Raw genomic sequence first — 124177 nt, 5'->3', positions numbered from 1 at the left:
CTTGCAATGAATAAGTTCTCCTAACAGTCATCTTAATAGTCCAATTTCTCACAGTCAGTTTGAGATAGGGATTTTCTAACATTATATTTTCTAAGTTACAGAAATCAGTTTTGGTAAACTTATTGATGTGGTTATCTGGTCGTTTTTGTTCTGATTCCTTAGCAAGTTATTTTTGCCCAAAGAAATACGGATCACTATATATTTTCTCTTTTTTTCAGACCTTTCTCTGTAAATTGATACAGATACATTGTTGTTAGGAAAATCTTAATATATCAGCAGTTTGTGAAATACTCAGACTAGCCTGTCTGGCACCAACAACCATGCAGCGCTCAAAGTCACCCTTCTTCCTCATGTCTATATGTCTAAATGCACTCAGTTGCTGCCATGCTGCAATATAATTAACTTGATATTTGCATTAATCAGTCGTCGATCAGTAGTCGATCCATTGATGTTTTATAGCGGGACGGAAGAAGTTGCCCAATAAATCAAGAAACTCCACTAAAAGCACACCAGTTTAGTAAAAAATGAAACATTAGAGTCCAGTATGGCCATGAAATAATGAAATATTGCCATAATGACCAAATATACCCTGTACAATGTGTCTTGTTCTTTTACCCTGTTAAAGCTTTAGGTCATGGGCCTTCTTTAAATTACTTTTTTTTGGTCATCAAATATCAAAGTATCTTCCTGTGTGATGATGACAGAACAGTTGGTGGGTCTACATCTGTGTGAGTAATATTATTTGGGAGAGTAAACATGTATATCATGTTGTGTGTTTTGCAGGTGAAAGGTTTGGTAAAGCAGCACATTGACTCATTCAACTATTTCATTAATGTAGAGGTAAAACACGAGCATGTCTTTGTCTGTTGCTGCTTTTTCGTGTACACTTGGATTTTGAGCATCGATGTCTCATTTGTTCTGCTTCTAGATCAAAAAAATTATGAAGGCAAATGAGAAAATCACAAGTGATGCTGATCCAATGTGGTACCTCAAGTAAGTCACTGTGTGCATCCACCATCACTGACTTTAACACTGCAGACATGCACAACAAGTCGTTTTGTTTGTCTCAAAAGAGGAAATTTTTTTAAAAAGAATGGAGATACGTCAATATCTACGTTGCCATACGTGGAAGAAAGCTTCAATGTGACCAGAACGGTCTCTCCCCATGAGGTGAGAGTAGCATGTGTTTCTGCTGTTAAATATGAACCATTGTTTACTGTGGTTTAATTAAAGTTGAATAAAGCTTTTGAGTAATCAAATACACAGCTTTAAATGAGTTTTTTATATATACGTATCATTGCACATTAATTCTCTGCACTTTGGACAGACAGTCGCACATTAAATACAGAGGGAAGATGTCTCACTCAGGCATCTATAGACTCACTTAGCACTTAATTGTTAATTATTATTTAAGATAAGATAAGATAAGATAAAACTTTATTCATCCCTCAGGTGGGTTCCTCTGGGAAATTTGTTTTCCAAAAAGCACAGCACCGACAGAAGTTACAGAGTTAAGAATATTATATATATATATATATATATATATATATATATATATATATATACACACACACATATATAAATACAAAGACATATATAGATAAAATATACAAAGGGGATAAATAGAATAAATAGGAATAAAAATAAAAATAAAAATACAAGTGAATTGCACATTCAAGTATGGAGTCTATTGCACCGCTGATTATTAACAAAAAGTATTGCACAAAAGGTGATTGCACAGTGAAGTGGAGAGGCACTACAGCTTAGTTGTTCCCCCCTCCTTTGTCCTCCTGTTTCCCCTCCCTCTCCCCTCCAGAGAGGAGTTAAACAGTTTGATGGCGTGAGGGACAAAGGAGTTTATTTGTTAATTATATTTGAGTGCCTACACCTCCAATACCTTACTTTAAAGATGATGAGATATACCTCATAATCATCTGTCTCTTCCCAAAGACCTACTCTGCGCACAACACAGTGGACATGGAGTACACCTGCGGCAGTCAGAGGATGATTCGCAATGCTCTGGCCATCGGAAGGTATCTTTTTTTTCCCCTCCCCTGCTCCTGTTTTGTGATGCAGACATATTTATCCATCCATCCATTCGCATCCGCTTATCCTTTTCAGCGTTCTGGGGGGCGCTGGAGCCTATCCCATCTGTCATAGGGCAGGAGGCGGGGTACACCCCTGACAGGTCGCCAGTCTGTCGCAGGGCCAACACACAGGGACAGACAACCATTCGCACTCACATTCACTCGCACATTCACACCTAGTGGCAATTTGGATTATACAATTAACCTATCCCCACAAGTTGCATGTCTTTGGACGGTGGGAGGAAGCCGAAGTACCCAGAGGGAACCCACTTAAACACGGGGAGAACATGCAAACTCCACACAGAAAGACCCCGGCCTGAACTCAGGACCTTCTTGCCTTGCGGCAACAGTGCCACCGTGCTGCCGCAGACATATTTATATTAAATTTATATCACATATATATCAAATCCACAAATTTCAAACCTCTCCAGCAAAGCTCAGTAAGCCAATAAGTGCCAAAAAATAATTCAGCTTTTGTGATTTTTAAGCTTCATTTGCTGATAAACTGACCCTCTTCATTCATTTGCGCTGATGCATTCTTCGCCCATCGAGTTTTCAAATCTCAACGAATGTCCCCTGCATCCAGGCACGTAACCATAGCACTCTCATTTGAACGCTTTCAAACTCCATACAGGCAGTAATCACCCTCACTAATTTTTGGTGCACACTCAGAAAATTTGTACTATAAGCAGGTCTGAAATATGACAGAAACGGCTCATTACTGAAAAGAGTTTCAAGGGGTAAAGAGTTATAACTGCCTTTACACACTCTGAAAGTAATTAAGTAAAAGAAAATGACTTGCCATCAGGTCATCCAGTTGAATTGATCCGTGCCCCTTGTCTTTTTCTCCACAGTGGTTTATTTCATTGTAAAAGGTCAGGAGAAAGTCATTCTGATCCAAGAACAGCTGTCCAAGTACTGAATCATTGTGGAGGAGGACAGGAAGGGTGCAGTTGGAGTCTCAGTTACCAGGTAATGTAACAACATTTCCATCAGCAGCTGTTCATCCATCACTTCATGCACTAATTACTAGGAATTGTGCAAAATTTCAGGCCCCTATTTTCATTCGTTTTCTCCATTTCAAGTGTTTTCTATTATTGTATTAATATTCGGTTATCTAGGAAAGTACTTGAGCTGGGTTCTCAGAATGATTTAGAGGACTGACACTTTGTTTACAAATTCTCGTACATAATGTCCATGATATTGTTTAATTATGATTTCAAATTAACAGTTTAATTCATGTGAATTGTTTTATAGACATTAAAGCTTTAATATGAAAGGAACAACTCTTTTTATCTAGCTGTAGTGTCACTTTTCAAGAAAATCTCACATGGTCAGGTGGGAGACATTTGATGAGCTGACACTGAATGACCTTTGTACCCTTCCTCAGTTCTGCACTCAGTTCTCCAACTTTTGTTATGGTTCAGTCTGGTTTGCACTTTTCTGTGAAGGGTGTAGCAAACTCTACTCCTCTAATATAGCAAATACTTTAGTCTTATACTTTAGAGTATATTGTTTGGTTTTCTTTTAAGAATATGCAAGAAGTAGAGTGTATTGTTATATTTACATTTACCTTTGGGGGGCAGAAGCTTAAGCTTTTAGTCTTATATTAGTGGATCCATCTAATTTCTGACTCATTGTCCAGTTTGGGGTTGTGTTGGAGCCAGCTGTCATCGGGTGAGCTCTGCTCAGATTCCCAGATCAGCAGAGAAAACCATTCACACCTTTGACCAGTTTATTATCACTAATTAAGTTTTTGGACTGTGGGAGGAAGTCTGAGTATGCAGAGAGACCTCACACAGTTTTAGGGTGAACATGCAAAAGAACATGAACATGACACTAATCACGCTCGTGCTCTGCTCTTTGTGTCCAGCTCCACTCATGAAAAGAAAAGCAGAACTAATATTACTGTTATATAGGGCCAAGTCTACCTGAGGCACAACACGCTGTCAGAGGATGACCCCATCACCATGATATTGAAGGTAGGGATGATTTTTTTTATTTATTTATTATTTTACAGAGGACTGATCCTCACTGCAGGCATCACTGTCTGGTATGGGAACATCACACAGGCAGAGAGGAAGGCTCTGAAAAGAGTCATAAAGACTGCAGAGAGATCATAGGGACAAAACTTCCTTCCATGTAATTTGTATGTACAATGCTACCAAAAAAGAGCAGAGGGAATTATCTGGGACTCACCATCCAGCTCACTCTCTGCTGAGACACAAAAACTGTACAATCTGAGACACAACAGAGCGGACCGGATCATGACACACAGAACAAGGTTTTTCAACAGCTTCCTCCCCGCCACAGTCAGACTGATGGCGTGAAATAATACAACACTACCTCACCTCACTTCGAATGTACAATGGGATAAATCACTGTCTGTTTAATGTACGATATGCTTACTGAAACTGATTTGAGAAACAGGTGCAATATTAGGTAAAATATTCTAAATGTCAAAATGTGCAATACTATGTGTGAAATACCCAGAATGCTATTTGGATTCTCGCCAGCGAATACGTGCATTACCACCCTCTCTGTACAGAGTTTTCATGTAGGAAATACTATTAGTAGATTGCTCTATTTTTCGCTTTATGTCTTTTTACTTGCTCTATTTCCACCTCTCAAAAATGTAACGTGTAACTTACCCACAGAACTTGTGAACTGTTCAGAAAATATAACCCACAGGATTTGAGAGAAAAGGGACCAGTAAGTGCAAAATGCAAACTTATTTCAGGCATTTTAGGTTTGTTCCTGCAGCACTTTCTAGAAGCACATATGTAGCCTAGGGTTGCTTACTGTGCCCATTCTTAGATGGGTCTTTAAACCACTGTAAAACTACACTCATACATGAAGAACACAAAACTCAAACGTCATTAAAAACCTAGAAAGGATACGATGCAAGGGACAAAAAGTTAAAAGGAGGGACATAAAGCAATAAACAGCAATAAACTCAAAAATAGTTTTTTGAGTTTTGATCTTCACCTTCTTGCTGAGTGTTATAAGAGCACTGCTGCCTCTCATGTTTGTGCAGGACATCTGAAGCTACAGCCAGTGTTTGGCTGGCTTATTGTAGCACAGAGGAGGCCTCTACGTGCTAGTAGTAATCCCCTCAAACCCTCAGCCTGTTGTTTGATACAAGCTGGTTTTTGTAAATAAGCTCCCTGCCTTCATATTTACAGATGTGACAAATTTAAATCACCTCCCAAAAATAAACTGGTTTTCAAAATGACACCTTTTCATACACATGTAGACTGGATGTTAACTTTCTCACTGTTTATTAAACAGAAATGTTCATCATGCTCAAGGAAATAAAACTGTGATTCAAAAAACTGTTAAAAAAAAACAAAAAAAATTGTGAAAGAGGACTTTTCAGTCTGTGGTCAGCCTGTTTCAGTCTAAGCGTTGTTTTCCATGAATTGCAAGCTCAAAAAAAATGCTTTGTCTCACTCCCACTTCTTCTTGTTGCATGTTGAAGCTCTACTCTGTGCTGGGGCCCTTATTGTTTTTAATATATCTACTTTCTCTCCAGCATATTTTGAGCCCGTTTGAGGACATTCGCTACCACTGCTATGCAGACGACATCCAGCTATATATGTCTTTTAAACCTGAAGATGTTTCTAAGCTGCAGATTGGTTGTCTGTCCCTGTGTGTTGGCCCTGTGACAGACTGGCGACCTGTCCAGGGTGTACCCCGCCTCTCGCCCTATGACAGATGGAATAGGCTCCAGCGCCCCCCAGAACGCTGAAAAGGATAAGCTGAAGCGAATGGATGGCTGGATGGAGGTTTGAAAAAAAGAGAAAATATATAGTGAGCCGTATTTCTTTGGGCAAAAATAACTTGCTAAGGAATCAGAACAAAAACGACCAGATAACCACATCAATAAGTTTACCAAAACTGATTTCTGTAACTTAGAAAATATAACGTTAGAAAATCCCTATCTCAAACTGACTGTGAGAAATTGGACTATGCATTCACATCCAGGAGGTTAGTTTATTGCAACGTTCTAGTTTCAGGATTCCCCAAATCATCAGTTGGATTTCCCTTATTCATTTAAAATGCAGCAGCCTTAGAATCCTTACAAGTACGGTATCGGGTAGTGACAAATCCAAACTGTTTTCTACAGTCATTAAACGGGACATCGCGACTAGCAATTTTAAATCTCGCGACACCGCACGTGATTTTGTCTCGCGCGCTTTGGATCTGAGATTGAGGAAGGCAGCCATAAGTCAAGTTGAGTCGTCCGCCACTACTTTTCTTTGGTAAGCCTTGATTTTTCTGTATGAATATTGTCCAAATCTCAGCCAAATGTAGTTTAATGTCTAGAGTGTCATCATCTGACGTTAATGTTAAATAAGTGCCGTTGGTTTATTTGCTCGCGCTGTTTTATCTGTTTTATCGCTTTTTCATTTGAATATTTTCTAGTGGGAGCAGTAATGTCGCATTTAACTTAATTCTGAGATGCTCCTAAGATATTTTGGTCTTCTGTGTGAGTGGTTTGTCAACTGACTGTTCAGTTGCATTATGTGTTAACTGCACCGTGGTGTTAGTGAGATTTTGGCCATCGAACAGCTTCAGCTAATGTCTGCGGCTGCATTAGGTTAGCTTAACCGCCACGTGTTGTGAAGCGCGCGACAAACATTACCTGTACTCGTATTAGCTGCATAAGGAGTGGTGCTCATTAGCTGCTTGCTAAATTGGTAAGGGTGTCATGGGTCTGTAGCTTTGTCCACCGTTTTAGGGAACATATTTGGTTTTAAAGTAAAACCAAATATGTTTGGTTTTACTTTAAAAGAAATAATGTACAGTTCTATCAAAACAGTGTCTTTCCCTCAGAATACTTATTCACAACTACTTAAAAATAAATAAGGAATATAACAAAACACTTTTACAAAAAGAAAACATTTCAAGTGGGGGAAAAAAGAGTGGGCACATCAGATTAAAGTCAGAATTCTGACTTTTCTCAGAATTCTGAAAAAAAAAAAATTTGATGAAAAAATCAGAATTCTGAGAAAAAAGTCAGAATTCTGACTTTTTTCTCAGATTTTTTTTTCCAGTGGCCCTAATCCTCTTCTGTAGGCCGAGCCTAGTTTATTTCCCACAGTTTTTTGTTTTTTTTTTAAATCTGTTGCCTTATGGTTCCAAGTGTTGTCACCAATCTTTGCATTTTATTATCATCTTGTAACCCTTGTTTAATCAGATACCATCTCTCCTATGGACTTTTTATTGTAATACTCAAATGAACAAAGGAAAGTAAATATTTCCTATATTCCTATATATTGTTTACCTTGCCAGTTTTATTTGTGTCCCCAGATGATTGAAAATATTACCAGCAGTGCTGAAGATCCATTCTGATGGTGTGCTTGTGGCTGGGATACACAGATATTTCTGTGCCATGTGTGACATCAACGGGAAACATTTTTCGTTCATTTTCCCACCAAGCCAGTGGATCTACGATCTCCTCACTGAGGTAACATTCCATTTCTGTCTGTGCCTTCTCCTCCAGTGTGCGGCAGGTTGGAGGCCTCACTCTCCCCAAAAGGCTGCCCAAAGAATGAGGTTTCTTCTTTGGTGACGGTTTTACAGTTTCTTCTTCTCCTTCATTTTTCACCTGAAACATGAAGAAGGGGGAAGATTAAAGAAACAGTCATATAGTTTTCTGCGGATAAAATGTCAGTGAAATCAGCAATGGGCCTCAGGGCTGCATTCACGGCCTCCAAAACACTGATGTCCTGCCAGGTCAAGTTGGGAAGCAAACAGCAGCTCCTGTCTGAAGCAAAAACTCTTAATTGCTGGGGCTTGTTCAAGGATGCGCTGCACCATTTTTTGTTTGGTTCCTCAATGAGGTGGATAATCCTTTAATCAAAGGAATAAAAAAAAAATGTTAACTTTGTAACCCTGTGTGTTGTGCTTAAAAGAAGCACATTCCTCCTTTGCTTTGGCATGTAGGATATCGCAATGGTAGTTTTGGTGAAGCCAAAGACAGACAACAAAAGCTTTGTCTGCTGCAACTGGGGAGCTGGGGAGGTAGTTCTGGGTTGTTTTGTTGATCTCTGGCTGCTAGTGCAGTGAAGTGCATACAGGTCGAGCCCTGGTTTGATACCAGTGGGCACACGAGATTGTAGAGCAGTCTCTCCTCAGTACTGGGATCCCCATCCTTTTCCCTTCTCTAAATATTCTTTTATGTTCTTTGCCATCAGCTGCTTGGCCTCCACCTGTCAGTAAAGTATATATTATTCGTGTATTTAATTTGAAGCTGAAAATTAAAAAAAAAAAAATCAGAAAAAAAATCTAGACCCTTGGGACGTTTCATTCCATACGCATTAACGCAGTGAAAATGGCCCAAAATAAGAAAGTGGATACAAATGGCCAGCATTAGAGCCCAGAGGGTTAAACAAAATGCTTTGTATTGTTCCCTTCCAGGATGCTTACTTGTAACATTTTTCAAAAGGTCTAATTTGTATGCCATGATGGATTTGACAAAACACAGAAAATTACAATTAAAATTATTAATTACATTACTTTACTGTTTCTTTTTATTTCAGTAGAACAGTAATGTCCATCCAATTTTTTACCTACTGTCACTGCAGTGAAATTAGACAGTTTGTTTTGAAAGGTTACAAGTGGTTATTGGCATCCATCTTGGAAGAGAACAGTACGATATCTGTTATAAGGCCTCCGTTGTAAAATTGTATATATGATACTAGAATACAATGTCATCATGTAATGTGGCTGTCTCAGCCACCCCAGACTTATTTAGACTTTTCCCTAGACTGAAAACAGAACTGTGAAAACCTTCAGAAGACACATTATTCACATCATCAGAGTCAAAATGTTCATATGAAGCTCTGGCCAGCCTGAAATCATGAAGCGGTGGCCTCATCATTCTCTGACCATAATCCAGGTAGGAAGGAGGCAGTCAAAGAGTGGTAAGGTCGAGGCGATGTAGAGGTGCTCGCCCGCCCGCCCTGACAGAGATGTGGACGACGTGGACATGCCCGGCTGCTGTGGTGGCGACGTGGACAACATGGACGTCCTTGACTGCTTCTGGGGCAATGTGGACGTGCTCCCTGTGCAAGTGCAAGTTTATTTGAATTAACTGTTTTTTCTGTAATGCATCTGAGCCTGTTTGCTTTTTTTGGGGGGGGTTCTGTGTTACATTTTGAAAATTGAAAATGAAATTATAAAAAAAAATATTTAGGCTGGAAGAAAAAGCCCAAAAAAAAATTCAAAATTGTTCATAACCAAGATCTCATAGATGAACTTACGGAACATCTAAAAATGAAAAGAGAGATTATTGAGAATCTCAAGGACCAGATGAGAAGGGAGGAGGAAGAAAAATATTAGCTCAACCTCAGGAACTTGATTCTCCTGTGTCTCCTGTGTAAACATTTCTTGAGATAACATTTCTGCTGAGATAAACAAGTTAAAGCCAGAGAACACAAATATCTTGCTCCTCAACCTGAGGACCTTGATTCTCCTGTGTCGGAACCACCCAGTGATGTTGTTCCGAAGCAGGAGCTAATCATAAAACCAAAAGAGGATGCGATATTAAAAAAAAAATAGATGTAGACAATTTTCAGATCTCTGGTGAACTTCTGCAGCTGGAGAATCAAGTTCCTCAAACTGAGGAACTTGATTCTCCTGTGTCAGAGCCACCCCCTGATATGGTTCCGACACAGGAGCTAGTCATAAAACATCAAAAAAGGATGAGATATTAGAAAAACAAAATAGAACATCTGTTGACTGAGAATTATGCCCTTAAAAAAAGAAAGGAAGAAAGAAAATTGAAAACTGAAAAAAAGAGATTATAGGGAAATATTTCGCAAGACAGAACTCATTTGAGCTGAAAAGAAAAATTGTCATGTTCATGGGTCTGTTGACCCAGTGTTTTAAGTTTTAGCTTATTTGGATATTGTTTATGTTTAAGTTCATTAGATTAGTGAAGTTTATTTGGTTATTAGACTCCTTGTGTTTTCTTCCCCTGTATTTAAGTTTCCCTCACCCTTTGTGTTTCATGCTGCGTGTCTTATGTTATCAAGTTTGTATTATCATGTCTGTGTCATGTTTCCTGTTTTATTTTGAAGGAGTCGTGTGTTCTTTGTTCATTGTATTTAGTTTCACTTCCCTTGTCCTGTCATTAGGCTCATGTCAGTCAGCTGTTCCTCCATGTGTTCCCACTTCCCCTAATCACCTCCTGTGTATTTAAGTCCTCTGTTTTCAGTGTGTTATTGTCAGGTCATCTGTTGTCCTTTGTGTCATGTTTCCAGGTTCTGTGCTCTAGGTATTTTTGTGTCCATGTTAGGGTTCATGTTTTGGGTTTTTATGTTATCTTAGCTCTCCCAGTTTAGGTGAGAGGCGTTGGTAAGACATGCACTGGATGAAAAGCAGTCACAGGTCGAATCTCTGGAGGCTAAAATGCAGGAGCAGTTTAGCACAATTAAGAGGATGGGCCGTGACTTTCAAGAAAAAGAAAATCTCCTTAAGGAGAACAGCAGCATTGCTGCTGAGATAAACAAATTAAGAAAACAGAGAACACAAATCTCAAGAAACATTTACAAAATCTTGAGTATCAAGCAAAGACGACAGGAAGTCTGACACTACAAATATTTTGGTTGGAAGAAAAGGTCAAAAAGCAGAACTAACTAGTGGTTCGTAGCCACGTGGTGCCAAACACCTACTTAAAGTACATAGGTCTTGCCACAGCAGGCCTTGTTATTTCTGCAGCTTACTGGGCCTACTGTAGTGAATTTTCCAGCTGTTTTCTGTGGAACTGTGCGAATGATCTACTTGAGGCCTACTACAGTTTTGGACATGAACCAGTTATCTTTTAAGAAATTGTTTTCCAACCATGGTCCAACAACCATGCATTGCTGTGATAACTATACTGTGCTCTCCTTTATGTGAAATTTTGTTTTGCCTCTGGAGATTGCACTGTTCTCTTCCAAGATGGATGCCAATAACCACTTGTACCCTTTCAAACCAAATTGTCTAATTTCGCTGCAGTGACAGTAGGTAAAGAATTGAATAGACATCACTATTCTACTGAAATATCAATCAATGGTTAAGGAATGTCTTTTTTTCAGTGTTTTGTTAAATCCATCACAGCATACAAATGACACCTTTTCAAAAATGTTACATGTAAGAATCTTGGAAGAGAACAAGAACACATGTTCTTTAACCCTCTGGGCTCTAATGCTGGCCATTTGTGTCCACTTTCTTTTTTTGGGCCATGTGTCATGCAAAAACATGACAATGATCTCTTAGAAATTTATAGATATCTAAATTTTGATCATTTGGAGTTAAAGCGGACTTCTTAATATCCACTCCCATTGTAAACCCCCCCCCAAGGTTCTAAAAGATAAGGCACTATGTGTGTATGTGTGTGCATGTGCAAGAATGTGTGTGTGTGTGTGTCATGGGGGTGCGTTTGTGTGACCTCCTGCTCGCCAAAAGGATCATAAAAGCAGGAAGCTTACCACACAAGAAACAGATCTTTCAGATAAGATGTGCCTATAATAAAAAAAAAAAAAACGTCAACCTCCCCCACCAACAAATTGGCTGGAGAGGTGGTCAGAGACAAAGGAATGTCTTTGATCCTATAGTTTGAACTAATTTACAAATTTAAGTAGCACAATGACAACATTTAACAATTTGACTCCAACACAGTCTAAAAGAACTTCATCTGCATCTGACAACAATATCAATATAACTCTTTGGAATTCTGTTTATGATCATCTGGAACTGAGAACATTTCGATACACAGACCATAATGTTCTAGACTTAGAAAAGGATATAGACCCAGAAAATAATTTCTTCTACAACATCAGCAATAACTGCTGCTACTTCACCGATGAACAGTTTAAACACACCATCAACACGAAAAACAAATGATCAATAATCCATTTTAATAGCAGCAGTCTGTATGCCAACTTCAACAATATAAAGGAATATCTAAATGAGTTGACAAATCCATTTGGAATTATTGAAATTTCTGAAACATGGATCAATGCTGAGAAAGGACTGGACTTTGGACTGAGGGATATGATGTGAATTTTGTAAATAGAAGGAACAAAAGTGGAGGGGGAGTAGCTGTGTCTATCTAAAGGAGCTGCTGCATACAATTACTTCAGAAATGTGCAAAATTAAAAAATGGTTTAACAGGAACAAACTATCCCTAAATCTAAGTAAAACTAAATTAATCTTATTTGGGAATTCCCTTAGAAATGCGCAAGTGCAGATTCATATAGGTGGTGTGGAAATTGAAAAAGTAGCTGGAAGAGGACTATCCTCCGCCTGTGAGCGCTTTGGCACGAGCGAGGTGCCCACGGCAGCACCCGCTGCTTGTTGAGAGTAAGAGCAACAAGCGCTTTCACGTCAAAAGTCGTCATAAAAAAAGCCTCCAATAACACCAGAAAAAGTCGCCAGATTTGTCGCTGATCGCTTTTTAGAAAAAAAAACGACGTTAAGGGGGTTTGAAAATTCCCTAAATATAGCGACAAAATCGCTAAGTTGGCAACACTGTTTGGACTGTTTTCAGGGTATTTAAAAAAATTCAAAACAAAACAAAACCGTGCATCTCAATGGGTATATTCTGAGCATGCGCAGAATTACGCACAGCTGTCCTGTGATCGAACAAAGAATCAAAGGCTCAAAGAGCGCTGACGTCAAATTCGCGGCCACAAAAGTCCTTAAATACCCCCTCTTCACCTTCGCAAACACAGTTTTACTTGGAACATTTTCAGAAACAGCGAGTTGTGTTTTGCAAACCAGAAACCTTTCAGAAAGGGACTATTTTTAAACTTAAACAATTAAGCAAACATTTTTTCTTGTCGACACTTTGCATTAAACGTTTAAAGAAATGTCACACGAAACATTTAATAATTCACAGTCTGACAGAGAGATTCGAGAGGAATCACAAATACTGTATGGGATGATGGAGAGAGAAATATCGGAGCATAGGGAGCTTCAAATGAAAATACAAGAACTCCAGTTGGAGTTAAGCACCCTAAAGCGCAAAAATAATTATTACAAAAAAAATTACTATCGCTTTAAAAATGAGTGTGAACAGAATAGTATAGATGCGCATGAAAGGAATTGCCATTTTAGGGAAAGCATGGTTGAGCTTGAAAAAGTGACTCAACAGTCAGCTCTAATTGTTGCAGAGAATAAAAATTTGCAAGCAGAGCTTAGAACCTTTCGGATGATGCGCCATGAATTTCAGGAAAAGGAAGCATCTCTGCTTGAGCAGAACAGCAGCATTGCTGCTGAGTTGTCTCAAATTGAAAGTGAGCGAAATGAACAAAAGAAAAAGAACGCAAATCTCAAGGAAGAGAGAGAGAGACTTGAGCACCAAGTGGGAGAGGCTCACCATAAAATAACAAAAAAAGAAGAGATAATAGAAAAACAGAACAGAGAAATAGATCACAAGACAGAACAGATAGTCGAGCTGAAAAAAGAAATATGTATTCTTCAGCGTCAGGTGAGACAGGCACTGGATGAAAAACAGTCACAGGTGGAATCTCTGGAGGCTAAAATGCAGGAACAGGTTAACACCGTTCAGACGATGCACCGTGACTTTCTGGAAAAAGAAGAATATCTCCTCAAGCAGAACAGCAGCATTGCTGCTCAGCTGTCACTGATTGAAAGTAAGAGAAATGAACAGAAGAAAGAGAACGCAGATCTGAAGGAAGCGTTAGAGAGACTTGAGCACCAAGTGGGAGAGGCTCACCATAAAATAACAGAAAAAGAAGAGATAATAGAAAAACAGAATAGAGAAATAGATCACAAGACAGAACAGATAGTTGAGCTGAAAAAAGAAATATGTATTCTTCAGTGTAGGGTGAGCCAGGCTCAGGACAAAAAACAGTCACAGGTGGAATCTCTGGAGGCTCTGCAGCTGGAGAATTTTGCTCCTGAACCTGAGGAGCTTTTTTTTCTTGCCTCGGAACCACCTCCTGATGTGGTCCCGACACAGGAGAATCTTGGTCTTCAACCTGAAGAGCTTGATTCTCCTGTCTCAGAACCATCTCCTGACGTGGTTCCGACTAGTGGGTCATGGCGTCATGGTGCCAAACGCCTACTTAAAATAGGTTTAGGTGTTGCCGCAGTAGGCCTTATTATACCTGCAGCTTACTGGGGCTTTTCAATGCTTAGCAGTGATTGCCTATTTAACTCTGTCATATTGCCATATTGCTACCTTGCTGATGGATTAGTTCCCTTTTAAAGACTAGTAATGATGGACTGCTTTTCATCCACAGTCCAGTAAACCATACGTTGTTCATGTTAGACAACATGAGCAACATTTAGCTAACTTGTGCTCTCATTTTTCTTTTCTTTTGCCTCTCACCCCCAACCAGTCGTGGCAGATGGCTGCCCCTTCCTTATGGAGGACCACAAGAGCCACGCGCATCGAAATAAAAAATCCTGTGCTTAATTAATGAATTGTAGAATAAAATCTGCATTTGTAAATTCATTTTTGAATTCCAATTTAATAAACTGATTTTTAAAATGCTTTTTAAGTCTTCATTTCAAAAACCTTTTTCAAATTGCACTTTAATAAACTTCATTTCAAAAATCTTTTTCGAATTGCACTTTAATAAACTTCATTTCAAAAACCTTTTTCGAATTGCACTTTAATAAACTTCATTTCAAAAATCTTTTTCGAATTGCACTTTAATAAACTGCATTTCAAAAACCTTTTTTGAATTGCACTTTAATAAACTTCATTTCAAAAACCTTTTTTGAATTGCACTTTAATAAACTGCATTTCAAAAACCTTTTTCGAATTGCGCTTTAATAAACTGCATTTCAAAAATCTTTTTCGAATTGCGCTTTAATAAACTGCATTTCAAAAACCTTTTTCGAATTGCACTTTAATAAACTGCATTTCAAAAACCTTTTTCGAATTGCACTTTAATAAACTGCATTTCAAAAACCTTTTTTGAATTGCACTTTAATAAACTGCATTTCAAAAATCTTTTTCGAATTGCACTTTAATAAACTGCATTTCAAAATCCATTTCCCTTTCCTGTTCGCTCAGGGATTAACATGTGGATTAGCATTTGGATTAGCAGTTGGATTAACAACTTCATTTTAAAAATCCTGCTGCTATTCAAATGAGCCACACCGTGGGATGTAAGGAGCTCTCTGATTGGTTGGTCAGACACAGGCTGTCTGCCAGCCTGGATGTTTCTAGCGCATAGCTTCGCCCTGCTAAGAAGCGTGTGTGCTTGTACAAAGGCCGTTCAGCCTCGGGATTTACACTCGGCTCGACACGGATATGTGAAGAATGAAGGGACCCTGCAGCGAAACGGAGAGCCCAACCTCTGGCTGAGTGCCTGTTTACAAAGTCTGACCACCTGTGAAGGTAACGTGCTAACGTGGCTAACGCTAGCATCACCGCACGTAGCCCCGTTATTTTAAGGTCATTTTAGCTTATGAAAGTTTTACGTCGCAGCTGTACGAGCTAGCTACGTGTTTTGTAAGCTGCTGTGCTCTTCACAAATAAAGCTGGAAGCAGCTCAAACTATTAGAACCAGCACTGAGGCCTGTTACATTTATACAGTGTTAGAGCAACGGCTGCAGCCTACAGCCTTTAAACTAGCGATTAAAATGCTGACAGTAAACTCGTCAGTCCAGATGTTACCACATTACTTTGTGATACTTGTGAGTTAAAACAACTGAGACAGGCTGATTAAAATAACAGCTTTCAGTTCTCTCATTCAGCATATAAAGACTGGAGATCACACTACTGATTTCAGTTCATTTAATATGTGAGTGCAGATTCATTCAACTGGACATAAACGATGATCAAAGGTTGTATATATGATGAATTCATTAAATCTCAGCCTCTAACACAGTGCGCTGAATCTTAGCTTTGAATGTCCAGTATATTCTAATCAGTGCAATCTAAGCATTCACTGAACCTACAGTATCTACACCTGTGTGGCAAATGTGTGGTAAAGCTACAGATAATGAAATTTAATTATTAATACAATATACGTCATGAGAAACGAAAGCTGAAATTGATTCAGTTTATTACTTTTCTCTGTATGCTCTGTGATTATAAAGGCCTTAAATTCTGTGATATATACTGTAAATGATTTTCACAGAGGTCTTAAAGTACTTAAATCACTGCTGATAGTCTGGTTGTTTATATTTTCACATGTTTTTGTGTCTGTAGGGCTGTTTGATGACGATTTGGACTCCTCTGGGAGATGAGGACACACCCACACCTGTTCCATACTGCAGCCAATGATGGTGTTACGGCTCTGAGTCAGCTTTGGGCCATCAGACGCACACACTGGAAAACCAGCACCTGGACTTCATGCAGGAGAGACGGCCTCAGTGATGATGGACTCTGCATCGTCTATTTTACCTCCTAATCTCTTTCTCTTTAACACACAATTAAAATCTTAGTGAGGAAGTCTCTAACTTGTACACATTTCTACTTTTACTTGTTTTATTAGTTATTTTTAAGAAGAGTAAAGTTATTCACAAAGTTTTTATTCTTCTGTATTTATTCTTTTGTATCATGTATCACAGTCATACTGAACTAGACAGACCTGGTGAATTGGAGAAAAAAAAAATCATATATGAATGAATCATTCAGCTTCAGCAGTATTTCTATTCATCTTATGAATTCCAGTCTAATGTCAGTTCACTGTTTGAGTTCAGTCTTGGTCTTAAACTCCAGAGAATACCACCTGGTTCAATTTTTTCATCTGATTATTGGGAAAACAGTTTTCTTCTGAGAGATGCTGCTAGAGCTGAAATAGAGCCCAAAGAAACAACAAAGTTTAGTGCCTCTGGATTTTCCATGGAAAATTGTTTTATCACTCACTCAGGTGACTGCTCCAGTGTCGATGCAGAGTCCATCATCACTGAGGCCGTCTCTCCTGCATGAAGTCCAGGTGCTGGTTTTCCAGTGTGTGCGTCTGATGGCCCAAAGCTGACTCAGAGCCGTAACACCATCATTGGCTGCAGTATGGAACAGGTGTGGGTGTGTCCTCATCTCCCAGAGGAGTCCAAATCGTCATCAAACAGCCCTACAGACACAAAAACATGTGAAAATATAAACAACCAGACTATCAGCAGTGATTTAAGTACTTTAAGACCTCTGTGAAAATCATTTACAGTATATATCACAGAATTTAAGGCCTTTATAATCACAGAGCATACAGAGAAAAGTAATAAACTGAATCAATTTCAGCTTTCGTTTCTCATGACGTATATTGTATTAATAATTAAATTTCATTATCTGTAGCTTTACCACACATTTGCCACACAGGTGTAGATACTGTAGGTTCAGTGAATGCTTAGATTGCACTGATTAGAATATACTGGACATTCAAAGCTAAGATTCAGCGCACTGTGTTAGAGGCTGAGATTTAATGAATTCATCATATATACAACCTTTGATCATCGTTTATGTCCAGTTGAATGAATCTGCACTCACATATTAAATGAACTGAAATCAGTAGTGTGATCTCCAGTCTTTATATGCTGAATGAGAGAACTGAAAGCTGTTATTTTAATCAGCCTGTCTCAGTTGTTTTAACTCACAAGTATCACAAAGTAATGTGGTAACATCTGGACTGACGAGTTTACTGTCAGCATTTTAATCGCTAGTTTAAAGGCTGTAGGCTGCAGCCGTTGCTCTAACACTGTATAAATGTAACAGGCCTCAGTGCTGGTTCTAATAGTTTGAGCTGCTTCCAGCTTTATTTGTGAAGAGCACAGCAGCTTACAAAACACGTAGCTAGCTCGTACAGCTGCGACGTAAAACTTTCATAAGCTAAAATGACCTTAAAATAACGGGGCTACGTGCGGTGATGCTAGCGTTAGCCACGTTAGCACGTTACCTTCACAGGTGGTCAGACTTTGTAAACAGGCACTCAGCCAGAGGTTGGGCTCTCCGTTTCGCTGCAGGGTCCCTTCATTCTTCACATATCCGTGTCGAGCCGAGTGTAAATCCCGAGGCTGAACGGCCTTTGTACAAGCACACACGCTTCTTAGCAGGGCGAAGCTATGCGCTAGAAACATCCAGGCTGGCAGACAGCCTGTGTCTGACCAACCAATCAGAGAGCTCCTTACATCCCACGGTGTGGCTCATTTGAATAGCAGCAGGATTTTTAAAATGAAGTTGTTAATCCAACTGCTAATCCAAATGCTAATCCACATGTTAATCCCTGAGCGAACAGGAAAGGGAAATGGATTTTGAAATGCAGTTTATTAAAGTGCAATTCGAAAAAGATTTTTGAAATGCAGTTTATTAAAGTGCAATTCAAAAAAGGTTTTTGAAATGCAGTTTATTAAAGTGCAATTCGAAAAAGGTTTTTGAAATGCAGTTTATTAAAGTGCAATTCGAAAAAGGTTTTTGAAATGCAGTTTATTAAAGCGCAATTCGAAAAAGATTTTTGAAATGCAGTTTATTAAAGCGCAATTCGAAAAAGGTTTTTGAAATGCAGTTTATTAAAGTGCAATTCGAAAAAGGTTTTTGAAATGAAGTTTATTAAAGTACAATTCAAAAAAGGTTTTTGAAATGCAGTTTATTAAAGTGCAATTCGAAAAAGATTTTTGAAATGAAGTTTATTAAAGTGCAATTCGAAAAAGGTTTTTGAAATGAAGTTTATTAAAGTGCAATTCGAAAAAGGTTTTTGAAATGCAGTTTATTAAAGTGCAATTCGAAAAAGATTTTTGAAATGAAGTTTATTAAAGTGCAATTCGAAAAAGATTTTTGAAATGAAGTTTATTAAAGTGCAATTTGAAAAAGGTTTTTGAAATGAAGTTTATTAAAGTGCAATTCGAAAAAGGTTTTTGAAATGCAGTTTATTAAAGTGCAATTCGAAAAAGATTTTTGAAATGAAGTTTATTAAAGTGCAATTCGAAAAAGATTTTTGAAATGAAGTTTATTAAAGTGCAATTCGAAAAAGGTTTTTGAAATGCAGTTTATTAAAGTGCAATTTGAAAATGTTTTTTGAAATGAAGACTTAAAAAGCATTTTAAAAATCAGTTTATTAAATTGGAATTCAAAAATGAATTTACAAATGCAGATTTTATTCTACAATTCATTAATTAAGCACAGGATTTTTTATTTCGATGCGCGTGGCTCTTGTGGTCCTCCATACTTCCTGAGCCTGGTTCTGTCAAAGGTTTCTTCCTGTTAAAAGGGAGTTTTTCCTTTCCACTGTGCCTAGTGCTTGCTCACAGGGGATCATTTGATTGTTGGGGTTTAATTTGTTAAAAAACATAACAAATTAGGTGAGGTGTTCACATAATAGAGAGCACAACAAAAACTACAATTTTTTTTAAAAATTTGTTAGTTGCAAATAAAAATAAAGAAAACAATTTCTGAAAAACATCTCTTACGGCTCTGTTTATTTGCTTAAATGAACACTTGTATTTTTTGTCATTGAAGAATATACATTGTCTAAAGTATTTGATCATTTTAAAATTAACACTGCGCTGCATGAGATAAACTGTGGCACTGACGGCTGTCGGCCTGGTGAGGGAAAGTTCCTCTTCAACCTCCAAACAGAACCCAGTTTGTTAATCACAGCATCGCAAAATTAGACACAGCAATTCCTTAGAGTCTGGTTTAAGTCCTAAAATGTAATCTCCTTACCAGCATAGGAGCATCCCACCAAGCATTCACAGTCATTACACTGTATGTACACTATATGTGGAAAAAAAGAAGAAAAACAGAAAGCTAAATAAGAAATGCTGCTATGTAGTAGAAGGTTGTTGACAGTAGCAAGCTACAGGTCTCTCAATATTGCTCTCCCTGAGAACCCTGTGCATTCCACAGCTAGGTTTAAGGTATTCCCAGGTATTAGAATTCTACATATTTAAGTATAGTGACATAGGTAAGTTGTTTAGGGCAGCGGTCCCCAACCTTTTTTGCGCCATGGACCGGTTTATGCCCGACAATATTTTCATGGACCGGCCTTTAAGGTGTCGTACACAAATACAACAAAATAAAACTCGTACCGGTACCGAAAAAAAGAAAATTTATTCATAACACACATGAAAAGACCAAGGAAAACCGAGTAAACGATAAAAACGATAACAAAATAACGCTGAAAACCGATAAAAACCCTGAAAACTATACATTTCACACCTGAGCCTCAACTCTCGCGGCCCGGTACCAAACGACTTACGGACCGGTACCAGTCCGAGGCCCGGGGGTTGGGGACCGCTGGATTAGGGTGACCAAACGTCCTCTTTTCCCCGGACATGTCCACTTTTCACGTTCCGTCCGGAGCGTCTGGGGGGATTTTCGAGAATAATAAAAATGTCCGGGTTTTCCTATCCGGTCTTTAAGTCTGAGGTCATTGCCCATGTCTGGGCTCAAACTCCGCTGCAAGTCCCTAAGTCAAATGATCACTGCAGCATTACTGAGAGTTAAAAACTGTCTAAATTCTCTCATCTGTAATAAAAAGATCAGTGTGGCTGCTCTACCAGGCGTAACAATTAAGTTTAACATCCAGACATCCATGAAAACACAATTTAACGGAGTTAGAAGTTAGCAGGGAGTTAGCTCGCTAGCGCCCATCTAAATATAATATACCATGTTCTGACTGAGCAATTTATGAAACAAATTTAAACGTACAGCTCTGCTATCACTTCCAACATAAATGAAGACAGAAAACTAAACAGCAGTGATGTTTGTATGGCTACTGATGTTGGGCCAGTGTTGGGAAGGTTACTTTTAAAATGTATTCCATTACAGAATACAGAATACATGCCTCAAAATGTATTCTGTAACGTATTCCGTTACGTTACTCAATGAGAGTAACGTATTCTGAATACTTTGGATTACTTAATATATTATCATGCTGTTTACAACTACATGAATGTACTATTGCTGTGATTTATTACTGTTACTGAAGGTTCGCGGCTCCGAACCATAGTAAAGGGACCTCTGGCTAATACAGTGGGTTCTGTGTCGGCTAGTAGCCGAAAAATAGCTTTACTTTGTTGTCTGTGTCAACTTTGCTAGCGAGAGACAGAGAGAGGTGTTGAAAAGCTGCTCCAACGGAACTTATTGTTTTTGGAGGAAAACACCGTGTACAGTCGAGTCTTAATAGCTTACTTACAACTGGGCTCGTCAGGCACTCTTCTTGGCTGCAGTGGTTATTATTATATTTACATGCTTCCAGCTCCCGTTTTTGCTCGATGACAGCTCGTACTTTTCCTTTTTCTCCCTCCCTCGCTCACAGACACATAACGGGTACAGCAGTCCATTCTCCCTGCAGCGGACTACGCTGCCTATGATGCTACATTCTTTAGAGCTATATCTGTAGCATTCTGCCTATTAGCTTAGCACAACAACAACAGGCGCTCTCTCACCCAGGAAACACGCAGAGAGAGAGCGTAACCCTGTAACCATGGCAACCGTAACGCTGCCGCCTGGAACAACAGAACAGCTGTCAAACAAAACCCAAACAGTCCTGACCTGCCACAATATGAAACAGGGAAGTACCGCCGTGTAATCCATTTATTTCAACAAAGTAACTGTATTCTAAATACCACCTTTTTAAACGGTAACTGTAACGGAATACAGTTACTCATATTTTGTATTTTAGATACGTAACGGCGGTACATGTATTCCGTTACTCCCCAACACTGTGTTGGGCTAGCTGGTATATAATGATGTGCTACGTTATCGCTAGCGCGACAAAGCTATGTTAACATAACATAAAGTTTATGTAAGCCTTACATTTTTAAAAGAGGCTCATTATTTTTGGTTTAAAGGATATGGGAGAAGTCATTGTTTCACGTCACTGCGGGCCTTCAAATATCAAACTGATTTAAGCCTGAACAGTAACACGTGAAAGTCAATCCTGTTCATGTATTAATCACCAGGGGACGTCGCATAAAAAGAGATTAAAGAGGCACAATCATGTGCTATAGTAAGGCGTTAAAGAGGGTGTTTGTGTTGTGTTTTCTTTTTTCTTGCACAGCACCAGAATGACTTTAGACAGAGAGGACAGGAGTTAAAGAAGAGATGTTAGATTTAATGGTAAGGACTGCTCAGTTATGCTTGATAAACTGCATATGTTAAGCTTGCATGTAAAGCCATCAATTTAACCATGTACTGGATCTGTATATGGTGTGTTTTGATAAATTATATATTTTCATGCTGTAAAAAATACTGCAAAACAAATTAAGCTATACCAGCTTTGTGTTATTCAAAAATATATGCAGTCCTGTGGTGAATTCACGGTAATGCTGTGTGTTTGACTGGTGCTCAGTGGCTGTGGTCCTCATGGTCAGTTTTAGGTTACATCAAGTGTAGCAGAAAAAAGGGGAGCGGGTAACCTGATCACAGCCTGTACACTAAGAAAATCTGCTGAAGCTCTTATAAGGAATTATTGGGAGTTGTGGTTCTTTTCCTTCTTTCGAACTAATACACAGATCTTTCCCTACCTGCTGAATTCCACTGTAGCCCTTGACTGTACTCATTTTACTTTTAAGGTGTGGATGCAAAGTCACCCTATACAATGTAGGCAACAAAAAATATTTATTTTTTAAAATTCCCTTTCACTGATTGTGTGCTACATTAAAGATTCAAGCTGAGTACAGTCCTTAGAGTTAGAATTTAGACTTGAATAACATTTGTAGTATCATGTTCTATCTAATATTGTTTTATTATTATATTAATATAGCACAAAGTTACATTTTTACAGAGATGTTTAGTAGAATTGTCCATCAAGAAGCTACTTTTTACTTTCTTACTGTGAGTACATTTCAGAGCCTGTACTTTTCACTTTCTTTGAGCAAAGAAGTTGCTTCAGTATTTCAACTTATAGTATTGAGTATTTTTTTTAAAACAGCTATCAGTACTTCTACTTAAAGAAAGTCTGGGGCAATCGTGGATCAAGAGTTGGCAGTTCATCTTGTCAATTGGAAGGTTGCCGGTTCGAGCACCGGCTTCGACAGTCTCGGTCGTTGTGTCCTTGGGCAAGACACTTTACCTGTTGCCTACTGGTGGTGGTCAGAGGGCCCGGTGGCGCCAGTGTCTGGCAGCCTCGCCTCTGTCAGTCTGCCCCAGGGCAGCTGTGGCTGCCACCAGTGTGTGAATGGTGGGTTACTGAATGTGGTGTAAAGTGCTTTGGGGTCCATAGGGACTAAGTAAAGCGCTATACAAATACAGGCAGTTTACCATTTTTTTGCCACCTCCATCATGTACAGAGTGAATTGACTATTGGCTACTTTGTTGTGCTTTCTTTAAGTAGTAGGAATAATTCTCCAGACTTCTTGAAGGTTATTGAAAAGCTGATCTTTGGAGGCTGACCACCTTTTGTTCTGTGTATTGTCAAGATGATCCCACACTGCTTTAATAATGAAGATGTCAGAGCTGTGGAAGTCCAGTCCATTAGTAATACTGTGCCTCTGTGTGATGTGTTTTTCTGCATTAGCGGTGGGCTTGACATCAGTGATTGGTAGATCAAAATCTCCCATTTTGCATTCATAATTCCATCAATTTTGACCAAATGCAGCCACAAATGATGACAAACCCACGTTGTTTTATACACTGCTCAAAAAATTCAAATAACCCTTTGAAAAGACATCAGATATCAACAAGGAAAAATTAAAATAATATATACATATGCAGATATAATAAATTAAAAGAAATCAGAAAAGATGAAGAGGTAAAAAAAAAAAGATGTCAGTGAGGTCCACCTATGAAGCCATTCCTGATTCGTGGTGCACCTGTTATTAATATCATAAATGTGCTGAAGCATGGGATCATGTAGCTTGTAGAGGTAGCAAAGAGCCTTGCCAAAGACAGTGGCATCCAGGTGTGTAGACCCCACATAGGCAGCATATAGCTAAAGACAGCAACAAGACTTACTAGCACTTTAATGCTAGAGAAAGAAACTTTCAGAAGTTGTTATATCCATAGAGCTTATATCTACCAAGAAATTACCGTGTGTATTTTTATGAAATTACATGTACAATGTAATGTGATGGAGTGTACATTACTTTTTCAAGCCACATCTTCTCTACATCACACATACTAACCAAGTTTGTGGTAAGCAAGAGGAGACTCATCTGTTACAGTGCTAAAGAACTGAAGCTCGTTTACTTGCTAATGCTAGCATGATTCCATATGAAGTGCAGGTTGTAACTGTTCTCAGAGAAGTAAAAGCTCCAACCGGGTGTTGGCTCTCTATGCAGTAGAGTATCATTTCCTGTTCTTGTTACAATGCACAGTGGTGTTTTGTGTGGCTTATCTGTGTCGTCAATTTAATTAAAAACAGTGGCAGGGTGTGATCTGTGCCTATGCAGCAGGGGAGGGTTAGTTTTGGCCAGTAGATTAAATTCTGTAGTCACTGGGACATTTTGACTCTCACTTGCACTGGAGTTGTCACATGATCTAGAAATTTGAGAGATTCTTTCATATTTACAGTTAGGCTAGCCTCTCCAGGTTTGTCCAGAACAGCTTGGATGTCCTGGAATCGTTGTTCCCAGCACCTGGAGAAGGTGATGATATCATTCAGATACACAAAGCAGATAACACCTTTCAGATCCCCCAGAGCTCTTTCCATTAGCCTCTGGTAACATTACAATGTTAACAGTTTATGAAATAACCATAAACTGTTAGAGACCCAAGGGGCAGATGAATGCAGTAACATCTTGTACTACGAGATACATTTCCACCATGCCAATAGCCAGGTATTCAGGTCTAGCAAAGAAAATACATACAGCAGCAGCAGCTAGGTTATCCAGAATGTCTTGGATTGTGGGAATAGGGTAAGACTATCTTATTGTGCAGTCATTCACTTTCCTGAAATCCAGCATAGATGGGTTTATAATAATTATAAACCCATAGATGGATTTATAATAGTTATCAATACAGGCCTACACTGAGCAACTGTGGCATTCTTCTTCACTGAGAGAAGTTCAGGCGACAATCTGGCATTTCACACTTTTTTTTTTTTTTTTTTTAAATCAGACAGTTAAAGATTCGGGTTGCACAGCTGTGAATGACTATGTCAGTCTGCACACAGAGAAGTGAAGTACAGTTCATAATTAAAAGTATATATTAGACACATGGAAACTAGACATATTTGTGATTAGCTATTGATGAGGAGATGCCGTGGTTTAAACAAAGCACTCCCTGATGTTTTCTCCTCAGGTTCCTTCTGCATGGTAACAGTCTTTGACCTCCAGTCAGGGATCTTGTCCTGTGTGAGAAAACTCCCCCTACCTTACAGTTGTTACCAGGGATGTTTTATTTTTATGCTGATGTCAGCTTTAACCAACACAATAAAGTTCGTATTTCTTGTTGACTAGAACATCGTGTTATACCCCCACACAAGGCCAAGGGAGCCTCCTATCTGAAACTCTGTTGTGCAAGTGCGTAGCAACTCTCCTGTCTCTTAGATAACCCTTCACACCGTGGGGCTTCTGCTTGTATCCTTCTAACAAGGAGTGGATGAACTCTATGAGCATACACTGCAATTAATGTTATAAAGAAACTGTATAAAGAACTTATTTCTAACACAAATAAGAAAGGAAACGTTAGGACATTTTGACTGGCACCAGTAGCAATTATGGTAAATGGGGCGATTCTTAAATATAACACTCTTCTACTCTGAGCACTTTATACAACTTGTCTCGTTCGCCCATTCGTACAAGAACTTTTTTCCTATGCTTTTCTTATGAAAGTACTTTCTAGCAATCACACATATAGAAGACCAACTTGGGTTTAGTATCTTGCTCAAGGATATTTGCCATACACACTGGAGCAGATGGGGACCAAACCACCAACCTTCCAATTAGTAGGTGACCTGCTCTACTTCCTGAGCCACAGCCACCCCAATTACTCTAAACCAGGGGTGTCAAACATACGGCCCGCAGGACATATCCTGCCTGCAAGATTATTTCACATATCATTTACTATCTGGCCCATCAGTATGTGGGTATGGAGTAGCATTTATGGATTTACGTATGCAATTACGTATTGTGGTACTTGACAAAAGTTTGCCAAAGTAGACCTGAGCCCATGTGGTGATATCGCTTATAGATGAATGACAATTCTTGACGCAGTGCTGCCTGAGGGATCGGAGAGAAGTTGTTCAGCTTAGGCTTGCGCCCTTGTCCTTTACGCACTGAAGTTCCTCCAGATTCCTTGAATCTTTTAATTACGTTATGCACTGCTGAAGGTGAAATATCCAAATCTCTTCCTATCTTTCTTTGAGGAACATTGTTTTTACACATTTCAATAATTTTCCTCACGTATTTGTTGGCGATCCTCGGTCCATCTTTGCTCCTAAAGGGCTAGATGTTTCTTGAATGCTACTTTTGTACCAAATCATAGTTACAATCACCTGTTAACATCACCTGTTTCAAATCACATCATTATTTAACCAATTTACCTGATTACTAGATGTAAATTGCTCCTGTCCCAACCTTTTTTTGGAATGTGTTGCAGGTCTGAATGACAGGAAAGGATGTACATTTACAAATGAAGTTGACCAGGCAAAACTTTAAGAAAAAAAAAATTGTGTTTACCATACTGTTCCAATGTTTTCTGATATGTATTTGTATTTAGTTTTTTTTCTGTGCTGCACAATTCCATGTATCTTGCTTTACATCTTTGTCTTCAATATGTATCTACTATGTAGAAAGCAGTAAAAATAAAGGTCAGCTGTTTAAGGTTTGTATGGCGGAATAGTTTGCACTATTGTAATGCAGGTTTCCTTTGCATAAATCTTCCACTGCATCTAAGTCTTAATCAGAATAATGTGCACACTGCTCTACAATTCCTATCAGTCATTTCTTATATCAAAAGCATATTTATTTTTCTTCAGCATCCTCTCATTAATTTGAATTGCCACGCTGTTTTCAGAGAGAAATGCATGAAACCTGCTCTAACACTTTGTTTTTGAGTCACTAATGTTCTGCTCTTGGCATAATGGTTGTTTTTACTGAAGTGAACTGGCTGAATCTTTGTATATGAATTCAAGTGTATTATTAATGGCAACATTGCAGTAATTTCCCCAAATTAGTCCGTCTCATAAGTAAAATACAACTTATTTTCTTATATTTTACTGCATTGATCCAGTGTAACCCAGTAACCTCCTGCCTGTTTAACTAAAAAATTAGAAACACCCAGTGTAAAGCCAAGTTACCTTGGATCAGACTAAATTCTGGTTGGCAGTATAAGCCTCAGGTACTTCTATCAGAAGTCATATCATCAATAAACACTCATTAAAAAGCTCTGTTAGCCATGACTGATCAATGTCATCAAACAAAGTGATTAACATGAACAAACAACTCTACGCACACAAGACTTGTGAAAGACTGCTATAAACCGCACTGATGACAGATAACAAAAGCTTAGAGGTTTAGATTAAAAAGTGATTTAATCTTTCTTTTAGACACAAACAATGTAAGGCTCAGAACCGATTTCACACTTTAATCAAAATATACAGATTTTATCAGATAGAAAACTGACAATCGCCTTTTAGACACTGAACTGTGGTATAAAATGTGTATGTACAGCTGAATGCCCCTCCCTCCTGTTACTGACTGACTGGTCCCATTCCCACCTCACCCGACCAGGTTTTGTGATGCATTCCAGTCACCTGTAGGATCTGTCCCAACGGAAAGGCTGCGGTTTCAGATTAAAGGGAACTGTGTCCTAATACGTCTCCCGGCCTCCATGTAGTGATGAACAGCATGCAGCACATCGATCAGTTTGACAGATGAAGGTCCCTGGCACTGTGGTAACAGCAGTCAGGTTCAGGTCAGACTTGCACCTCACATAATCAGAAAGGTTTGAACTTTACATTGTGTGAACTGCAATGAGCTGGTTTATCACAACCCTGAACTGCACATCACAGTCTGATAGTGGAAGAAAATGGACAGTTTAAGTTGATCAATCGCCAATACAAACACCCTCGTGTTCAGTGAACATGTGTCTTCAATATCTCTCTCTTTTTTTTAACGTGTTTAGGAGCTCAGACTTCTCTTGCCAACAATATGAACATGAGTATTTTAATTCCGCAGTAAGAATTAAAGCCAATTGAAAAGTTAAATGAAAGAAGATGGTAAAAAGTGTCAGTACATGAGGGTTTGGTTGTTATCGTTGATGTGCCCACCTGTTACGTATAGCTGTGAATTTTAGAAACTGTCTCAAATTCCTCGCACATCCATACAAACTCTGAAATCACAATGTGCAGGGACCTCGTAAGATGTAACTTTAGCCCCTTTTCCATTAGATCGACTTGCCAGGCTTTTCCATTAGGTGATAGTTCCTAATGCCAGGTACTAAAATAGTACCTACTTGGCAGGGATTCCAAGGGATCCAAACAGGTACTAAATGTTATGTCAGACTGCATGCCACCGACTGGCTGGTCAGTGCCGTCATTTCATTTGATGAGTCATGAGACCGTCTCATTCACAAAAATCTAAACCGCCACGTTTGAAACCTAGCAACGAGTGACATGGCTACCAAAAAAAAAACAAAAACAAAAAAACAAACCATGTCGTGGTTTGGAGTCTGACAAAAGGCCACAGACTGACCAGCAGGTATATTGTTGCCTCAACTGCCACCTTTGTTGCAGCGTTTGTGTCGCATACTAATTACGTCACAAGGCCTTGGGAGGGGTTGCTATAACAACGATGACGCACATTAGGTAGTACTCGATTGTAATGGAAAACCAGTTGATCCGAGTCGGGTTGTGGCGAGTCAATCCAAGTAGGTACTAATGGAGCAGGGGCTTTTGTTATGTTCAAATTCAGGTGCAACGCGGCTACAGTTTATTTGTTTGACTCTGAAATGACCTGCCCACCTGGACCTTTGGTCTGGGTATGTAGGGAGGGAGTAAACTGGGACACAATCACCATTTTCTCCTCACCTAGTGACAAAGTGAACACACAAACCCTCCCAGCTCTACTGAAGGCACCACAATCAACCTGTTTAAATGAACCATGGTCAGTGAAGAATCTTTGTATTTTTGAAGTTCAGTTGAACATCTGAGCAGCTGGAATGACAAAATAACAATATTCATATTAAGACACAAACAGATCAAACCAGCATTTTGTGGTTTCGGAGGACTGTGGGCTTCCTCCCTGCCAAACCGTCACATCAGTATACAGATAAATTAATGCCTGATTACAACTCAGTGCTGCGTCAAAGGCACTCCAAACATCTGGTTTTGCAATTAAGAAATGAATAAAAACATTCTGCATTCTCACAGGAAAATAAGAAAGCTGAAACCAGCTTGCAGTCTTTCTGTAGTCCATAAAACCAGAAACCTGAGGCAGACATATTTGTTTGCATCCTGAAGGCCATTTTTGGTTTCAGCTGTAGTGGATCACAAACTTATAAATAAAACCATCCAGAAAGGCGACACACAAGACAACCTGACCAGATTCACCAACTAGACAAAACATTCGTCTGCACGCCGTGAAAGGCCGAGCTCACAGAGGCACCCAAAAAAAAAAACAAAAAAAAAAACCTAACACAAAAACAGTTATATCAGGAATGATTAAAATATTGCTACAACATTTGATTAACACATGATTGCAAACACAGAAATAAAGAAATCAAAAAGAAAAACAATGCATTTAGGACTAAAGACCCAACAAACCTAAAAGACAGTCAGTTCTTGTTTCACACTACAGTAACACAGTGGTACAAAACACTAGAGACAGAAAACACAGATATATCTGTAATACAGCTCATTAACAGTAAACCTTTTCAACTGTAAACCTGCTCACTTTTTTTTCCCTCTTTCTCTTAAACATGACATAATCACGATCATTCACACTCCAGGAATAAGGCACAGGGATCATGTGAAGGTCTAGCCAGGCTTCTCTTTACGGGGCCACACTTCGACCTGAAGGCCTGAGCGGACATCTGACCTCTGATCGTTTACAAGCAGAGCTGGAACTTTTAAAGGGAGAGCTAAAAAGGAACAGGGTCACCTGTAAAACTTGGGCTAATTTAAGATCAAAGTAAAAGTCTGAATCTGAAAAATGTAACATCTTTGGATAAGAAGGCCGACTTTAATCCCTTGGTGTGGGAACAAAGCCCAAAGGCAAGATAAAAAAAAAAGTACTTTGCTGTCTGAATTCTGACTAACCGAAGAACTCCGGCTTTATTCCAGAAAGCCTGAACAGGTCAGAACTACAACTTTATTCTCTAGTTTATAAAATTTGAGAGAATAAAGTCAGATTTCTCCTCAAGAGACCTTAATTCTGTCAGAAGGCAAAGAATCGAAAAACAGAAAAAAGCATAATAATAATAATAATAATAATAATAATAATAATAATTTAACATTAATCCAGACTCTGTGTTTTCTACAGACATGTGGTGGAATGATTGGAGTGTGGTAGATACTGTCGTGCTGACTCTAAGGATTCAGATGGTGGCTCAGATTGAGGATTTGGAGAAGGAGACTCGCAGGTGGTGGTTTTCTCCCAAATCATGGTTGTGGAATTCTATGAGGGACTCGATGGCCTCCTCCACAGAGCCCACCTGGATTAGAGCCATTTTATGGTCCTTCCTGTATGAGAAATGAACAAGAGCTTCCATTCAGACTGTTTTGAGGCAAAGCAACAACAGGACATTCAGTACCGCACACACTGAACAAGCTGCTTGGACACTCCAAGATGAGCCTAAAAGACTGAAGGAGATTTTGGTCTTTTACTGCAAGGGGGGCACAAAGTCCACAACCAAACCCATTTACTGACTGGCCAGCAATTACAGGCCATTTAAGAAATAAATAGGAGCAAACAGCCGCCACAATGTGTTTTCACAACATGTTCCTGAAAACAAGGACTTGTACATATGCTAATCAAACAGATTAACACGACGAGACAGACAAACAGACAGGAGGTGCAGGGCTTTTTTTTTTTTTTTTTAAATGGATGACACGAATCAATAGCCATGAGTTTAAGAAGCTGAGACAGTAAAGGAGCGACTTACTGGAAGAATTTGAAGGCTTTGACCACGGCTCCTGAGCTGGCAAACAGCATCTTCAGATCATCTTCAACCACAGAGGGGCTACAAACACAAGCAAAGTAGATTTGAGGAATGCAGTTTTTTTCCCCCATTTTGGGGTCAGCAGCACCTCTCAGTTTGGAGTAAGCTGAAGGACTTACGGAATGTTGGAAAGGTGTAAGGTGGCAGAAGGTGGGAAGATGTTGGAATAATTCTTGGAGCCGGGCTTCTTGAAGCGGTGCAAGGGGGAGTTGCTGTAGTCTTTGGTCAGGCCCTGGTCCTCGTGCCCCTCGCGAGGAAGCTGAACGCTCGTGTGTTTGGACAGAGTGATGCGCAGAGGCTTCCCGTGCAGCCGCTGGCCATTCAGGTGGCTCATGGCTGTACACATACAAACACAGCCTTTTACAGCCTCAGTCGAGTTCTTATGGTCTCCTTTTAGAGACACTGTTCCAATGCAGATTTTTAGCAAGCTCTTAGAAAATGAACACTCCTCATCTCTTCCTTTTGTTTTAGTCTGGAGTCAAGAGCATTTTTGATGAACTGAGGGGAAAATTAAATCTGAAGACTCTTAAAGCACGGATAAAGGTTAAAACCTTTTGTGGGGTAAAACTGTGGAACAGTTTTCCTGTGGACCTACAGCAATGTTCAATCATTAGTCAGTTCATAAAGATGTTTCGAAAACTGCTTTTGGAAGAATATGAAACTGATAAAGTTGATCACCCATTGTATATGTAACTATACTAAATTGTATCTATCACTGTAGCTATGTTAATACATGTCCTTCATTCCTTGTTTATTGTGTGGGGTAAGTGATGATGGGAATAAGGGGTAACAATGAATAATGGGATTCAATAGAATGTTTAACATGGGGTAGTGACTAATAAGTATGTTATACTTCTTACTACTCCATTTCAGACTTAATTGTAATTTCATGTCATTTAGAGTTAATTTCATTATATCTATTTTCTTTTGTTTGTTTTGTCTGAGCACATACGTGTGTGTATTTACATATATATTCGTATTTGTACATTTAAATGCAAGTATGTGTACTTGTATATATCGGGTTTTTTTCCTGTATGTGTCTAAAATAAAGATACAATACAAAAAACTGTGACTTTATAATGAAACACGTTTGCTTAACCCAATGCTCACAACACAACATTTCAGATGTTGAATAATTTGTTTTGTTGCCAAGCTAAGGTTGAGAGTCGTGATCACAGATCACAAGTTGATCACAACAATTATCAACTTGTATCAGTACCAGTTTATTTGACTGTCAGCCATAGTCAGTTCTTCTTTAATATGTTAAAATTGGGCAGGTAAAAAGACCTGAGTGAATCAGCAGAGGGCCTAATTAATGGTTGAGAGTAACGTCAACAAAATAGCAACAACCCATGACGTGCTCCCAGTCAATGGTGCACCAGCAGAGGTATGAGGGTATTAGTTTTGTAGACTCCAGACTAAGAATGTTTTTATGGTAGATGAAAGACCACTGTGACAATCTGGGTTCATCACAGTCATTTAAACTCAGAAGATGCAGAAACAACACATTTTAAGACATTTCTGCAACACTCATGTAGCAGCACTCTAACTCTTTTAATACTCTGATTTTGAGACACCTGAGAACCACACATGTGCAGAGTGTTACCTAGCTGAGCTTGTGTGCTGTCAGACATCTGAACCAGAGCGTTTTCTTTCTTGTTGAACAGAATCTTCACTCTCATGACATCTCCATAGACACCTTAAATAAAGAGGACCAGGTTATTTGGCACACAGGAAATAGGAAAGCAACCCTCCCTGCCACCAAGCCCTACAGGAAGATGTGTATTGGACTGACTTTAGCCTGCCAGGCGACTGACCCTCTGTCTCAATGCTCAAATATGGCTTTTGTGTTTGAAGGGCTGCATACAAACCCCAGAAGTGAGGGGAGCAGCAGCAAACATGACTAAAGGAACTTACAAATGCGTGAACTCAGCAGGAATTCCTGAATGGTTAAATACAGGAAAATTCAAGTGAGGAAAATTAAGGGTCAGAGGGGAAAACCCAAAACAAAAACAAAAATGTGTAGGAGCTATGAATTATGGGACAAAAACTAAATAAATAAAATAATAAAACAAAAGCACTGATTGAGCACTGAGGACATGCAAAATGTAAGAAACCCCAGCATGCAAAATTAAAAACAGACAATCAAATGACAAAACACAATAAATGCAGCTCCTCAGAGTGTTAGGCCCAAACTAAAAATTACATTTTTTAAAAGAATTAAAGCAAATATTTGCTTTCAAACTTTCTGACTCCAACTGAATGATAACTGTGTACTCCAAGCACATAAAGCTTGAAAGGCAGCGCTCATCTAAGAGCTGGACCCTGGACTCGAGAACAACACGACACATTAGCACAAAGTGTTTCCTGTTGTGTTGAAAATTCCCATTACTGCCAAAATGTCCTAGAAAACAGAAGAGTGCCCTCAGCTGACGACTGTCTCTTGAGCGATTTTCTTATGAAATTGTAAAAATGTTGCAAATCTCAAAAATATGACAAAAGTTATCTGCAGAGAGTAAAACTACTCTCTGCAGATAAGTAGTGCAGTAATGCAGCGCTGCATTAGTAATGTTCCAACTCTTATTACCACAGACTTCTTTTCAGCGTTCAGTTCTGTCTTTCATTGGCTTCATATCCATTTTAATGCTTTTTTAAGCATTCAGACCACAACTTAGTCAGATATACACTAACCATCAAAAGTTTGGACACACCTTCTTATTCAATGATTTTCTTTATTTTAAGTACTATCTACATAGTAGATACATACTGAAGATGTCAAATATATGGAATTATGTAGCAAAGAAAAACTTGATAAATAACTCTAAATACGATTCCTCAAAGAAGCCGCCCTTTGCCTTGTTGACTGCGCTGCAAACCCTTGGCCTTCTCTCAATAAGCTTCATGATGTAGTCACCTGAAATGGTTTTCACTTCACAAGTGTGCCTTGTCAAGGTCCATTTGTGGAATTTCTTGCCTTCTTAATCAGGTTGGAACCATCAGTTGTGTTCTGCAGAAGTCAGGTTGGTACACAGCTGACAGCCCTATTTGACAACTGTTAGAACTCATATTATGGCAAGAACCATTCAGCCAAGTAAAGAGAAACAACAGTTCATCATTACTTTAAGAACTGAAGTTCAATGCAGTGACATGCCATCCCATCCAGTTTGTGTTTAGTTGGACCATCATTTATTTTTCAACAGGACAATGATCTTAAACACACTTCCAGGCTGTGTAAGGGCTATTTGACCAAGAAGGAGAGTGTTGGAGTGCTGCACCAGTCACCTGACCTAAACCCAATCGAGATGGACTGCAGAGTGAAGACAAAGGGGCCATCAAGTGCTCGGCCTCTCTGTGAACTCCTTCAAGACTGCCGGAAAAACATTTTAGGTGACTTCTGCATGAAGCTCATCGAGAGAATCCCAAGAGTGTGCAAAGCATGAATAAATATGTATGAAAATAATCATTGTGGGGGACAGTGTATATGTTCTTTTTCCAAACATAAGCAGTGTGTAGTCTCATCTCATCTGACCAAAGGATGCACTTCCTGAAAATTAGAAGAGGCTTTAAAAGCCTCTACTGCTATTTAGTTTCTACTTGGTAAGAAATGAAGGATTCTGTACAAAGATGACCTTTTTTTGGCAAGAAAACCACTGAGGGAAAGCTGCAAATATTGTGAAAATTTCAATTCAACACACAAAATCTGACAAGACCAGTACACACCATTTTTCATTAAACCAAAAATAATGAAAAAGAGGGGAAAAAAACCAAACAGAAACCAGAATTTTAATAAAAATTAAATCAGAACAACCATGTGGTACTGATAATTCAAAATAAGAAGCTAGTAATAACATACCGAAGAGAATAAAGAGGCAGTGGGGCGTAACTCTCTTTAAAGACAGCAGAGAAGGCAGCGGAGGGACAGGACAGGTAAAGGTGGGAGGGCAGGACAGGTGCAGGGTCCAAGGTGTTTCCATGGCAACAAATTAAAGGGGAAAAAAGACAGGTGCAGGGTCAATCAGAAGGTTAATTACCTTTGGAGGAGGGATCACATACAGATAATGTCAATATGAGAACAACATTTTTACATGAGTGCACAGGCGTGTGTGTGTGTGGTAGGGGAGGGGTCATGACAGAGTTTAATATGAAAGAAATTCCCGAATCAAAGGCAAAACCCATCTGTGAGCAAAACATCAGTGTCAGAGGAGACGAACAAACATGAAGTCAAACTGTTTAATGATGAGAATTCAGAAAGATTTCCCATCATTTAACAACCAGACTGAGGTGCAACGCTCTGTTAGTGGGGATTTCTGCTGTAGTGGCAAATCTACAACACTGCTGTGCTGTAAGCACAGGGGGTATCTGACCTGCAGCTCCCTGCAATACCACTAAATGTCAGGTCAGGACAGTGATTGGCCTATTCAGTACCATGGATTCCTCCTTGCAGTACTTTGATGTAGGAGCTGAACAGCTGGCTGAGTCGCAGCAGAGGGACATAACTACTAGATCACCGCAGTGTGTACACAGGCACATGACTGCTTCCATTAGATTGGGAACATCCCTAACAGTGACACTATGTTGGGGATGTTGGACTGTTAAGAACTTGCTTGACAATAGTCACACGTTTTCTATTTGGGCATATGAACCAGAGGGTGTGGGCTCCACATGCCCAAGATCCTAATCTGATCAAAAATGAACTGGAGTGGGAGGCAGACCCACCATCAGCATCCTGATGAGTTAGTCACTGGTATCCCAATACTGCAGACTGGTGCATGTACAGCACTAGGCAGGTAGGTTTAATGTTGTGGCTCAACAGTCCATCAGCGTCAAACTGATCACAGTGGGGGTGCAGAGGCCTGTATGCTGCTCACAGCTGTGGATTATGTGGTAGGGTTTAGAAATAAACCACAGTGGTGGAAGAAACCACAGATGACATCAAGCCGTGTCAGAGAAAGGCGGTTCTGAGGATCACCGCTGTGCACGTTGCAGCTGAGCTGTTATCCAAGCTGCCTTTTTTTCTTTTTTTAACTCCTGTGCACTCAAACACTTCTGCTCCACTTCCACTCACTGATTCAAACATGAACTTTAAAATCCAGGTGGAACAGAGCACTGAAAACACTTTACATCTCACTCCATGTCCAAAATACTGAATGATACAGATACATGAATTAACAGCCTGTTGGGAGACAATCACTAACCTCAGGATTGAGATTGCTGACCAGCAAGACAGAGTGTCCAGCAGGGATTGGATGGAATCCCAATCTGGTGGCCCCAGGGAGGGACAGAGAGGCCAGGGCTCCGGGCAGAGCGGGGACCGCAAGTCCTGGGTAGGGGGAGGACACTGGGAGAGTTGAGACAAGTAAACAAAAATCTGCAAACTGCCAGAGATGCATCACACAACACACATTCATAGACTAAGGCTTCAACACTTCTGGTATGTGGAGAACAAATGATAATTGCAGATGAACTGATATGGAAAATATTTGCATCCCTGAATTCAATCATGAGATCCAACTTCCTCGGGTGCAGAGGAAGGAGGGAATGCAACAGGGTTCCCATGCACAGTGATCCTAAACCTAACCATTATTTCCACACTTATAGTGAGGAGTCTACGCGTTCCTTAAGGATAAGCAACTGAAAACCCTCTAAAGGCTTCATCACAATAACTCAGCTGCTGGGTCTGTCTGCAGCTGCAAAGGTCATTCTCAAAAAACAAGGTGATCACTTTTCAAAGTGTGTGTCATCTAACAGACATCCTTCTCTCTTAGCACTGACACTCACCAGCAGGCTGCAGGGTGAAGGCTGGTGGAAAAGCGTGAGTGGCTCCAGCGTACGGTGCAGCAGAGATGATGCCTGGAGCTGCAGACAAGAAACACCAGCTGGATTTTAACCACAAATCAATCATACAATTTTTAACCAGGATTTGTCCTTCAATGCACATATTAAACAAATATGTAGGACTGCTTTTTCCCCCCATTTGTGCAGTATCTCTAAATAAAACTAAATTGAATTGATTTACTGGACTTTAAATCAGTTTAGGTTATTACAGACAACTAGAATGATAATTTCAACTCAGTATTTTTATTCTTGCCATCTAGAGTAGCATTGCATGATTCACAGTTTGGTAATTGATCTTCTTTTGAGTTTCTGCTCATTTCACTGACTGAAACGAGCTTCGCACTGAGAGCATTCTGATGCCCTTTTGACTCACATGTCATGTCTGCAGTGTCTGTGTGTGTCAGAGAACAGGGGACACCCTCTCAAAACAACTTCCATACTAAATCTGTCCCTTCCTCAGTTCCACTGGTGTAGTACTTTTTTTTTCTTCCGCCTCAGCTGAGCACAGCTGTAGTGATGTTACATCAGTATGGTGGGATCTTACTAAAGGCTGTAGCCATGGCCGTATGCTCCATGGTGGGCTGGCTGTCTCCAGTGGGAAGGTCTGGTCTGGTGAAGTCTCGGCTCTTCTCATTGTTGTATTTGACGTTGAGACTGGTGAGTTTGGAGAAGCTGATCCTCAGAGTACAGCAGCCATTATAGATGTTTTGACCGTCCAGAGACTGAAACAGCGCAGCAGTAACACTCGTTACTTCTACCATTTAGTAGAAGCGACAAAAGCACTGGGAACCATCATGCTCACCAGTTTGGCCGCCTGGGCTGACGCGCCGTCCGGATACTGCAGCAGAGCCTGGAACTGATTGTTCTTTGTGAAGATGATGATCCTCAGCACGGTGCCAAACTTTGAGAAGATCTGAGGACCAAACAGCAGCTTAGTTTAAATCTCATTTATGTTGTTTTAGCCTGCCAAGAGTTGCTGCACATCTGCAAGCCTCTTGCTAACCAACCTGTACTGCAGGTCATCATTTCATGCTGCATCTGGTTTGTTTGTGTTGCTGCTCTGTTTTGTGCCGAGTGTTGCTCGGGTTATCTTCTCTTTTCCTGCTAAAGTAATCTGTTACTTAACTACTTCTTCGCAGAACTGACAGCATGTCATTAGTGCAAACACCTGATGCTGGAGTGAAACAGGTAGAGCGAAGCACCGAAAGGTGCGTGTTTAACTGCTGTTTTATTATAGATGAACTTTAGAACAGTCGGTTCACAGTTATTCTCCATCTGTCATGACTTTGATCAAAGCAGTGATCTACATACATGCACGCACACTGCTGTGGTGCACTACGGATACCTGGCACAGGGCATCCAGGGTAACGGGATAGATGAGGTTCTCCACCACCACCCTCAGTACTGTGCTCGGAGCCACCGCCGCCGTGTCCACGTGAGATGAACTCAGAGCCCGAAGAGCCGCCTGAGCCCTCTGAAAGAGAAGAGAGGAAAGGGGGGGGGGTTTAACAAGGTGCTAACAGAGGGACGGAGCTGCTAAGGCGCTAACAGTAGTATGTGTTACCTCCTGGTTTGGGGAGTTGTCAGTCTTGAGCTCCTTGTGGTTGGAAAACTGTACATAGACTGGATGGTGCCTGATGATCGGCACCATGGTGGAGTAATAACCCACCAGGTTCTGAGCTGCTTCCTCTGAGTTCATCTCTAAAAAGGCCTAAGAAGAGACAAGAGACACAGAACATGTAAGAAGCAGCTGCTCATGATGCGGTTCCTCAACACACAGATCTGTAGACCCGAGAGCCTTCGTATTGATCAGTGTCTCTTCGTACATGATAAAAAAACAACAAAAAACAAAACAAAACAAAAAACATCTCAATTTGAGACGCGACCAAGCTAAGTTATGTAATCTGGATCCTGTGAACTGTGGATGGAAAAAAAATACTCTCACAGGACGCTGTAGTGTGTACCTGGTTCTTGGCTTTGAGCATCAGCAGGTTGGTGACGTCTCCGAAAGGCACGCCGAGGCTGATCACCTCCGCCTCTGTGATGTCGCTGGGAAGCTTACGGATGTGGATGACCCTGGATGGCACGCTGGGACCTCTTATGTCACCTTTGAACTTTTTGCTGTCGTTGCCATTGGCTACAGAGGAGAGGAAACACAGTTTTTTATTAAATGAATCAAAGCAGAGACAGGAGTCCTGGTGCTGAACACTCCCATCAGTTTGTGGTGTTTCAAACTTATTGTGTTAACACTGCTGATTCTTTCCGTCTTTATCATCCGCCTGTAAACCGGCATGAAACCATTTCTGTCCAATATTTTTTACATTTTAAAAAAACAAAATAGTATTTATATGAGATTAATGGATATTTCAATCTGTTCTTTCAGAGTGCAGACAGTTTGTCTGAAAATCTGAATAATAATTATTTTTCTGATCGTTTTAAATACATCTTTTCACTCCTGGACTCTAGAGGAGCTTTGTGTCATTCATAGTCAGGAATCTTAAGTCATCTTACACTATGAACCCCTTACTTCATCCCATGTCTGGAAAAAACATAACTCAAAACTCAATAAGCTAATATTGTCCATTAAAAGTTGTGCATTGACACAAACACCTTCGCATGTGCAGAGTGGGTTCTGACCTGTGGTGCTCATGATATAAGGGCTGTTGGAGACGCTGGAGAAAAGTTCGTCAGATCCTCTCTGAAACAACAGAAGCACTTCAGTTTGACCTCTTCTCCTCAGTCAGTATGCACCTCATTTATACAAGACAGGACAGAATTAGGATACCAAACAAGAAGTGATGCCTTTGCATTTTTGACAGGGACAGAAGAGAAGATTTCATGAAGAGCAGTGAATGAATCTGTCCCAAACATGTGCAAGCTCTCGCCTGCATGAGATCCTGTTTTTGCTCTTCATTAGCAAAACTTTAGAACAGTTCTGTGATTAAACTGCAGTTCCAGACAACTGAGGTCTAACGGCTTTAATTATAAAGACATCTCGCCATCAAACCAAAAAATTCAAGGATTCAAACACGCAGTATGTTTACAACTGTTGGGATTTTCATACATCTCAAGTTAAACTAAGTGGTGCATCTCTTAGATGTAATCCAAGCCTTCCTGGACAACAGCTGGTTAGCACAAGAGCACACAGACCCCAGCTGCTGCATTTAATTTATGCACTTCCTCTTCAGTCTACCTGCTCTGAAAAAACAGCCATGCACCGACTTTTGGGATAAATCATTATCAGTGCATTCATGTGCAAAAACCTAAATCTTCTGAGAGTCCTGGTACCAGGGCTTCATTTACAAATATCTCCTTTATGATGATGATGATGATGGTGGTGGAAAATACTTTTGTTACAACAGTTGCAATAAAAATAATAAAATAAATGAAAAATACATAAAAATATTACAAATATAGTCATCATATTTGACAGATGGCTACAGCGTATTATAGAAAGTAATGACATATTTGTTTTCCCCTTTGTAAAACTGCCTAAATACAAATGAACATATACAGGATGTAAAACTATTTGCTAACATGTGACCCAAGCTGTCTCAGTGAAGTCCACATCCAGGTTTGTTAAAACCTGCTTTCCTCTGCAGAACCCTGAGCCTGAGCTGTAGCTGACATCATCCAGCCTGGGGCAGGTTCTGGACTGCACTTCCACTGACTTCCTGTTTTAGGTTTAAACAATGTGATCAGACAGCTACTTCTTGATCCTTTGCACCAACTGTACACCGTGACATTAAGCTCTGCTGACAGACTCAGAGTCTGATCCAAAAGTCGTTTAGTCCCCCTGCCGTGTAACTGATTCATCGATTAACAGTTTGATTGGTTTTTTTCCAGGTCACAGTGGGTACAACATTTACAGCAAAAGGCAAAGGGAAGAAAACTACACAACTTGTAGAAAATAAGCAGAATTGAGGAGCACACAGTAATGCTGCTGCCACTAGATGTCAATAAAGAAACAGTCTATAGCGGCCATGCCTTAGTCTTAGAAAGCAAAACAAGATGAATGGTAAACGCACCTTTCTGCTGTAGGTCTTATTCACCCAGTCACACATAATCATACAGCACCATTAACTATGCCTAAACACTTTCTAACACATAATAAAAGACATGCTAAGCTCAATCGTTGCCCTTTCTAACACACAATGCTTTCATGCTATTATCACTTGCTGCCTGGACTACTGTAACTCCCTATACTTTGGTATTAACAGTGATCTTTTCGCCACTTGCAGTTACTCCAGAATGCAGCAGCTCGGCCCTTAACAGGTGTTCAAATGCATGAACACATTACCCCGGTCCTGTTGTCCCTTCACTGGCTTCCTGTACGTTTTAGTATTGATTTTAAGATTTTATTGCCTACTTTTAAAGCTTGGCACCTGGGTAGGCCTGGGCCATATCATACCGTTCACGGTAATAGGGCTTTGGAGTTGACGTCACACCACAATGCATTGTGGGAGCGCTGCGCCATTTTCGGGGTCTACGAATCAAAACAAACACACTGTGTTGGAACGACGACTACAAGAAAGATGCTTAAAAGCAGCTCAAAAGAGAATGGACTGTATAGAGACCGATTGCGTCCAGAGGCGAGGCGACGGTACTTGCAGAAAATAGTGTGCATTGGAAATGTGGACCCGTATGAAATACGGCCGTGGAGTAGAAACCCTGAAGACCAACCGCTATTGACGTAGCCTGACATTTTCGTACCTTATCTGTGGAGTCAGCGCGTACAAGTCGTCATTCAAACAAAGGTAAGTCAGCTCAAGTACTGCGTGTGAAATGAGTTTGATTTCCCTCCAAACATTCACATTAGTGCAGCATAAATTCAATCATGAGGGGAAATTACAGTGAGAACACGTGGAGGCTGTTAGAGGGATAACATAGTGAGTTCAGTGCATTGATGTGACATTGTCCTGAAGGATTTAGTTATTCTCTATGGTTAAACTAGTACTATTAATTCATTAATTCATATTTATTATAAATAATCCTTATTACACATCTTGCTTCCATATTTGTATCTTGTGCAACTAAAAATACATTTTATTTTAGTTTTATATATTGATTAATGACCTGCAGAATCTCCTGATCATAATAAGTGATTGATAATTGTCACTTTATGCTTTCTCCATCTCTAAAGTGATTACATCCTTGCATTACATACTTTAGGTTCATTTTCTGCAGACAGGTTTACACTATAACATGCAGCGTTCTATAGATGGACACATAAAGAAATAAAAAAATTACATGTATGTGCCAATTTTCTAAACACTTTGTTACATTTATGATAAAGTAGATAAAACACGTTTGTGTCGGCCTTGGCTCATAGTTCTTGTCTTTAAATGAACTTTGTCTGTGTGTGTGTTTCAGGTACTGCACTCTCAAAGACTGAATGAACCAGCATTGCAGCCATAGGTCACTGTGAGCATCACAGGGAAGGTTGAAGCCGCCCACTGCAGCTGTATGGCCGGAGTCGTGGAGACCTGCACCCACGTCACTGCTCTTCTGTTTAAAGTAGAAGCAACAGTACAGATCCATGGCACAAGGACTGTTACAAATGAACCTGCATACTGGGTTTTGCTGGGTAATATGACCAAGATACAGCCAGAGGTTGGCCATAAGATGGACTTCTCCTCTTCAGCTGTCAAAAAAAAAAAAAAAAAAAAAAAAAAAAAGGCTCTTGATCAAAACATAAACAGACCATCCATATTGAAAGGTAAAAGGAGCAGTCCTCAAAAAAGAAAAATCCCACCTGCTACTGTGGAGGAGTTGTCACTGCTATAATGCCATAATGTTTTATCTAGGGGTCTAGATTTATGCCTGAAGTGCACTGCCATGTAAATAATTTGCATTTACTGAATATGTACTGACTGAGTCCCACTGTTCAAAAGTTCAATAAGGAAACAAACTAATTTTTGCCTCTTTTTTAAAAAAAAAATTAAAACCACTTTATAGAACATCACATCAGTTACAGTGTAGAATCCATGTCATTTATAGTTTACAAATGACAAAATGTTTACACCAAATCATTACAGTGTTTACATGATATCACCCACTACTAACATTACTTTATTTTTTGTTTTTATTTCTATTAATTTTTTTCATCTTATCTTTTTTTATTTCAGGGGCAGCACAGTGGTTAGCACTGTTGCCTCACAGCAAAAAGCTCGTATATACTTTTTAATGTGCAGCACTTTGGTCAACTTCGTTGTTTAAAATGTGTTATATAAATACCGTCACCTTGACTTGAACTTTAAGCCAGAAAAACCAACACTGAAAGCTGGTTGCAGCTCCAAAATCCATAAGTACCAACTTTGTGGAGTGTAGTATTAGTTATGCTAAAATAGAGCCAATATTTAAAAAAAATAAATAAAAATGCACTCACTGGGACAGATTTAACTGCTCACTGCCTGCAATTTAAAAGTGACCCCACAGTTGGCTACAACCGTGAGGTCACACTGCTCAGTTCTGAAACCTCTGCTCCAAATTTCACTCTTTATTTGCTTGGATGAGTTCTTCACACTCTGGGCTCTCTCCTTAGTTCAGCTACAGTTCCCACTGCTCTGTACAGTCAGCAGCCTGACAGCCTCTAAATGTATCTAATCCACTAATCCACCATCAACGCTCAATATTCCATCTGTGACCTTTCAGCCTGCAATAATGATTCTTTTATCCAACTACAGTCTGCTAGCCACTACTAATGATAACAGATGGCTAATAATAATAATAATAATAATAATAATAATAATAATAATAATATATTGTACTTATATAGCGCTTTTCTAGACACTCCATGTGCTTTACAATTCCACTATTCAGTCACTCTCACATTCACACACTGCCTGGTGGAGGCAGCTACAGTTGTAGCCACAGCTGCCCTGGGGCAGACTGACAGAAGCGAGGCTGCCATATCACGCCATCGGCCCCTCTGGCCAACAGCAGTAGACGGTAGGGTAAAGTGTCTTGCCCAAGGACACAACGACCAGGACAGAGAGCTGGGGATCAAACCACGGTCCCCCGCAATGTAGCCATCATGTAATTGCCAATAGTAAACGGCTAATGTTACCATATGTGTCAGCCAGGTTAACATTTATGAAGACCCTTTAATACTTCAGTATTAATGAAACAGGACCTTTACTGACCTCTGAACTTTCTCCTTAAGTCCTGTTCAGTGTTATGAACGTTAACTACTCCAGCTGTTAGTGAGGACGAGCTGTGTGTCTGTCTTTGTGAAGTTGTGTTTCAACTAGAAGAGTTAAAGACAGCACTGCTATAGATGTTGTTCCAAATCAGGACCTTAATTCAATATTAAATATTAGTACTGAGAGTAGATTTTCAAAAGTCAAAACTACTAAAACGCCACCATTCATGTCCTACATATTCTACTGTGCACCAAACTTCAGGCTAAAGTCGTCACTTTAAATTCTTTAAAGAACCTTTAATTTGCACAAAGTTTATCTAGTTACAATTAACACATTAGCACAGTTACAAGTTACCTTTATCACAAAACATCCGAAGCACTCGAACTCCTGAACTTTTCAGTTGCCTGCAGTTTTGTAAGCTGCATTTTTGTGACTGCTTATAACAGGCAGGTTTTTATTCAGCTGCCTCGAACACACAAACCTGGAAAATAAGTTTGTCGGTGTTGTAAGAAATGCAGATTGGGTGTGGAACATGACCTGTGGGGATTTAGCATGTACTTATTAAATGGACTGGTTCTTATATAGCGCTTTTCACAACTTGCCTCATTCACATCCATTTATACAAGCACTTTCTATCATTCACACACACATTGACACTGAGCATGAGCAGTGTCAATATGTGAGCAGATTTACCGCCCCCCAAAATACGTTTCTGATATTGCCAGAATCTTTCCTCATACATGAGCCCAAGCAGGAGGTTTTATGTTCACAAATTTGTTGTCAACTTCGTGATCAGATGAATAATAAAAAGCTGCAGAAACCTGAGCCCTGCTCTGTCTCCTGTGCCACCCCATCCAGCCCCTCTATCGCCATCTCCATCTGTTGTCTGACAGATGCCAACTGCCAGCCTGACCCATAACTGAGGAGCAAAACAAAAGAGCCACAGCTGTGCGCATCCACACAGACATCTGGTTTTGACAGACCATTACAGTCAAACCACAACTCTGTTTATCCACATGTAATTACAGAGGACCTGCTGCTTCCTCTGGAGCCATATTCCATTTGCAGTAAACTCAGGGAAAGCTCATCACTAATGTACAGACCAGAGTTTGGATGATCATTATGTGCCCAACTGTATTTCATTTAGACTGAGGGGGAGTTGTTTTTGTCTTAGTTATGTGCCTGCCAGTGATTAACGCAATGGCTGACTCACCCCAAAAACACTTTGAGAAGAGGAGGATGAAGTACAAGAGAAGAAAGAAGGTGACAAAGACAACGCAGACAACAAAGACAAAGGGGATGAAGACAACACATTAAGACAACGTTAAAGCAATAGGTCTTCCACTCATCCATCACTCAAATTCAGGTAAAGCACATTACTCTACAGTGAGTCATTAGGAAAAAGTACATTTTTCTCCATGATGGAATGTGGTTAGAATGGACTGAGAGTCGATGACAAAGTCATAGAAGCACTAGAAACTGCCTGTAACCAGGTAGGACAAATAGCTGACTCTCCCTCCAAGGCGCTCGTAAGGAAGTCGCTTCGTGTTAAAGGGTGTTCTTCTTCACAGTCAACGAGTGCTCAAACATCCCAGAATGCAGATAATCAGATATCAGCCAAATGTCAGGAAGTTTCCCACATCTGGGAAAGATCTTGATCATCCCAGAATTACAGCATTCCAAAACAAGGATCCCAATGTAGTATTTCCCTCTGATCGTAGTGGAAGTTCAACACAAACACAGCCAGTGTTGGCTTTGTGGTGGCTGGCTTGAAAAAACCTAACACCCCAGCTGAGCCCCTTTTCCATTAGTACCTACTCGGATCGACCTGCCATGGTTTTCAGGGTTTTTCATTAGGTCATAGTACCTGGTACTAAAATAGTACCTGCATTTTTCTCAGGGAAATGGCCACAAAAAAAACAATGCCGTGGTCCTGAGTCTGATGAAAAGTCACAGACCAAACAGCAGGTACATCATCGCCTCGACATCCACCTTTGTTGTATAATTCGCGTTGCAAAATAATGACATCAAACTCAGACATGCTGCTATAACAATGACCACGCACAATCGGTGGTACAAGATTGTAATGGGAAACCAGTCGATCCAAGTAGGCAGTGGCACTAATGAAAAAAAAAGGGCTTTGGAGATAGAAGGTATCACCACAGTGGTTCTCAGCTTTCTTTATTAAGAAAGCTGAACCCATCTGCCACGTTTTCTCCTTCAGGCTCTGAGTGTTTATATAAAATGCGGTATTTCACATACCACGCAACTCTGCACAAAATGATCCCTATGAATGCAGCCATTAGAGCTCTGACTAGATGCATTTAAAAATTACAGCTTGATGCCTCACAGCCTAATAAAGGAGACATGGTAATTGTTTGACACAGATCAAAATTAAAGAAATGTGATTGATTGACAATAAATACCATGATTAAGTTGCTTTGCTGCAATTCCAGGAGTATGAAGGTGTTGCACGTATTCTAGCGGAATACATGCAACACCAGCTCAGAATGGTTTTAAATGACTTACCTGAAGACAGAAAGAAACAGGAGAGCTGTAATCATCAAAGAACATCCCTCCTTCTCAGATGTCCTGCTCTTAGATCGCAACTATTTGTTACCTTCATGTGATTTTGGCTTAGATTCTAGCTTGTATCGACAAACACACTGAACGTGACTGCCAAAGAGTGACCTGAGGAATATGAGTATTGGCTGCTGAGATGTCACACACATTCACAACTGTGAGCATTACTTTTTCAGTAACAGAAACCTTAATAAAACACAACTAGAATCGCATGAACTGCCGGGCTTCAACTCAAGCTGCGACTTTATTTTGGTAGGACCGTGCAAACAGTGGTCCAAAGAATCTGAATTTATAAAATGATAATGATAATAATAATAATAATAATAATAATAATAATAATAATAATAATAATGCTGCAACGATTTATTAAGTAATTCTAATATTTTAAAAAAATACAAATAAAAATTTGGCACAATTTCTTTGCTCTGTAGCTCTGTTGTCACCATGGAAACACGAATGCGAGCGTTTCACCCCCATCTGCGATTAAAAACAGACCTGCAATACAAACGTATTTAAGAGCCGCGTGTGAAAATAAAGTCTGAAAACATTAAGCCTAAAGTTTTAAACACACACATGCAGAAGAGTAAAGAGGCGGAGCCGTTACCGAGACGGGAGCTCAAGATGAGTGAAAGAAACTGTGTTTCTGGAACCCAAAAACAGCAGCGGTGTTCATGTAACCACCATTAAAACCTTTACTGGGGAAAAGCTGACAGGAGCCCTTCATCAAAGCACCCGTTTAACAAACTCCAATTTAAATCCAATAAAGACTGTTTTGCATAGAGACAAATCGGCAGTATGCCTCCAGAAGCTGTATTAAAATATCCAGATCAACTGACGGCTGACAGTAGCCATTCTTTTATACATATAGCCATACCTGCAGCAAACAGGGGTGAGTCTAAAGGTGGCTATGGGGTGTACTAGACCATATTTACTTCAAGGCTTTTGAAACATTCTTCAGATTAAAAGTGAAATAGTGTAAAATACTTTATTAATTTGTTTACATTAATATTTAAAAATATAGAAAATGCTTTTTCCACAAGCCAATAAAAATGTACATTGGCTAGTAAAACTCTGAGCCACTGATGATTATTATTATTATTATTATTAATTTTGATCAACATCTACACCATCATAAAGTCCGTTTTCAGGAGCACAAAAACCTGTCTCCTGTTAATGTCAGAAACTCTTCCAAGAACACAGAGTAAAGGTTATTTTTTATGCCTTAGTGTAGATTTCATGTGTCTTATTTTTATTTGACTGTACTTGACATCATTTATATATTTTTGCATTTAAGAAAATAGTTTCTTTAAAATTTTAACCTTAATATGGCATCTTGATGCATTCTCAATCATCCATCCATCCATCCGCTTCCGCCTATCCTTTTCAGGATCGCGGGGGGCACTGGAGCCTATTCCAGGTGTCATAGGGCGAGAGGCGGGGTACACCCTGGAGAGGTCGCCAGTCTATCGCAGGGCCAACACACAGGGACAGACAACCATTCGCACTCACATTCACACCTAGTGGCAATTTGGATTATCCAATTAACCTATCCCCACAAGCAATTCTCAATCATGAATATTTGTTATTGCTCATTAATAAGATAAAAGTATTTCTTACCCGATTAATCGATGGAATAATCGGTAGATTACTCAATAAAATAATAGAGCTGCAGCCTTAAAAAAATGTGTAAAATAGAAAATGAATGCAATGTTTAATTAGCACCTTGATTAGTTTTGATTACTACCTTGAATGGCCTGAATAAGAATAAGGATGCGTTTATGTAGAAATTAGTATTGATGAGGGGGAACTAGTGCTGATGCTGTCAAGGGGGCCTTTTCCATTAGTACCTATTCGGATCGGGTCGGCACGGGTCGACTCTATTTTTAAGGTGTTCTATCAGGTGGTGGTACCTGTATGAATCGATGAATGAAGCAAGATGTATAAAGCCTTTGAGTGCTCAGGAGTAGAAAAGCACTATATAAGAACCAGTCCATTTAATAAGTACATGTTAAATCCCCACAGGTCACGGTCACAGATCCACACCCCATCTGCATTTCTTACAACACCGACTTATTTTCCAGGTTTGCAGGTTCAAGGCAGCTGAATAAAAACCTACCTGTTATTATGCACAATAACGTACTTCACATCTACTGCTTACAAATAAACGTCTCTGATGCCGCTATAATATCATGTTCTATTATTCATTGTGCTCCTGAAGAATGAAAAGCAGCAGTCATGTACCTGAGGACTTGTTGTAATCTGACACGCGGCTTCAATGCCAGAAAAGTCAGAGAGATCAAGCAGCATTCCAGTTTAATGACTGAATACAGACCTGCTGAACAGCAGGGAGTCACTGTTTAAGACATTTGTGCTTATAGTGTACTAGCCAATCACTAAAGCCGAGGGAGGCACTTCACTTCAGACCAACTTACTTTTAAACCCAGACAATGTTTAGGTTTTAATAAGCTAAAGGAAGATTCTTATTAAATAAATTTGTGAATCATCTTATAGTAACTTATTGACACTGCTGGGTTATGAAGAATATGGGGAGTATTTTATTAACACCAATATTAATAGTGAACATTATTACATAGAAAGAACCTGAGCATAGAAAAAGTGCTTGTATGGCTGACTGAGGCATGTTGTATAAAGTGCTTTGAGTGCTCAAGTAGAAAAGCACTATATAAGAGCCACTTACAATCACGTGTGGCTATATTGATACTGGGAACACTGGTAAGGACAAAATAGTGGTTGTAGCCACTTTTCACACACTGGTAAGCTCACCAACGACATCTTCATCTTAACACGAAAGCCAGCAGGTACGAGTTTGATATAGGCGTCTGCCAGCTAGCTACTAGAAAATCTGTCATTTGTGCAAACATTGGTAAGGACGACTGAAGGAAGAGCTTCAAACCGTTACTCTGTTTTTTTTAAATTATTCATCTAAGAAAACCACTCTTTTAGTTTGGTGTTTGCACTGGAGCTTCAAGGCTATGTTGATGATGCTGTTCCCTTCAAACAACATCCAGTAATTTACAGATCAACATTCGTGTTGCCTCATTTACACTTTCACACCATTTTAGTCAGTGAGTTCGGCTGTACTTCAAATGTAGTACAGCAGGTATGTCACAGCACCATTCCTGCCGCAGCACCACACTCCTACAGATTTTAACTCTGGACTTTTTGAGTCCTTGCACTGTGTCTGACCTCTGCCATCAAATTAAGAATGAAAAACAGTCTGTTTGTGTATTAGTGATTTGGTACTTGGACTATTTTAATATGGATTCCTAGTTCTTGTCCCTAATGCTGGAGGACGGCTCTGATAAGATCTTTTAGCAGTTAGGAAGTATCGGACATTTCAACATGACACTTCATCATTGTCCATTTTTCTCATCAGACTGTATATAGGTTATATCTGGGAGTGTAAAAATTCAAGAAATTCAACATATTTCTTAGACATAACTGGACCACATGACCTTCGCCCAGCTGTGAGAGTGTTCTGGGCACATCTGGTTTAGTCAGTGCTTTTTAGCAATCAACAGCATCTCTGAGTGGACTCAGAGTAGACTTGATTAGGAGTTACAAAAGCACTCTGCAGCCCATCTAGAACCTGAAAAGCGCTCACTGCAGGAGACTACTTTCAAAGTGAAAGTTCTGATGTGATGGACTTTTCAACATTCAACAGGAATGACAACAAACATCCACAGGATCTTTGCTGAGTGGCTGATTTGTGCAACAGCAGTAGCATGCTGCTTAAGAGTGCATACATGCATGTGCATGTTGCTGTTGAATAAACTGATTATCCACAGACCAGTTTTGGACTGTACCTGAGGTCAAATTACTGCTGGGCTTTGGGCATTCAACAGACAGACAAGGGAGCCACCTCCACAACGATTAAAGGAGAAAGCTCTGCACTGTTCCAGATGGCAGCATCTCCATCTATTCAGACACTCAGTGATGACACAGCAGCAAACAAAGCAAGAAACCAGACAGAGAGGAAGAGGAGGAGGAAGCAGAGGTGCCTACCTTGGTGCCAACTGTTATATCGTGGTGGACACTGCTGTGAAGAAAAGACAGCGTGTTAGAGGCAGCCAGGGAAAACTCAAACACAGAATGAGTCTCATTGAGGTATCAAAAAAGAAAGGTGATGATGTTGAAGACTGTGCGGGAGCAGGTGGACAGAAGCCGAGAGAGGCCCAGCAGCGATCGGCAAGGGACCAATGGCTCGGCGGGTTGGTTTGCCCTGCAGATGGGACATCTCTATTCAGCACCTGCTTGCCTCAGTATGCACCTCACCTTTTCCATAAAAACCTCACGGCAACCTCAAGTGTTTTTCACACAAGATCCAAACGGTGGTAAGAGAATGAAGCAGACCTTTCTCCACAAGCAGCACATGGATACTAGCTCCACGCAGCCTCCAACTGCTCTGACTGCTACAATAGTCTGGTGACGGTGGAGGTGCTGCCTATTGAGACGCAGCTTTTTGAAGCCAGTCAGAGCCACTTGCACCTCACTGAACTCTCAGGTCAAGGAACCCTGCACCCTCTTTTCCATCACCAACCTTTTTCCTTAGGTCAGAGGTCACAGGAGCGGCCGCTCAACCCAAAAGCTTGAGAAGTTCTGCTGTTTTTGAAACCAATTTTTGCAGTTGGACATTAGAACACTCGAGGCACTTAAGACCCGAAACTTGTGTTTATTGCTTATTAACTATCATAATTTCTCATTCAGACCAAATCATTGCAACAAAGCTCCAGCAACCAACCAGTAAAGGCGGCTGTGAACACAGAGCAGCTGAAGCGTCTTGCCAGTCACATGGGATATGGTCACTCAGTACAGGAGATACAGGATGCGAATGTGCTCCACAGCTGCTTTATCAACTATGGATATGACTGAAATCCTAGACCAAGTTCAACTAAAACTAAATCAATAAAAAGCTGAGTGATGCTAAAGGATTCACAGTGAACAGATAAAGACATTTTTTCACTGCCAAAGCAAACCATCAGCTCATCATCAGATGACCAGGCTTTGATAAGCCGGGGATGTGTAGAGAACTGACAGTGTGTACTGACCCATGGTGTGAACACAGTCAGCTTCTCCACACACACACACACTCTCAAATGTGTGGGACAGAAAGCCGATGCTCCTTCAGTAACAGGAGTGCTGGTGTCTTTCTGCCCATCAACACTAAGCTTTGACTTCAATTCTAGTTCCTGTCTGTCGGGAACATGGTGGTATCCCGACGGTCTCTGTTACACAGTCTGTAGAGTCACAGTTATCAGAACAGCTGCTCCTAACAAAAAACTAAATAAAACACACAGACATTTAATCCAAATCCGTGTGGAGACATCAGCATTGCACTACAATGCATTTGAATACACGGATATTGCCGTGAAAGTCAAGCAATGCTAACAAACTATTAGAGGGTTCTGGAAGGTCTTTGCAAAGAAAATACATTTATTGGCTTGTGAAAAAAAATTATTTATATATTTTTAAATATTAATGTAACTGAATTAATAAAATATTTTTACACTATTTCACTTTTAATCTGAAAAATGTTACAAAATGTTACAAAAGCCTTGAAATAAATATAGTCTAGTACACCCCATGCCCCCCTTTAGACTCACCCCTGTTTGCTGCTGTATGGCTATATGTAAAACAACAGCCTGCAGCAGGCTGTATCATTTAAACATGTATTAGACTGAATTAATAGTTCATTTGCATATTTTAATACAACTTCTGTAGGTATACTGCAGATTTATCTCTGTGTAAAACAAACAGTCTTTACATTGGAGTTTGTTGATTGGGTGCTTTGATGAAGGGCTCCTGCGAGCTTTTCCCCAGTAAAGGTTTTAATGGTGGTTACAGGAACAGCGCTGCTGTTTCGGAAGCTACAAATAAGTTTTCTTTTACTCATCGTGAGCTCCCGTCTCGGTAACGGCTCCGCCTCTTGTGTGTGTCTGTTTCTGTTTAAAACTGGAGGCTTAATGTTTTCAGACTTTATTTTCACACGCTGCTCTTAAATGCGTTTGTATTGCAGGTCTGTTTTTAATCGCAGATGGGGGTGAAACGCTCGTGTTCTTGTTTCCATGGTAACAACGGCGCGCTACAGAGCTGTGCATTAATCGAAACAAAGACTTTTTTGGAGAATTTTTCGAATTAATCGATAAATTATATTACAATTCAAGAAATTCCTTTGTGTAAAAAAAAATAAAAAATTTTTTTTAAAGCATTACTATAAGCACACAGTGCACAAGTCCACTGAACAGCAGTTTGACTTTCTCACACACAGGTACTATATCTACATCCTTTCTGCTGCCGCTTTGACTTAACATGGACTGCAGGCTATACTCCAAACATGACTTGTTGGTGTTGTTCACCCCCCTCCCCACAAACACACAAACTTCCATCCAGTATGCTCAAGTTCCTCACTTTCCCCTTAAAGTGTATGTTTGCCTGTAGACAGAGGTGAGAGTTACGTAATTGTGGAACTGATTTATCGGATGCAAGTCAAAGGAAACCTGCCCTTTTTCACCCCACAGCTTTTTGGAGGAAATGTACAAACAATGGGTCAGTCTCAAAAATAAAGGTTTGCTGAACAAACCTACCCAAAGACGCCTCGATATGAAAATGAATAAATGACACAAAGAGCTTGGAAAAAACTAAACAAAAAACAAAACGCGTTTTACACACTAAGGTATGGCCCAGAGCAAGTGAAAACCGGCTGGCCAGGCTGAGGCCCACACCACTGTGTTCAATGAGGAGCAGCTGGAAGAGGAGCCCTCAGGGCAGGGATGAGTCCTGACGAAACACAAATATTCCATCAGGACCGTGAATGCTCCACAGCCCCCTGACTGAAGCTGAAATGACACGCATTATATTACGAGTGGACACAGCTACCAGTGTGATCAACGCTAATAACGCTGCTATTTTTCCCCGTCAGTCCACACAGTTTAACAGCAGCAGGCTTACAGGCCTCACATTCCCTCCCTCCACCAACAAAGCTGCTTTCTCCTATTCACCATCGCTGCAACGGAACTCTGTGAAAAACAGCCACTTTTAGGCCCTTTCCCTAATCCAGCAGACTAAAGCAAGACACCATCTATTTTACGTCTAAACCTGAGCACACACTCAAAACAAAATCACCCTCAGAAAACAACACACGCACACTCCTGATGGCGACTTCTACGAGTGTGTTACCGCTTTTAAAAATGCACTCCAGATGAAACATGACAATTAGGAGTTTCACAGCAGTCCTCTCTCGCTCACACACACTTTAAAGTACATTTTCCGCATTTAAAGGATTAGAGGGCCAGCTCCACATTTCGGGACACACGACACAAGTGAAGTTACTTTATTAATTCATGCTTTTATTCGTTTTTTAAATTTTAACTGTTTCACGTGAACGACTGCCTGGCAAAATAAACCAGAATGGGCGTGAACCTCTAACCTGTGTGCTCTGGTTACTTCTCACCGCTCATGTATCCTATACATATCACCAACAACCTTCCAAAACGTCCCCGAGCAGAGCCTCGGCGGGTAACCGGGTCGAGCTTCAGTGCGGCCGTGATGTGGGACTTTGGAGAAGAGAGGTAGGTGCCCGCAGAGCACGGCCCACCGTGAGCTAACAGCACAGCTAACTGTGCTAGCCTCGCTTCCTGCTCCCAGCACAAAACCCACTTCTGCGACTACTCCGCGACAGCAGGAGCGCTCCCTGCACACTACAGCGCCTCCGAAAAACCCCGGTGCTCCCGGGTTTCCATGAAAGAGCAGAAATGACATTTAAGCGGAGTGTCACCGTGAGACTGTGGAATAACTCACCCGTCCATTGCACAACACGGAACTACAGAGCAACAGGTCCCAACAGCAGCCAACAAGGACCCCGAGCACCGCCGCTTTAAACGGACAAGATGGCGTCCGTCGTGAGGACTCGCTGATTGGACAGCTCGCATAACTGGTGGGCGTTCATGGGCAAAATCGTACGTTGATTGGCTGGTTGGACCCAAAATACAACAACAAAGAAGAGCTATTCCAGCGAAGATTTGCTATGAGTAAGATACGCGCATTCACGGGAAAAAGCGGATACACGTTTTACTCTGTGAAAGTGGGCGTTGTCCAGACAAAACAAACTGATTATATATTATATATATTATATTATATGTCTGAAAGGGCACCTGAACACTTTTATATTTGATTTTGAATCTGTAACATCAATGACAAAACACTAAAAAACATTTTGAGTATACTGACCAGAAAACTGAGGGGGGTTTAGAAGATTTAGCTTGTATGTGACAGTGAATTTTATTGTGTAGTGTAAATCACAGTTTATTCTGTTCATTCGACAATAAAACCTCTTACCTTTACACCTGGGGAAAAGGGGGATGCTTTGTATAGTAGTAACCCTGTTTTTTTCCGTGCAAGCAAGGCTAGCAGTGCTTGCCCTGTGAAATCTGAAAATACATCAATTACAGTACCACAGTCCAAGATCAAGACGATTAAAAGAAAAAATAACAATAAAAGACAGGAAGCACAAAGTAATGGAAATATATATTTTAATTTCGTCCAGTTTGACTTTTTAAATTGTGTGGAATGATGTGTTTCACTGTCCCCAAGACATTATAACAAAGCCCAGAAGTGCAGGAACATGGTGGTATCCAGCTTTAATCAACCTATTTCTGCGCTTCACACAGGAGCCTGTTGGACTGGTGTCATATAACAGGTTGATAAATAATTCCTCCATGTGCTGCTTTCCAGGAAACTACTTGTGTGCTTGAAAATGATACAGCTGAACACACAAATAATTCAACAGATTCTCATACATAGATCATGTGTTTTTAAAGGGAGACCACCTGGCTGGCTCAGACTTTTCTCTTGTAGCCCATGCTTTTTGTTGGTGAAGGTAAACTTAAAGAGGTTGACAGAAATAAAAATGTAAAAAAAAAATCACTAACTCATCTACACCAGACATTTTAAAGCGGGTGTAAAGGACTGTAATCTCCACATTTCAGCTTTCTTTTTTTTTTTCAAAATAGAGTTACGACTTTAACCTCGAAATGTTGAATAATATTTTTTCCTTATGTGGCTCTAATACTCTTTCGTAGCAGAGGAATGGAAGACAGAAAAAAATACGTGTGTGAATGAAGGACTTAGAAGGAGGTAGTGAAGGTAGATACCTCGCGCTGGCCATTTAAAGAAACAGCGCACAAGCGAGGTGAAGAAGAGACTGCAGGCAGGTGGAGTGGGTGGAGACGAGTGTCAGTGTTGATTTGTGACAGAGGGATAGCAGCAAGAAAGAAAGGGAAGGTTTACAAGATGGTAGTGAGACCTTCAATGATGTATTGTTTGGACATGGTGGCACTGACACAAATACAGGAGGCAGAGCTGAAGACTTTCAGATCTTCATTACGAGTGAGCAGGATGGACAGGGTTAGAATTAGAAGAAGAAGAAGAAGAAGAAGCGGCACGCCATTGGTCAGAGTGGCTGCAGCGGAACTTGCTATTGGCTGATTCTGTTGCCCCGCCAGTCGAGTCGGGAAACAGCGCCATAATTAAACTGTAGCCGACCTGTGTTTTCTACGGATTGTTTACGGCCTGATTTACTAAGATAGTAACAGACAAGAAATTTGTTCCAGGAAGGTTGGAACTTTTTTAAATCTTTCAGTGACCTTCCCAAAGAGTTAAGTTTTGTTACGTTTAGGCAGGTAGCAAGGGCGCTAATATGGCCCGATCGCTAGGCTAACGCAAATACCCCAGCAGTCGGTAACAACAGGCTCAATTTAGCGCTCACAGTCTCTTCTTTCAGCGACAGCAGCGATGAACTACCCTCGAAGCCTCCAGGGTCTGCCGTGTGAAATGTTCCAGGAGACTGCGAGAGCTCGGTGAGTTAATGTTAGCACACAGCTAGTCGTCAAAGCTGCTCCGTTACAGGGCCCGTTCCTTTGACAGCAGGTAATAGTTTAATAACCCACCCCCATCTCCCAAAAACGACAAGAGAAATGAAAGCTGTTTGGTCTGTTATGGATTATATCACAGGCTGTGAGCCTCGCGTGTTCCCCTTTATGACAGCAGCGAAGGAGGCGATCAGATTCTGAGCTGGAAGAAGGTTGTAACTTTCGTGTTGACTTGACTTGGCTTGGTAACGACAACAAACAGTCTTCCTTCCAGGCCAAAACACTGCTGAAAATCCACAGTCTGTAGTTTCCTCTGGACCTCTTTTCCCCAAGCCTCAATCAGCATGGATGCCATTCTCCCATTCCCATTTGGGCAACTCTAGGAGTATGAACGTTAAATAGAAAGCACTTAGGTAGAAAAATGGTGATTGAGGCAAGTTGTATAAGGCCCTTTGAGGGCTACTCAGAGTAGAAAAGTGCTATATAATTTACCATCTAGATATCTCTATATAAACTGAACTTGTCTGTGAGTTTCCGTGAGCTATAGCTAGCCTAGATTTAACAGTGAATTGAATAAGCTCTTTAAAAACTTTATGTCAACATCAGTGAAGAAGACCAGAATATACTTTGACACTTGGACTCTGAATACAAAAAATAAAATTTCTTGTCATTCTTTAATGATTACGTTTTTGTGACTTGATTAAAATGTGAATGATTTTGTTATGAAATATAACAAAAGCTGTCTTTGGAGTGTCCCCATCTTATCTCTTGTGGTGTACAGGAACTCTGTGAACCCTCGGACACCACTGAGTTTCCCTAAATCCAGATCAGCTCTGTGGGACAGCAGCCCCATGGGCGAGAAACTCCGCCTTCACCTCAGCTCACACAGGTAACTGCTTCCTTGCTGATCAATAGAACTGGTTGTGCACTGTTGTAGTGAGAGCACATTGTAGCTGAGATCTAGACTCACTGCTTGTGGTCTGCTAATGTGCGCTAAAGTCTGCTGAAGGAAAAGACTGCATACTAAGTTATTAAGATCTTTATTAAGAATGGATACTTTTCACATTTGAGTGAAAATAAGGAAAATAAGATGCTTTTTTAAACCATGTAGAGCAATTAAAACATGACAGACTTTTACACTTTATATTTTATTCACTGAATCAATAACAAATGTAACCTACTATAATCTTGTCATATTTAAGTGACAACAGATGAGGTATGTGTCTCTGCAGGAAGCCTCGGTTGGTGCTATTAGAGAAAACTCTTCGTCTGGCGCATCGTCACGCCCGTCGCAGTAACAAGCCCCGCCTCCACTGTTTCTTATTGGGAACGGTTTCTGTCGATTCAGGTCAGAGGTTAACTTCAGCTCATCCTGAATGCTGATTCAGCTCTTTTATAAATGTGTCTGTGGCATCGAGCACCTTAGTCCAGCTGTCTGTCCTCTGTGTGTTGCTGTGGTTCAGATGAGGAGGGCATCACAATCACCCTAGATCGCTTCGACCCGGGTCGGGATCAGGCCGGAGCCTCGGGTCCGGTTCCCTCTGCTCCTCTGCCTGGAGACGTCCTGGTTCCCTGTTTATTCTCCTCTCAGACTGAGACTGTCGTCCAATCAGAGGCCGAGCTCCATCACTGCTTCAAGGTGAGTTTGTTACCCTTCAGCCCTTCCACTTCCTCTAGTGGCCACTTGAAACTGCCTAAAGATTACACAGACAAAAGCGAATGCAGCACATGATCAACTCTTCTTACTACAATGATCTTGGCATATGCATGCTTAGACTGACACAGATGTGGTTTTAGGTGGAGCACAGCAGTTGCTGGTGTTCAATTCAGCTGTTCTTGTGATTTGGCTGAATCACAAGAACAGTTGCCTTAAGACACTTTATATTGTAAGGTAAAGACTCAACAATAATACAAAACTATGTTGACTGTGTGTTGGTGTTTTAGGTGTTGCAGCAGTTTGTGAGCAGCCGACAGACTCTAGATCTGTCTCAGCTGCTAAAGGTCAAAGGGCATGTGGCCTGCTGTGAGCAGAGTGATGCTGCAACGTTTACCCTCAGCTGGTCAATCATCAGTCCGTCTGTCAGCGTGGAAGTGGAGTCGGTCAGAAGTGTCCCCATCATCCCGACTGCTCTGTTCAGGAGTCTAACCAACGTAAGCAGACCACTGGGGCGTGACAGCAGCCGACAGAGAGGGTGAGAGAGCGAGAGTTCATCACCACACGTCTCGGCCTCTGATCACGTTTGCTGACGTCTTAGTTCTCTTTTCAGGTTTCTGACCATGGACCAGACCAGGAAGTTGCTCCTGCTGCTTGAGTCTGATCCAAAAGCCTCCAGCCTGCCGCTGGTCGGACTGTAAGCTTCACCTTTCATCAGACAACCCTGGGGGGGGGGGAGTCCAAATTATCACCTGGTAGTTCTTTTGGGATGTGATTAGCACTGATGTATGAGTTCTTTTAAAAAATTGTTCACATTTTAAGAAATTCTGATTTTAATTTTATAATTATTAATGAGAGGCACTTGTATTTTTTATGAAATGTTCTACTCCGAGTAGGAGTACCGAGAAAAAATGATGTGAAAGATTTTTTAGATGAATTCTAACAGTCCAGATGTAAGCCCAGATGTTTTTGCTTCTCTTAAGTGGGGGTATTTCTTTCTGCTTCCTGTCTCGTGACAGCTGGCTGAGTGGAGTCACACACATCTACAACCCTCAGGTGTGGGCCTGGTGTCTGAGATTCATGTTCAGCTCCACCCTCCAGGACAGGTGAGGTGATGGTGGCAGAAAGGAGTGGATTGGACGTGTACGCGTGTCTGATCGGCTGTGCTGTGTTTCAGAGTGCTGTCCGACGGTGGCTTCTTCCTCCTCGTTGTGTTCAGTTGCGCTCGCAGAGCTCCTCAGTTCTTCCGCTGTCGAGGCTCAGGACCACAGCTGGACTGCCAGCTGCTGACGGCTTCACACACAGCCACTCTCTACCAGGTAACACAGCACCTGTTTTAAACTCTTGCTCCTCCTCCTCAGTCATTCACTCATGATCAGCTGTGCTGTGTATGCTCAGCAGGCAGTGCAGGTGGATGGGAAGACTCTGCAGGTGGAGCTGACTTCAGAGGATCACAGCAGAAAGTTGGAGGTCTTCAGAGAAGCTCAGATCTCCTTCAGCAGGCAGGCCAATGAACTAGTTAGAACTTGTCAGACAATTAGCAGTGGTGACTAAAAAGTGTGTTAATGCTCGTGTGCTGATTTGTTTGTGCCCTCAGAGCGCCTCCACCCTCCGCTGCCCTTTCTGTCACTGATCAGGACTCTGGAGTTGAGGATGATGATCTTTCTCCACGGCCGTCCCCGAGCCCTCATACTCCAGCTCACCAGGTCAGTCACAGAATGGGCTCGGGTCAACGCTTCCGTTAACACACTGTGGGGTGGTTTGGGTGGTGTGGAGATGTTTTTCTCAGATGTGGAAAATGTTACTTGTGTGAGATGTGAGGTCTGACCGTTCTGTGGCTGTGCTGATTTAACATTAGTTTTCCCAGCCCTTAGGATGTCTCAGGCTCAGGTGTTGGGAATATTTTACTTTTGTGCGTCACGCAACTTGCAAATCCAATGTTTCATGTTCATCTCCTTTTTCCCAGCCTTGTTAATAGAAACATTTGATTCAAATGTGGGTGTGCACTTTATATGATAGTTTTTTGGTGCCCACTCCAACTTGCTGACAAAATCTTCTTCTTTGTCTTCGTCTTCTCTCCCCCCCCCACACGCACACACACACACACATTCTTTTGTGGTCTTTGTTTTTAATGTGGTGTAAATAAAGTTGTGTTAAAAGTCAAGTGTGTGTGTCTGTGTGTGTGTCTCTCTCAGCAGTAATCTGTTGTTCCTTTCAGGCTCGGCGGGTGGAGCCATCTGTTCCTGAGCTCTCTCTGCTGATTGACTCCAGCTTCACCTGCACTCAGCCCAATCCTGCCTCTGCCTGCAAGCCTCCAGCTCATCCACGTGGAAACTCCTCTTCAGCCCCTAGAACTCCTCCTTATCTTCAAAGCACCCCCAACCCCAACTCCAACCCACAGCAGCCCTGCAACTGCTGCTCTAACCATCCCTACAACTGTACCGCCATTATTGCCTCCCCAGGTCTCCCTCCTGCTGCTTCACCTGTGTCCCATCATAATGATCCTTCTCCTTCTAGTCTCATCCATGCTCCTCCTCCTCCTCCTAGCAACCATCCATCTCTTTCTGTACCTCCTGCCTCCACCACTCAGTCTATTCCTCCATCATTCACTTGCCCTGCCCCCTCTCCATCTCATCAACACGTTTCACCTTCACACTCCTCCAGCCACCCAGCTCCCCTCAACCCTGATGCCTCCACTCCCCTCTCCACTCACCACCACTCTCCTCCCTGCACACTTGTCCGCCCTCCTACTCCTTCCTTCCCGTGCAGACCCCCAGCCTCCTTCCCACACTCCTATGCAGCAGCAGACCCTGTGCCCTCGCCCTGGCTTTCCCAACCCTCCTGTATGAATCAGTGCTGTTATCAGGCGGGTAGAGTTGTACCGCCAGACACCTACCAGCTCCTCCTCCATCAGGAGCACCAGCTGCGCCTGCTGCAGGCTCAGGTAACAGTTGTACTCTTTCCACACAACACAACCAGAATATATACGTCATGAACAAGAACAAGGACTCGTCATTGGCACACAGGGAACCAGGAAGAGGCCTAAAACTGGAACTGTGGCTGTATTTAAAGGCTTCTGTGGATAGTATTGCTGGCTATTTTCAACAAGTACTGTTTAACGTGGTTGCATCCTTGCTGCAGTTAATATTTTCTGATAATCGGGCAGGTCCAGATGCTCCTGGAGGCTCAGAAGAAGCTTCAGTCCTCTAACCAGTCCCCAGGTGACATACACACACCCACGAGTGTGGCCAGCATCGCTGTAGAGACAGGTGAGTGTTTACTGAGCAGTCAAATCACCAGGAAGAGGCTTATAGCTCACATCATCACCATTTTTCCCCATCACTCTTTTTCCAGGTGCTAGTCTGTTCTGGGGGAGTCCTGCACAGTCCACCTCACATCAGGAAGAGCAGGTGCACCCCCCCTCCTCTACTGGGCCCCCGTCTACACCCAAGCCTCCACCTTCATCTTCCTCCTCTAGCCCCTCAAACTCTTCATCGTCACTCATCAGGCCTGCGGGTAGTGCTGACAGTGACAGAGGTCATTCAGCTCCCTGCTCCCCACCTGGTGTGCACAGGTGAGACCAGGTGCCATTTAAAGAAACTAATTATTTTCAGCTCAAATTTCTCTGTACTGCAGAAGTACTGACATAACCTCGTGCAACTGAGATAAATCCACTCAGTTAATGGGTCTTAACGTCTGCTTTCATGGTTTTCTTTTTGTAAATTGATGGTTTGATTTGCAGTGACACTGAATAAACCTGTGGTGCTACTGAAATTTAGTGAAAAGTTAAACCGCTGTTGTGGAGCTATCTCACCAATGCCTTTGCTCTTTTCCACATCAGCAGTCCAGTTCTGGGAGAAAGTCTCAGCATGTACAAACCAACAGAGGAACAGCACGCCTTCTACCACAACCTCATGGTGAGACAAAATAGTATCTGCAAACCTGTTTGATGCCAGGTCTAATAAAAGGTAACAGTTTGACTCTGCAGTCAGAATGATAGGAATAGAACCTTCCTTTCCAGAAAGCACTGCATGAATCTCTTTGTGACTGGGTGAATGAGTAAAAAGCGCTTTAACTGCTGAGCTGAGTAGAATGACGTTACAGAAGTACCGGTCCCTTTAGAAAAATGTGTTCGCCTGTTGAATCCAGAAAAGGGTTAAGCCTCCAGAGTCAGAGAGAAGCCATGTTGCAGAAATTTTTCAAACCAATATCACAGCAAAACGTGTAATAGAGACTGTGTCCACTTTCACCCTTTGCCTTCCTAAAACATTAAATAGACATGCACGCAGAAGTTTCATTACCAGCAGGGAGAGATAATGTATTTAAAGTGTGCTTTAATGCACAAGTACACAGCAGCACAGGTACGAATGCTCTAGGCTGCATATACTTTGCACTGCCCACTGCTGGGGAAGCGTTGCCAGTTGTTGATGTAGGGCAGCGTTTTGGATTCATTGTACAGAATTCCTTGATTTTTTTTTTCTCTCCTCCTCCTCCTGATGAAAACATAATATGTCAAACAGAAAAACAGAAAAAACCCCACAAGGATCAATCAAAGGACATCACTGTTCAGTAAAAGTAACCTAAAACACAAAGATTGTGTATTATTACATTTTAATTCCAAATTGAACTACTTTCTTTTCCTTTCCTTTTTTCCTTTCCATTGGTCAGTATGAATTAACACAGGGTTCATTTGTTCTCTGGGTACAAAGGACAGAACTGTGCATGTCATTTAAAGATAATTACTTTTGCTCTGTGTCTCAGACTCAACTCACCAGTCGTCTTCAGGAGTCACCTAGCAAACAGGAAGTGGAGGACGAATCCAGGAGGACGAGGAGTCTGTCAGCAGTTTCTGATTGTTCTCAGTCCTTCCCGTCCTTGTCGTCCTCTTCATCCAGCAAGAAGCAGCAGCAGCAGAGTCCAGTAGGAGACCCGGTGGTCAGCGCTACACTGCGGCAGCTGCAGCAGCTCGGAGTCCACGTGGACGAAGAAGTTCTGACAGAGTCTGGCAAAAACCATCGGAAAGCTGTGGAAACTGCCAGGTACTGAAATGCCTCACACACGGATATGTGTGTGTGCCACCCTTAAACATGAAAGTAATACTCATCTAGAGCTGCAGGCTCCTACTGCAGCCTGCTCAACTGTACTACAGACTGCTGCTTGAACTTAGGTACAGGTTCATGAATCCAGATTTCAGTGAAGTTTTCTCTGGTCCCCTCCCCAATCAGACCTGAAATTGCTAACTCTCTGAGTGGTGTACGGAAAAAATGTCTGCTTCACAGATAATTGGGAAGTTTCCAGGAAAAACCTGATCTTGTTTGGAGAGATGGCATTCATCCCACTTTGGATGAAGCTGCTCTCATTTCTAGAAATCGGTCTAAATTTATTAACCCCCCCCTAAAATGTGACTATTCAGTGTTGGGACCAGGAAGCAGAGTTTCAGTCTTATACGCCTCTCTGCTGCTTCTTTCCTCCTGATTATTAAAAACAAATATATCACAAAGAACAATATGACATCGTCAACTGCAAAAAAAGAGTAAAATGGTGAAATGTGGATTAATAAACATTAGGTCTCTCTTTTCCATGTTAGTAAATGACTATTGTGGGTGAGGTTTTCTTTTTTTTTTTTTTTTTAAATGTCCATGTAAATGTTGAAAATGTCTGCCTCAGCATGGCATTTATTCTATTATTAGACTCAGTTAGCTTCTCTCGAAATTTAAGTGATCTCACCACTTGAATCACATGGTGCATCTTGTTCTGATGTATGGCATGGAAACTGAACATTTAACAATATTCCTTGAAAGCACTGTTTTATTTTTCTTCTAAAGATTTTCTAGTCAAATTGAATTTTACAGTAATGCATTACAAAGCAGTGGGGAATAAATTGAATTGCAGTAGATATCTTTCTGAAAGCTCTGTGTCATTTTAGGGATATGATTACTTTTTTACTGTTATGTTCTTAAACGCCATGTGCAGAACAGCTACCTAAACTCTACTCCCACTGAGGTTGATTGGCTTTTTTACAGTGTTACATTCATCACTGCATACAACTCTGGACACACTGTGTAGTCTGAAATTGAAGGCAACAAATCAGAGATGCCTGACTCCCCTGTGTAACTCTCAAATGCACAGCCTAAATCCGATAAGACACAAGTTATCGAGGAATTTGCATTTCACTAAGGTAGATGAAAGGTCTGCGTTATCTTAACTATGCTGCTACACTTTATCCTGTCAGTGTTGGAATGTAATGCGTCTGCACAACAAGTTCATAGCCGATGTTATGACTGTTTTTCTCTCTGTGTACTGTCAGCACTCTGGCCAGCATCAACCCGGCAGCAGTACTTTCTAGACTGAGTGTTTCTGAGCCGACAGCCAGCGCTCTGTGTCCAGGAGGCAGCGTGGATCTGAGCCTGGAGGCCAACGCCATTGCCCTGCACTACTTGAGTGACTCTCAGCTCAGCAGGCTGTCCTTGGGAGGCCACATTCCTCATTCTAGTCTCACTCCCTCCTCCACCAGTGATTCTCTGCCATCACCTAGTAACATGTCTCTGGCCACCAGAAAGTACATGAGAAAGTATGGGTTGATCGAGGAAGAGGATGGCGAAGATGAGGTGGAGCAAAAGGAGGTGGGAGTTCAGGAGACATCAGATCGTGAGCCCCTGACAGAAGCTGTGAATGCGAGGTTCCTCCCACAGAGTCAGCTGATCCAGGATCTGCGCCCCAAAATGCAGCTATTAGCCAACCACACTGAACCACATACCAGTGACAAAAAGAACGATTCCAACAGGCAGCCATCTTTTGTCAGGGCAAACCTCCGTCAGACAGAGGGATCACTGGGAAACATCCTGGACCTGAGCCGCCTGAGACAGCTGCCCAAACTCTTCTGATGCCCACATCACCAGTAAAGCAACCCCATATTGAACTGTAATATGCACTAAGCTTTTATAAATAGTTGAAGCCTGGTGTGTCCTAGGTACTCTCAGCTGGTCTGATAGACGTCCTGGTTTCCATGGACACTGGCTGTCACTGGAAATTTGCCGTCTTTAGTCCTAGCAATTCTCTGGGATGCAGAAAAATGCTGGAGGCTAAACAATTTAAGATAGCTGCCCAAACTCTTATGACACCGTGTAAACCAGACTAAACAAACCTCTTAAACTTTAAGTGGAATTTGCTTTGCTCAAGGAGCTCAGGACTGTTGCTAATACGAAATATTTTTTTTTTTACTGGAGACCTGGTTTCTTTTTAAAAACCATTAAAGTTTGAATGGTGTGCTCAGTGTGTTAATGAACTAATAGTCTATTGAGTTGATCAGATTTGTGTGTTTGATGGACTTTTTGTGCCATATTTTCCTCTTCTGTAAAATGTCTCATGAACAATTTGTTTTAGTATTTATGAATCCACAAATAAAATTTTCCCAGGAAATTCTATTAAAACTGCAGCTGATGGTGTTGCTTACTTCAGACGTCATCTGGAAATGTACTCTGTTAGAAATGAGTATTTCCACACCCACCAGAGCCTCAGAACCAGAACTCTGTCCGTGCCGGAGCCAAGGAAACGTGATCATTCTAGAAAAGGTTTTTGTTTTTGTTCTTTAAACTAACAATCACCTAGTAAACATTAGCTATACTCCACATAAATAGTAGTCAGCATGTTTGTTACTTAATATGAAGTTTTCTAACTCCTAGCTTCATCTTTTACAAAGTTTCTCATTACTGTAATGCATTTAGTTCAACCTGCTGCCTTCAGTTACAATCTTGTCACTTAGTGGTGCCCCGTGAAGCTTTGCAGTCTCTCTGATTGTCTCCTGGTGACTGTTGGCTGTCATCTCCCGGCTTGCAGCCAACCCCTCTTCTGTCTCACCTCTGCGGTATCCTGTGCAGCAGGTCCATTTGGTTTCTCCAGATGAATTGGGATCCCCTTTTCTTTAAATCCTCTGCTCCCTTGCGTGCGCTGCTGTGCATTACCAGCCCGCTGTTGTACACATGTAGTTTGGCAGGAGGCGGTTTTCCCTCTCCCACAACGTTCTGCTTATTGGTGCCTAAGGCTCTCTCTTTGCCAGATTGTCTGTGGGTTAATCCTGTTCAAAACGTTTCCTCCAGTCACGGAGTATCCCCTTCTTTTTTCATGCAGTGAGGAGCATCGTTCTTTGGTTTGAAATTCCTGAAAGCAAACAAACCATTGACTGAGGCTACACTACTCTGGCCTGAGAGCTCTGTGGCATTGTTGTATTTTGAGTTTCACTTCATCTTGGGGCACCAGCTCCTTTTAATAAAGTTGTCTATATGGTGCTGGATGTCCTTCCAAAACTTGTTGTATGCCCTCCAGGTTAGTTAGCTTCATTTGTAGGCTTCATTGTTTTTAACTTTAATTCTGAGCATTTTGTGGCTTATGGTACTTTGGAAAACTGTAAATAATGACTGAAAGGCAATTACTGCTTATTGTAGTAGTGGTGGTAAATTTAAAGGTTTGTGTATAGATTTCTAAGGCAGCCAGGCTGCTGATTTCTTTGCTAAGTTCAAATGAATCCAGGTATGAAAATATAACAGATTAATAACTGATTTTTCCATGAAATGTTTGTATGCATAATTTATGCGAACATTTGTGCCTATGAACTGTTCGTAAATGACACCCACTACAGGACATGAGAGCCAATGTTTTTACAAGTAATCCTTGAAGCTCAGAGGACATCCCTAACATGGCCTTTTCATAGTACACAGCTCTGACCTTGAACACCGACTGTCCGACCACCTGCTGTTGAAATCTGTTTTCACATACAGACAGTCAGAAGTAATCGGGTTTGGGGCCATGGTTTAACTCACCAGGTTGAGCAGTTGGCCCATTTGCTGTCGAAGTGGCCCGGGTTTAAATCTGTGTTGCCCTTTGTTGTGTTGTCCTCCTGCTCTCTCTCACAAAGCTGTCCTGTTAAGGTAAAGACTAAAAGAGTCCCAAAGTATTTGGAGAAGAAGGCTGTTTCAAAGAGATTGTGGAGTTGAGTTTAAAGATCGTTTATCAGACAGAGGATGAACTGAAGTGACTCACCATGTCAAACCTGTTTTAATTCAAATGTAACATTTTCCAAGAATTGTTTCTTAAAATATTTCATAAAATCTAGTATTTAAATATGTGATTTGTGATCATAAGAAGACATTTTGTTCCATTAGTGGTAAAGAATTAGTTGTTCTAAGGATGTTTTGTTGTGGGATGACTGCTCCAGTCGTCATTGTGTGGGCGAATGCGTCTTTCTGTTGATGGCTGCAGATTGTTCTGACTAACAGTGGATCAATGTCTCAAAGGTTGATTTGTTGTTTGTGTGCTCTGCAGGACACTGACCTGAGTTCAGCTCAAACCGCACAAATCTGCCTGTGTGAACACTCACAGCTCTACCTGGTCAAGTAAGACCCAATCTTTAATTTTATTCTTTTTCTGCTATAACAGTGAAATATGCATATGGTAGACTAGAGTAGAATATTGTGTTTGTGATGCCACACAGCAAACATGCTTTAGTGAAGTCAGTGTCTTATGTTAAAAATGTTGATGATCTGGTGCTTGATAGGGAAAATGTTTCTGGTTGTTTTGAACTTTACACACTTGTGACTTTATGCTATCCTTGTATTCAGTATTGATGTTTAAAGAGTATATTGTATTTTTGTTGATCCTGGCTGCTGTTTTTAGCAAAGTTAATGCTCGACATGTTCCTGGTGTTTTGTGTTATATGAAGTTCATTGGCTTTGGGATTATTTTAGTTCTCTCTTAGATTGCGTTTTGTCTCTGTGCTAGCAGTGTTTGGAAAGTTTGTCTAAAAGAGCTGATGGTGAATAGAAGATCCAGCTTTGTACAAATGAACAGTTGAAGATGACAAAGATGGAAGGAACTCTATTCTATTTGTCTTGTTGTTATTCTAATAGTGTATGTTCGTTCTATAAAAGACATACAAAATAATAGATCAATGGATAGATCAATTTTGTTTATATAGCACCAAAGGTGAAGACCCTACAAGAATATAGAGAAACGAAAAGAGAAAATCCCAACAATTAAATGAACCCATATAAACAACCACTTGGTGACACTGGAAAGGAAAAACTCCCTTTTAACAGGAAGAAATCTCTGCCAGAACCAGGCTCAGAGAGGGGCAGCCATCTGCTGCGACCCGCTGGGAGTGAAGGAAGGGAGACAGGACAAAGCCATGCTGTGGAAAAGAGCCAGAGATGAATAATAACTAATGACTAAAAGCAGAGTTGTGTATAAACACATAGTGAGTGAAGAAGAAACACTCCCCCAGCAACCCAGGCATATTGCAGCCTGACTATGGGAGGATTCAGGGTCACCTGATTGAGCCCTAACTATATGCTTTATCAAAAAAGGAACATTTTAACCCAATCTTAAAAGTAGAGAGGCTGTCTGTCTCCTGAATCCAAACTGAGAGCTGGTTTTAGAGAAGAGAGGGCTAAAAGCTGAAGGCTCTGCCTCCCATTCTAGTTTTATATCTCATAGGAACCACAAGTAACCCTGCAGTCTGAGAGTGAAATGCTCTATTGGGGTTATATGTAATATGAGGTCTTTTAGAAAAGATGGGACTGATTATTTAAGACCTTGTATGTGATGATAAGGATTTTAAAATTGATTCTGGATTTAACAAGGAGCCAACAAGAGAACCCAGTATGGGAGAAATATGCTCTCTCTTTCTAGTCCCTGTCAGGACTCCTGCTGCAACATTTTAGATCAACTGAAGGCTTTTCACAGAGTTTTTAGGACATCCTGATAATAATGACAAATGTCCAGCCTAGAAGGATTAAATGCACAAACTAATTTTTAAGCGCCACTCTGAGACAGGATATTCCTAATTTTAAAGATGTTGTGCAAACTGAAGAAAGCAGTCCTACATATTTGTTTAATATGTGCATTGAAGGACATTTCCTGGTCAAAAACAACTGCAAGGTTCCTCAGAGTGTTACTGGAGGCCAAGATAATGCCATCCAAAGTAAGTATCTGGTTAGACGTTTAGGGGTTTTGTCTTAATTTAGAAGCAGGAAATTAGAGTTCATCCAGGTTTTTATGTCTTTAGGATTTTCTTGCAATTGAACTAATTGGTGTGTGTTATCTGGGTTCATGGATAGATACAGTTGTTTGTCATCTGCATAGCAGTGAAAAATGCTATGCTATTCTATGCCTTTGATGTTACTACCTAAGGGAAGCATGTATAATGTAAACAGAATTGGTCCTAGCACTCAACCCTGTGGAACTCCATAATTAACCTTGGTGTGTGAATAAGGCTCTCCATTTACATGAACAAATTGGAGTCTATTAGATAGATACGGTACAAACCACTGCAATGCAGCACCTGTAATACCTGCAGCATGCTCTAATCTCTGTGATAAAATATTACGGTCAACAGTATCAAACTCTGCACTGAGGTCTAGCAGGACAAGCACAGAGATGACCCCCACTGTCAGAGGCCATAAGAAGATCATCTGTAACCTTCCCGAACTGAAACTCTATAAATAAAACATTCCTATGCGTATGATCAGTTAGCTGTTTTACACTCTTTCAAGAGCGTTATCTACTGTTGATTTCATTCTAACTTAAGCGTTTATGAAAAATGCACTCAATTGTATGTGGTATTAAAAAGGTCTTGTGCTTAAAATTGGCAGACTTCCAATAAAAACTGAAGTCAAATGGACTGAGCTGCAATATTATAAGCTCACTTCTTGCTCGTCCTTTTTCCAGGATGAGGTTTGCCGATTGCCTGTTGGTTCTGGTGTTCCTGCCATTCCTCTCTGTTGCCATCGGTATAGACATCTGCTCTGCCAAACCCAAGGACCTCTCTCTGGAGCCATACTGTGTCTATCGCAGCCCCGAGTTCCCTGAGGGACCATCGCTGGAGCCTGAGGCACTCCCTAACTTCACCAATCCCCGAGTATGGGAACTGTCAAAGGCCAATGGACGCTTTGCTCTGTCACTGTACAAACAGCTGGCTCTTGGCAGGAGCCCCGAGTCTAACATCTTTATGTCCCCCATCAGCGTCTCCACCGCATTCGCCATGACCAAACTCGGAGCTTGCAATGAAACGCTGAAGCAGATCATGAAGGTGAAATGCTGCATCATTGTGATCCTTTAGTTGTAGATGAAGACAACCGCACCCCCACCCCAAAGCTTTTGTCAAAATTTTCCCAAGTGCTTTTTTAACAGGCAAAGGGATTTTCAATATAGCATTTTGAATCATAAATCATTTCTGTTTGCACACAATATTAAAATAATTTCAGAAAAAAACAAAATTTACCAGTATTGGTAGGTCTTAACATCCAGCTTTATGTGAATTAAAATGATCAGCATGCTAAAACAGAGCTTTTCCCTATTTTCTAATAATAAAGCATTTCAAATAAATCATAAATCAAAACATAACTTTAATCTAAGAACACCATCTGCACAGTGAAACAGTAGTGGGAGTGTTATGCTGTGGGAATGCTTCTCTCTGTCTTGAACTGGGAATCTCATTGAGATGGGAGCAATTATGAAGAAAGGATATATGAAGATTTTGACAGAAAACGTCAAAGAATCCGTATGAATCCGCATTGCAATAATAAACTTTTGTTTTCTTTGAAATAATGATGTTATTGTGTGCAAATAGAAATAATCTATGCTTTCTGAAGGAAACTAGTTTGTTGGAAATGCTATCATCTGCTCTGTTAAAAGGACACTAGGGAAATACTTTTTTTTTAAATTACACTCTCGTAGGGTGACTAATAATTCTGTCTTCATCTGTTTTAGTTTTGAAAGTTAGTCTGTCCATTTTTACACAGGACTGAAGCAATATGTTTCACACAACATATGTGTTGACGAGTCGAAACAGCAGAAATCTTTGCAGCAGACAGACTCACACATTCAGTGAGCTGCTATATTTGCCTGAATTCGGTCTTTGAATAGAAACTAAAATCTTACCAGTGATAGCAGTTTCTGTTTGGAGTGGTTCAGGTGGGTTGTCTACCAATCGGAACGTCGGTGAATCAGTCCTTTATTCTACAGTCCACGTGTTGAAGTGTCCTTGGGCAAGATACCCCTCACTTCCCCTATTCATTGGAGTGTGTCTCTGAATTTTAGATAAAAGTGCTTAAGTATAAATAAAAGCACTGCATGAATGTGTGTATGAGATCGAGTGAATGAGACTTGTATTAGAATATCCTTTGAAGGGTCACAATTGAGTAGAAAGGAGCAATATAAGTACCAGTCCATTTACCACTGGCACCACATACCCATGGCATTATGGGACAGTCTGCTTCAGATCATGAGCTGTTTCTCTCCTTCTTTATAATGTTTTCTTTCCATCATTCTGGTACCAGTTCATCCTGGTTTCTTCTGTCTGCCTTTATGGGAGAGGACTGTAGAGAGAACCGTCCTCAATCGCCCTCTTAACTCACACGTGAACAAGACCCCAGGATACTTACTTACATACTAGAGAGTATGAAAAGTATGGCGATAGCGAGTGTGAGTGTAGGAAATGGTCTGGGGGTTTAATCGAACCCAGGGTCCCACACTTAACCAGGGGAGATACCAAAAAGTATTCTTGACTCTTGGGTTTTTGTGGTCTTCTAGGCTTTTTGGTGTTACTGAGCTGGCCAGAGCATTCATTTTTAAGCACATGACTGTTTATTTGGCAACCTGTAGAGCTTTTGCTATCTTTCAGACCACATATTGAAAGTTTCAATTTAAAACTATGAAATGGAAGTTTAGCACTTGGTATCAACTCCAGGTTTTACAATCTGCCTAGATTTGTCATGCAATACCAGGGGAAGAGGTCTCGCTGGGCCATGAAAATGCTTTTCATTAAACTGTCCAATAACTTTTGAGCCTGTAAAAATTCAGGGAGTATGCATAAAAATGGTTGTAATTCACAAACAGTTAATTCACAGATAATTGACCTACTTGAATTAAAGCTGAAAGTCTGCACTACAATCATATCTTGATTGTTTATTTAAAAGGGTTGTACATGGCCTGGTAGACCGAAGCTGAAGCACCTCACGCAAGAGATGCATCCTAGTCAGATACCCAAACTACCTCACCTAGCTCCTTTTAATGTGGGAGAATAGCAGCTGTACTCTGAGTCCCTCCAAACTTTCTAAACTATAAGAGAAAGGCCAGCCAATCTTCAGAGAAAACTAATTTTGGCAGTTTGTATCCATGATCTCATTCTTTCAGTCACTATCCAGAGCTCATTACCATAGATGAGGATGGGGATCAGCATCAGTGCAGAAGTAGCCACAAACCATCCCCAATCTCCCCTCTCCACTCACTTGTCAACAAGACCCGAAAGATACTTGCTTAGATACTTGAGGTGGCAATTTGTTCCTGATCTGGAGTGAGAGCTTCACCCTTTTCCAGCTGAGAATCGTGCCCTAAGACATGGGAGGTGTAATATATCTACGTCAATCCCGAAAGGCAGAGGCTATATTCTGAGACCGCCAAAGCCTTTCACCATTTGGTAATACTTAGAAATTCTGTCCATAAAAAAATGAACAGAAGTTGTGACAAAGACAAAGCTGGAAAAAGTTCAACAGTCATCAGGAACAAGACCAGCTTACTGACAGCAATATGGACTGTCTGTGGCACCTCCCACAGGATCCCATGAAACACAGTCAAAGGTCTCCTCCGACTCCACAAAGCACATGAAAATGGGTTTTTCATGCATTTTTGAATATTCTTAAAAGGATAACAAGCTGCTCCAGCATCTCAAGACTGTGAGAAAAACTTTCAGTTAAGTTAGTAAATTTTATTTATATAGCTCACCCACACCAGGGACCTGCAACTGTGACTTCACCCCCAGTAATCACACTCATCCTCAGCCTCTGCTTATCCTAGTGAAGATGTTGTCCAGTGACATTGAGGAGATCCTGAAAGGTGTGAAACATACACCACTGGGATTCATTATCTGCAGCCTCCTTGGAATAGTGTTGTTCTTCGAGAAGTGGGAATTGAAGATCTCATGAACGAGGGCTTCTGATGTTCCCTGTGTACACTTACATACATTCATACAATTACTTTTTTCTATACCTAAGCACTTTTAACCCAACATTCACACACTTACACTCTGATGGATGCACTGGGGGCCACTCGAGGTTCAGTGTCATGCCCAAGGATATTTTGGCATGCAGACTGGAGGAGCCGGGAATCAAATCACTTTCTTGTTAGTAGATAACTCCAGAGCCACAGCTATCCCAATTTTGTAGCTCAAAATAAACTTTTGATTTTCTGCAGGTATTTGAGTTTGATACCATCAAAGAAAAGACATCGGATCAGGTCCATTTCTTCTTTGCCAAACTCAACTGCCGTCTGTACAGAAAGAAGGATGAAACCACTGAACTAATATCTGCCAACCGACTGTTTGGAGACAAATCATTAACCTTCAACGAGACATACCAGAACATTAGCGAGACAGTGTATGGAGCCAAACTGCTGCCTCTCAACTTCAAGGTAAAAATGAAAAGAACTCAATTTGAGACAACTTTGAACTCTGGAGCCTAGAATTTATGATGCTGCCAAATATGAATAATAATAATAGTCAAAGAATCGACATCCTACAATAGCCCAGAGTAGAGTGGTTGGTCGTTATGGCCTTTGTCTTTTCTTCAGGTTGATTTTTAAGAGGTCAAACACTTTGAGGTTTGACTTCGACCACACCGACTTACGACAGCTGTCGAGTTTCCAGAAAGCCAGTCGCACAAATACAAACAGTTTACACTGATGAGTTGATTAAATGAACCAGCAAGCCTGGAAGCCAGTGTAGCAAATGTATTCACACTGTAAGCTTATAAAGATAGTGGGTGGACCTTTATATTGTATAGATATATAGTATGTATGTGAACTATTTAGTTTGAACATCTGGATGCTTTAAAATTCAGGAAAGTCAGGCTTAGAAAAAAACTTTGTACTGATTAGGATTGGGAGTGGTGTGAAACAGAAACTGCCTCGCTCAGTTTAAGGTATAGTGCACCTTTAAATAGTTAACATGAAAATCCCATTTTCCTTAAATCTCTAGGGAGGCTGAGATTGCAAGTTTAGCATTATTCACAAAAGGACATTGATCTGTCTTACACCAGTTATACTGATAACCTTGTGTCTGTGGTGTAGGAGAACCCAGAGAACGCCCGGGTCACCATCAATAACTGGATTTCCAACAAGACAGAGAACCGAATACAGGACACGCTGCCAGCTGGGTCACTGGATCGCACCACAGTCCTGGTGCTTGTGAACACCATCTACTTTAAGGTACTTGAATACCAAATACTGCAGCTCAAACTAAATTATTTTTGTCTGCATGCTCCATACATCATTATTGCAGGGTTTGTACCTGTAAAGTGCCTTGAGGCAGCTGTCATTGTGATTTGGTGCTATATGAATGCTGCAATTTGATCAAAATGTAAAAAGTTCTTCCTTGTTTTTACACTTTCTAATATCCTTATAGAAAGTAACCAGAAGGGAATATTTATATGTTAGTCAGGACCATCATCTCAAAACATGGAATTCTAATGGAAATATCGCTGCATTTCCTAAAATCCATATTACTTTTTTTTCTCACTCTAAAACACCTTACCCATTGAAACTTTGTATTTTAAGACTAAGATCTGAGATTGAAATAAGGTTTTTAAAGATGTAAAATAACTGAGGAATTTAATCTCTGGGCAGCACATTGGTGCAGTGCTTGGATTAGTGGTTGATGGGCGCGTTATAACTTCCACTTTCTTGAGTCTGCTTATGTCTCAGTGAGTAAATTTCATGTAGTGAGGATAAGGCACACTCCAGTCCAGTCTATGAACCGGCTTTTTCTTTTTGGACATTTTTGATTTAGTGAAGTTACGAAGCCTTTTAAGTGGTTTTTGAACCCTCTTAATGTTTTCAGTACAGCCACATACATTTTCAGCTACAGGCACAGAACGCTAAATCGTTGGGGGTGATGGTATGGAGGGAAACACACAGCATAATTGCTTTCTCTAAACTCTGAGTATCAGTATCAAGGGATATGCATTCATTAAACATGGGTCAGGGGTCAGGTGGGAGTGAGCCAACAGGGAGCTTGTATAATATAAGAAACTGAGCACACATTCTGCCTCTTAGGGTCAGTGGAAGAACAAGTTTGATAAAGACCAGGTGTTCATCACAGACTTCCACGTCAGTGAGACTCGCACCTGCTCCGTCAACATGATGTACCAGCAGACCAAGTTCAGGTACAAGTATTTCCCTGATGATCATGTGCAGCTGCTGGAGATGCCATATCGTGGAGACGACATCACCATGGTGATCATCCTGCCAAGCAGAGGCACCACACTCAGTCAGGTAACCCTGACCAGCAGGTTTATTCTTCTGTGTTTTCAGCTCATCTTGTCTACTGTTTATAATTATGTTTCAGTTATAAAGGACTTAGAAAAATACAACCATAACATTTTCTGTCCCTTTCACACAACATGGAAAAGAGCAGTTTAAAAATGATAAGATAATTATAATTGCTATCAGACCTACACTGATGCTGCTTATTATTGTTTTTAATTAAACTTTTGGGCTCTTTTGCCTTCATTGAATAGTACAGTGAAGACACATAGGAAAGCAGGGAGAAAGCAAATGGGGAAAGACACACAAATAGTGGCCTCAGGTCAGAATTGAACTAGGGCCCCTGCTACTCCTACTAGTTATTTTACACTTAAAGTGGCCATAATACTAATTAAAAAGGAATCATTATTACATTAAGCAGAAATGTAGAACGTAAATAACAAATAAAAACTTTTGGTTTTTTGTCCTGCTACTTTTTCTTTATTTTTGAGCTACAGAAAAAAATGCCTTTTTAAAGATATGTAGTAATTTAAGAGTCAAATGTTGACTGGTGCATATTACATTGCTGTTGTACTTCACCACTGTGCTATGTGTACTTGTTTGTTGAGGTGGAGGACAGTCTGGACCTGGCAAAACTGAACAGTTGGTTGGATCAGATGAAGGAAACAACTGTCTCTGTTGAGGTCCCTCGCTTTAAGGTGGAGCACAGCTTCAGCTTGAAGGAGAAGCTTAAGGAAATGGGATTGACTGACCTGTTTAGCTCTGACAAGGCCAGCCTGCCAGGTACTTAAACCTGAACTTTGGATCTCAGTCCAAAGTCCACATCAACTGAATTAAAAGTGAATTTGAGTATTATTTTTGATTATACCATTACATAATCAAATATAATTATATACATGTTATTCAATTATATTTGGTCAATCTGGTCAAACACGATACATTTGGTCCAAACATTTAACAGTCTGAACATGTTTGGAATTTATAATTAATGAAAGGAAGTTACAATCACAGCATTGTAAGATGCAACCTTATGTAGATCTTTCACCATCATACGATGCTGTGATTGCAGCCAAATTTCTGTGAGTGGTACTCATGGCCATTGATCAAAGCTCATTGATCAGTCATTTGACTGATGAAAAGAAGACACTCAAGACGAAAGGAAGACACTTTGGAGAGAGTAACTGTCCAAAGACCAAATTATATTATTTACTGAAGATTCATGTCATTTAAATCAGGTTTTGATGCAAACATAAATGGAGGAGATCCTGCAGCATGGTGTGTTTTGATGGCTTCTATTAAGTGGTCTGCGTTTTTATTCTGAATATAGAAGGGAAGCAGAAAAAGTCAACTTGACCTGTTGTTGGTTTTGATTATGGCAGTTATAAATGAACAGTTAAGAAAAACCACAAAATTCCTTCTGTGTTTCAGGGATGCTGGAGGATAGCAACTTTGGCCTCTACATCTCAGATGCCTTCCATAAAGCTTTCCTGGAGGTCAGTCAAATACTATCCACATCACTTAGAGCATGTTTTACATTATACAAGTCCTTTTTTCCAAGTGTGGGTCGGGACCATTGACTGTATTCGAATGATCAGCGTAGCTTCCAGGTCTGAGAAGCAAAGCCAATGCAGAAGTATAAAAAGAAATTGCTTTCCTATGAGCTTGCAGGTTTTCTTGGTTATTTCAGTCCTGAGATGGTAAAAAAAACATGACAAACTGGTGGGTGATGGCTACATACATTTCTACAAACACACTATGATCAGGACTAAGGGGTGAGGGGGTGCTTCTGTAATGAATGACCACATTTGAGTGGTAGTGTTTCCATTTTAAATGTTTTTTTTTTTTTAACAATTTGTCTTGAATTTCCAGACCTTTTCTGGAAAAAAATGTTTTTCCCTTAAATGTTATTTTGGGTCTTTTTTTTGTATATCATTTTGTTTGGTATTAAAACATAAACATCTAAATCCATATTGGTATCCTGACAGTTGATATAAATTCAGAGAGATGCATTTATACGAGTTCATCTCTCAGACACAGGTTTTAATTTTAGTTAATAAGCAACTGTGTGTGCTGTTTGCAGGTGAATGAGGAGGGCAGTGAGGCGGCAGCAGCCACCGCTGTGGTGGCCGTTGGACGCTCCTTCAATCCGTACAGGGAGGTTTTTACAGCCGACCGGCCATTTCTGCTGCTCATCAGAGAGTCAACCATCAACACGCTGCTATTCACCGGCCGTGTGGCTGATCCCTGCAACCAATAAAAACCTACACATGAAGCGATCACTGCTTTATTAAAAGCCGCAAATCGTAAAAATATAGTAATAAATATTTCAAAATGTAAATATACTGCATAACAATTCAGCACTGTGCTGTATGATGTGGAGCTAATGCAAACTTCATTTTACAACATTATACACTACACACGCACTCAAGAGTGGGGTTTTTGATTTTTAACGTTTTAGACGTTTGTTCTGTACTTCAACTTCATTTCATTTAAATCCATCCATCCATCTTCTTCCGCTTATCCGGGGCCGGGTCGCGGGGCAGCAGCCTAAGCAGAGAAGCACAGACCTCCCTCTCATCAGCCACTTCCTGCAGCTTGTCCAGGGGAACACCAAGGCATTCCCAGGCCAGCCCGCTGGCGTATGGTGCCTTGGTGCTTCTCCCTCATTTCCTAACAAGACGTCACAGCAGTTAGATTTATCCAAGCTTGGGACCGGCGCCGGGAATCCACTGAGGATGGATTCATGTCTCCTCTTCCCGGTCTCAAATCTGTGATCAGGGTGACTTAAAAAAGATGCAGCTTTCAAAAGTGTTTCCACAGTAACTGATTTAAGTAAATAAAGGCAAAACAAATGAAATAACAGTGTTGCTGAATATCTCTGTCTTGAGATACTCACCATGGCTTCAGATGAAAAAGAAAAAGAACTGAACATGAAAAGAGACCACATGAAGGACAAGGAGCATCTACCCTGTCAGCCCAAACTCAGGTTACTGAAAACCATCCAGATTCTCCACAAGGACTGGAAAAAAACCCATCCACACCTGACAGAGTGCCAAGAAACGAGAGGATTTACATCCAATAACTTAAGATATTAAAGAGCAGAAAATCTTAACGCATTAAAATACTTTAATTCTGAGCGTTTTGCTGCAATAACAACAAACTTTTTTTAATTTTTATACATTTTTTTTTATTTTTAGTAGTAGTAGGAGTAGTTGCAGTATTCAGTTTGAGGCACTTCTAAACATGTTCATGGAAAACAGGTGAGAGCGTAGTGCTGAATTCCAGATGTGTGTGTCACGTTCACACGCGCACGTTTGTGAATGCTGCTGGAGACAGAGGCGAGTCGGTGGCATTTGTCACTTAAAGTGCTTTATTTCCTTTGAAGGAGATGCAACCTGTGAGTGATCTAGTGGTCATAGTGAAAGTAAGCATCTTCACATTTATCTAAACTAACTGACCTTTGGCCTCACATCCCCCCACCCTCCCACACCCTCCACCAACATGATTTAGCAATAGACATGCAACATAAAAGATGTTCACATAAAACCTTTCAGGTTCATCTACTACAGAACTTAAGTACTTCCTCTTCAAGAAAAAAAAAGTACAGTATTAAAAGTTAATTTACTATCTAAAATTTGTTTACTTTGACTTATTTTCTGCATTGATATATTAGGATATACTCCGAGGAATCAACATTAAAGAGTTATTACGTGAATATAGTTAAATGATCTGATTCATGGTTAGGCATGTTGTGGTCAATGTTACTGGATTTATCCAGGTAGGAAAAAGAAAATTTAGACTGCACCTATTACAAGAGAATTAAACTTTAGCATTCTGAATAAAGCAAACGAGCTGGAACCTTGACTGACTCAAAGACGTGAGGATCATGAGGAGGTTCTGCTGTTTTTCACAGTTTGAGGATGAAAGCGGATCAGAACATGAGAAATCACTGAGGAGGAAAAGTCTGATTTGGGCCGTCTGTGTTTAAAGCAAACGTAGCTGAAGTAACGGTGAACACTGCGATGAGCCTTAACATTTACTCATGTCGGACTCATTACTGCATCGCTCGTGTTGTTGAGCATAATGACAGAGACTGTGGTGTCTGTGACTCCAAGGGATTGGGCAAACAGCAGATACAGGCCAGTTTACAACATTTAAGAATGCTAGGCGAGGCCATTTCACTGCACAGAGGTTGGTTCAGTTGAGCACCTTCCCTCTTACAGTTCAGTGTTCACTACACTTCACAACCCATTTTGGGTGAATTGAGACACATTTGCTTGCTTTACCAAGTTTTTCTTGATATTTTTGCGTATAACTATACAAGTCTGATGTGCAACAGAATGATAATTTGAATATAGACTGAAATCTGTCACATCTATTTCCACTGGACAGATTGATGAAGATTGGGTTGTTGTTGGTTCCTTATAGGCAGACTGTCAATGCTGCATGTTTGAGCAGAGAAAGACTTGATTGAGCGATTCTCTTATGATCAAGTTTGAAATGCAGTGGTTTCTGAATGCAGCTCTAAGCCAACTTTTCCTACTGTAGATTTCTCAAGTAGGACCACCCTGAACCAGAAGGGAGCAGCTTGTTACCAGCAATAACATGAAATGATGTATTGCTCAGTGAAAACACGAAGTATTCCCTGCTTTCCTTCGATTCAGAGCAAAGAGGAGGAAGCAGAAACAGAACGTGAAACACAAAAAAGAAGGCCGATCTGTTTGTTCCTGGGTCTATGTTTGGTTGGAAACCCCAAGTTAATGTCTTAATGCTGGAACAGGTCAACATGTGCAACTCGAATCTTTTGTTCTTTGTCAGAAATGTCTCTTTGAAGTACTTCTCATGATCACTGCTCTAAAAAAGATTTCTATACATTGGATAATTCCTGATAAATGTAAAACACAAAGTGAACCAAAATGAACCGGATTTCTTATGAAACACATGAAGAAACGCTCAGGTCTTAAATCGTCTACATGATGTCGGTAACTGAATCAATAGAGGGGCTGAATCCTGACCTGTGCAGAAAATATTATTGAAGGTGAAAAAGTGTTTGGGGCTATGCTTTCTGGTGCTGGACTTTATATATGATAAAACAAGTATATGCATCTTGGATTTTACAAAAATGGTGGCACACCCATTTCTTTTAGGTTTTTTTTTTTCTTTTGGGTGGGGTTTCTCAGAAATAAAAGGCATTTTTGTTGGTCAATGGCCAGAAACAGCAATACAATGCTGAAACAGTCTATACTATGTAACTACATGCAGACCAATCTAGTTATTAACCCGAAAAGGCCCACTCTGCAGCAGGAAAGCCCTGTACCTGTGGATTTGTAATTCACGTTTAAATTCAAGAAGAAATAGCAGGTAACTGCCAACGTCTTCTTTTTAGCCTTATATCAACAAAACTTAAAAGTCCTCAACTGCTATAATACCTACTGAGTATGGATTACTGTAGGGTCTACCTTACAATATAAAGCTCCTTGAGGCGACTGTTGTTGTGATTCGGTGCTGTATAAACTGAATTGAAATTGAGACTAACAGTATTTTGCTAACATACATAACATAACACAAATGATGCAGGAAATAACACGAATACACAAATGTACTGTAAAGTCACGTGTTGGCTGCTGCTAGATGCAGGTTCAGGCAAATGACTCGAGCTGCTCTTTGTCATGTCACATACCTCCCAGCACGTTGCACTGTTTCATCTGTATAATCACGGCAGGTTTTTAAAAGTTTTTAATCAGCTCCTGATTTGAATGTGATCGAGCCATATTGCCATGTACTAACTACCTTCCAAAAGTAATGTCCAATTAGGGGAATTTGTTCAAAGAATTTGATTATTAATTAGCAGCTAAAATCATTTGATTGTCACTTTATGGAACATGAAATATTTTATAAATGTGCTTTTCCCCGTTATTCTGTAGGGTACAATACACAGCACCTTGGGGTGACTGTTGAATGGAACTTAATTGAATAATGTTTGCTTAATTTTACACAATATTTCCTGCACGAGTCATTCTATTCAGCCCCTTTTGGTTGCTTCTAAAAGTCGCGATTTCTCTCAAAACACCTGCTCAAAGTCACGTTCCAGCCCAACACAGCAGACAAAACTTAAACATCTGTTAGAGGCAAGATCACCACATACTTATACACCGACCCAGACTGTGGGAGACATCCACACATTCTGCGGAAAGAGGTCTTGAGGTCACCATGCTCATTTCTGTTTCATATTTCCCAGTCTTGGTTTTGCCGACCTCTACGGCGACTCGTGAGGATGCCTTCCCTGCTGCTTTTTTTTTTTTTTCTTTGTTTACAGGTAAGTTTTCTTTCTGCAGCGTGCATACTGCACTGAGGTTTAGCTGTTAGCATACTGCTACGTGGGAAAGGTAAACATCCAATTCTTTGAATAAAAGAAAAGAGTTTGTATACCTGATATCCTGGTTAGCCTGAAGTGTGAGCCTAGCGGCAGTGGCTGCAGTGGCATCTGGGACAAAATCTCCAATCACTTGATTGAGGACAGAGCCGCTGGCTTCACTTGCATAAAAAAATTGACCATCCACTGAGAATCTGTTTCACAGCTCTGTAGAAGAAAACAGTAACAGTCCATCTGTGTGCTACCTGCCTACTCCTAGCTTGTTTACATTAATCATATTTAAAAAACAAAACAAAAACATCTTAGTAGTTTAAATACATTTGTCTTATAATGTGTGTAGATTTGTTATTGTTCTCTTGTTACAAAAACTTTGTGACCTTCTCGTTCTCCCTCATTGATAAGAGGTTTAGTTGTTTTGGCGTTTTGAGGGGCCCACACGGCCACGCCATCTTTCCTTTGGTTGCCAGATAGTCCGACCTGCTCCCGCCCGCCAACAGGTCAACTCTGATCACAGGAGGCTTCTGAAGTTCAGCTCCATGGCCTGGCCACTACATCCATCTGGTCTATCAGGGTTTGGCTTGTCAATATCCAATCAACGTTCATCCAGATCAGAACCATCTATTGTCAGTGACGCATTACCTCTACTGCACTCCGTACACAAAAACGAAGCTAAGGTCGGGTAACATGTGTTCTGTTGATGTATTTTGTGGTCTACCTTTTTATGTGAAGACTCCATTTCTGAATGGAGAGACATTTATCCTCAACAGTGTCTGAAATGTCCCCCCTTTCATGTCTATGACATCAGGAGTGAAGGTGAGGTCATCTGTGGCAGTGCTGCGGTGCTCAACAAGTTACAGAAGGATTTTTGAACTCTCACAAAACTAATATTTTTAATAGGTTAAATAAGGCAAGCATATTAATGTATTATTTTATGATCTTTACTATCTGGTAAAAAAAACAACAAAACTTCAAGACATGTTGAGGAGGTAATTCAGCCATTTGAATCAGCTGTGTTGGATCAAGGACACATCTAAAACCTGCAGGACACCGGCCCTCGAGGCCTGGAGTTTCCCACCCCTGTTCTAAGGCGAGGTATTCCCAAAGAGACCCAAAGAGATCATTTCCCTTTTCCCTGGTGAGGTTTTTTTTTTTTTATAATAATGCATTTTTTTTAGCTATGTCAGTGGGGTCTGGCCCCCTTATATATATAAGACTTTCTTCCCATTTATATTGTTTTTTTAATCTACGAGTCATGTTTGTAGTTTTTTGTTGCACTACAGCTGTTGGAGCCACGTCGTCTCGTCTCTCTGTACACTGTGTTTACAGTAGCGATGGCAATAAATTTTGATTCGACTTCGGTGTGCTGACTATAATTGGAGTCACTTCAGCAGACCTTTCTACTGTGTCGGTGTCTTCAATACCTGTGCGTCACCTGTTCTTCACTCTTAGTTTCAGTCTGACTTTTTTCCCCCGCGGGCTTGTTGGTAAGTGCAGTAGATTAAATGCGTCACTAACTGTCACACAAGATACTGATCGGGTCTTCCCAATATCTTGTTCTCCTCAAACAACAAGCTGTCTTCCATCACACCCGTTGTCAGAGCAAGAAAGTGTCCAAGAAAACTGAAGAAAAACAATAAATACATGTTTGTTTATAAAAATATCTGAGAAAAGTGACTGAGATCTCTGTGGGAGTGGAGCAGAGCGCTTCCTGGTGGTGCTGTGCTGCAGCTGTATTGCGTAGTGATGAGAGGTAATTGAGCTGTGTAGCTTATCTGAGGCTGGACAATGTCCAGTTTTCCTGCTGTGAGTTTGTTGGTGGTCAAGTGTGATCTAAAACCTGCTGTAGAAGCTGAGTTCAACTGCCACAGTAAAAACACTATTGTAAGGAAGTTCTATTCAATTCATGCCAAATTCATTAACCCAGTGTGACTGGAGTCCCCACAGACATTTTTCCATCCATTTTGCCTGCATGAAGCGTGAGAATCCCTCTCAATATTTGTTCTACGACACATCCCGTGTACATCCAGAGAAGCGGAAGGCTGATGGAGCCGTCCACATTTGATTCTCAGGGCCATACTTGTGCATACATACATACATACATACTTGTGACTTTATCACAGGGTCACATGAAAGCATGTAATAGTTTTCATGTGACACAAATAAGTCACATGACCTGTGTTGCATTCGAAGGGAATGGGATATACTACTGCATCTCCAAAAATTACAGTGAAAACGTGATTATTTTGGCAATTTCATTCACAATGGTGATTTTCATATTTTCTATATTAATTAAACACAAAGTCAATATTTTCAAGCATTTTTGAAGTTTGCTTATAGCTCAAGAAAATTAGAAATGGAGTATTTCAAACTGTCCGAGATACTGCACTGAGGTCTTTATCATTTTAGAAAATTTCTATTCAAACCACAGTATCTGTCTCAGTACACAATCACAGTCATGGGGAAGACTGCTGACCTGACGGCTCTCCACATGACGATCATTAATATCCACCACAAGGAGGGTAAGCCACAGAAGGTCACTGCTGAAAAGGCCGGCTGAGTGGAGAGTTTTTATATGTCAAAGGATAAACTTCCAGGAAGACGGCTGCATTAACAGAGTTCATGTTTCTATCTAGCGATGCCGGTGCAAATTTCCTTTGCCAACAGGACTGACCTGACTATAGCTCCACCACTACTACCACATGTTTGCCAACAATGCTATTACTCTACTTAATTGTCAAGCCAAATCACATGACCTAAACCCCACAGAGACTCTATGGAGTATTTTCGAGGAAGATGTGAAAACCTGATCCAAAAATCCACACGAAGTTGGCATCAGAGCAGCTTCAATAGGATCTTAGCAGAGCCACACTTCTCCATATTCTATTTTTGTGAGATGCACTAATAGTTAAAAACTTTGCATATAGCAGTTCAAAACCCCAAAATACTCCCCAAAGAAAAGTTTAGTTCACAGTGACGAAGGCAAATCTTCTCTCTTTTAAAATGCAGGTATGTAGGGTTTTTGACTATTCTCGATCAAAAATAATAACATTAAACATTTGCAGATTTTTATCGGACAAGTATATATTCATCTACACCTGCAATTCTTCCACTGGGCACACACGGGTGGCTATGACTCAAGAGGTAGAGCAAGTCACCCTCTAATTGGAAGGTCGGTGGTTCGATCCATGGCTGCTCTAATCTCCAAACCAAATATCCACGGGTAAGATATTAACCCCAAGTCGCTCAAATGTGTGTGACTGTTAGACAGAAAGCACACAGCAAAGTGTTTGTGTGAATTCGTGGACGAGGCAAGTTGTATAAAACGCTTTGAGTGCTCAGAGTAGAAAAGCGCTACATAAGAACCAGTCCACTTACATCGTCTTTCTACCGTCTCGCAATGCATTTTTTGATGGATGGTCATATTGTGAAACAGAAGATTGTGCCTGCAGTTTTTTGTGCTGTACAGTGAGGTATGTACGTAGTGTCAAAGTGTGTAGTGTAATAACTTTATCTATCCTGAATCGTGCCAAATGCAGGAAAATGGGGAAAGACCAGAAACTCCAATCACACTGGGATGCACCGTCAGCTAAATAGTTTTAAGTTTCTCATTGAACCTTTTTGTGCAACTATACCTTTTAACGCCATTATGGCACTTATAGAACGCATAAGATTATTATTATTACTACTACTATTATTATTATTATCATCATCCAACGGCTCCAGATTGTCTCAAGGCAAATATGAAGGATTTGAATTGTTTAACTGGCACTGAGTAGTTTGGCAAAGTCTCCACCAGACATACTGTTGTGATGCTGTATTGTGGACCAGTAATACCTGTAAATATAAAAGTAGAAATCTGTAACATAAACTAGACGGAGGCAAACGAGAACCACTGAATTTTGTGGCATATGAGGTTGTTGGAGTGTGTGGAATTTCTTCATTTTAGCTTAATCTGTTCGGTTTAGTAGGTGAAGGTAGATGCGGTTTAAAGCGGATAAATCTCATTTCAGACTCTGAGGGGTCCTTTGACTTCAGCGGGTTTAACATCCTGTTAGCTTTGGTTACAACAGGATCATGCTGCCCCACTCACCCCCCACCCCATGTTCCTTCCTTCACTGGGGTCAGTCTGGTCCTGTTGTAGAAACAGAGGCTTGGGGACCCTCTCCATATTGCCCTCCAGCACTATTACCTCCTCCACCTTCAGATTCCTCCTGACTAGGGGAAGCTTCATCACTGGGACCACCCCTGGATGTAACTGAAGCGGTGGTAGTCTCAGGAGAGGCGCTGTGGGCTTCCTGGGGTGCACAGCCTGGGTGGTTCTTGCGGAAATGCTGGTTGAGGATGGCCTGGAAGGGGAAGCTCTTCCCACAAACATGGCAGTGGAAAGGTTTGTTGCCAGTGTGCTTGCGGATATGGTACTCCAGCTGGTCTTTACGGGTGTACTTCTTCCCACAGATGCGGCAGACAAATGGTGTTATACCCATATGTAGGCGCATGTGACGGTCTAGGCTCCCTTTCTGGTTGAAGGATTTGCAGCAGTAGATGCAGGTGAGGCGTGGATTGTAGCGGAACCAGCGATCTCCTACCTGCTCCCTCAAGTAGTCCTCATAACCGCCCATATCAAACGTTGTATGCTCCTCTCCCTGATGGGTAGAATGAAATGCAAAATTAAACGTTAACATAGTGGACACCATGACAGAATGAATCAAATAAGACTTTAGATCATTTTAGATAAACATGCCCTGAACAAAACTGTCCTCCTGCATCACGCTCTCTGTTGTCGGGCAAATTTGCGTTACCTGAGTATGTTAATGTCCGTAAGAAACTGCCAACAGTTTTCTCTTTTAAAAAAAGTGAAAACTTATTATTGTAGTGTCTTTATGTTACAACATAAAGCTCCTTGAAACAACTGTTGTTATGATTTGGTGCTATATAAATAAAACTGAATTAAAAATTCAAACTATAATAGAGTCCCTGGGACATCAATCATCTCGTCAACATAAAGACCAGATGTTGTTAGCAGTGCGTACGGGTACAATGAGGCCATACACACTACTAACCCACATTATGACGCAAGCCTGTGATGATATTTTTTATCTTTCATTTTTAGTGAGTCGAGCCCTCAAAGGGTGGATCAGTTTTTTCATTCACACTGACAGTTGTATCGTTTATGATAACGTATATCAGTAAAGACTTTCAACTTAATTGAATTCAATATGTGATTTAAATGTACCCTTATTGTTTTGTATTACTGCACAATAAGGAGATTTTAAAAGTCCTTTAAAAGGTCAGAATGGTTATTCAGCAGGAAAGGTCCAATCAAAAGTTTAAGACCACTTGAAAAATGGCAAAAAAAAAAAAAAAAAAAAAAAAAATCATATTTTGCATGGTTAGATCTCAACAAGGTTCCAAGTAGAGCTTCAACGTGCAACAAGAAGAAATGGGAGAGAGACAAAGTGTTTTTGATGGTTTCCAATGTTACTGGAATAGCAAGCAGATCCCACCCGAGATGTTTTCTACGCGCCACAGTGGAGGGGGCACCATAATTGTCTGGGGTGCTTTTCCCTTAAATGGAACAATGGAGCTTCAGGAGGAGTAGGGGCATCAAACGGCCGCTGGCTATGTCCAGATGTTGCAGAAAGCATCCCTCATGACTGAGGGCCCTCATCTGTGTGGTAACGACTGAGTTTTTCAACAGGACAATGCTACAGTACACAATACCCACAATGCAAGGGACTTTTTCCAGGAGAATAACATCACTCTGTTGGACCATCCTGCGTGTTCCCCTGATCTAAATCCAACTGAGAACCTTTGGAGATGGATGGCAGGGGAAGTTTACAAAAATGGACAACAGTTCCAGACAGTAGACGCCCTTTGTGCAGCCGTCTTCAGCACTTGGAGAAATCTTCCCACTCACCTCATCGAAACGTTTGCATCAAGCATGCCGCAACAGATTTTTGAAGTGTCAACAATAACGGTGGAGCTACTCATTACTGAGTTCATGTTTGGAATGTTGATTTCTGTTTTAGGGGGGTTTTCTGGTTTTTTGCAGTCTTAAACTTTTGATCAGCTGTAAAACAGCTTAGTAAAAACTAAGCGTTTTCAATAAATTGTATGATCAAAATTTTTTTGTGTCTCACTCACATTTCTTCTAGTTGAATATTTAAGCTCTACTTGGAACTTTGTTAAAATTTGACCAAAATATGACTTTTTTTGCCATTTTTCAAAGATGTAAAAAATGATTATGCAGTACTTCAATGTTTGTTGTTATGGGATTCAGAAAAAAAACAGTGCTTTTCTTTAGGTTGTTGCATATCTACAGGAAGAATCTAGGGATCCTTTATCATGACTAGGCTGGTAATCACTAAATAGACTCTGTATCTATTTAAGAACCACTTTGTAAGCCAGTAACCACGAGCCACTGGGTTTCCAGTTTTTTTGTAAATCATTACATATTACTATATAAGCTTAGTGAAGTTGTATTTAATAATTAAATAACACATACTAACAGGACGCATATAAATAAAAAAAAGTATTTATTATTCACTTAATATATCTAAATTTCTTTACTGTGTTTCTGTGTGATTTATGTCCACCCTAGAAGAGTCCACATTGCTCTCACTTTCAGTGTGAACACCGCACTTCCTCATTTGGCCATGAGTGTAACAAAACATTCCCAATAAGGTGTCAAACGTAACATAAGAGAGCAAGAAAAGGTGAAAGAGAGTGACAGGGACAAATGTGACAGATCTCCATATTGCTGACTCTTTCCTGGTAACTTGCTCCATGTTTCTTATCCATGGAAAAGAAAGAATTCTTATCCATGGATAAGAAACATGGTGTTTTAATAATTTCAGTTGTCTGTAAAAGAAAAAAAAAAGGTTGGTCTCTACTGGCTTACTAACTATGACAGTTTGTGTTTGTACCTGTGAGCTTGGCTGTCGCAACTCATCTGCCCTGCTAGGAGACTCGCTCTTTGCTCTCTGACGTTCTGTCAGGACGACCACGCTGCCAGTGGGACTAAACCTGACATCAAAAATCAGTTAATTAATTTAAAAGGAAAGGAGAACAAAACCCACACACAAATCATCATCATCAGGTGTCTACAGACCAGTCAGTGAAACATGGAGGAAAATCTTAGCTATGACTCACCTGTCTGTCTCGCTGAAGCTGGAGGATGGCTGGATACTACGGGCCCCCAGCGTTCCTACCGGTCCAGTCACCAGTGTACTGCGTCCTGATGTGTCAATCATCACCGTGGCCCCCTCTTCCACTGGCCCTCCCTCCTCCTGGTGCTCTTCTGTTCCAATCCATTCCTCCATCCTCTCTGTTTTTATCCTGATCCCATCCATGCTGCTCTCCTCAGCGCTGCCGGTCCGTTCTGGTTCACTGCTGGTCTCCACATACCACTGACCAGCTCGGTTGATGCGTAGTATCGGTTCTTTGCCTGCTCTTCCACTGGTGGTCCCTGGCCCTTCTAGCCCACTGTGCTCCACCGCTGGAACTGGGCTAAGTGGCTCTTCTGCTGGACTGACTGCTTCACATGGCTCTGCACCTCCCCGTGGGCCAAGCAGCCGCAAACCACTGTGACCCCCTCCTCGCACCACAGCCTCCAATGTCCTACTATTCCTGGAGCCCCGTGCCCCCTCTTCATCCCTGGACTCTTCGTCCAGGTCAGCCAAACTGATCTTAAGGTGGATACCCTCAAGAATTTGGGTGCAGCGGTCAATAATGTGCTGCATCTGCAGGAAGCTGGCAGCTGTCAGGTAGCTGATGATGTCTGCAAGCTGCAAGCAGAGACGGCCCGTGTAGCAAAAGGACAGCAGTTGCTCGAACACTGATGGATTACGGATCACTGTCAGTGACACAGTGCTCATCTGACTCAGAGACATGTGGTCCCGAAAGTATGGCGAGCTGGCTGCTAGTACGACCTTGTGTGCACGAAAGCTTTGGCCCTGAACATTGACCACAATGTCACAGAGACGGCCTTGAACACGCAGCTGGTTCAGGTGAGAAAGAACAGAGTTACTGAAGTCTGGGATGTCCAGCTGTATGCTGCCGGTACGCTCCATGCTGCAGCCTGCAGGGACACTGAAAACACAGCAACACATCAGTGCTGACCCACACCAGGACCTTTTTGCTTAAAACTGGCAAGTGATTCCAGATTAATAATATGGATCTCCTCATGGAAACCATCAGCACCATCAAGGATACCCTGTTTTATTAATCTGATTCCAGATTAATAAAACAGGATGTTATTTTCATCAATCTTCAATGAAACAGTGACATTACTGATTGGGGGTGTTGTGACTAATGCTACCTTATCATGGAAAGCAAATCCATAAAAAGCAAAAACAAGTTACAGCCATATGGAATTTGCAGTGCATAATTAAGTTCAAGTTCTTCCACTGTTATCTTTTTCAATGTCATGTGCCAAAGTAGTGCAAAGAAAGCAAGTAAACTCTGCCCCTACAGAGTCGATTATCTTGTTAATAGTGTTACACCCTTGCTGCGTATAACTCAACATACTGTAGGTCCTCTGAAAAGAAAGCCTCAAATCAGAAGTACTAAACTCCCTGGTGTAACTCTCAAAGGCACACCTTAAAGTAAATAGCCCATAAGTTGGAGAGGAAATGGCAGAAATTTAGAAGATCAATGATTAGCCTGGAAAAAAAGTTTGCAGTTCTAAAAAAAAAAAAAAGCCCCCCGTAACGCTAGGACATCGGACTATTCATCACTGATTGACGAAAAGATGAACAGCCCAAGATTTCTCTTCAGCACTGTAGCCAGGCTGACAAAGCTCTGCTGAGCCAAGAATCGCTTTAACCTTAACTTTGTGAATTTCTTGACAAATAAAATTTTTACCATTATAAATCAATAATAACCATGTCATAGATGTATTACTATTTACAGCTGCTTTCCTTGATATTCAATTATACTTTTTTCCTCTCCAATTAATTTTTCTGAGTTAACTTCAACAATCACTTCCTCCAAAGTGTCGATTACGCCCCATTCTAATAAGACTGCTCAAAGAAGTTCTCCCATTAATGCTTTGGTAATGTCTCTGTGGAAAGTCTGGGTTAACTTATCGAATTGATAATCGGCTTTGTGTAACCTGATCACCAACCGATGTTAGGGTAAGTGAATCCAGAAAATGGAAATATACCCTGGATATGTTACACTCACTTTGTAGTAGAGCGCACAGACACATCATCCTGCATAACTGCCCAGTGAATACTTCAAAGTAGGGACTTAGCCGACTAATTGCTGATGTCTTCTCACTGGTCGATACAGACTAGTCATTTAATCCAATTGTTAAAATGTTAATTACCCAATGAAGGTAAATTATTGTGTCCTAAATGTTTGCACCCATCTGTCACCAGTTGGCGCATTGTTGTGGAGAAATGCCATAAATCTGTTCATCTTGGTCTCATCTTTTGTGAATGATAGTAGATACAAGTGGCGGACAAGGGCTTTCTCTGAAAGGTAGATGGGCTTTCCCTTAGCGATAGAGTGAAGAGTTCAGTCATTCAGGAGAGGTTCATAGTGTCGAGGTGCCGCACGTTTAAGGCATGATTCATTATTGAAGAATATAAATGTTATAAGACATTTTCAATTAAAAATCTCAAATCTACCTTAATACGTGACTATTTCTTAATTTTAGGCTAGTGAGTTAGTCTAATTTTTTTCCACCAATAGTGGACTATTAAATCAGTCGCCAGGAACATCCCTACTTGAAATCCTTCTACTTGCCGAGAACCATCATCTCTCAGAAACCTCAGCTCCTCCTGACTCTACCCATCCCTTGTGTTGTTCTTCTTGAATTTGGTCTCCAGCTTCCTCCCGTACGAGCTCTTGCATATCCTTAGCTTCGCCCTTAGGTCGTACGGCACTCTCCTCAGCTCTTTTGTTCCTGGACCTTTTCGTCTCTTTGTTCTTTCAGGTTACTACTGATCGAAGGCTTACTGTTCACAAAGCACACAGTGCTGGCTGGTACGATGGTGTGTTCACAAAATTTGACATATTCTATTCTTTAGCCAGTCAAACTTTTAAAACCCATCTTCCTATGCCTCCACAGCCTCATCCATCCACCTTCTGACAACTCCCATAGACACAGGTTTAATTTAAAAACAGGAACATACTATGGGGTCAGTAGGACTAGATTATAGTCACCAGGCACTGCATCTATTAATGGCATTCTGCTTCATATTTGCTATTCCCAAAGATTTCTATTTCACGATTCTCTGAGTGCCAAGTCTCTCACTTTTGTCTCTGAGCAGTCTTGTGTTTGTCTTTGCCTAGTATGCCCATGGCTACCTAATGGTCAGGGAAGGGTTTAATCAGATACAGCCAGAAGTAATGGAAACAGCAGAGTTCCTCCAGCAAGTCTAATCTATGACTATTCCAATTCATCAGATGATTTTCAATCTTCCTGAGAATAATGACATGCTGATTTGACAAAACTGATTTTATTCATGAGCAGCAGGATAAGAACCCTCTGGTTTATTTTATGGTGCACTGGAGTGTTGTCTGCTGAATCAGGTCCGGGGAAGATCGGAGGGCTGTACCACAAAGTGAGATTAACGGGAAGAAGCTATGTTAAGTTTAAAGTCAGAGTTCTTAGTGTCATCAAGAGGTCTCTTTTTACCATGGCAACTTCTGCTGAACACAAAACCTGGTTATGGAGCAGGTTATGTTCCAACTTTCGATTTAAAATCAGCCGGGCCCTCCACAGTTTTATTCTTTTACTTACAGCATCTTTTCAGCGATTCTCTGTTGGGGAGTAGGGAATAGCCATGCCTTACTAACATCATCAAATGAAGCCCAACTGTGAAGTTACAGCAGCACAAACGGTCACTGGAATCTGAATGCATTCAGTTAGTGATGTGCAAACGTATACATGTTTAGTGTTTTTTACGCTGCTGGAATTACAGCCAATAGGGCTAAGGCTAAAAAAGTCATCATCTACATTTGTAGGCCAATACTTTCCAATTAGTATTAATTTTGCTCTGATCTGGTGATAAACTTAAGTGATTTCCATGTCTCCTGTACAATAGGCGATGGAGGAGCGTCAGACGTGAACACATTAACATTCAGTGTTTCAGAGCTCTAATGTGCAGCTGTCACCAAAAATACATGGCAAGTTTTAGGTGATTATAAGTTCACAAAATTAACAGTCCTCCTAAACATTTCTCTCTTATTTGCAGCGCCAGTGTTGCAGTTCATTGTTATATATTTTAATATATTTCTTGCAACCTTTATTACCTGTTTGTCTGCTGATGAAACCTATTGGAATAAGCAGTGCTCAGCTGCTGAGGAAGAAGAGTCAAAAGATACGTTTTCTTTTCCCTGTTTTCTGTGAGCATGCACAGAGCCTGGACCTGAAAGCCCTGGATAACGAAGGATGCTGATAACCATTATCGCTGGCTGGGCTTTTAGGTTTTGATAGTCGAGCTAATGCAGAGAAAGAAAGAAGGCTTGGCTGTGTTAAACTGCACCGTAGCACTCAGTTAACTATCGAGTTATCCCATCAAAGTTTTCTCATGTTAGTTATACTTTACACATATTACACTAATCAACAATTACTATTCACTAAATAACTGCAGTTTTTCTCTGTGTTTCCTGTCACATTCAGTGATGCTGTGTTTTGTAGGTATGAAGGGTCATAGACAAACATGCTCGTAGGTACAGACACGTGAAAGGCCTACCTCTACCACACAGGGGACCCAGATCCTTGGTGGTTGCTTTGCGTTTTTGTGTAGTGTTGTGTCTGCATGGTTGTTATTGCATGTCTGTGTGGTTTTAAGTTTGGGTTTGAGGTTCATCCTCCGTCTGTTGTTTTGCCTCTCTGGAGTTGTTTTGCAGTCATTCTTCATATTTCTTTTTTTTTTTTTTTTGGAAAAGGAGTTTTGTTTGTACAGGATGTTCAGTTTGGTGTGACCCCTCTATTCAGCACTTTCTGTGATCAGGAGCACTTCCAGTAAGAAGTCTATTTACACCACCTCCTCAATAGAAACTCAAGTACTCTATCTGCTGTCAGGCTTTGCATAAAGCAGCCTCACACACTTTTAATTTGTATGAATCTGTACAGTGTGTTGACACTCATTGCACTGGCTCATTGCGATGCGCAAGAAAAATTTAGACCAGGCGCCAAAATCACACAAAGTGTGCTTCAGTCAGGGTCATGTTGCACCACAGTCCCTGCCTGTACAAAAGGCTGACAGACACCGAGGACCTCAAGTTACATCAAGACCTGATTAACCGATCAAAATGGAGGAATCGCGTTGAAATGACAGGTCACAGGGTAGATCACCTGTACTCTGATCAGGTCCAGCCTGCTCACAGGACAACTACCAAACCGATGCGAGTCGGTGTGTCTCGAGGGGGCAGGTGAACCTCCAGGTGTGCAGCCGGATTCTCACCTGAGGGGGAGGGAGCAGTGAAAAATGCTCGGGTCTGCTTTCGGGTTGCCGATACTTCAGTTCTGCAGCTTGCTGAGCATCATTAACGGACGGGAGATGACAGCAGCTCGGCTCGGCTCGGCCTGACAGGCTGCAGCTCCACCCGCGGCTCCTCCAGGCTCCGAGGCTCCAGCGGCGGTAGCGAGCTGTTCAAGACCCCGGAACGACAGCTGAGCGCGGGCTCCGGTCCGTCAGCAGGCGCTTTGCTGCCATTCCACTGTACCTGCGAGCTGGTTCAGGATCGGCTCAGTGACGGCGGACAGCCCAGACTTCACAGCCTCCTTTTCACGGCAGAAGGGCCGAGGCTGCAGGAAGGAAGGAAAGGGGGAAGAAAAAGCGCGCGGCGCGATGGGAAATGTAGTCCTAGCAGGGCAGAGCGCTGTTTTCAGCACAGCCTAAACACTACGGTTCCCTGCGTGCATTCGCCCAGAGACCATCTCCTGGTATTTGGAGTTTGACTTCAGCAGACCTAAAGTAAAACAACCGGACATGCTCACAGCTGGATTCAGAAAAGCTGTTTCTGCTTTCATAAGATATGAAACTTCATAAACCCCAGCATGTGATAAAAAGCCTTTTAGGTATTCAAAGTTCTACATTTGTACATTTCAACAACTTTTTCAGGGAAGTCAAATGTACAACTTATAAACACCAGATCATTATAATGAAAATGTATTATGGCAAGGTATGAAGACTCGAAAGTTATTTTTACATTTTTGTTGACACCCGTAGTGAGTCTACAATAATATAATAATAATAAATAATATAATATTCATCCCTGCATGCAGGAATTATAGGAGAACAAAAAGCACAGATAATGGGCAACAGATTTAAGAAAAGCTAACCTACAGAAATTGTTTTTTTGAAACGAACCACAGATTTAGCACACCTGATGACTGATGAAGGCAGTTTTGACGTTTGGCTATTACAAAGTGAAAGCGCGATCTCCTGTGGTTTCAAAATCAGAGTGTGGAGCAGTTAAGGGGGGCACAAGGGGCAGCGGTGCCCTGGTTAAAGCCAAGTATCAATGGTACAAAAATGTTTGATTTCTGAGAGGTAAAAAAGTAATTTACTGGACAAGGACCTGAAGCTAAGAAGGGAAATAACTGCTGAACTGTCAGGCTTTGGCGGTTTCACAGAGCACATAAACTACATGATTATTCTGGATTTAGAAACTTGATTAAAAAAACTAAGACTATTAATTTTGTGCCCATTATTACAGTGATAGGTTAAACTGTAGTATCAGTAAAATATGAGGTTGGTGACCTATCATAACCAGGTCATTTTATCTTAAATTTTTGGCTTAATAATTGAGAAAATGGGCAATGAGAATGACTGAGCATAAGGAATGGGAGGAGCAGGTGTGAACATAGGAGGGCAAAGCAGAGTACTCAGTTAGTGAAACCTGTAAGTGGAACTGGTAGATAAAACAGAACTCACCACTATCTGGAAAAGAGGAAAAGGCAGAATCTAAACAGTCAGTCAGATGTAGCAGACTGGACAGTCTGGCTATAGAACCAGGCTGAGCACCGGACAAATGTGCTGGAGGACCTTGTCGCTCAGTCTGGCTCGTCGCCGACACCCCTCTACTAACCCCTGCCCTGGCAGTGACACTCCATCGGATGGGGGAAGAGGTCGACCCCTAGCCATCCCAATCCAGTTGAAGAATGGGTCCTGAGGTTGCTGCCATTATTATCAGAGGAGGACCTCAGCCTCCCTGCAGCAGCAACCATGCCATTCAGTTCATTTCAATTAAATTTTATGTATATAGGGCCAAATCACAACAACAGTTGCATCAAAGTGCTTTATATTGTAAGGTAAAGACCCTGCAATAATACAAAGAGAACAGAGAAAACCCTAACAATCATATGACTGCCTATGAGCAAGAGCTTTGGCGACAGTGTGAAGGAAAAAACACCTTTTTAACAGGAAGAAACCTCGAGCCATGACAAGTTGAAGTGAGGGGAGAAAGACTTAATAATAATTACAAATAATTAAATGCACTCACATAGTGAGTGTAAAAGGCGATGGCCCTGATGTAGGGTGAACAATGTTGGACAGGCTGGGCCTCTCCATGGAGGACCATCACTGCCTCTTCAGGGAGGGGCAGATGGGACCAGAAGACTGACCCTTCTTCTATGGCTTGCACCCTGGCCCTGAGGAAGAGAAGGCCGACTCCTGAACATCCGCATTGCGGGCTGCAGCCGCCAGCATCAATCAACACCTAAACATGAGATTCAATATGTTCTGGACCTGAGAGCAAAGCTGCACACATTGAGCAGATTATATCAGGAGGAAATTTGCCCAAGGCCTAGGAATGTTAGCAGCACCTGTACAATAGAGGCACTAGGCTCAGGCAATTTTCACTGAGAGACATAGTACCTGTATTACTTCCTTCTTCTAGCTCAAAGTTATTCGCCAAGTGGCAAGGACACTTCGTGCGATGATATTTTTGGACAGGGGAGGAGTCACAGAGATATTTCACCTCAACCTGACAAAAGCATGGAGAGAGGCTGAAGGCCAGAGGTGCAAAATTTCCACAATTCTCACCTCCCTCCATTGTGATAACCATCTCACACAGGTCCAGAGAGCAGATGTTGCTGAAATGCTAAAAATATAGTAATATTAATATAAGAGTCAGACAGTGCGTGGTGTAGCCCAATAGATTTTGTGGTAAAGAAAGATGTGTCTATACGGTTTTGTGTTGACTACTGCAAGGTGAATGAAGTCTCAGAGTTTGACACTTTTTACATGCCCCAGGTTGACGAGCTCCTGGACTGGATAGGCTGGTTTTTTCACAGTACTGGATTTAACTCATTAAAACCTGATGGGAGCGTTGGCTTTGTACGTCAAATTATCTTGACTCTTGAACCACTGGCACAATTGAAAAAAAATTCCAATTGCTCCTGAAGGCATCAACTCTGTCCTTTTTCAGTGATATTAGGGTCATTACAGTAATCCTAAGAGGGGTGCAACGTCCAAATGTCTGCAAATAAAACAAGACAACATAGCAAACAGCAAAAACAAAATAAAACAAAACAAAACAACTTAAAACAGACAAATGCCTGATAAAATGTCCGTTTTCTCCTTTCATCACACTCACTCTCTCTTCAAGTGACCTTTGCCTTCGTTGGGCTTGTGCGAGACCTGAATTTACCGTAATGACCCTAATATCACAGAAAAAGCGAACACATATAACACAAATATCACAGAAAAGCGTAGAGCTGCTGCTTTCAGGAACCGCTGGAATTTTTTCAACTGAGAAAATGGTTCAGAAGTTACAGGAGTTACAGATGTTGAAAAAAAACGTCGCATAAACCATTTCTGACGCTAGTGATAAGTTGGATAAACCAAAGGCTACTGGCAGAAAAAAAGGGAAAAATGGCCTTCTCCACTCTGTCCCACATAGCAAAATTGGTATGACCCGGATCTGGCCCACACAATGTGCTTACACATGGCCCACATACCGCAAAGAATGACGGCCTTTTGGTGGCCCCGATCAGGTTTGCCAGAGGTGGCCCATACATGGGCCAGTTGGAGACACACTGGTGGTCCTGTACTGGCCCAGAACAGTTTCAGCTGTGGCTCCAGATGTCAGCCTAATGTGTACCTTAATCAAGCCATGTAATAACAACATGTACCATATTTAGCACAGATTAAAAATGTCTCAACAAAGGTAAAGCAGCAAATTTATTTTGAATTGAATAATTTTGATAATTTATAATTAACAATATATCAATTAATAATGCTTCTGGAACTGTTCAGACAGTGAATGGACTGATTCTTATATAACGCCGTTTCTACTCTCAAAGCGCTCGATACAACATCCACAGTCGCCCAATCAGAGCCAGCCAAACCACTAACAAACACAAACATGAGTAAACTCTCACAAATAAGTGTACAGTCACTAACCTGTCAAACCTGCATTTGAAACATTGGCTACCATAGCAGTGTAGTATTGCAACATGGTATTTGGGTCTTCTAACTAAAATAGGAACGTAAACAGTGCCATCATTGCCAGACCTGGCCCACATCTGGTTGACATACACTCAGCCATGACACCAGTCACTCAGAAGTGCCAGCTTGATGCCAGATCTGGGCCAGACCTGTTTTCTATGAGCCTGGGCCACATAAACCAAATCATAATCAGGTCAGATGTGCTATGCCATCACATAAATAGAGCCATCTACACCAGGGCTGGCCCATATCTGGATGACATAGCAGTTACCATGCCAGAAGTCAGCCAGCAGTGTCGGCTTGACACCTTATCTGGGCCAGACCCGTCTGCTATGTGGGGTATGGTTTGTAGCAGTCTGTGACACTTCAGTTCGGCGTGTCTAAAGCCAGCCACTTTCCAGGGCCTCTTGGACTGGGTGCTGGGTCTGCATGCTCCATATGCTGATGGCTATCTGAATGGCATGATCATCCATAGGTAACGACTTCTGTGGCAGGTGTAGTTTGTGCCTCAGCTGCAGGTGATTGGTGGAGCAGTGATTCAGGGTGTGGTGTCAGGGGAGGCTGACCTACAAAGCTGACCTCCATCATCTGATCATGCCTTCCCTTTCGAGTAGGACCCTAGAGCCTAGTGGGAGAGCAGTGCAGTGTGCAGCTGGACTGTGTTGTAAAATGCCTGGCAAAAAAATGCCTGTGTGTTGGGTCCTTCTTATCAGACTTTCAAATCCAAACATACAAACAAATGAAACCATAGATGTCCATAAATTTAACTATGCGTAATAATTTGAAATGACACAGGGAAAAAGTATTGAGCACATAAAGATATGGAGGTGCAAAAAGGCATATTGTCTTCATAATCAGGATACGATATGAAAACCAGATTAAGGCTTTGTGATCTTATGCAAGAGAAGAATGTGAGCTACATTGTGTTTAGAGAGGAGAATTTTGTGACAGGGTATCAGGCAGAGTCTCTGCTTATTCGCCTTCATGTAGGGGTGGTTGGCCCCTTGAGTGCTTTCAGCCCCCAACGCACATCCAGTACCCACCATGTAGTTCATGTATTTGGACATGAGAGGTCACAAAAGTAGGTTTTGTCTTTTAGTTCTTCTGCTTCTTCTTCTTCTTTGTTTTTGGAAATAAAGGGAGATTCAACTGAATATAATAAGCAACATGTTTTCCTCTGACGACAGATTAATTCATTCAAAGTCATCTGACCTTGCTAAGATTCAAAATTACTGTCAGCAGTGATGAATGATGTAACAGATAACAGAAATACCCCCCTCCCCTTTTAATCATCTTAAAGCATCCAGACAATTAAACTTTCTGACTTTGATCTGGTGAGTTAAATAGCGCAAGGGTTTGATACTCACCCACTAAACACTGGACATTGGATAGTGCAGATATTGTCTATATTGGGTCAGTCAGTCCTTGATTCTGGACATGACTAACTATCAGCAAAATGACATGCAACTTATGATTCTGTGTTTAGCAATTACAACACAGTTAATACCATTTCTCTCATTCAGAATCGCATATAATGACGGCCCGCAGACACATTTCTTATCTTTTCACATTCCTGCAGCCACACAGACACTAATCTTCCGCGTCTATGAATCAGGTCTACACAAACAAAATCAAGACATTAGAACAGACATTTTCGTCACTTAAACTGCATTTCTCATTCATAATATTAATTCAAACTATACTTTGATTATATCTTTTATTAAGAATAGAAATGATTTACTATTAGCAAAAGCACATTTAAATAAATTCTGTCTAGCACTCCATATCGATTTAAACATAAAAGGCTGGATGTTAAGTCTTTTTACCTTTTCTCAGATGTAATGAGAGGTAACCCACATAGCAGACAGGTCTGTGCCGATCTGGTGTCAAGCCGGCACTGCTGGCTGACTGCTGGCATGGTAAGTGGTATGTCATCCAGATGTGGGTCAGGCCTACCATAGATGGCAGTGTTTATGTGATGGCAGGCCACATCTGGCCCGATTGTGGTTTGGTTTATGTGGCCCAGGCTCACAGAAAACAGGTCTGGCCTGGATCCGGCATCGAGCTGGCACTTCTGACTGACTGGTGTCATGGCAGGGTGTGTGTCAGCCAGATGTGGGCCAGGTGTGGCAATGATGGCATTTATGTTCCTAGTCTCCTATTTTAGTTAGATGACCCAAATACCATGTGAGTGATTTTGTAATGAGGGTTACAACAGAGAATTACTTACATTTGGATGTAGAAAAGATGAATGAAGTCACAATTTAAAATGAAAGGTTTTTCAGATAGTGGTTGTAATTTTTAATCAGTGTTAGTGTTATAAGGCCTACATCTGCTTTAAATAGTTTTAGACTTATTCTTGAAAGAATTAATGATAGCTTATCACTGAAATAGGTCTGGTTTCAAAAAGTGTTTTTCTGCTTAAGAAATATTAACATGTTTTAGTTTCTGGACCATTAACCTTTTTAGGTTCAATAATACTGTCAAATTTCTATAGATGTGCTAACATGATGATGAAATGTGATGGTTTGTGGTTCCATGGTGGAGGTAAAACTTCTTTTTTAGAAACTAGCAAAGCACTTCCTCAATATCATTCCAGCCCATATTATACCCTAATCTTAGATGTTTGTGAAACCTTATTTGGCCCATTCCCAGGTGATTGAGAAAAGAAATACTTTGTAATGTTCTGTGTCATGATTGCTTTTATGAATGAAAAATAACATTAAGTATTGACCTAACAGACTTCGGATCAGTCTGGATTAGATGCAGGGCATCAGCTGACCATCGACTGGGCCTCATTCAGAGGAAAAGGTTTTAGTTATATTTATCTCTCCCTGTGGGCTCAGAGAGACAACCCCCTTCTTAGAAGTCAGGGATCAGCAGCTGGGATAGTCAGTGAATCTCATTAACAATGACACTCTGAAGCAAGAGACAAGCTGAGAACCAGACTATACATCAAGTGTAATTGATTTTTATCCGTCTCTCTACCTCCCCTTCTCTCTTTCTCTCTGTCTTTCTAGACAGAGCGAAAGGGATCGAAAATCTATCAATCCATCTTTTGTGTGTGTGTATATATATATATATATATATAGATAGATAGATAGATAGATAGATAGATAGATAGATAGATAGATAGATAGATAGATAGATAGATAGATAGATAGATAGATAGATAGATAGATAGATAGATAGATAGATAGATAGATAGCACTTCAATTACCACTGGCACCCATGTTACCTGTTATCTTCTCGTCTCGAGCTCTTCTCTGAGGCCTTGGTACTTCTCCAGCTTCTCGTCTTCCTTCTTCCTGATGTTGCTGTCATTCGGTATCACTACGTCTACCACTACGGCTATCTTCCTCTGCTTGTCCGCCACTACCTATCTGAAAGACCTCATAGTACCATATCACCCCAATTAACCCTCAGACTGCTGGCTTACTTGTGGTTCCCAGGATGTTTAAAAGTAGAATGGGAGTTAAGCTGCTGGGGGGCTTCCCTTGTTGCAGTGAGCATTCCTTCTTCTCTCACCTCTTTTCACTCACTGCATTTAATTATTAGTTATTGATAATCTCTGGCTTTCTTCTACATCATAGTTCTGTCCTGTCTTCCTCCCCTAACCCCTAATCTTTGTATTGTCTGTATATGAATTTCTTTTGGAAATTGTAACATCAGTTTGCAGCCTTTCAGATGTTATTTGTTAAGAACAAAAACAGCATGTTTCTATTTCTGTCTTTATTAATTGCTAAAAAACAAAACAAAAACAAAAAAACCCATCAACCGAACATTTGGGAGTTAAAGAATGCACAGGTCAGCTTGGACTGTGTCAATGTTCTTGATAAAACAAAATTTAATTAATTAATTAATTGATCTGCTCCTGATAAAGGATGAGAGAAGTTGAAAGGGACCGTTGATCTTGGTAACAGAGAACAACTGGCATGAACGCCCTTTCCTGTCAATGACTAAACACAATCATTATGATAAAAATGGCACATTTCTCTCTAAGCATTGCAAAAATCGTCTCATCACAGAGACCAGTTTGCATCCTACTCATAGCTTTCAATAAGATTATATGTTCTTTTGAAGATAGTTACCCAAATTAACAAATTTACAGGAAATGTGGAAATTACATTTTTTCCTTTCGGCTTTAAAATAATTAAAATACACTGACATCACTACTAATAACAATGGGAACACAGACGGAAAGCAGAAAATACATTCTGACTCAAACTTTTCTACAACTTTTGCACAGTTAATTCTTGTCACATCAAAAACATTCATGAATTCAGAGTTCAGTTGCTTCTTGGACAAAAAATAGTTTTTTTAATCTTATTTGGGTTTTTTAATAGTTAGTGTTTATTGAAGGGTTTTAGATGAGGCTAGTATTTTGAATATAATTTTTATATCAATATTTTGTCAAATATTTAATGTTCCAAATGTTTTGTTTGTTTTATACTACAATAAACTCAATAGTCTAAATAACAATATTGGTGATGGTTTAAAGTAACATTTTTTATGATGACCAAGACAAAACAAGACAAAAAAAAAGACTTTGTCTTTATTATTTATTATTATTGTTATTATAGATTGAACAAATTTGGACTTCTGACTTCTTTATTTGATTATTTGTTTATTTAGTTATTTATTTTTCAAGCCATTTTTGGTAAGGCTCTATTGTGGTTTTAAGACCATTTCATTTCTATAACAATATTAAAATTAAACAAAATTCTAAAAATAGAAACAAAATTCTGACAGAATCGCATCATTTTGGGAAAAGTAAATTTGACAAGATCAAAAATGATCAAAATGTTTTTTTAAAAAATCCAAAGAGTTGACAAATGAATTATATTTGACCCTTTATCTGAACATTTCCACCTTATTGAGGTTTTTAAAATTTAATTTAAAATACATGGAAGACAAGTTACTTATGATTAACAGGAAAATACAATTACAGTTTAATTGAAAATTGGGGTTAAAAATAGTTTGTTTAAATAACAAACTGATTTTATTTATAATCATGACTTATGTGATTTTTTTAATAGGTAAATAAAGTTTGCCTCAATATTATTTTTCTTTTTGAGCAGAGTAGACTTCATATGTGGAACAATAATAAAGCATTGGTAAAAGATTTATTCATGACGATTAAAGAAAAATGAACTGTTGTTTAAAGCAGCTGAGCTCTGCATTCATAAGTGCGTCCCTGTATGGGAAGGTAAAAGGGGATAGAGGACAGTTTTCTTTAATTCATTTTCATATTTTAAACATCTGATAGTAAGTGCTACATGTTCTAGTTGTTCTTAGAGGGTGAGTATAAAGTCTGATTCCTCTATGTGGATCACTTTCTATGTATGTCGTAAGTGTTATTCAGTAAAATTAACCTTGATGCATCAAAACACATCAATAAGTCACTATTTTTATCATGCTTTGACTGTCTGGTAAAGTGTATTTTGCAGAGAAATGCTGTGTATCAGCATGTTTGGATATCTGTATAAAATCTGAAGAAGCCCTTTATGTTCTGACCAGGTCTTGAATGACGCAGGACCACAATGATCCACATTAAGCAGATGAGATGAAACACAATCCATCCCAGCATACAGGAGTTACAGCCACTGACTCTCCAGTAGGTGCTGTGACATGACGGTTTGGAACTACAAACAGTGTCTGGACCTCTTTTACTTTCCAATCAGTTTGAAAGTCTGTGAGTCCTGGTCAGCTGGAGGTTTGACTTGGCTACATGGCAGAGTTCACATGTATTTTGTGTACAAACACGTACTCCTCATCTGACCCTGTACATCTGCTTGTTTGTCCTGCGTGTTTAAGATGATGAGGTGACATTCCCCGAGGACACTACGGTTGTCTCCCTCGGTGAGTACTCCACTTCCTCCTTGTTGGGATGAGAGGAGTTATCAGACTTGCTGCGGCTAAACTCCGCCCCCATTATTGGTCCTGTGAGCTTGGTGCGTGGTCGGATGAAGGCAGTACAGCACAACAGTGTCTTTAGGAATGCACGCCGCATCTCGTTGCTGGTCAGCGTGTAGATGAGTGGGTTCATGGCAGAGTTCAGGACTGCAAGTGCCAGGAACCACTCTGCCTTGTAGAGGATTGGGCAGCTTAGCGTCTCACAGGCCACATCTAGCAGCAAGAGGATAAAGAGTGGTGCCCAGCAGGCAATGAAGCAGCTGAGAACGATGATGACTGTCTTCAGGAGTGCCATTGACTTCTCTGAACTCTTACTGTTTGCACTGGCATTGCTGCGACCATTGGACACTTTGCGGAAGACCAGTTTGCGGCTACGAGTGCGCACCAATGCATAGATCCTGGCATAGAGCACCACGATGGCCATAAGAATGATACTGAAGACAGTGGTGCAGAACAGGATGTAGGCTTTGTGGTAGAGTGGTAGCACGGTGGAGCACTGTGTCATACTCTGGATGCAGTTCCAGCCCATCACCGGCAGACCGCCTAGAACGGCTGCGATCATCCACACTGTGCTGATGAGTAGAAAGACGCGGAAGGTGTTCCCATTGTTGTGCAACTTCATCTTCAGCATGGTGAGGTGGCGCTCAATGGCAATGGCAAGTAGGCTGAAGACAGAGGCCGCCAGCGCCACAAACATGCTGCCTTCCCTGAAGAACCACTGGGTGGGTGTCAACTTGTAGGTATTGGCACCCGACAGTAGGATGTTGGCAGTGTAGACGACACCAGCCAGAAGATCAGACAGTGCGAGGTTCCCAATGAAGTAATACATGGGCTTGTGGAACTTCTTGGTCCTCCAGATTGTAGTCAGGACCAGGATGTTCTCTAGGATGATGAAGCAGCACACAATGATGAAGATCACAGAATCAGCCTTCAGACCTGAGTCCTGCTCCGTCTTCCGGAACTTGCCGGTGTAATTGTAGTGTTTGGCAATCAGATCAGAGTAGCTGGGCTCAGCCATGGCCTCCATCTGCAGCACTAGTCCAGCAGGGGGCACCGTGTCCTCAGACTTCAGTCCTTCATGTTTGGTAGTAACTGTGAAGAACAGCAGAGAGAGTCCAGCTGAATGGTGACATGGCCCTACAGAGAGAAACAAAAAAACATTAATAACTGGTCTCACATCAGCATATTAGACAAAAAATAGTCTTAAATCAGAGTCTACACTACAGAAATATTCTTCTACAGAACCCTTCTCGTGCACTTTGATTATAAACTGTTCACTGAGAGCCAGAACAAACCAAAAATGTCACTTCAATTTGTGATGAAACAATGATCCAGCAAAAAAGAGACTAATCTTTAGTAAGCAACTTAAATTCAAGTCATTTGAACTGTAAGTCCATACGAATACTCAACTAAAAGTATCCTTTAGAATCATAAGCTAATGAAACCTCAGATGACATACAAAGCTTGCTTCATCAACCTAGCTGCTCCTAATCAGCTGGTTTGAGAGCAAAGATCAGAAAAAAACTAAACAGCTTTTAATCTCTATTGTAAGAAAATCTTTCATTTTAGAGTTAAAAAATGCAACAAATGAAAACAAAAATGAAAAGCAAATCTCAAGTCTTTCTTCAGTCTGATGTATTAAGAGAAAGATAGAAGCTTTAGAATGCCTAAAATGCAGTACAACACAACGTTACAGTATATTTTGTTATATTTAACTTTTAATAATTAAATAAAAAAAGAAATGTTGAATTGTGCAGCTTTGTATAAACTTTGCTTTCTTGAGTCTGGGATTTGATTTAATTTAACCAAAAATATATGGAATACCAAATAAAAGAAACCACCAAATGATTAATCTGTCATTGCTGATGTGTCAAAAGAATTTTTTTGTTTACAACTTACTTTACAACTAATACTTTACCTATTTGTCACACACACACACACACACCCCCCCCCAAAAAAAAGCTTACAAACAAACAAACAAACAAACAAACAAACAAACAAACAGCAACATATCACAACATATGACAATATATATATATTATAGGTCACATGTTGTTTAATTATTGGAATTGTAACTGTAACCTAACTAGCATTCTGGTGATTTGAACGCTCTAAATGCACTGAGGCATGGTGATATCTTTTTCCTATTTTTTGTTCAGAATCATAAACTAACTGAGGATTTTTACATTCGTCCGGATTTGTGTTTAGACGGATAATTTATTTGCAAACGGTGACTTTGTTTGCAAACTGAACGCATAGCTTTTATAAAGGAAATGGAAAAAACGTTGGTGTCTTGTAGCTCAAAAGCGAACAAACATCCTTTAAAAAAAACTTTAAAGCCCAGAAATTGATTTTGGTTCAGAAACTCGACTCTCAGATGTGTTTTATCAGTCTTAAAGAGATGCTCGTCTTAAGAGAAGTCCTCGCATTTCTAACGGTCGCGCCTTACAAGACTACTTATAGAAAAGGTTTCAAATTATTAATGAAATATTTTCTCGGTGATTCCCTGTTCGGTGAAATCGGTTGGTTAGTCCTTGTTCATATTATAAAGTACTTAAGTTACTGCACGACTGCCTTTTGAGGATTTTTATAAAAACTGTCTGGGATTTTTTAAATCTCTAAAATTCCATTTATTTGATCAAACTGACCTGAGTTCAGATGAACGCGGAGTTCTCCTCTTCACACCAAATGAACGCAAAACGACTTCACGACGATCCGCTTCGGTTTAATTTCAGCCAAAACAGCTAAACAAAGTTTCTATTGCTTGAAGACAAGGTTGATAACACAGACACTTTTCCCCCTTTTTCTTTTTACATCTTCAGTCAGAGTCCCAAGGAAAACAGCCCGCATCGGAGTGAAAGACACCAGAGACGCACAAACACAATGAAACACACGCACACTCTATCCGAAACACACACTGAAGATGAGGATGGTATGATGACGATGCTTCCCTCCTTCGGATCCTCGCGTCTTTTTTGTCGTTTTTCTGCCTTCTTATTATCGTTAATCAAACAAATAAATGAATAAAACTCTTATAAAGATTATTATTAACAGAGACCTGAGAGTAAATAACATTAGAGAGAACACAAAACAAACATAAAATTGACCTCAGATGTAATTCAAGTAAACAAAGTTTAGATTAAATAAAAGAGTAAAAAGTAATTAGATGCAGAAACAACATTCTAAAAAATATCATAGCATTTTAGTTATCATATACAGCATGTCATTTAGTTTGTTTGTGGGACTCAAGCATATGCACTCCCTATACCATATCCCCCCTCAATCCAGACTTGGTTTGCCCCATAATGAGTCTGTAGCCTCTGTGACCTACATCATATCTTTCATGTCATGGTGTGTGTGTGTGTGTGTGTGTGTGTGTGTGTGTGTGTGTGTGTGTGTGTGTGTGGGTGTGTGTGTGTGTGTGTGTGAGGGGGGCTGTCATGGATTCATCATGGATTCATACACTTTCAGCTAACGGTCAAATTATATTAATTATGTTTCCTGCATCTAACAATGAAGACACTTTTTTAGCACTTAGCGATAGCATAGCACTTTTTAGGAGTTTTCTTATACATAACAGTAACGGGGTGTGGGTGTAAGATCTCTTATTGACGCCTTATTTCGATATTGTGCTTGTATTGTGTCATAGCTTTAAAAAATTTATATAGCAGATACTGTATATGACACACTAAGTAGATTTTATATCTGACTAACCAACTGTATTAAACATTTTGTTGTTAGATATTTCCTGAGACATTATGCATATCTTTTCTTCTGTCTGTTGCTGGGTTTGTGGAAAGATCTCTCTTCATCGTCCTAATTTGTTTTCCTTTTATTTCAACAATACTTAGAGTAGTTGTCAAGCAGTTATATGATCACTTGCAAAAGAATGGCTTATTTGAAGAGGTTTTGTCAGGATTTAAAGTGAATCATAGCACATAATACAGAATTACAATAGTCCATCCTAGAAATAATAAATGCATGAACAGGATGTTTCTAGTTTTAGAGATTTGTTTAATATGATCACCGAACATATCTTGGAGAGATGGGTAATGCCATCTAAAGTAAGCATCTGGTTAGACACTATATTTTTACATTTTTTTGTTCCAAGTACAATAATCTCCGTTTGGGTTAGGAGTAAGGGTAAGACAGCTGGGTCAAGTGACGGCTTCTTACATCTTTCTCCATTCAGCCATTCGATCCTTATACAATCGTTGTAAGAGCTTGGTCCGGACTCATTCCTGGTCAGTGTTGGACTCTGCCAGACTTGCCCTTTGTCATTGATCCTGTTCAGTATTTTTATGGACATAATTTCTAGGTGTAGCCAGCTGGCAGAAGTGTCATTGTACTGGGTTCATAGCTCAGTGTTTCTATGTTTCTTATGTTCTCATGTGGCATTTAGTTTCAGTTTAGTTTCTAGTTCTTAGGCTTTTGTTAATTTTAGTCTGTGTCCGTTTCTGCTTCCCTGTGTAGTCTGTCATGTCTATCATGTGTGCCAAGGTCTGTCTCCATGTTTATTCATCTGTTTCCTAGTTGTGTCTCTCTTGTGTCTTACTGTGTGTTTCATGTTTCCTGTTTTATTTTGAAAATCTCCTGGCCTGTGTGCATTATGTTCAGTTTTGTTCCCCTTTCTTGTTAGTCTGATTGATTCCAGCTGTGTTTCCCTCCTGTTTCCCATCCCTTCGTTTTCCTGGGTGCATTTAGTCCTCTGTCTTCCTCTGCTTGATGTCGTGTCATCCCATGTTGCTGTGTGTTTCCTTGTGCCCCTCGGTTTCTTTGTTATTTCTAGTCTGTTCTAAGTTTATAGTTTCAGGTTGTGTTTTCCTGTATCTAGTGTTTCAGTTTTTGCACAGCCAATGAAACACCTTGGTGTTTCCCTGGATAAGCTGGAGATGGCCGACAGAGAGAGAGGTCTGGGCTTCTCTGCTTAGGCTGCTGCCCCCTGGCCCTGGATAAGCAGGGTGGATGGATGGATGGATGGATGGGTGGTCTGTCTTTTTCCAGTCCCCAATGAGTCACACCAAATGACTTCCCCTTCCTGATCCTGGTTCTATTGGAGGTTTTTTTCTTTTTAAAGGGGATTTTTTCCTTCTCACCATGACTAAGTACTTGGTCATAGGGGGATTATCTGATTGTTCATGTTCTTGGGACTATAGATATTTTTAAGAAACCTTGATGATTCAGAACACAAAGTTACATCACAAGAGGACACGATGACATCAAAAACCTTACCCTTCTTAAGAATAGTGAAGATTTTATCTTTTTTACCAAGAAAGACACTGACAATAGCTCTGAAAGGCGCCATCATTGGGATAATTTCTGTGAGATGCCTGCATGATGACCTTACTTCCTGTCCAGGCACTGCCATTGTTTGAGATCCGCAGGTCAACTGGTTATACAGAAACTGTTGATAAGTGCAATTAGAGTGAGGTCAAAATCCCCTCTGAGATAAGTTTTGATTTTTTTTTTGCTAATGTCTTAATGAAAAACTGGGAATGCTAAGAGTGTATCAGAGACACACTGAAGGATACACTATATACTGAGATTCAAATGACTATAAATACAAAGTAAGATATACTTACAGATGACATACAGATATCATATTAAGTAAAAAAAAAATAGACATGTCATAATAGGATAATACTGCTGAAGCTCTAGAGGAGCTGTATTGGCACCAAGTATATGCCAATACAGCTTACTAAATTGTGGGCATTATAAGAATATTGAGATAATGACAAATTAGACACAGACTGTGCTCTTGTTTGTGCTGTTATTGGAATGTCAGTCAGCTGTGGGGAAACATAAAGTACTTATGAAGAGCAGACATGAAAAATGAGTGTAAAAACAATGACCACTGCAGAGATTATCTGTGCTTTTCATGTCATATTTTTTTATTTTTGACATTATTCCCGGTGACCTGCACTGTTGCTTCCCTTGACCAATGCACAGTGTCTTACACATTAAGCAATTTGCAGTTAGGATTTTGGAGTACTGCATGGGAGCAGCATGGCTGAAAACCCTCTCCATAGATAAACTCACAAAATCTTGATAGCATCATTTTGTACTAGAATGAAGGAGCACAGCATGTTGAAACAGAATTTAGACTTTTTCATATGATAAAGAATTTCTATCTTGAGGCAGTGTGTAGTGTACTTCTCACTGAACTGAAAATGATGTGAATGAAATGGTGTTGCCTTCACAGGTACCAGATCTCGACCCAACTTAGCACTTTTGTAAGATGCTTGATTGATGTCCTAGAAAACTGAGTACATGTAAAGGATGAGCTTCTGAGAATTTACAGTAAACCCAGCTCTCTGGCTTTAAAATTAGATTGGACTCCTTTCTAATGACTGTTTATTACAAATTAAATTCCAGTATGGCTTCAGCGCTGTAAAAAAATGTACAGAAAAACCAGAATGCAATAATTCAGAAATAATTTAAAGCCTTCATTTCATTTAATACAAAATAGTCCAAAAACATCAAATTGAATGTTGAACCTAAGAAATCATACTACATATCTCATGAAAAGAGGAATGTTACTGGATATATGTTTTTGGACCATACTGGGGCTGTATTGGTGTATTTGGTAAATGCTGCTGCTGGGCATATGACCGAGTTCGATTTTATTTTGCTGAAGACGAAGCTGACATTAACAGAAAGTGTTCAAGGGTGAGAAAAGGGGAGGACAAAATAGGAGGTAATGGGGGTTGAGGGTAACAAAGGCCTCTTTCCTCAAAGCTGCTAACTGTATTCAGGCTCTGCATAGCTGAGCATCACCATGGCGACAGCTAGAGGGGAACTGAGAAGGAGCACTCTGAAACTGTGGAAGAGAAATCACCAACAAGCCCACAGACAAAAAAAATAAAATAAAATACAGTCCAAACGAAATGAATTAATTTCAAATGCAGTGGATCAAAGGGGCTGAACATGAGATTTGAGATCATGATCCTTTTGTTGGATATGGACATTTTCTTTTAAACGGATTTCAAATTTTTGATGAGTAATGAAAAACTGAGTGCTCTTACCAGTGTGCTGGCGCTGTTAGGGCTCTAACATTCTGCTCCAGTGAAATTTTAACTGGTCTTCATCTATAGCCTGTAATTATGGTTTTGACAGACTGACCTTCTGGTGTGCATGTGTGCATGCGTGTCTGTCTGTCTGTCTGTCTGTCTGTCTGCCTGCCTGCCTGCCTGCCTGTTTAACAGAGAGCATTAGCCAGCTTCTTTGTCTCTGATGGAGAGACCACACTACCTTTTGTAAGGACAATTAGAGCTAGATTGAAGAATTGAGTTAACATTAGGTTAGCCAATTTGGTATCTGTGAGTGGGCTTAGTTCTGAAACATTAACAGAAAAATACTCCTCCTGATTTTGGTTGTGGTTTTGGGCCCCTTTAGGTCCCTTTTACACCTTGTTCTACTGGTTCTCATGTTTGCGTTTTTCTCTATTTTCTCTATTGTGTAAGCCCTGCACCTTGTCCTTTTTTGCATTAAGTCCCGCTGTTTCTTCAGTACTGCTTGTCCATCTTTTCTTTTCTTCGCTATGGTCCAACATGATCTTACTCTGCCTGTTGGTATTTAAGGAATTTTAATAGTCAGTAGTCAGTGTTGCATTTTCTGTAGGTTCTCAGTCCTCCAGGTCATAGTAGTCTAAAAGCCCATTTCCATTTCTGCCTTCTTGGCTGGACTTGGTTTTAGAGTTTTTGGGGTAGTGTGTATGCTGTTTAGCTTGCTGAATTCTGTGGTTTTCTCTCGTTACCTCCCCAAACGGACCAGGAGTGACATGTTCAGCTGCATGTTCACCTTAAATTGCTGGCTGTTTGAGTGGTGTCCAAAAAAGATTTTGGATGGTGCAGCCCTCATTCCTCATTCTCATTAATCTCAGAATTCTGTGAAAATGTGAGCATTCTGAGAAAAAAAACAGTCAGAATTCCGAGAAATAAAGAATTTTGAGAAAAAAAGTCAGAATTCTGAGAAAAGAGTCAGAATTCTGACTTTAATCTCAGAATTCTGAGAAAAAAGGCTTCTTTCAAAATGTAAAAGATCCCACCCACCACTTTAATGTTGGGTGGGATCTTTCTCTAGGCCCAGGATCCTCCAGCAGACACCACGACCAGGCTCCAACGGCCACCAACAACTAAAAAGGTTAACTCTTTTACATGTTAATCGGGCTACATACAAAATGCCACCAAAGTCTCTAAGGAGACTGAGAAACCTCTAAATTAAATGTCAGGAGAGCTTTCTAATATCTCCAAACAACAGAAATTGCTATTGGATATGATGGGACAGATTAAAGAACTGCAAAATGTAAATGAGGAAAAGGACAAAAAAATTGCTCTACTTGAGTCATGAGTGGCAGAGCTAGAGCAGTATATCGACTCTTTGGAGCAACAAATTGTAAATTTCTTCAGTGGCAAGGGAATTACTATTAATAGTAAAGATGTTAAGGCTTGCCATTCTCTGCCTCAAAAAAATAATAATGGAAAACCATCTACAATCATACGCTTTGTGAATAGAAAATCAATGGATGTGGGGCTAAAACCCTTTGAGTATACGGACAGACCCTGGGGCTTGGAAAACGATATAGACCCTAAAAATAATTTTTATACCCATAAACATGATCAAATGAGCAGTTTAATCAAAATCTAATAATGGATAATGTAATATCAATCATACATTTTAATAGTAGAAACCTCAATTGAAATCATTTAAAAATCCTAGGCTATCTAGCACGGAAAGAAATTCACTGTCATTGCAGTTTCAGAGATTGGTTAGATGGGGATCAAAAAAATTTGTAAAGCTTGACGGCTATGACATATTTTACATTAACAGAAAAAAAAGGTGGGGGGTTGACTTGTATACTGGAAATAATTAAAAAAGTAGAATCATCAGTGAACTGTCACTAGCAGAGGATAATATAATGGAGTGCATAACTATAAATAAAAATGTTCACAGAGGAAATGCTGAAGATGTATAATCCTGTTAACAACAAGAAAATGACATTTATTTGTGGTGATTTCAATATAGATTTGTTTAACCTAACTGTGACAAAAAAGAAAACCTGGCTAACAAGGGGGATACTGAACGTATGTAAGAAAAAGAATCTGTTGTATATATTTTTTAAGAACAGAACACAGAATAAGAATAAATTGATAAGAATTATAAGATCAGAAAAAGAAATTACTACAGTAAACTGTTAGATGAAAATAAAAATAATATTTAAAAAACACATGGACAATACTAAATAATATTGTAAATTAAAGAACTAAAGGATTGGAATATGCAAATAATTTCCACATACAAAGTACAATGATTTTGTTGTTGTTGTTTTTGTTTGTTGGTCCTGGCTTGGCTGAAGAAATTGTCAAGGCAGGATACGCCGGTGATAAGGAAGTGGACACAAAATCAGGACATGGAGGAAGACAAAACTGTGGTAAACTAAAAGCGAGCCATTTATTGTAGCTGATGAAAAACAGAACATACAACAAGGCAAAATCAACAGTGGCAAGAACTAAAACTAAACCTTAACTGGGCAAGACTAGACTATAGCAACCATGAATTAACTATGCCAAAACTGTGACAACAATGATACCTGACCTGAACATGATAGTGAGCAGGAGCGTGATAGAAACTATGAGGAAAAACCAAAACTTAAGACATGAACGTGCCCTGAACACAATCATGTGAAAAACACTAGAAACACTGACATGACATAGGGGAAGTACAACGGATGACCTGAGGATGACCAAATGGAAACACGCAGATTGAAGCCACAGTGAAAATGAAACTAAAACAATGAACATGGAACACAAGACCAGTGTTGGTGAAGTTACTTGAAAAAAGTAATCAGTAACTAATTACCGATTACTTCCCCAAAAAAGTAATCCCGTTACTTTACTGATTACTTATTTTCAAAAGTAATTAATTACTTAGTTACTTTTTAAAAACACGATTTACAACCTGAATAGGTGATAAAGCAATAGATCTTTCAGCCCAATTCTACTTTTTCTGCATAATCCATCATACAAAATGTAATCAAATGGAAAAGTCCCTTTTTAAAACTTGTTTTATTCGTTTTAATCTTTTAACTTTATGCATCAAGCAAAAATTTAATTATATGCAACATTCTCTGACTGGAAGAAATTTGTTTAACATTTAAACTTATTTTCTGCACATTCCAGCACATAAAATATATATATATTTTGTGTTTACACTCACTCTTTCAAATAGATGCAAGTAAAACACAGCAGAAAATAAATAAAGTCAAAGACTAGCGGTCCTGTTGCTCTATTTTCACCTGCAAAGCAGGAGTGGCGTAGGCGGAGGTTTGCCCTGGTGCAGGTGTGCCGCAGCGGTCAGTTGAAGAATCCGCGAGTTTCTCTGTGAGTTTCCCATTACGTCATAGCTACTCGGTGCTTGCTTGGAAGTTTAGGGGGTTTTTTTCGCTGTAAAAAGAAGTTTTCTTCCCACGCACAACAGACACTAATGTTTTTGTCACTTTTTACGGAATCAAACTCAAAATAAGGTCAGTACTTCCACGCTTTAAACGCTGCATGCTCATACTCTCTCCTGCACTTGATACATGATCCACTGTTGATCTGCACACAGCTGTTGTCACGAACGTCACACTCGCTTGCGTCACTGTCATGAGACATTCTCGCAAAAAAATCACGGTTTTAGTAACGCAGTAACGCAGCGTTCCTACGGGAAAGTAACGGTAATCTAATTACCGTTTTTGCAATAGTAATCCCTTACTTTACTCGTTACCTGAAAAAAGTAATCAGATTACAGTTACTACCCATATGTTACTGCCCGTCTCTGCACAAGACCCCTTCAAAGTAAAACAGGAACCATAATAAGACACAGACATGACATGAGCAAGACAACATGAAACACAAGACAGGCAATGACGTGGACTTAACATGGTGGTCTGACGAGGAGCATGAACACTGCTCAGACACACATACAGAGGGAAAAGGGAAACTGAAAATCAGGCAAGGACATAACTAAGCACCTGAAGGGTGAGGGACACTTAACACAGGGGTGAAAACACAAGGGGAACCTCATCAACAAAAGAACTAACATGGAAACCTAGAATGCACTTTGGACAACTAAATGACAGTGAAGCACAAACAATGAATATCAAAATACCAGAAAACTCAAAAGACTGTGTCACAAGACCCAGGACCCTGAAAGAAATTGTAAAAACTGCACACCCTCCTAAAACTAAAAATATTAATGTAGCAAACTCAGTGTTTTTGATGGGAGTAGATGAAGAGGAAAATATTGTTGTAGTTACATCCTTTAACTCCAAAAAATCTACCTACTGTGATGGCATTGATATGGATTTAATTTAAAATATTATTGGATGTATTGTGAAACCATTTACCTAGATGTGGAATCTGTCATTACAAAATGGTTTAGTCCCTGACAAGATGAAAATTTCAAAGGTAGTTCCAATATATAACACTGGAGATAAACATCTTCCCACAAACTATCTGCCCATCTCTTTACTTTACTGCAGTTCTCTGATACTGGAAAAAAAAATTGTTATAAAAAATTGTATGACTTTATCACAAAAAATAATGTACTATATGGACATCAGTATGGATTTAGGCCCAAAAAGAACAACCACACATGGATGTCAAAGTTTTTTTAGATTAAAAAAAAAGCATTAAATACAATCAAGCACAACCTTTTACTTAACAAACTATACACATATGGGGTCAGAGGGGTGGTGTTATTACTGGTTAACAGTTACCTTAAAAACCAGAAACAATTTATCAAAATAAATGCCATGAAGTCACAATTGAAACCTGTTGTTTGTGGGGTTCCCCAAGGATCAGTTTTGGGACCAGTGTTTTTCATATTGTACATTAATGACATACGGTATGTGCAATTTCAAGTCTTTGAAAATAATATTATTTACAGACGATACAAACTTACTGAGCTGTGGAAGTAACTTGGAATAACTTCTGAATGAATTAAATAAATAGCAAAATAGCAAATTCTCTGTATTGTTCTATTATACTCCCTTACATGATATATTGTGTGGAAGTGTGGGGAAACATGTAGACACACCTATCCATTATCCATTCTGCAAAAAAAAAAAAAAAAAAAGCAATAAGGATCATAAATAAAACCACTTCAGGAGAATCCACTTTTTATTAAATTTATCCATCCATTCATGCATCTTCTTCCACTTATCCAGGGCCGGGTCACTGGGGCAGCAGCCTAAGCAGAGAAGCCCAGACCTCAGACACCGCTCTGCCCCGGGGCCTCCTCCCGATGGGACATGCCCGGAACACCTCAACCAGGAGGTGCCCAACAGGCATCCTTATCAGATGCCCGAACCACCTCAACTGGTTCCTTTCGATGTGGAGGAGCAGTGGCTCTACTCTGAGCCCCTCCCAGATGGCGGAACTTTTCACCCTATCTCTAAGGGAGAGATAAGCCATCCTTCTGCCGAAGCTCATTTCTGCCGCTTGAATCCGCGATCTCGTTCTTTCGGTCACTACCCACAGCTCTTCACCACAGGTGAGGGTAGAGACGTAGCTTGACCGGTAAATTGAGAGCTTCGCTTTTACACTCAGCTCTCTCTTCACCATGATGGACCGGTACAGCATCCGCATCACTGCAGCAGCAGCACCAATCCGTCTGTCGATCTGATGCTCCCTTCTCCCATCACTAGTGAACAAGACCCCAAGATACTTAAACCTCTCCACTCGTCCCTGACCATGGGTGAGCACTCCACCCTTTTCCAGCTGAGGAGCATGGCCTCAGATTTGGAGGTGCTGATTCTCATTCCCACTGCTTCACACTTGGCTCCGAACCATTCCAGTGCAAGCTGGAGGCCATCACCCGATGAATCTAACATAACCGCGTCATCTGCGAAAAGCAGAGATGAGATTCTGAGACTACCCAAGTGAAAGCCTTCCGCCACATGGCCATGCCTAGAAATTCTGTCCATAAAGATTAGGAAACAGAATCTGTGAGTCTATTACCCACTGAAAATGAGTCTGACTTCTTGCAGGCCAAGCTCATGCGACAGTTGTATATGGATCAAATGGCCTGTAGCAATGGGCTGGACACCCCATACTCCCTATGCACCTCCGACAGGACACGGTTGAATGCCTTCTCCAAGGCCACAAGACACATATAGACTGGTTGGGCAAACTGCCATGCACCCTCAAGTATCCTTGAGAGGATAAAGACCTGGCCCAGTGTTTCACGACCAGGATGAAAACCACATTGTTCCTCCTGTATCCGAGGTTCGAATAACGGATGGACCCTCCTTCCCAGCACCCTGGTATAGACTTTCCCAGGGAGGCTGATGAGTTAATATTCTTAAATTTAAGGATTTGGTTGACCTCAGAACTGCACAAACAATGTACAAAGCAGCAAATAAATCTTTAGCCCACAAGACACAGGCATTCTCACACTCAAACTCACTCTCTCTCTCTGTCTCTCACACACACTATAGGAAGATTGTTGATTTATATATCTGTGTATTTTCTCATTTTTTGCATTCCAGGTGCGATATGTTTGTTTTGCTTTGTTTTTGTTTTTTTGTCTCTTACAGATGCAGGAGTTGGTGATACATTGTGTATTTCTGTTTGTTTCTATCACCCCATTTCTACCCACCTGCTCTTTTTTTCTCTTGTCTGTCTTACCTTAGACATCATCATGTAATATGATGTCTAAGCAAGCAAGTTATTTCAGATATTACATATAATGTAATATCTGAAATAACACAAAAGAAATGAATAAGTCAACAGATAAAAGATTGACATATACAAGATGAGCATGTAGAAAATTTACATAGCAGTTGTTGTAAAGCACAATGTGTTCGGCACCACCTTGCATTCAGATCACAATTCTGATTGCAAAAGTTTCCAGAAAGGACAAGATTACAAAAAAGGGACATCTCTTCCTGTAAGAGAAAGGTTTTCTTTAAAACCATTGCAAAGTGCTTGTTCATAGAGTGTTGTATAGTTGTTGCTGTTCTTTCAGACTCCCATGTCCTTCAACACGAAATCTCAAAAAATCTTATGTTCACAACAAACACCACAGACGAAATGCTCCAAAACCATCTGCCATTCGGGATCTTTAGATGCTATCATCAGTTTCTAATGCTGACAATAAACAGAGTTTGCTTCCATACACACTAATATCTTGCTGTAAAACCATGTCCTGCTTTCATAATAAAGAAATTAAAAACAAAAACAAAAAAAACTGTTTATCTGACTAATGATATTAAATCTAACTTTTTTTTCATTGCGTCAGTCATGATTTCATCGTTTAGACATTCATGTAATGACCACAGCAGGGTGATGAGATACAGCTATAAAAAAATTAAGACAAAAGGAGTTAATTAAATGCAGTGCTCAAGAGTCAAATAAGTACATACAAAAAACAGGAAGAAATAACAATAACTGAAAACAGGGAAACAGACACACAAAAAATATGGGGGTGGGACCAAGACTTAAACAATGAGTGTAGATAGATAAGAAATGTAGGGCTATACTCATATGCACACTGTGGAGGAGAATTAAGGAATATGTTGACACCAGGAGGACAGGGTGTGTGGACTAAGACCATCTTTTTCTAACTTCTGCCAAGTAGTTTCTATGCAAAGATGTGTTATATGTAACTTCTTGCTGCCAACTGGTCAGTCACTGGTGTTAATTGATGAATAATAATTACAGCAACTCCTTCACAAAAGTCTAACACATATTTGAAACCTGGCAACAACCGAAAGAGCTGTACACAAACCAACACCTTGGTCCAACAGTGAGGTGCAGACCCATCACTTTAGCAGCAGGTATACTGTACCATTGCCTTGATGTCATCCATTGTTGTGTTGTTTGTGTGTCATACAAATGATCTCATGGGGCTTTCAATCAATTTGCCATAATAACCCCAAGCACAATGAGGTGGTACTCAAACCTGAACTCGATACAATGTAAAAATAGGTTACCGAATCTCTCTCTGCAGGCATCATTCGTCCATCCTCCTCTCCTCTGGGTGCAGGGTTCTTTTCTGGTTGAGAAGAAGGACGAGTCCCTTCATCCGTGCATTAATTTCAGAGTGTCATTAAACATACATCCTTTGTATAAGCTGCAAATTTCTCAACGTTAAGCTTTTTCACAGGCTTAGTCAAAACCTCTGCAACCATATCTGCTGTTGGACAATATTCAATGACTCCCTTTCTGTCACTGACAGCAGAGCTTATATAATGATATCTGATGTTGACATGTTTACATCTCTGACAACAACTTCTTTGACAAAGCAATTGCATTTTGCTTGTCTTCAAAGATCTTTACAGGCGTATATTGACCCTCGCTGTACATCTCAGTCAGTAACTGTGAAAGATACAAACTTTCTCGTGTATTGGCAACCAATGCCATATACTCTGCTTCATATGTAGATAAAGCTACGGTTGGCTGCTTTTCAAACATCCATGAAATGATAGGACCACTTTCAGTCAGACTAAAACAGTATCCTGTTGTGCTTCAGTGTGTCATTTAGGTCTGTGGCCAGATCAGCATCACTATATGCACGTTTTTCTTCCCTTTTCTTATAACACAACTCTTGTTTCATATTTCCATTTAAGTACCTTGGTCCTGATAGGTATTGTGATAGTTTCCTGACAACCCAACTGAAATCAGGTCTTGTACATGTCATTGCATAAATCAAGCTGCCTATCATCTCCCAATATTTCTTTGGGTTAGCAGGTTCTCAATCACCATCACAATTTGGTTTTTGTTCACATGGAGTTGATCTACCTTTGCAGTCAGACATTTCAAACCTCTCCAGTATCTTGGTTCATTCTCACTTCTCGTTCTCTGTCTAAAGTCAATGGCTAGGAAATGTTTAAGTCTTCCAAAGCCTTTCATCTTAAAATTTGCCCTGTGGTCAGCGTGTATTGCTGTATCATCCCCACAAGTCACTTTGCACTCATAGTCCTTCAGGTACTGTGGGCTTTTTCGGTCTCTCTGGGGATGGCGTATGCTTTGACAGTTTTCTTCCTGTCCTGCCAGAATGTCACTCACCGGTGTCTCAATTTGAAGCCTTTGTATCTTCCCTGGATTTTCATCAGCTTGATCAGTCTTTACCATGTGTATCGACATCACATGTTTCCAGCTCTATCTGGGTTTGTCATTCAACTACATCTCTTGTAAAAAAAACTTCACTAGTCTGTGTTTAAGGAGTTTGCATGCATACCAAACTCATCATCAACTCATCAAATTGTTGACTTCAGTGTCAGTGTTCAGTGTTTTTGCACTGTTCTTTTTCTTCCAGCATTGGAAGGTGAGATTTCTGTTCCACTTGTCTGCCATTGTCCAAGGATCTGGAGGGTCACCCAGGCAGCCTTTTTACGGATAAAGGAACAAAATAAGCACCTCGCTGACCTTTGTTGTACCTCTGTGCCCTGCTGTTACCCTGGCCAGAAGGTCTGGCTGTCCACAAAGCACATTCCTCTCACGTCAGACCCTAAAAAACTGATCCCCAGCTATATCAGTCTTTTTGAATTCGAGTCTCTAGTCCATCTTGTTTCTGTCCAGTTAAAATTGCCCTGTAACATGAAGCTCCACAACATGTTTCATGTCTCCCAAGTCAAATCTACTTTTTCCAGTCCTCTGTGCCCACCTTTCTTTACAATATGCGTCCTCAGAACCAGGAAGTCCATGAAGTGGGAGTTCCCATGAAGAAATTTGTTGCTTCTGGATGTTTTGCAGTATGGCTAAAAGCTAAAGCAACAACACCAGAAGGTGTTTATTCATTTCAGATTGCATTGTTCTATTTAACTTGGAGCAACCTACCTGCGTCTGTGATGTGAAAAACTGTTATATTTTCACTGTAATGTGGAGACACTCACTCCATCATGTTCTGAATCGTTGTATTGTAGGTGGGCCCTTTATATTCATTTTAGACCCTGCCCACAGTTTCTAAATATCCAGCCAGCATAAGCAACATTAGCATCCACTATTCCTTAGTCTTTGTACTGCAACCCTATTTTGCATCTCATAGTTTTGTTTGCCTGCGTTTGACTCTGTTATGGAAAGGACTGGGACTGTTGTCTTCAGAGAGAGGAGGTGAAGCTGAGATGTCCCAATGCAGAGCGGTACAGGAGCAACTTTGTGATGTAGGTGCTGCATGGGGGAGGGAGGGTGAGGCCTCTGCAGCACCCAGGGGTCCGCTTAGTATTCAGCAAAACACTCATTAGACATGCAAAGCTGCAGAGTTGGCGCTTGAAGCCTGAATGAGTTGCCTTTGTCCTGTAATTGGAGATGGTTCTGTGGGAGCCACAAAGAGAGCAGGGCCTCCTCACCCTCCTCACCCGTTCCACTTTTCTCTGATCCATCCTGTCCTTCCTCCTCACTTTGTTGTGTAACTTGTGGCACAAAGATTCAGTTTCCAGGAAATGATCCAAGTAAAATCTCAAAAGTAGAGAAGCAACCAAGCATCACAGGTCAAGTCTGTGATATTTAAAGTAAGTCTGACGTTCTCACCTGTTAACCTGGAGATGGCAGACACCACATCTTTTTAACAGCACAAATGAGCATTCATTTTGAACAAAATTCACTCATTCTGATATTAATTCCTATGCAATGTACACATATGGACAAATGCTGCTAAGTGGAAGTGAGATTTGTATTGTTATATTTGATAAGATCACCTTTGTCTGAGGATCAAAGCATGAAACTGAAAATATTTTACATATTAATTTCATTATAAATGTGTCAAATTCTTGAAAACAGTGTAGTTATATACTTAGTTCTGCCGACAGCAGCATAGTAAAAAACAGCAATAAGAGGCTTCAGAGCATATAAGACCACTCTGCTTTATGGATTATTTTTGTGGGTACAAAACCAGAACAAAACACACACCAGAAGGTTTTTGCTGGGCCACAAGCCAATCTATTCCTAGTGCCAAGAAGATCTTTACTAAATCAAACACGTAAATCATCAAGATTTCCATACGGAGCTGGTTGGGGCCTAGGTTAACTGGTCAACATGGTTCCAGTGGAAAGTGTGCTACTGCTGGGCAAAGACAAAAGTTTAGAGGCAGTGAGAGAGAAGGAAAGGCAGTGTGTGTAGTGTGGAGGTGGAGTAGTGTAGGCACTTTGAAAGTAGAAACTATGACTGGTAAAGAGAGACAGCTGGTTGATGGAGAGAAAGAAGGTAGGAATACTGTATGTGCAAGAGACAAGATGTAATGAAAGCAGGGCCAGGAGTATTGAATGTTGATTCAAATTATTCTATCATGGTGTAGATAGGAAAAAAATAGATTAGGGGTCATCTTTAAGAAGAGGATGTGAACAGTATTGTGGAGGTAAAGCAAGTGTCAGACAGGATCATGAGTTTGAAGCTGAAAATTGAATATGTGATGAAATGTGGTCAGTGTGTATGCCCCACAGGTTGGATATCCATCAGAAGAGAGAGAGATGAATTCTGGGGAAACTTGAACCAAGCTCTCACTACAATAGTACAGAGACTTGATACCAGGCCCAATACCGCAGGTTAGTTTCTAGTTTACCTTTATTTTCACCTGGCCAAATTTTGATTGCACATCCAGTCTCCTTCATTGTAGCTACACTATTGTTTTTTCCAGTCTTCTTCTTATGTGCTATTGCATCTGCTTTACCAACCACTGGCATTAGATCAAAACTACAACAAATTTATTATCCATCCAGATACATGGAAAGGCCATAAGATTTATGTATAGTAATATGTTCCGATCCCATTTTGGTCCAGACACGTGGCTCTCAAAGACTGTTTTATGCAGACAGTCTTTGACATCCACACATTTCTCCCAAACAGCATTCACAAATGGCATGTTTTCAAAATTCCAACAAGTAGTCAGTGGCCAGTGTATTTGCTCATCTGAGTATCTGCTAATGCTTTCATTCTTTTGGGTCAATGGATGAAAAAAGTTGCTTCTGTTTCTTGCAGAACACCCGTGCTACAAGATTAGGTTTAACTGGGGTCTATATAGCAATGTATATAACAATGGTGGCGCAGTGATTAACGCTGTTGACTCACAGGACGAAGGTCTTCAGTTTGACCCCATCATCTGGCCAGGGCCTTTCTGTGTACAGTTTGCGTGGGTTCTCTCCAGCTACTCTGATTTGAGGGTTATGAGTTGTTTGCACCTTGCAGTGAACCTTCTGTATTTACTTTCATGCAGTCTTCTCTTTATGGTAGATTTGGATATAGATACACATGCTCCCTGGGGAGTGTTGTTCACTTGGATGGCTGTTGTGAAGGGGTTTCTCTTCATCATGAAAATGATTCTGCGATCATCCACCTCTGTTGTTTTCCATGGTCGTCCAGGTCTTTTTGTGTTACTGAGCTCACCAGTGCTTTCTTTGTTTCTCAGGATGTACCACACTGTAGTTTTTGCCACTTGTAATATTGTAGCAATAGGTAGGTTAGGTTATAACAAAGTTAAAATGGCTAAAAAGCAAGGCCCACTTTGCTTGCAGTGCTCTGTTAGTATGATAATGTAGTATGAGACCTTTAAGATTTGATGGTGCCCATTCAAGATTTTATTTGTGCAGAAAAGTTATTTAAATTTAATTCTGGATTTAACAAGGAGCCAATGAAAAGATGTCATTATAGGGGATATGTCTCTTTTTCTAGTCACAGTTAGGTTTGCAGGTTCCCTTCCTTCACCTTAGTCTTTCTATGGCGTTAATAACCTTGTTTTGAATCTTCATCTTCATAATAACGGTACATCTTCAGTTTATTCTCTTTGCCTCAGGAGTCTGCACTTGTGGTTCTTGACACAGTGAAATGATCTAAGGTATGATTGACCTTCACCAAACATTAAACAGCTTTAATCCTGCCTTAAGTCTTTATCTGTTTGAGCCTGTTTCTGTCAAACAGAGACAGTCTGACATCAGATTGCATCGCTGGTAGTTTCTGAAGCTGTGAGAACTTTACAAACAT

At 40.5% G+C, this 124177-nt stretch overlaps 6 protein-coding genes across 12 annotated transcripts; 3 read left to right on the top strand and 3 right to left on the bottom strand.

Annotated features, from left to right (window-relative positions):
* Positions 1-13260: 13260 nt before the first annotated feature.
* Positions 13261-14467, top strand: LOC148097942 (uncharacterized). The gene has a single exon (XM_087830906.1). The coding sequence runs from the start codon at positions 13294-13296 to the stop codon at positions 14314-14316; it is 1023 nt and encodes a 340-aa protein (XP_087687032.1). The 5' UTR covers positions 13261-13293; the 3' UTR covers positions 14317-14467.
* Positions 14468-27451: 12984 nt separating this feature from the next.
* Positions 27452-54554, bottom strand: LOC102797883 (polypyrimidine tract-binding protein 1-like). 5 transcript variants are annotated; one of them, XM_087830997.1, is made up of 15 exons: positions 54486-54554; positions 50694-50724; positions 39577-39637; positions 38904-39076; positions 38504-38650; positions 38285-38413; positions 37742-37852; positions 37484-37661; positions 36883-36960; positions 36300-36442; positions 34958-34991; positions 32711-32803; positions 31224-31440; positions 31048-31125; positions 27452-30625 (listed from the first exon to the last, which is right to left on the bottom strand). In XM_087830997.1, the coding sequence occupies exons 1-15, from the start codon at positions 54491-54493 to the stop codon at positions 30493-30495; spliced, it is 1614 nt and encodes a 537-aa protein (XP_087687123.1). In that variant the 5' UTR covers positions 54494-54554; the 3' UTR covers positions 27452-30492. The 5 variants fall into 5 exon arrangements, with proteins under 5 accessions (XP_087687123.1, XP_006803668.1, XP_006803669.1 ...); XM_006803605.3 differs by having other exon boundaries at positions 50694-50727; positions 54486-54546; XM_006803606.3 differs by having other exon boundaries at positions 36300-36424; positions 50694-50727; positions 54486-54546.
* A 1608-nt stretch (positions 54555-56162) lies between these two features.
* stil (STIL centriolar assembly protein) lies at positions 56163-65637 on the top strand. 3 transcript variants are annotated; one of them, XM_006803603.2, is made up of 16 exons: positions 56163-56542; positions 57336-57443; positions 57787-57902; positions 58018-58193; positions 58499-58746; positions 58822-58905; positions 59228-59314; positions 59386-59527; positions 59607-59710; positions 59806-59914; positions 60427-61152; positions 61375-61477; positions 61563-61782; positions 62053-62125; positions 62970-63247; positions 64516-65637. In XM_006803603.2, the coding sequence occupies exons 1-16, from the start codon at positions 56478-56480 to the stop codon at positions 65090-65092; spliced, it is 3216 nt and encodes a 1071-aa protein (XP_006803666.2). In that variant the 5' UTR covers positions 56163-56477; the 3' UTR covers positions 65093-65637. The 3 variants fall into 3 exon arrangements, with proteins under 3 accessions (XP_006803666.2, XP_006803665.2, XP_006803663.2); XM_006803602.2 differs by having other exon boundaries at positions 56164-56542; positions 59610-59710; positions 62050-62125; XM_006803600.2 differs by having other exon boundaries at positions 56164-56542; positions 62050-62125.
* A 1889-nt stretch (positions 65638-67526) lies between these two features.
* On the top strand, positions 67527-77856 carry serpinc1 (serpin peptidase inhibitor, clade C (antithrombin), member 1). Its single transcript, XM_035913311.2, has 8 exons — positions 67527-67597; positions 69930-70290; positions 73452-73667; positions 74325-74462; positions 75309-75527; positions 76127-76301; positions 76947-77011; positions 77599-77856. The coding sequence occupies exons 2-8, from the start codon at positions 69931-69933 to the stop codon at positions 77773-77775; spliced, it is 1350 nt and encodes a 449-aa protein (XP_035769204.1). The 5' UTR covers positions 67527-67597; position 69930; the 3' UTR covers positions 77776-77856.
* An 823-nt stretch (positions 77857-78679) lies between these two features.
* On the bottom strand, positions 78680-94670 carry zbtb37 (zinc finger and BTB domain containing 37). The gene is made up of 4 exons (XM_006803599.3): positions 94314-94670; positions 89044-89982; positions 88818-88917; positions 78680-86534 (listed from the first exon to the last, which is right to left on the bottom strand). The coding sequence occupies exons 2-4, from the start codon at positions 89961-89963 to the stop codon at positions 86013-86015; spliced, it is 1542 nt and encodes a 513-aa protein (XP_006803662.1). The 5' UTR covers positions 89964-89982; positions 94314-94670; the 3' UTR covers positions 78680-86012.
* A 7367-nt stretch (positions 94671-102037) lies between these two features.
* s1pr1 (sphingosine-1-phosphate receptor 1) lies at positions 102038-107164 on the bottom strand. Its single transcript, XM_006803598.3, has 2 exons — positions 106871-107164; positions 102038-105359 (listed from the first exon to the last, which is right to left on the bottom strand). The coding sequence occupies exon 2, from the start codon at positions 105247-105249 to the stop codon at positions 104119-104121; it is 1131 nt and encodes a 376-aa protein (XP_006803661.1). The 5' UTR covers positions 105250-105359; positions 106871-107164; the 3' UTR covers positions 102038-104118.
* Positions 107165-124177: the final 17013 nt, after the last annotated feature.

This window comes from Neolamprologus brichardi, chromosome 17, assembly GCF_056152115.1.
Source record: "Neolamprologus brichardi isolate AB-2024 chromosome 17, ASM5615211v1, whole genome shotgun sequence".
NCBI classification, from domain to species: Eukaryota; Metazoa; Chordata; class Actinopteri; order Cichliformes; family Cichlidae; genus Neolamprologus; species Neolamprologus brichardi.
This window is presented reverse-complemented; position numbering and strand designations above follow the sequence as displayed.

Coding starts and splice junctions, on each gene's coding strand:
- LOC148097942 (XM_087830906.1), top strand. CDS start 13,294: ATGATGCGCCATGAATTTCAGGAAAAGGAAGCATCTCTGCTTGAGCAG.
- LOC102797883 (XM_087830998.1), bottom strand. CDS start 54,446: ATGTCATTTCTGCTCTTTCATGGAAACCCGGGAGCACCGGGGTTTTTC. Junction 34,992..36,299: donor TCAGCAATCTCAATCCTGAG/GTTAGTGATTGT, acceptor CTGTCTTTAAAG/AGAGTTACGCCCCACTGCCT. Junction 30,626..31,047: donor AAAGCCTTCAAATTCTTCCA/GTAAGTCGCTCC, acceptor TTTCTCATACAG/GAAGGACCATAAAATGGCTC.
- stil (XM_006803600.2), top strand. CDS start 56,478: ATGAACTACCCTCGAAGCCTCCAGGGTCTGCCGTGTGAAATGTTCCAG. Junction 58,747..58,821: donor GACAGCAGCCGACAGAGAGG/GTGAGAGAGCGA, acceptor TTCTCTTTTCAG/GTTTCTGACCATGGACCAGA. Junction 59,711..59,805: donor GCTCAGATCTCCTTCAGCAG/GCAGGCCAATGA, acceptor TTGTGCCCTCAG/AGCGCCTCCACCCTCCGCTG.
- serpinc1 (XM_035913311.2), top strand. CDS start 69,931: ATGAGGTTTGCCGATTGCCTGTTGGTTCTGGTGTTCCTGCCATTCCTC. Junction 70,291..73,451: donor CGCTGAAGCAGATCATGAAG/GTGAAATGCTGC, acceptor GATTTTCTGCAG/GTATTTGAGTTTGATACCAT. Junction 75,528..76,126: donor GAGGCACCACACTCAGTCAG/GTAACCCTGACC, acceptor TTGTTTGTTGAG/GTGGAGGACAGTCTGGACCT.
- zbtb37 (XM_006803599.3), bottom strand. CDS start 89,963: ATGGAGCGTACCGGCAGCATACAGCTGGACATCCCAGACTTCAGTAAC. Junction 88,918..89,043: donor AGCTTCAGCGAGACAGACAG/GTGAGTCATAGC, acceptor TTTTGATGTCAG/GTTTAGTCCCACTGGCAGCG. Junction 86,535..88,817: donor TGCGACAGCCAAGCTCACAG/GTACAAACACAA, acceptor TCTACCCATCAG/GGAGAGGAGCATACAACGTT.
- s1pr1 (XM_006803598.3), bottom strand. CDS start 105,249: ATGGAGGCCATGGCTGAGCCCAGCTACTCTGATCTGATTGCCAAACAC.